General features: G+C 38.1%; 1 protein-coding gene across 1 annotated transcript; it reads right to left on the reverse strand.

Moving 5' to 3' along the window:
- Positions 1 to 477: 477 nt before the first annotated feature.
- Positions 478 to 118,060, reverse strand: MAN2A1 (mannosidase alpha class 2A member 1; the record flags this gene model as incomplete). Its single annotated transcript, XM_084278950.1, has 22 exons — positions 478 to 1,319; positions 2,221 to 2,331; positions 7,541 to 7,735; positions 22,944 to 23,077; positions 25,215 to 25,356; positions 26,313 to 26,446; positions 30,624 to 30,738; positions 39,589 to 39,711; positions 39,825 to 40,055; positions 41,136 to 41,301; positions 60,012 to 60,079; positions 62,832 to 62,946; positions 64,265 to 64,450; positions 69,512 to 69,714; positions 72,871 to 73,048; positions 77,265 to 77,451; positions 79,539 to 79,712; positions 81,049 to 81,176; positions 82,822 to 82,993; positions 98,829 to 98,973; positions 105,734 to 105,994; positions 117,926 to 118,060. 22 exons carry the CDS (start codon positions 118,058 to 118,060, stop codon positions 1,167 to 1,169), a joined length of 3,456 nt encoding a protein of 1,151 aa, XP_084135076.1. The 3' UTR covers positions 478 to 1,166.
- Between the last annotated feature and the right edge of the window lie 26,119 nt (positions 118,061 to 144,179).

A 144,179-nucleotide genomic window follows, 5' to 3' on the forward strand; every position in this document is an offset into this window, starting at 1 on the left:
TGCAAGCACATGTTCTGATGGGTTTTGCAAACAATGTCTTGCTTAATATCAACTCTCTGCATCAAGTTACAATTTCCTTGAAAGCAGCTGAATTTAGATTTTACAGTAATTCTTTTTGTTTCATGTTATGACATCATTTTAATACATTCAAATAGTCAAAATGTTCAGAATAAACACAAACTTGGTGCAGGAGGATATAGATCAGAGTGTGGCCAGCATTGTCAAATAGGAGATACACAGCGTAAGTATTATATAAACTACCTTTCCCCCCAAAACATTAACATAGACACCAAAATTGTAACAAGACGTATCAAAAAATAAGGCACATTTATCTTGATATGGTAACCTTGAAATAGAAAACTCATTTCAGAGAACATCAGTATCTAAATGAGTTTTATAAAAAATCTTGTATTCATGATAATTATGGACATTTCTCATCATACATGATAATGGAATAATTGCACGTATCCCAGTGTGTCAAGTAACAAAATGGGAGTTTTATTAAACATTTCCATTGCAAAATTATTTTGTAGGTTCATGTTTTCTTATTTACATAACTCGGGTGAATGGCAGAAGTATTAAAATCTACCATCACTTATCACAAGTACTGCAGGCTTTTGTTTTACCACAATTAATAATCCCCTTTGTGTTGAATAAATTGAAATTAATTGTGGAATAAATTGAGATTACTGTCATTTATATAAACAATTGTAAATATTTGGACATTAGCTACTTCACAAGAACGTTTTATTCCATTTTTTTCCAAAGCTGCATCAGGACTTTCTACACTGAATTATTTGTACATAAATTCATCAAGGATCAGCAAAGAAGGCTTTTGAAAATCAATCCCCTCTTTATGAAAATTAAAACATCATTAGTTAGCATTTAACCTGAGATTTAATCTGTTGAGAGGTTAACATCCTTAGAAATTTCTTCACTTCTTGCATTAACTTATACTGATGTTGCTATTTTATGGAAAAAAAAAAAAAGTTGCTTGCAACATGGCTTTTCACTGTGTTGGTCAAAAAAATTATAGAATGCATGTTTTTCTCACAGTATCCAGAAGCTGGGATAATAATAGTAATGTGCTTCTTATTGCACGTGAAACTTAGAGGAGATATGTAATTGCAGATTCCTCTTCTCTATCTGAGTGTCAAAGCCAGATTTCATCTTAGCCGAATCCGGAACGTATTTATCTCCATAGAACTCATACTTATTTCGCTTATATTTCTGGCATCCGGAGGTGAATGCATCAAAGATAGAGATGTGGGTGTAAGACTTTCCACTCTGAATTTATTAAAGAGTTTGTGCACCTTTATCTAGAAAAAAGATAAATATATTTAGAAAAGACAGTGTATACTTTAAAATTTACTTTAACCTAATCTCTAACCATGATCCAAATGATACATCTCCTTACAGGTATCAGCACATAAATTCTTACATCAAAGGTTATGAATATTTTTAGGTATCATGTCTCACATATGCTATGAACTAAATTAGATTTTTTTAGGCGGTGTGCACTTGCCACACTTCAAAGAAAGTAAGTGAAATCAATATAACAAAGCATCTGTTAGAAATATTTCAATCAAAACGCTTGTTTTGAAGCAAAACAACATTCTTCTGCATGAGTGAAAATCCTATGCCTATTTAAAAATTTGATTAAAAAATTTCTACCAATTCATAATGATCCAGCTAGTCTGCAACCCTCAGAACAAAGCTATAGAATTTATATTTGAATTTTACATACCACATCAATTCTATCACAACTGCAAAACAGATATTTGCAATGTTTGTGGCAGTGAGCATGGGTAGATAAAAGACATGCAAGCCACAGTTTTCAAAGTAACAGTCTCATAATTTGTGGATATGCTAATCAAAGACACATTTCATGTAATTTACTTCACTCTTTGTGAAGTTTTAAAACACTATTGAGAAGGTAGTTGAGAAATACTGATCTGTGTTCTATGAAACAACATATAAAGGAAGTTAATGAGATTATAACTGACCTACTTTCCTTGTTGATGTTCACAATTTCATTCCCATACTACACCAGATCCATGCCTTTATCAAGTAGATAGTGGCTTGCAAGAGAAACTCAACTGTTACCCTGAAAGTATACCTCTTGAGAAACAGCTATCTAGACTTCATCAATAATTTGATTTAAATACAAGTGTTTCTGCAATAGTTGTAAGGTAAGATACCCATAAAATGTCAGTATACCTTTCCCTGAGTAGTGGAACAGAACAGACCCGTGTCTCTGTTTGAAAATCTACAGTCAAATCCCTTTCTGTGAAGAATCAGAGCAGCTTCATCAGACGGCTGAATATCTACCTACAAACCAAAGAAAAAAAAGGACTCAAAAAGTAGCAGAGCTAGAAAGAAATTTTAGAAACTCATAAAATCATCATTACATTAAAGTAATAGAGACATTTATGCCTTAAATAATGTTCAGCATAGATTGAACAGTCATATTTCTTTTAATGTTTCTAAGACTAAATATAGAAAGAACCAAACAGCAAAGTTTAGATACACAAAGTACTGCAGAATATTAATGTAAGTTTTTAACCAAAGAGTTTAAAACCTAACAGATGCACATGTACAGATTCCAAATATAAACGTAGCTATCATAGTTTTATTAATTGGCTTCCCAGAAAAATTAAATTACAAGGCAAAACCAAACTAGAAAACATATGTTAATTACAACAGCCATTTTAGATGCTCATTGCAACTATTTTAAATCAAACATTTCTTTTGCAAAACTGCCCTCCAAAATCTAGCTCAGCTTCAGGTGTAATAAAACTGTATAATAAAGTAAAAAAATACATTCCCTATATATAGGTAAGACATAGAGTGCTCATGTCCCTCAACAGGCATCAAAAAGTAACCCAGGAGTAACTGACAATCTCCCCTTCCTAGTTTGAACCAAATCACTGCAATCACTTGGGAGACATGGTCAAATGGCAAGGAAATAAGTGCCTCAAATCAGAATGTTGTTTTGATTCTGTACTTTAGAAAACAGTCACAGCCTAGAACTGGATGGGAAACTATTTTACACAAAGACTTCCTTTTTGTTTTTTTAAACTTCTACAGCAAGATGCAGAGACCCACGCTTGTTCAGCGAGAGTAACAGAAAGAGTTTATTCACTTTATAGATTAGTAAGTACACAAACTATCTTCACACCACAAGTGGCATATGACAAGATGCTCTTAATGCTGCAAGATGTCTTGCTGTATCACTACAGTCACAGTAATTTATTTTCTCTGATGCATCATTTCTTTTTATTGTTTTACATTCTCCATCTCTTCATAGTACCTATATAATCACAGAATCACAGAATTGTAGGGGTTGGAAGGGACATCAAGAGATCACCGAGTCCAACCCCCCTGCCAAAGCAGCTCCCTAGGACAGATCACACAGATAGGCGTCCAGATGGGTCTCGATTATCTCCAGAGAAGGAGACTCCACCACCTCCCTGGGCAGCCTGTCCCAGGGCTCTGTCACCCTCACTGGGAAAAAGTTCTTCCACATACTGGCGTGAAACTTCCTGTGTTCCAACTTGTAGCCATTGCCCCTTGTCCTGTCTCCACAGACAACTGAGAAGAGGCTGACCATTTCCCCCTGTGTCCCACACCTGAGATATTTATAAACATTAATAAGATCCCGTCTTAGTCTTCTTTTCTCAAGGCTGAACAGCCCCAGTTCACACAGCCTTCTACAATAACAGCATTAAAAATATGGTTCTATCCACAGCTATGCCAGGTCTTTGGGCTATTTTTCTCTAATTTATTTCTGGTTTACTTATTTTTCTAACAGTGCTTTTCCCCAAAATTTTCTGCTATGAGTTAGATTCATTTCTGGTACTTCAGGCACTTCTTGATGCTTTAGCTCTTGAAGGTGTTACAACCAAGAGAGTTCTTAATCTAACAGGATTCAGGTCCAAAACAACTTTTTGCTGATAAAGGAATTCTTAGACGAGTTTGAACCAGCTTCTTTGAAACCCAGCATGACACAGTTTAACTGTATGACATAGCTGCAATATTAAGTACTCATTCAGATAATAAAAATGATACACTTAGTGTTTTATATGTTTCTCATTTAAAATAGTAAGAACTTATTAAACAATAGTTAGAATTGAAATTAGATACTTTGCAGTGAAACACTGGTAAAAACTTCACAAATTTTACAAATCATGAATAAACTCAGTTTGAGACTATTTTTGTGAGAAACAGAGGCTTATAGCCACCTAAAAATCATGGGTTTAATTAGTAAATGGTGTCTACCATCAACATATTCAAACACTTTTGCAGTACTTAGTATCACTGATGATTGAAAAAGTTCTTACCCTCTTTATTAGAACAGCAGCACCACTTTCTACATTAAGTAACATTATAATGGTGTGACAAAATTGGTTTCCATCTGTGAAATCCCTGACTTGGTTTTCACTGTCACATCAGTGACAATACTGCACTTGAAAGTAGAAATTTTATGCACACTAAATAATACCGTTTGCCTAAACATCAGACTAGTGAAATATTAAAATTCATACTGCAAAAGCCTGACTTCCTATGGGGTAAATTGATGTTAAAAATGACAAGCCCGTAATGGGTATCAACACTTTCTCTATTACAGTGGAATTATCTTGTAGTAATCTGCATAACAAATGCATTTATGCATTTCAAATGATGGCATGAATATTTAATATCTTATAGTTTTAAAATTAAATATTATCTTAATTAAATTCAAAAAAATTAAACCAGAAAGGTAGTAAACAATTAATGACAACTTCAGGAAAAGAGTTTTGGTAAGTAAAAGCATCTGTGATACAGTAGTCACTCTTTTAGAATTCCAAGGACTTTTTATCATGTACATAGTACCCATGTGTAATAAATTAAGCTGATTTAACAGTGTAAGACCGAGTAAGTTGCCACAGCCTCTGCATCTACTTTAACTTACCTCTTATTGTGTCATCTCTAGGAAAATTATATTAGGTGTATGCAAGTCTAATGAATGTCTGAGCAAGAAGGAACCTAATTTACATCCAACACGCCTTCAAAACGTGACCATGCTAACCATATGAAAACCTTTAACAAATTTCTTAATTTTCAACTAACAGTAACATACTTAATCTTGTAAAACTTCATAGCATTGTTATATGACAAAAATTCCCTAACTGCTGTACTATCGAATCTCTGACTGCCTTTCTTGGAAGTGCTGCCAAAGTTTGATTTGATTTTGATCTCAGAAATAAAATGAGGTTCTCACATCAGGCTTCTAGATTGAAAAAAAAATTTGCTTGATAGGCTTTCTCATAAGCGGTATCCCAGGGCAATGCTGCTAAAATTTTGATGAGAAAGAAAAACCATTTAAACACTTTTTCATCTGATTACTGTAAGCTAGCAGGCATGCATTGAAGAGTTCAAGGAACATGACAAAAATACTTATTTATATTTAGTATGAAAGGACAAGTCTACTGACTTGTTATATCTCAAGGCCCAGTCTACAGTTGGCAAAAATCTGTGTCAAACAAAACCTGGAACTGTAGGTATTGGACTCTTCCATGTCAAGATCACAGAACTTATAGCAATATTCTTCCCATGGAGAGGAGCAGAGTTTAAAGAGAAACTAGGAATTCTTTTATGTTTTTCCTGATTTATGCTTTAAAGCATTTTCATGTATTCCGAATTTTACCTTAAATAATACCTTGTTTTCATTTTATGTAGAATTGTATTAATAAAATTTCTTCAAAATCAACAGCAAAAGGAATGGAGTAGTCACCTACATTTCTGGAAAAAACTGCATTTTGTCAATTAACCAGACTTATGACACTTGTCACTCAAATTCCTGAACTATAGAAAAAGGGAGCAAACAGTGAGGAGAGATTTTAAAAGGCCATTTTGGCATGCAAGAAATTACTAGCACCATTTCTGCTGTAGGGAATAACTGTTCTGCACCTGTAACGATAGTGCTCCTATCCTATGACTACTGATAACTTTCACTTTGAAGTGTACAAAGTAATGCTGCAAGCTCAAGAGCTGTCAATCAAGTAATCACTGAAATACACAGCTGTGGCCAGGGAAGAGATCACAAGCACAGAAAGTCTTCATAGCAACTGGGATGGCAGGACTGGTAGAGCTCATATAAGACTGTAGAATTCACAAGCAGCATCATGGAACTCAATCGCTCAGCCTTCCCTTTCAGAGGTTTCATGGACACGATACAAACAAGTGGAGGAATTTTAGGCCTTGAAAGGGGAGAGGGGGCATGTTCTTGAAGGTCTGTCCCTGAACTTGACAAGCTGAAGAAAATAGGTATTGCTGAGCTGGCTGAGGTAAATGAAAAGATTTTACAGTGAAATGTGGAATATACACTGCACATGAAGTGCACATTTAATGCCATATGAAGCTGCCTTCTAACTCTCCAAAGGAATAAGATCAACAGAATCAAGGGTTACAGTGTTATTCCACTTTGAAATTCAAAATGAGAAAGAATCACAGGTGATGGACTGTACATGAGATTGAACTACTAACAAAGTAAGAGAAAGTAAACTAATTCTGTTTTAAAATAATGATTAAGACTGAAAATGAAGAACTATGATAAAACAGTAGGTAATAGCAAGTTCTGCAAATATTAAAAATCTAATCTGAGGTTATTACAGAAATAAACACTTCTACCTCAGCCACCATGAAGACTTCAAGGGAGAAGGGACAATTGTAGTTTGCAATTAAAAAGGTATATAATGTATTGATAACAGCATTGCTGAGTGATACTGCAATACAGCATAAAGTTAAAATACCCATGTTTTAGAAGGCACTGAAAACCTGATTAGAATTTAAACAGAAGCTGGTGGAAGATGGTTGCAAAAGTAGTTCTATTTCTATAATTTATCAAACAGAAAACTGAAATATGGTGGTTACAACTGTTTAAGGTCCTCTGCAAGGAAAAAGCATATTGAGTATAGAATACTTTTTTGTTTTGTTGGTGGATTTGTTTTGTTTGCTTTTTAAACATACCACAGAACAGTTTTACAGGAACCAAGGACTGTAAACTGATACTGGAATAATTAAAATAAGTCTTGTATTTAAGTTTTAAAATATTTTGACTGTTTATTCCTATGGGTGTTAAGATGGTATGGAATTTAAGTTTTCCAAATGGAATCAGGATTTAAACACAAATTATTATACTCTGAAGAGAGTCTAATAATATTAAACTTTTTTTTTTTATACAGAAGAGGCAAGAGTATAAACCTTTCTGCTCAAACTTTGGCAACGCATGGAGATGTGCCCCTTCCAGAGACAGAATAACGCACTTTGCATATGATTAAGTTGTGAAAAAAGTTCCTGTATTTCATGTTACTCAAACAGACACGAAGCTCTAGTTCTTGCCAAATTAACAAAAAGCTAGTCATTATACTGCAGTATATCATATAACCCCCCCCCATCAAGCTGCTTTCCCTGAATAAAGTATTTGATTAGATATTTGATTAGATATTAACAAACTGTTATCATATGTCTGCTCATAAAAATAGTGGTTTGACCTTACCTTTGATTGGATTGTCCTCAGATTGACTATATGCATGTCACAAGGCATGGATGACATGAGTGGAGAAAAAGTATTTAGCAGCTCTGGGACACCTGAATCTGCATGTGTTGTCATTGGAATTACAGGATGATTTAAGAAAAAAGAAGTCATATGACTAAGAAGTGAGGGGAAACTGACTGATGCCTTCTCTTCATTCTGAAAAATAAAAGAGAGAAAGTTTGTAAAGTCAATATATCATCATGTCTGAATAATAAAACCCACTTTATATATGATTCCACTAATTAAATAAAATATTTTAAATTAAATACTGTCCATTTAATTACTTTTGGAAACTTCAGTTCTAGTACAAGGTATACTTCCTGTTTCTAAAAATTAATACACCTTTCAAAGTTATCCTTAGATGACACTTCATGTTACATTGTTGCTCACATTTCTGTGTTAGCCTTTGATGTGTAAACAATGTAGCTTAGAGAAAAGAAACTAGTACTACTTTAGCCAGTTGCTCCTAACTATTCAGGAGCCAGCAAGTCTTCTCCACCAGTTCTTCTCTACATCAATTTTATGTCCTTTCTTCAAAGTCATCTAACTCCTACCCTAAATCCCTTTCTTTTAAATTGTAACTTCTTAAAACCATTTGTTGGAAGAAATTGCAACTATCACCTTTGTCTTGGCCTGCCATGCAAAGGATTTCTTTCAGTTTTATTTCAACATCATTCCATCAGGAACCAAAGGGACCCTCCTGCCCAAGATTTTAAGAGTTTTGTACTTGCCCAAGTTTTGTATCTGCAGTGCTTTTACATGACTGCAGAAACTCTGTTACAAGCCCCAGTTGACTAAGTCCTACACATTCACAACAGCTAGTTAAAACTCTACAGAAGGGAAAAAAAAAGAAAGCAAAGGAACTTCAAAAAGGCAGCTTTTGGTTTACAATGTCAGTGAAAACAAGCTAGAAAAGGGTGAAAACCTACTTTGCTCTTATTTTACCTTGCGTAGTCAGGTAAATCCCTGTTTAAAAAGGTGATATTTACAGAAAACTTAGCAGGAAGTTTACAGAAAACAGTACCTTAAGCAAGGATATCCGAAATTTGCATTTTATGCTGAAAACACAGAAATAAAAGGGAGACATTTCAAGCAAAGAGGAGGATTAGTTATCAGCTTATAATGGGTAACCATAACAGCAGTTGCTGTTTTGCGGTTGTATGCATGTTATGTGTCTTTCTTTATACCTCTGCAGTAGCATTAAGTACATCTGACGGTATAGCAATTGAAAAGATGCCAGAGCTGAATTGATACAAGATGATAATTTCTGTTTTATTGTTGATGCTTTTCTTAGTAATGACTAATACTGTATGTCTCTTCGGTAGCTACGAAGCACTGAGGCTAGCATTTTTATAGATGTATTATGACCCCCTAAATTACTTTCCAAAAAAGTTAACAGTTAATAGTTGTAGAGGATTGCTTCTTCATGTGCCTTGCTACATCTATTCACACCGAATTCCATCTGCTGCTTTACCGCAGGCTCCTTGTGGTGCAGCCCCAGGCAGCAGCTGAGCACCACCAGGCTGCTCACTGACCCCTCTCTCCAGTGGGATGAGGAGAGTCAGAGTAAAGGCTGGGATAAGGACAGGTTTTTGGGACAGCACACGGAGAGTAAAATAACAACAGTTCTCACAACCATTGATACATCATGCGATTTGCTTATTGTCCAGAGACAATGTCCAGTCCACCCCTGGGTAGCAAAGACTCCTCCTTCCCCTGACCCCTTATCTTCTAAGCATGATATTATATGGCCTGGAATTACCCTTTGGCTAGTTTAGGTCAGCTATCTTGGCTGTGTTCCCTCCCAGCTTCTGGTGAAAATTTATTCTGTCCCAGCAGGAAAACGCATACTCACTCTTGAATCCCCCAGTTCCTCAGTTAGCCTTGATTGTTATTTTTATTACCTGGAATGGTTCACCATCACTGCCAAGCTTCCCTGTTGTGATTTTTTTTGATTTCCAGTTAGAGTACGAGCAAGCTTTGCACTAAACACAGCTAAACCTAGAAGTCTTCAGTTCAAGTGACTGCATGCACACTTTACCCACAGGAAAAAAAGGCATATACCTGTTACTCCTTTTATATCAAAGAAGGATTCTCTGTTTCATGCTAAAAGGAAAATCATTTACTCTGTTGCCATAGATATGCTGAACCTAGTCAAAACATTTTTATTGCCAGTTTTCTTACTATTTTGCAATCTTTTCTCTGAAGTAAGTTGATTGCTTACATCTGAGAACTTTTAAAAAGTTTCCTAGAATATCTCACAAATGATACATGAACCACCCACTCTTCCCATCCTATCATAATATTTAAAACAAAACTATATCAAATGCTCTTGCAACTGGTTCCTCAGTCTTGGTATGTTACCTGAGAACAAGACTACTCTTGTTGCAGGACAGTGGTTTTATTTGAGATCAGTTTTTCATATGCAGTTTTAAACAATGGGCATTCATACTCAAAACACTTAACAGAATTCATGTTCAGTGATTTACTTCTCTTTCAATCACTGCCTAACACACACTACAAACGTATTGAAGTAAGTAAGAAGTGCTTGCCCCATGTCCAGCACAGTTCTTCAAGTCCAGCTTTCTCAGATTAAAGGGACCCCAAGGAGTTAGAAAGAGGAAGAAGGGTGAGCTTTCACAGAAAAAAAGTTCCCCCTTCCCCTCCTTCCCTTCAAATGTTTTATCTACATGCAAATTCTTGCTGTAAAACATCCCATATACTTATCTGGAGAAGGGCCATGGTTTGTATGAGAAGAATGACTGAATTATCATTCTACTAAGTGCAACTTTATTCCTGGAAGTACAGCAGTTGCTGAAAACAAACAGAACTCATTTAGGTGTCCTTGCAATTTCAAAAGATGTTCCTCAAAACATACCACCAAAGTAATTTGAGAAGAACAGACATGAGATCACTCTGAAAGCATCTGTTCTATGAACAGAAAATAAGTTGTACAGAAACACAAGCATGATATCCATGGGTCAAAAACCTTGCTCAAAACCCAGAGATCAGAAGTACAGGAAAAAATGTGAAGCAAGTTTGATTATCGGCTGATATGAAAGTAAAAACATTAGCCATGTTAACAAAATCACATGAATTCTTGGCCTTTCTAGGAAAAGATAGCACAGGACAGGTCTATTGTCTCTGACTGAATCCTTCAAAGTCTTCTCTAAGGCTAACAGGAACAATGTGAATAAAGAAGGTGTTTTTTGTATGAAGATGCAGTAGCATATATTGTAGTTGAGAAACCAGGAAAGGAACCAGAAAAGCCAGGAGGCAAGACAGTGGAAACTTTGAAGAAGAATGTGGGTGGGAAAGAATCATTTACAATTAGTGGGCAATTGGACACAATTCTGAGATAACCCATAGCACAACCATAAAGAGTGGCTCCTCAGTTCCTAAATTCTAGAAAGAACTGAGGATTGCAGAGAAACAATGTCTTGAAGGTTCTAGAGAACCAGGTCTGATTCAGCTTGGCTCATTTTTGCTCCTGCTGTATTTAGATGTTTTATCACATGTATAAGCACTGTACATAAGCATTATACACTCAGAAACTTTGGAGGCTGCACTACAACTTTGGTGGAGATTTCATCTTGAAGCTGGTACTCCCAAATCTGGAATAAAAGTCAGTTTTGGATGACTGCACCAACAGAAGTAGTGCAGTCATTCAGTGAATCTGTGTAACAGCAATAGGAATGGAGAGTATGCCAGGTGTCAAAAGTTATTGAGGGAAAAAGGGTTCTGCGAACACTGTTAACACAGTGCTGTATCACAGAAGATCCAAAAGATTCAAATCCCACTCTCCCCTAGGTGTATCACAGTAACAAAAGGATTGGAGTATGTATTTCCCCTCTCAATCTAGTGACCCAAAATTTAAAGAGACTCTGGGAAAGGAGAGGATGGAAAGGGTTACGCGTACAGGCAACTCATACAGAAGAACAGCTACTCTATACACACATTAACTATGTAGGCGGCTTTCAGCAGTACCCTGCTGATGCTAAGTCAGAAGACCTAGTCCCACAGCCTCCATCTAATTAAAGTACTGCTCTCTCAAAAGTGGCATTATTTCCTCAACTTCAATGACAGTGTTTAGCACTCGAAGCGTGAATGGAGCTCCAGTGGCAGCCTTACAAACATTATATACTGTCAAGATTCTGACAAATGCCACTGATACAGCTGAGTGTTGGCTAAATGAGCTCCAGTCAAAGCAAATACTGCCTTTTTAACTACCTTACAGAACGTTCACATACAGTTATCCAATTGGGAACTGTCTGTGTTGAAACGACAGTGCAATATATGTAAACAAATCCTCATATGGGATCTCTCCTTGTCATCAAAAGTAAGGTGAATAATTCTAAACTTTTAGTTTTGAGGAAGAAAAACCAAACAAAACACACTCCTGCATAACCTTAGGTTACAATTTGCAACAAGTTCTAAGAGTGGCCTCACCTATAAAAAGTGCCCTTATGTCAGAAACGAGCCGTTTTATTGATAAATTGAGGATGGAACAGATTAAGAAGACTCCAAGGGTTTTCTGGTAAGAGTTTAAATTGAGGAACTGAGGTTCCTAATTAGAGGGGAAAAACACTAATTAGACTCTTCAGAAATCATTTAGTAATTGAATGGAGAAAGAAATGGAAATACGGTAGAGAAGAAAGTAAAGCTGAAACAGTTGATAATTGGACTTCAATTGAGCTAACAGAGAAGCAATTAACTTTTCAACACAGACAAGTAGTTTAAAATTTCCCATATGAAAGGAAACCGAGGCAGACAGAATATCAAATCATGAATCTTGACCATTTACTCCTACTCTAGACTGTTCTCTGCTATAAACAATCCTAGTCAGGCAAGAAATGTAATTGTAGCTCCAAAACCTTACCAGCATCCAAACTATCTGACCAAACATACTGAAATGTGGACGCTGACTTCAGATGTCAGTGCATTCAAATGAAATCTGGAAACAGCCACGTCATGGTTTACCCCCAGGCAGCAGCTGAGTACCACAGAGCTGCTCACTTGCTCCTCACTGCCCTTCCACAGTTCCCTCCCCTCCGTAGCGGGATTGGGAGAACTGGAAAAAACAGGTAAAACTTGTGGGCTAGGATAAGGACAGTTTACTGTGACAGCAAAGGGAGAGGGAAATAACAGCATCAATACTAGTAAAAAATATGCAAAGCACATGATAGAAAATGCAATTTGCTCACTGCCTGGAACACAATTTGCCCAGCCTGTCCCTGAGCAGCCCCTCCCTCTCCTGGCAAATATACCAAGCATGATATCATATGGTATCACATACCCCTTTGGCTAGCTTGGATCAATTATCCTGCCTGTGTTCCCTCCCAGCTGGAAACCAGGACAAGACAGAATTCTGAGCCTGCTAAATCAAGAGATGCAGATCAAAACAGTTTGATACCAAACCACCCGGATTATTCCTGGAAGGAAAAAGTCCCTCTCTCTCTCACATTGTATAAGGAAAGAATTTTTATTGACTACTTCTGTCACAGGTTCAGAAAACCAACTGGCAGAACTCGTCAGTGAATAATGTTTCTGGACTGAAAATCTAATTTGTGGAGTAAAAAGACTCTTCAGAGCATCTCTAGTCCCAAAACACAGGGAGAGAATATTATTAAATATCCCTCAACTGTAATCTAGCAACTGACAGCTGAGATGGTCAAAGAATCTACAGCATCCCAAAGACAAGCATGGAAGGAAAAAATGTTTCTGAACAATCCAAAGATTGACAATGACCTGTATGTTTGATGAGATGCTGCTTTTCTTGCAGATGAGAAACATAATGGCAGACAAGATCATTGACTATGCACATATGCAATTTTGCAACACATGACAAAAATAAGTGACAGATAAGGGCCAGTGCCTTTGCTTTAAAATTGCAAGCATTTTTCCCCAAGCGCAAACCTCTTGAACCTGTAGCTATGTAGTGTCTGTAAACAGAAAGAGAGGGAGAAAATTGAAAAAAAATCTTGCACATATATTGCCCTGAAGTTCTGAACTTGGAGAAGAAATTCAGATTTTACCTGGGAGTGATATTAATTAAATTCAAAAAATTAACATCAAGCAGTAAAGGATTTCAACTTAGTTGCAGGCTTTACATGAAAGACTGCCTGGCTGTTACCTCACCAAGCACATATCATCTCAGATGCACTTGCTTTCAGTTTCAACTGAAGATGCACACTGTAATGTTATACAAAAAGAACAATCAAAGTCTGACAAGTTCTGAAAGCCCTCCACATATGGACATATCATTCCCTTTCAGCTGAGGGCAATCTCTGGGACTAGATTTTTATGTGCTTGTAAAAATTTGTAGCGCTTTTGAGAAGGAGAAGGATGTTAGAAAATGGGGCTTATACCCATAATACCAGAAATAGCAATTAGTCACTGATGAAAATTGGATTAATTCTTCTCAGGTGAATAATTTCTTTTCAGTGTCCAAGACTGCAATGCTGATGTAATCATGTAAGAAAAAACCCCCACTAACCATCACTTCAAGCAGCTTTCAACCTGGCTAACGGCTGCAGAGGGAACTTCTTCTGGAAATCCAGTACAGAAATACCTTCTCTGAGCAGTGGGATTCAGAATACCTAATGCCTCAAAGCTGCACAAGAACCTTCAGCAGAACAGTTTTAAGGTGATCTCTGTAAAAAGCAGGTCCTCTACAATGACCTCAACTTTTAGGGAGGCCTGCACTAATTGCAACCAGAAATAACAGTCATGAATGCGAGTACTCGACAGACATCTTTCCTGGAATCTTATAAAGAATATAAGCAAAGAATATTCATGCCAGATTATTATTTGCTACACCAGAGCATCAGTCTCTCCTGAAATCCAGATGAGGCAAAAATCCTGAAAAATACAAGGGTTATATCTGCCCAAACTGTTCATGTATACATTTTTGTCAACACTGAAATATTCAACATTTGCGTTACAGCTTCGTACGTGGAAGTGTAGTATTATTTTTTGAAACATGTTTCAAGAACCATGATCTGGAATGCTTAGGGCTTTTTGATAGCTATTGAAGTGACCAGCAAAGGAGAACTCAGGTGAGCAGACAAAACCTGATATTACCTCTTTACCTCAGGGAACGGAAATTTTTCCATCAATTCACTTGGAGGCTGTTACGCTGGAAATACATTTCTGCCACACAAGGTGGAAAGGGTCCCTGGAGGCTGATTACAGATGAAATGAAAATTCTGAGGCACTGTAAAATATCCATGAGACTGTGAATTGGTTTGGAGTTACTCTAAAATTGCCACAGATTTGCTGTACTGCCTGTGGATTCTTAGCTGGCACTGAGACTGCAGGCAAGGAAACCTGGGACTGCTACAGGTAACCAAATCCAGGGAAATTTGGACCCACAGGTGGAGTTCTTACCAGTCTGCTAAAGCCAAATTCAGTAGTGTATAGGCCCTGGGGAATTCTCTCATCCTGAGTTAATAGATGGGAGCCTGCTGTGGTTCTGCTCCCCAAGAGCAGGCAGAAGAAAGGCAGAGCAGGTATTCCTCACAGGTGTGCAGACACATGGCCAGCCATACGAGTGAGCAGAGAGCAGCACCTTTACCAGCAGCCATGTAAACACAGAGCACTTGGGCAACAGGAGCAAAACTATGTGAATCCGGTTGTACCCTCCAGCTGATCAGGTCTGAAGTTCATTCATCAAAGAGTCTCGCTCTCTTGATTCAGGAGGACACTCAATGACCACAGATCTCTCAAAAATCTGTCTGATATCTTGACTTGGACCTTACAACTCTTAATCCTCCATCAGTTCAGATTTCACACCCTTCCAGGTACCTGTCAGCCTGAAACTTACTAGCAGTTTACACACACAGAGAGAAAACACAGGTCCTGCCAGCAACTGGCAGTCAGTTGCACTGGTCCCTCAGTCCCATCGTGTGTGTGTGTGTGTGTGTGTGTCTCTCTCTCCCCCCCTCTCTCCTCCACACCCCAATAGTTAACACAGAGCCCTCTTACTGTAATTGCTTCCAGATCTTACCTGAAGTTGGCTAATAGCTCACACAGATTCAGAAAAGGTTGTGCACTGGCACATAAACCAGACTCACTAAGAATATAAGGACAGGTTGTGGTGATCTAAGCACAGGCCTCGATCAGACCATTTTATGTCCCCTTTACCCTTATTTGTCCTACTTGTTCCACCTCAATTCTTCTCTTTGCCCACCTATGCTCTTCCACTGAATATCTGACAACAAGCCTCTTGTTTAAAAAAAAAAAAAAAAAGGAGAAAATTTTCTCATGACTACATATCCTGTAAATCCTGGAGCCCTTTAGGGCTGTAGGCACTTTATGCCTGTAGACTGCATAAAGTGATTTCTGCTGAGTCATGATTGTTTCACAACAGTGCACAATCTAACCATCTTCCACTCATACTGTCAGGGGCAGATAGTTAGGCTAGGTTTGGTTCCTTTGCTTCCTCCACCTACCACCATTCCTTTGGTGACTGCCAGGTCCTCGCTTTTAATTTAATTAGTCTGTAATCAGATGCCATAATAGCAATCATGTTCTACAAACAAATCATTTGGAGAACAGCTGCTCACTGGTCTAAAGAAGAGTGCAGATGGCAAAGAAAGTAACTAGTCACTATGATCATAAGCACACCACTGTAATTACCGAGGCTGAAAAATATGCAGCCATCAGTATAGCTGGATGAAAGGGATCACAAAAGCAGACAGACATCATGACATGCTTTTCTCAACAATGGAAGTATCTTATGCTTTACGTACAGCCTCTTCCAACAGTTTTACTTCTTCTCATTAATTCTTCTTACAGTGTATATACATTTCAATAAGGGTCAAGGAGAAAGGCGGAGGGAATAACTAACCCATGCTAGAGCTGTGGGAGGGACATAGTGATAAATCGACTATTGACTGGGAAGAACTTGCCCTGTTCCTGATGATGGCACAACACAGCGATCAGAAATTTTCCGGAGTTCTGCTTTGACGAGGAAGCAGGTCACTGAACTGATGATAAAGACAGAAACTACACAATGATATCTCCCAGTATGTATCCTCCAGAGGTTATCTGCGTCAGAAGTCTGCTTCTTATGTGAAGTTCTTGCTGCTGATGGAAAGTTGTTGTTCCATGTGCAAGGATATTATTCCTTCAGAGTTACCTCACTTGAGAATACAAGAAGCAGCCTGACTTGCAGGCCTTCTCCCTCTTTTAAGAAGGATTCTGCCTGACCATCAGAGCTTGCCACAGGAACACGTAGGCCTTCCTTGAAGTGGAGATACAGAAAAGTTTACACTGAAGACCTCAAACTGGACTAGCTCAGAAAAGAACTTAAAGAGGTCTGCCCTCCTGCTTTGATGAATTATGTGGGCAGAAGTGTAGCTTGAATACTATGGAATACTGTGCGGAATACTGCAGAAAATACTTTCTCGCTGAACAGTGCTAGCAGACAGGTACACCCAAATGAAGACAAAAGAGAACAACCAAAGGAATGCATTTCACTGTAGAGATATATGTATGCAGACATACACAAAAACCCAAACACCATGAGAGAGACATAGCTCTAAGTCCAGAAATCACAAGACAACAGTCCTCTGTACTGCTTAATTGACCATAAGCCAGCTACAAGTGGCTGCTGCCTTATTGTAGTGTGAGAACGTTCACTACCTACAACTTTGGATAGTATCACTATGAATGGAGCTTGGAGACAAATCTATTTAGAACCTTTCTGCAACTTATCTTTGTCACAGGGTCAAGAAAAAAACAGTATTTTAAAGAAACTAAGCTGTAAGGTGCCCTGGCATAAAAAATGAGAACAGTGCTGCCCTCAAAGCAGATGGTATTTGAACACAAGTAAGGGATAGAAACACTGCACTTGAGCACCAGACACCAACTTATAGCACAAGAAATACAGTAACATCTGTATAGTAGTAGCAGTAAGAATAATTTAAATGCAGTGTTTTAAGTAAAGCTGTAAAGAACTAATGAAATACCTTCATTATGTTCTGAGAGAAAGAGAGCAAAATGCCTTTATTCTGTGGTCACCATACAACCTCAAAACTTTAAAGTTCAAGACTTTGTAAATACTTGACAAGCTCACTATGGCATTCATAAATGAAAATGATACTAGAATCTTGGAGATTGTCACACAGGGTCTTGAAAATGCTTCTAAATGGTAGTAGTTAGCCAATGTTGAGTTTCTGCTTTCTTGAAACATCAAGTTAATTATGCTTCTTAAGGTATGGTTACAGATTGCATAGCAATGCACAGTTTAGTCTATAGCAACTACATGAAACGTAGGCATGCATTATAAATAGGCACATCAAAAAACCAGCAAATACAACTCACTAATCAGAAACGGCTGTATCATCAAGCATATATTTTCAGAGAAAGTGGATACTGACAGATATTTAATGAGAAAAAAGGGTGCTTGTATGAGGTGGAAGAAAAGGAGTTTGATTATCTGACTGCCACATATTTGTGATTTTATTAACTGCCTGTATCACTGTTTCTCTAACAACCTCCCCCAGACCACAGCAGCTATTTGAACCCTTGAATCCTGTCTCTCTCTCCTTGAGACTAGGCTATAAATCCAGTTATATAAATTGAGCAAGTCAAGGCGAGGTATGAAACAAGAATCTGAAGAAGTATGTGCTTGGCATGGCATCTTTTCTCCAGTTCTGTCATTGATGAAATAAAGATATTACTACTTCCTATAAATCCTATTTCATTCACATTCTTATACTAATATAACATGCTAAGGCCCAGAATGTAAGAAGCTCTCAATGCTTATTTTTAACAAAACTTATAATAACTGTAAAATAGAGAGTATGTATTTTAAAAAATAAACATTTACTCTGTTGACATGCAAGTACTGACAACTGTACTCAGTTTCCTTCTCAGCTAAATAATAATCCCTTCAATTTAAAAATTAAACGCATTCAGTTCTTGTTTAATAATCTGAGGAAAAAGAAGAATATTAGAAGATAATTCAAAAAGATACACAGAGCCAAGAAATGCAAGCAAGGATAAACTGAACATGGAAGCAGAATTAGTTACATCTGGTAGAAGGAGAAAAAGATGTCTATAGAAACTGTATGAAAACACAGTCACAACATCAACAGAGGTCTGAGGGACACAACTGTCAATAAATCTGGTGAGTATAATGTAAAGTTAAATGAGATTTGCCCAGCTCATACTACATATATAGATAGCTTAATGAGCAACACCATCATTCTGAGTATATCTTTTGTAGGATCCAGATTGGGGGGGGGGGGGGAAGAAATAAACATTTCAACAAAACAAATTAACCTCAAGTCTTTTGTACAAAGGAAATAACAGCATGAGTATTTACTACTGGGTAGACGAGATAGAATTTAAGGGCCACAAACAAGGTAGAATTAGGATTAGAGATTTAGGAGAATACAGGCTACCTGTGTATGCTAGCAGTTAGTAAGAATTCTACTACCCACTGGACAGGTGTGCTTTTACATGGCAAGGTTCTGATGGAGAAGGGGGGCTGCAGGGGCGGCTTCTGTAAGAAACAGCCAGAAGCTCTCTGCAGGCCCCACAGAGCAAACACCAGCCGGCTCATGGCTGGAGTCATTGCTGACCAAGGCCAAGCCCATCAGTGATGGTCACAGCGCCTCTGGGCATCACATTTAGGAGAAAAAACCCCACAGGCAGCCACTTTTTGTCTCCAGAGAAGGGAGCGAGAAGATGTGAGAAGACCATGGTGGAACTGGTGTCCCCCTGCAGCTCATGGAATATCATAGGGAGCAGACCCCACGCTAGGGAGGGTGGAGACATATGGAAATCACTGTGATCCATACTGGAGCAAGCTCCTGGCAGGACCTGCAGGCCATGGGGAGAAAGAGAGACACACACCCGTGCTGCAGCAGGTTTACTGGGGGGGAGAAAAGTGACTCCATGGAGGTCCAGGATGGAGCAGTCTGGGCCTAAGAGTCTGAGAGACATTCTATGATGTATGACTGCACCCCACAGAATTGACCCATGCTGGGGCAGCTGGCGAAGAGCTGAAGCCCCGTGGGAAAGGACTTGTGTCGGAGATGTTCACGGAGGACTGTCTCCCATGGGTGGGACCCCACGCTGGAGCAGGGGAAGGGTATGAGGAATGCCTCCCTCCTCTACCCCGAGAAGGAAAACTAATCATGAAAACCCCCATTCCCTGTTCTCTTCCCCCAACTCCATGCCACCCTGGGTGTAAAGAAGGGAGAGAAATCAGGACTAAAGTGTAGTTTGCTAGAGAAGGAAAGGGGGTGGGAAGGTGTTTTAAGACCTGGTTTTACTTCCCATTAATCTGGTTTCACTGTGTGTGTGTACTGTATTAAATTAGATGCTTTACGTTTTTTTTTCCTTTTCAGTCCATGTTGAGTCTGTTTTGCCCGACGCTAACTGTCGAATGATCTCTCCCTGTCCTTATCTCGACTCCTCAGCCTCTCAATAGATATTTTCTCTTCTGTCCAGCTGAAAAGGGGATTGATAGAGTGACTTTGGTGGGCATCTGGCCTCTTGCCAGGGTCAAAGAACCACAATAGGTCAATCTTATACTTCAAGACATTCATGGGGTTTGACTCTGCCATTAAAATATACTGTTGAGGGAGGGAAGGAAACAGGACACTGCAGAGATTTAAATTAAAAAACAGCCTCTTGGTTGATTATGTCATAACCAAAACCCTCCACAGTAGTTACACCAAGGTGATGGTCATTTATTTTAATTAATTTTAAAGAATGGCACATCCTACACTTCACACACTCTCCTTTTATGGGAAAGATTACCAAAAAGCATAAAAAATCCTGTTCTTCAGAACTGCTTTTGAGAAAAAGCAGAATGAAATATTTTGCAACACACTTTAGGAAAAGCTTGTGCTGGCAAAGATACTAACTGATCTCCTGTAGCTTCCATGATTCCTCGAGTCCGTAACAAAATAGGGCTTGACAACAAAATTAGGGTCAGCGTATGAGTCACACTACAGCCAATTACATATATAAGCTGCATATAATTTCTTCTTAATTTTTCTGACAGGTTTATTTTTAAACTATTGTAGCAACTACCTTCTGAGTAACCATGTACTGAAAGAATATGCTTGCACATTTAACAAAACAGAACGAAAAGGGACAACTACACCTCCTTACTTTAACTTATCTGAAAGTTACATGAATCAGGAAAAGGTTACCGATACTGAAAATCACAATGCTAGAAAACTCCTAATATAGCAAAGGGGAATTCCACATATAACACCAGAAAGGCTTCCTTAAAGCATCTTGCTCATCTCCTGGGGGTTGTGCACACTGTCCCTTGGGCCAACAGCACCTCTTTGGCTGTGCCCAGTGTCTGGAAGCATTGATTCCCCTTCTTTTCAAGTCCCTGCAAGAGTGTTGAAGAGCCAACTGCCCTTAGAAACTTCCACTACTGCAGCTATTTAAAACCATTTTAAGCTCAGCAGGAAGGAAGGTAGATGCTGTAAAACACCAGTACTCAAAACACCTGAAAGATTTTTGACTATAACAGGTAACTGCCCCTTCTCCAGTAACAGCACCTTACACAGAACCCTTTAAAAATGGAGGAAAGGAAACAGATTTAAATAAAAGGGAAATACATTGTTATGTTACCGACTTCATGCCTGACTGGTATCCCAAACATGAGGACAGATGTATGCAAAGACACACGTTAATGTTTCACTAACCAGACAATGCCAGAGTTGTTTAGGCTGCCTTTATTCTAATTGAGGTAGTGTCAAACTGTATTTCCAAAGAAGTGTTTTCGTTTGAAGCAGTTAGTGCTGCTCTGAAATTAAACTTAGGGCCAGCCTTCCTTAAATGGGCACTGTGCAAGCTTGGAGAGGACTGTCAGTGTGGGTGGACTAGTTTTCTTTTAGAAGGAAGTTACGAAGAAGCTCCCCTGAAGGAATGCAGCAGATGTGCTCTAACCCTTTATATCTCCATTATTGTCTGAATGGACAATGCTTTGCAGAGTTTTTTAAGTCTGTTCTGAAATAAAAATTGACCTGCTTTGAGCAAGGACTGGACTAAAAGACTTCGATAGATACCCCATAGTGTTATTTTATGATTCTACAGAAAATACCACAACTGCACACAGTGCCAGCACAAACACGGTGGCACTAACTGATTCGATCTACTCCTGTTGTTTCACATGATTTGCTGATGTAAATATAGATTTCTATGTCCAATAATCACCAACCTCACATTCTAATTTAACACAAAACAAATTACCTTGGGTACTAAGAAGTTTTCTGTGGCAGTATGTACTCTCTGCAGGTTTCTTGTGAAAGGGGATTAACCTGTGCGTGCGATGCCCACTGTTGTCAAAGCTACAATGCTGTGGAACTCAAGTTAACGTCTTCCAAGATAGCTTAGGTATATGCCCATCACACTCATAAAGGCAGTTAATATACTGCCTGTGTTATACAGGGTGAGGAACTAGAAAACCACAGTGGCATGTACAACCTGAAAAAGCAGTTTAATCCTTAAATTGTGGAAATTAGCTTTAAGCTCGACGCTATCATCCTTTCACAGTGGTTAATGATATCCATTAAAAACCAGAATTAATTCAAATTTATCGAATATTCATTAGCAGCTCAGTATACAGCTCCTCATCTTTAGCTATGTGATGATTTTAAAATACGCTCTGTGCTGCTATAATAATTCTACTGCCTCAGTATGAAGATGTACTTTTTATTTTGTCCTGAAAAATGATAGGAGAAACAGCAAAGAGAAAAAAATGCAACTGAAAGAAAACAGAAGTTATTCAAACAACTAATACAGAAAAAGGTGAACTGAGATGATCTGCGCAAGTGGAAAAAAACCCCAACCCCTTTCAACAAAATAGTCTCAACTTTACCAGATTTATAATGAAGTTAGAATGTTTATGTATCTGGCATCTAAATACTTCCACTTAAATCTTGTTTCCTAAGAAAATTAAATGTGTAAGATTTTTTCACCCATTTATCTGAACTAATTTTTCAACCTTTCACAGATTCAGTTAACTCTGCTAAGAAACAGAAGTCTGGCTAATTAGCAATTTTTAAAAGCTTCCTCAATAAAAAAAACCCAAACCAGAACAAAACAGAAAGAAAAAAGAAGAGACTTCTACACGGTATGCCAGTCATGTGTTGAAGTGTGAGTGAGAAAGCAGATACTGCAAGTATTTGTGTGAGTACTAGAGAAAGATGACGTCTTTATGACGAGAATATGCAAGGAAGCTGACAAAACTCCCTCAGAAGTTATGTTTCCTTAGTTCTACTACTCATGGAATAATTTCTTTACTGAGTTCAGTGCTGCTGCAAGAGAAATAAATATTTATATCTTAATTAGCCAGAAAAATCCAGACAGTGAATCCTACCACATCTGTTCCATGTCGTCTTTCCAGCAGAAGTCGGAAGATATTAGCTGTAATCTTGTTATCTTGGACACCTTGTCCAAGGCCACGGTTGTCATCCTGCATAAGTCGACGATCCATGATCACTTCCACCTGACCTGAAAGAGAAATAAAAAGATTATACCGGTAAGAAGAAGATGTAAAGCTTCTATTAAACATAAGAAAAACACCCCGAAACATAAATTATAAAGAATCAACATTTTCCCTCTTTCGTATGGAACAGCAATTAGCACATCAGTGTTGTTAGGACTGATTATGTAAACATTTAATACCTTTGGGCTGTGACTGTCCAGAAACACCCAAACATTTTTTCATACGCCTTTCAGCAGAAGGTCCCACAAGTTTCTAACATAAGAGTCTAAATAGAAGTTTAGTGTGAAAAGTTATCACTGTTTACTGTTGTATATACTTTGCACATCAAGCCTCAAAGAGAAACAGCATCCCAAGAAGCTGCAGCTCTAAGGAGACATCTTTTGTAATGGAATGGTTGTCATCTTACACTCCCCAGGACAGCACACCTCTCAAATATATTTTTTTCTTTTTTTTTTGTTTTTGTTTCAGAATGAGAAATAGGCAGGCAACATGAGTGTATCAAGTAGAAAAGGGTAGGTTTAGGCTGGATATTATGAAAAAGTTCTTAAATATGAGGATGGTAGGTCACTGGAACAAGCTGTCCAGAGAGGTAGTGGAGGCTGCATCCCTGGAGATATTCAAGATCAGGTTTGATGGGGCTCTGACCAACCTGATGGAGTAAAGACATCCCTGCTTACTGCATGGGGGTTGGACTAGATGTCCTCTAAAGGTCCTTTCTAACCTAATACATTCTATAATTCATTCTATGATTCAACTACTCACAACCACTCCTTGTAAGGGTATTTTCACTTGTTGGAGTAGGAAAGAACTTTGTACAAGGTCAAGACTGAGTATGAAGTTCTGAGTTTATACTGAACTGTAGCACTGGCATTCAAAATAGCTCTTCAAGCATGATGTTAAATCATAAATAGCCATATGGAAAATGAAGTTCATATCTTTTCAAGTTTGTATCTCCAGAGGGAAACCAGTTCAGGGCATGTAATTAAGGCTGTTACGGTTTTTGCACACTGAATCTTCAAACAAGTGTACTAGTTTCCTAAATAAAAATGGAATCCTGAAGTACTTGTTCCCTAAATGAAATGCACTATTTATGCTACTAGAAAAGGCTGCCTAGTAAGGTGGTCTTCTTTTATGCTTCTCTATTGTTCTACAAATACTTATCCAATTTTCCTAAATGCTTGTTTCCATTCCTTCAAGTAAAAACAGATTCTGTGTAGCTGGGAGAGAAACCAGGTGGCAATGAGCGAGAAACTGAAGTAAACTAATGAAAACATTTTGAATACAGTATAAGGCTCAGATTGCGCCTCAGATTGATGATCTTTGTAGACTGCTGTACTAACATGGGCTGACATAAGTGTAAGTCAAAAAAATATATAAAAAAGCTTTATTTGAATGCCTCCTCATTATGGTAGCAGTATACACTGTCCTGTTTCCATCCCTCCAGGCCATTCATCATAGCCTTCTCTGCTGTGAGGGACAAGACTGCATCCCTTTTGTAATTCTTAATATGAATTGATTTTTCTTGTCAAGATATTCATCAGCTCTTTCACAGTACTCCACTACATTTGTGAGGTATGATTTTGCTTCAGAACAATGTTGATTCTTACCCAGGGCCATTTTTCTATTTTATTTAACTAATTCTAGACTTCATAAAAGCCACTACTGTTTTCCTTAACAGGGATGTTAGGCAATACTGTGTGTATCTTAAGACTAGTGCTTTCTACCTTGAAGCAAACAAACAAATCACAAAACATGATCAGCATCACATGATCCATCTTAAGCCCTCTGCTACCAGAGGAGTACAAAAGAGAGCAAGGTACATTTTTGCTGTTTCATCCTTGAGTAACATCAGAGTTATTGGGTGAAAAATACTGAGCTCTAACAACTGTTGCTGGTTTTGTCTTTTATCATAGTCGCTCTGCTCTGCTTCTAGTTTGACCGAGATCTTCTATTGAAGATGACAGGACCTCATGTGGGAACAACCTCTGCCTCCTCCCATATGGGCATATTCTTAGACTCATTAAGAACTGGATAAATGTATTTCCTTTCTTCAAACCCTAGTAGGTGTGGTAATCTCTGAATGAACTACTTCAGACAATGATGAAGGATAGGCCTTTATAAAATCTGTCATCTTATACTTACCATTTTTCAAGCTTGCAACACCTAGAGACTGAGCTGAATGAAGTGTCAAACGAACACCAACATCTTGGATATAAGCCATTGTAGTCATAGGATAGATATTTGCTTGAAGAGGCAATTTGCTCATCGTCAGTCTGGGCTGGATCTGCAGTATGAACATGAACTTCAATAAAATACATTCTTTTTATGCATTTAAATTTCAAATACCTTTTCAGACGTTTATCCCATGTGCTTTAGAAGCACAACCGGCACCAAAGCATTCACTCAACTGTATTATTTAGCTTTTTGGAGATTTGTGGCTAAAATTACCACTCTGGAAATGATAACTTCAATGTACTTTTAGATCAAAGAATATTTAAAAAAACTCTGAAAGATCCATCAAGGGAACATACAAAAAAGAAATAATCAGTTATAGAATGAGAGAATTTTTTTTTCTCCTCTAGAGAGCAAGCAGTGAATAGATTCAAGGTAGCAGAAAAGGAATATAATTAGAATTTATTAAAGTGCTAGTGGAATTCTTGAATGGTACATGACAAATAAGTAGTAGTATTTAAATTATTTTCATGTTTAAATACTGGCTTTATCATCTCCAGTGAAATGCAGTATTACACACGAACTGGAAAAACTGCAGTCTCTTACTCAGCAAGTATGGTTTTCAATGCATTTGCAAAACTATTTTTAGCAAGGGAGGAAGGTATGGAAAATAAATCTTTCTTATTTCTGCCACAGCATCAAACAGTTGGTCTCTATGTCTGAGTATCTGGACCTTATGCACACCTCGCATTGTGCTACCCAAAGGGCTCTAATTAAATAGAGGGGAAAGAAGGCATACACATATATAAGCAATTACATGGGGGCTTCTCTCAACATGCTGTATTACAATTCTTATGTTAAAAAGGATATAAAGGAATATTGAAAGAAAACAGTTACTAATTCATCTGACCTAAATGAAGTTTTGTAGTGTATATATTTTTTACAATTTTTCTCCTTTAAAATGACACGGGGAGTTTAACATTAGTGTGTTATCAGCATGACTCAAGAACTATTAAGACTGTCAAAAACTGAGGTTTTAGGCTTTTATAATTAATAGGCAACAGTTACCTGATATCCATTAAGGTCACTGTAGAATCTATTTTGGCTGTTTATGTCAGATGAAATTCTCATTGCAAGCTCACGATTATATTCTCCTCTAATATCCACAATATTGGAAACTTCAAGAGACTGTCCTTCCAAACCTACATGAAAAAGACACATTGAAAATCCTGCAACTTTTAAAAGCAATTGCCACGTACGTAAGAATGATTGTGCTCACAGAAAACAGTGATCTAGCTTTCTCTTCTCGTTTTACTTTCCTGCTGTTATCTAACCAGATATTTGAAGCCAGTTCAGGTACGTACCACATGATACAGCGGTACTTCTTAGGTCAGTACTCACTGAACAGTCTATAGCCTTCACTGAATTAGAACAGAAGCAATTCATAATAAAAACTGATGTGGATTCTGGTAAATCATTAGGAAACAGCACATGACTGTTAAGTGATGTCTTCAGGAGCAGCTAACACATGGGAGCAAGACCTAACCATTCACTTCTCACCTTGACTCTTATGCAGCTGTTGACATTCACAGACAAGCATGAGGTCACCAGCTTCTCTAAAGCAATTGTGCCATTAAGCCAGAAAGCAGTCAGCAGTTTTAACAAAAGCAGGGAGGCTCATCCTTAAGGACAGGGAATTAAGAAATCCCACACCGATATGACCACAGTCAGGACACAAATTGTAGTTGACAGAGAAAAGATGCCTACTTATTTAAAGGAAGATTTAATATCTGAACGTACAGACAGATGTTTAGTGAGATTTATTTTCTACCATGCCTCAAGCTGAAAATTAAACACCTTTAATAATAATTTGACTTTTTCAAATAGTTCAGCATGACCACTTCTACCTTTTCTGTAGTCTAATGGGACTACCAATTGTGAAAAGAATTCCACCAAGCAGAAAAGAGGTATGAAATACCTCTTCGTAGTGAGATGAGATTACATGATGTTTGTCTGATGGATTGTAAACAGAAGACGGTAGAAAGTGAGGAACTGATTAACCAACTTAGACCTTTGAAACCTGAAGACACTATTTTAAAATCCTAGATACTGAATACGTTTTTTTTTTTTTGAACAGTTCACTGTATGTCAGCTCACAAGACCCAGAGGCATGGCCATCAGTTTGGGCTCCTGCGCTGTAGAATCTTTTGCAAAAGGAGAGAACAACTTCAAATAAAATTCCTACACAGACAGAGGTTAGCACAACCTCTTTTTCCTTATACACACAGTTTTCAATATTTTTTAGCAATTCTGTTTGGGGGCATGTTGAAATACTTTCCTTGTCTTTCTCAAACACTCTGAGCCTTTACACAATGGAATACTCAAAGTGTCCACCTGCTTCAATTTTTATGCTGTTCTTTAGTATGTAAAATGCAGTTCAGGGTTGTGATTTTACCACCTGAATGAGGAGGATGAGGGTCTGCATTTGTTTCTAGATCTTTTTTAAAATCTGAATGCTACTTGCAGCAGTACCAGCAATTATTAAAGTGTCAATATTTCCCAACAACTACTATAATACAGTGCTAAATGAAAAATATTCAGTTCAATAATTACTTTTATTTTTCCAGACCTAGTCTGCAAAAAGTGGGTCTGCATGCTCCACTTTTGATACTCTTAGTCATGGATTTTTCAACTATTTTAAGTAGGAACATTAAAGTACAAGTACCTTGAACAAGTATACAATATTTAATTTACAATTTAAAATGACCAGGCCGTGAATTACCCTCAGCTCTTTCCTACTGCATAATTTGTGTTGATACAAAAATACAATTATGAAGATGATGAAACTTACACAGCATCTGGTAAAGAAGCTTATCAGAATCATACTAATATCAAAACCAGATGCCAAGGAAACTAGAGAAAGTTAAAAATCACTCATCAATTGCTGAACAGACTTGTCAAGCTGGAGTATTTTTTTGCTTAAAATCAATGGAATTCTGAGCCCAGAAGTGGAAAAAGCAGTGGTTCATCAAAATTGCTGAAGAAACTGCAGGACTCAGAAGTACTGCCCCACAACTGGATTAACCACACAATCAGGCTTTCCATGCCCTGGCAAGACAGTAGGTTACAAAAGGAGCATCAGCTCTTTATTTAAAAATAAAATGTGTGTGTGTGTGTATTTCTCTCCACATGCTTTGTTACTGTACATATTTAGCAAGACTTCAAGATACCTTCTTCTAATTGAAGTAAAGCGACATAAGAAACTTCTCTTACAAAGCCCAGGAAACAGACCTCAGCAAAAAAAGGTATGAAGTCATTAATTTTTAAACTTTAAAAAAGGCCAACATAAAAGAGAGAAAATATATTTTAAACTACGTATAATTTTTCCTTTGAAAAGCTGTGAATAGAGGACTCCACTATAATGACTGGACAGATAATGGTGTAAGTATCAAAACAGTGTGATGAATTGTCAAAAAACCCAACCCAACCCAAAAAACCCCCTGTGTAATGCACTCAAGATGAAAGACAAATTCATGTCATAGAATTGGTAATCAAGGGATTTTTCACTGACAATTCATTTTCTGTGAACTGTGAAATGGAAGTATAATACTTCTAGAGGACATTTATTAATTAATTACAGGAAGTATGAGAAAGAAATCCATTAAAAAAAAAAACCTCAACAGTAAAACCCCGCCCAAGACCCCAACAACTTCAGCCTAAACAAGAAGAGAGACCTTTCAGGCCTTTTTACCTCCCCTTCACAACACCACTCTCCTCATGTAAGTTCCCTCCTTGCTAAGAAGTTTAATATACTCAAACCCACATAGCAAAGTAACTTTCCACATTTTTGGCGACCTAGTAGTACATCTTGACTACAAGGTACCTTTTTGATCTAAATTCATTTCACATATTGGTCATATAAAACCAAACTGATATGAGCTTGAATAGAAACACGTTTCCTCAGGATCGAGAATAACAAATTACTATACATCTTCATTTGTATTCATAAGGAAGTGATCTAGAATTTTATCTAAAATTGCTGTATCAGACAGGCTGGCACATCAACTCTGATCAGTATATAGAATATGGGTAAACTCTAGCAACTTCAAATTTCAAAGTCTACACTTATGTCATACAAATTAAGGCACCCAAATGAATTTTCATTCTAAAGAGAAATATATTGCAAGTAAAAAAAAAAATCAAACAGATCTGCTGTGTGTAACTGTAAAGTAGGCCTTGCTGACAATATATTTTTGAAGCCTAAACAGTGTAAGGGAAGAGTACAGGAGTATTACAAAGGTCTTATAGCTACATTGTTTTTGAAGGTGTTGAGAAAAGCAAGTAAAGATGTTAAGATTTAAAAACCCATACAGACAACTTTGACACCTACAGTAAAAGTAAGGCTAATGCAGTGTTGAAAATACTAGTCAATGTATCTGAATTCCAGAAAAATTCCAGTAAATGCAAACAGATAAACAAGTGAAAATGCATGTTTCCAACTTCAATTACGAAAGATACACTTAATCATTTTAGGTCCTGTTTGTACAGGAAAGTAAGTTTATACAGTTGTACCACAATTTCCTTCCTCTTTTACATTTTTCACTGTTTGGAAGGGTACAGAGTTTCCAAAGTTGCTGTTTTCTAAGAAAATTCAGAATTGGCTAGTAACTGAACAGTAGATTAACAAAACCAGAGAGCCATACTGAAGGAAAGAAAGCAAAACTAAAAGGAAGTTATGCCTAGAGTCAATAAGCTAGTTCATTGCTGGTGCCTCTCAACACATGTTCTATGACTGATTCTAAGGCACAGCAAATTCTGTCATGAGCTCTTCCACACAGATAAAGGACAAAGAGGAAGCCACAGGTTAACTGAAGTGGTCCTACAGCTGTGGAGTAAACCGGACATCACTATTAATGACACTAACAAATAGCTTCCCTTTTTTTTTGACATTAGAGAAGATATTGTTATACCTCAGTGAACAAGATTGAAGCTATGAAAGAGACTATGTTTTTACATGATTTCCAAGATATATGTGTATATATATCCCCTCGCCTTTTAACAATTAACAGCTACCTAAGCTACCTACAGCATTCAGATGACCACAGGAAGTTTGAGACTCCCTTGTAAGTAATTCATACCATAAAATTTCCTAATGTGGTGAGGTACATCCAACAAATCTGTTGAGTTTAAGCACATCAGCTTAATAACTAGCATGATGCTCAGAAAGGGATCGTGGTGCACTGAACCCAGCAAAGACTTCAGTTTAATGAATTCTGCACTAGTTCAAAAGTGCATCGAAGTATTAAATAGACAGGAAGGATCCAAGACTGTAGTGATGAGAAATAATTGCTAAGGGAGACAGAATTTCACATCTCTTACCCTGGACTTTATACAGTCGCATGGTATGTGTCACATGGTGGAAAAAACATACAACTTCTGAGAAAATTCTTCCATGAGCAACTCTTATGGTCGGTGGATCTGTAAAAATATAAGGCTACAAAAAACAAAATAGGAAGTTAGAATAATTATCTTGGAAGTTTTGCATAAAATCAATGTGAATAAATCGAGATATTTTATGAATACCAAAGTATATTTAACTTTTTAAAAATTGTTCCATATCTAGATTATCTAGGTCTAATCTAAAGCCTGCAAATTAAAAAATTATTCCTTATCTGAAATTCAGGAACTTCTCTTCGGAGCCTCACTTTCCCTTTGACTAAATTTAGGACAACCCAATATATCTCATTATGTATCACACAACTATTTTATGAGGATTAATGGATACAAGGCCTACAGACAAAATAGTTATGTATTAGTATTGCAAACATCTGGAATAACCTTTTTTGCTAGCAAAATTATACTTGCTAACCAGTAATCAAATACTGCGGTTTCATCATCTGTGGCAGATGGTTTAACTGTCTGTTTGGTTTGCTCGGTTTCCTTTTTCAGTGGCACACACAGTGTGAGGAAAGCTGCCACAACACTGTTTGTGGATCAGTTTACATAACCTTCTGAAGGTGAGAGAGGAAGCTTTTCCTTCATCAAAAGCAGCTACAGTTGTCAAGGGAGCCTCCTGGAATGCAGAGTAGAGCTGGGAACCATTAAGAAACCTCAAGAGGGACACTGTCTTCTTACTAACGACTCTCAAAGACTAGCAGAAATTTCACCTATCCATAGTCAAACTAAGGAGATGAAGAAAATTACTATTCCATATAGTGACAGTATTTTGAGTCTCAACTAAGCAAACAATAACTTTTTAAACATGTTATCCCAAACAGAACTGTATATAACATATAAAATTACATGGATGTCTCCAAAGTAAAAAATGGGTTAGATATTAAGCATGTACAAAGCAAAACAATTAAAATACAGCACATGCAACTACTACTATAGGGCAAAAGCACTAAATAAACACCTTATTCAAAAAGAAAACAACAAAATACTTGAAAAACGTGTTATTCAGAGTGATCTAAGCAGAAAGAGAGGAAATAAAAGATTACATACATCCAGACAAAATGTGTCAGAGAAGAACAAGTACAGGTACATATCATCCAATATTCTTCAAGCATATAGCTATATGTATATTCACAAATAAGATTTTAATAAGTATAAGAGAAGAAAAGGAACGGGACTTTCAAAGACTAAAAGCCTGCTTTTCTACTCACATATTTATTCTTAAAGCTTTAGACAGAATGCTCTTTAATAAAGGATTTGACAGAGCTCTAAGAGGCAGCTCTGCAGCTATCAACTACAGGTATACTTTGTACAGAAGTTTGGTAGTGGAATCACAGTTCCTTACACTTCAGTAAGTTGAGCTATTTTAGGGAGAGAGGGATTTTTCTGCTGATCATCTCACAGCAATGTTTTATCCAGCTAATCAGGACAAAGACCCAAATGAGAAAAGAATCTTTTGGACTTCGTAACAGTTGACATGAAAAAATTATGAGATACTTCCAAGGGGTCTCATGTTCTCAGTAAGACAGACAAGTGTTGCTGCCTATTATGCAAAATCCATTTGCTAGCAGAGAAATACAGGAGGAATATAGTAGTAGGAGGGCAGGAAATCCAGGTGAATTAGTACACTGGGATAAAGAAAATTTGAAGACACGATCTTAGGTTAGAAATGCAACGGGTTTTTGGGTTCTCTTACTTCCATGAAAAAATTACAAGATCAGTACATGTAGACTGAATCTTCCCCTTTCTTCTGGCAGAAGAGATTGCTATCTATCTGCTTATCTATCACACACAGATATAGAAGACAAACTCATTTAACTTGTGACTACAGTCTCCTAGAAGTACATGTTTAGATTAAAATCCCACAGAGGAACTGCATTATTGACAGGAAGTTGGAATAATAAAATCCTTCAAAATCCTACCTGCAGGATAGGGAAACATGAAGATCTTCAGCTTAGCAATGAAGGACTGAAACAGCAGCTAAAGAACTCTCAGAAAATGAGCTCAGCCTGGGGTCTTGAGACCAAGCAAATACTCTTGTCAATTATTACCTAGGAGAATACTACTTGCACAAAGAGCAGCCCTCCAAATACACTGTTACCAAAGTAACACCAATTTTTTGGGCTTATGTCAGTTGTTTGTAAAAAAGGTTTCTCACTAGGGCTCTCATTGGATTTATTCAGGGCGAAACCAGAAAAAAGAAGAGATGACAGATGAGTGGCAAAGGAATGCAAAAGGCTGAGCACTTAAAAATACTTGGAGGAACTCTGTTCCATCACGCTTGATCAAACATGATAGTGACATTGACAATTGCTACCAAAATACATTGTGCCAGTCCAACCAGAAAGCTGAAATAAGATGTGTTTAACAGCTCTCAGATTCTGTGATACTGCCACAGACACTAAATTCACACACCAGTCTCCAGACTACTCATGTAGCCAGATCAGTCTCCCAACTGAAAATAGAGGCAACCATTCTGAACTTTAAGGAAAGATGAGTAATAGGAAAGAAAACAGTGTCATTTAGCAGGTATTGTCTGAAACTAGTTGTCCTGGGTTTGGTTAGGATAGGGTTAACTTTCACTAGAAGCTGGGATGAGACACAGCCAGGACAGGTGAGCTGAACTAACCAAAGGGGGTATTCCCTACCATATGATGTCATGCAGGTAAAAGGGGGCTAGTTAAGGAAGGGGGGCACAGCTCCAGGATGTGCAGCTTGTGCCAGGTCCAGCTTCAGGATGGCTCCAAGCTGTACAGTCGGACTTCTACGATTTGGTGAGAAACTGCATTGTTCATCACCAGTGCTGTATTTTCCAAGTGCTGTTCCAGCAAACTCTCTTTACCGAATCCATGAGTTTCACCTTTGTCTCCCCATTCTCCTTCCCAAGCCACTGGGGGAGCTGGGGGGGTGAGTGAGCAGTTACCTGGAGCTCAGCTGCAGCTCAACTATGAGACTAATGAATTTTTTTAAATAATAATTTGTGATTCCACTTGTACATGTGTTGAGAACAATGTATTAAAACCAGTTTATAAGCCTCTAAGACACAGGGCAAGGAAAAGATACAAATGAAGGAGTTACAAAGTCACATGCCATCCTGTGGTTTTGGGGGTTAAGCAAGTTTTCTGATACCTAGAGTACTCATATCATGTATACTTGAGTTGTCATGGATGCCTATTGTTTCCTGTCTGTTGGGCAAATAGAAAAAAATGAGAGAGTAGGGAAGGCTTCAAATTCATATTTAGTGCCTAGAAAAGCCTTACCCTGGGCAGTGATTTCTTGATAGTAATCTGGAGACACACTGATTTTAGAAACTATAAAGAGGTAAGTGACCATGTTTGTCACATTGACAATCTGTCAGTGAATCAGGCTTTTAAGCAGGAAAGCTGCTTTATGCTTTGAATATACAATTATTCTAGTATCATTCTAAAGATCCTTGGTGAGATACAGAGAGACCTGTGAAATGATCAGGGTCCTGGGTCTGAAATATAAAAATACTTTTGATGTGAAAGACTAAGATGTAGAAACAGACCTCTTACTGCTCAGACACAAACCACTTTCTAAGTGGAAGGAACGAACAATGAGAGAGCCATTTGCAAAACTGATTAGACAAAGTCCTAGTCTGAATCACTATTTACTCTGCTTTGAGTGGGAGCTTGCACCAAATGACCTTCCAGTGTGAAAGATTCTATGACTACTCAGATCTTAAATTAAGAATAAAAATACTTGAGTCTCCTATCCAGTAGCAGTCTCAGTACTCCACTTCCTAAGCATTTAAAATGAATAGCTGCTGTAAAACCTGTTCCCCTCAACTCCACTGGAACAAGTTCTACTGTACCAAAGTCAGCAGCCTGCTGTGGAAGGTTGTGTTGAGCCTGGAAAGCAGTGTTTTCAAAATGGGATAACAGAACTATGAGTCAAACTTGGAGTTCATTTACCCAGTGTGCAATATGTCAATATACATAGAGAGCAGAGGTATTTTATTGCATATTTGCGCAGATATGGGTGTCTGTCCCAAGGCAGCACAGCCCAAAGCTTCAAATCAGTGGTATTTATGCATAAAACATTAACATCTTTATCTTTATAATAAAAACATTACATTTCTACTAAATAGTTGGTTTAGATTTCTTTGCCTAGCATGCAAACCAGAACACATGCTTGGTTCTTGCCTCTGCCTTAATCTTTTGAGTAGGTGGTATAACTGGGGTAAGCAATCCATGAGTCGGTGGTTCCAACTGCCCCTTCCAGAATTACCCTTGCTCTAGTCTCCCATTTCTTTTGGAAAGTCTAAATATCTCTTCATGGTTTGCTGACTGAATGACTAACATATCAGCTACACTTCAGCTTTTAACAATCAAAACCTACTTATCAAAGGTACTTTATTTAAGTATTTTTTGTCTGGCCTTAGGCCAGCAGCGGTAGGGCTACACAATAGACTTCTGCAGCAGCATCAACAACTTGATTCAGATCACATTTTACACTTAATTTTACTGTAAGAAAAGGATCCAGAAACCATTTTTCAGTAATGACATTCATGACAAATACGACAAAACTTCCCCTTGAGGCAAGTGGGGGGAAAAAAGTGCGCAAACAATTTTAAAGAAGCAAAATACAAAGTAGCTCCCTAGAATATCTTAAAATACTTGGAATCAAATTAGGTGCCAAAGGATGAAGACAACTAGAGACAGCTTCTCTTAAAAGGTTTATTGGCCTGCATGGAAGCTAGAATGGCATATTTTAGCCTGAAGGCACGAAAAATGGGCAGTAAGCCTCTGCCCTTGTAGTCAAGTGAAGCACTACTAACCATCTTAGTGTAGCCTAGACATTTCTGGCAGTGCAGCACACTGTTGGTGTGGAAGGCAAGTAAACCATATCCAGAGAAACGTCTTCCAGCACACACTGAATTGTTCTTCATATGCCTGAGATTTTACAAAGAACTCAAGACAAAGCCTTCAAGAAAAGTTCCTTCTAAAAGCAGATTACCCTTCACTTCACAGCGTGTGAGATTAGACTAGGCATTGGCGGGTGGGAGGAAGGAGGAAAGGAAATACTATGAACTCTTGAGACTAGTTTAAAGAACTACCTGGCAGAAGAGAGACTGATGTAATTTCAATATGTTTTGTCCCCAAACACACTCCCATCAATATGGCAGGGGGGAGGGGGGTTAAATGACAGATAAGATGCTTGAAGAAAAAACAGCACTAAGGAAAGAACAGACACTTCAAAGGCACTGGCTCTTGGGTATTGTGAGAACCCTCCAGGTAATGGTGCCTGTTTACTTGTCTTTCCATTATCAGGCATGCAAAAGCAGGGGAAGCATTAAGAGTAATATGCTTAAATGGGGATCCTTTATTTTTGAGAGGAAAGATCTGAAGATGGATATAGTGGAATACTCTAAATGGATAGTCTCCTTCCAGGCATTAGAACATCCTAATCTGGCTTTAGAAGAATATGGAAAAATACCATTAAGTTTTACATAGTTATGAAGGTCAAGCATGTAGATAATTTAGATATGTGTTATTTTCTGAGAAGCAAAGGCAACAGACAATCCTGATGCACTAAAAAAGGACCTGTCATGGAAAAAGTTTCTTGAAGCTAGTAGCAGCAGCTGCAGATACACAAGTAGGAGATCATCGCCAGTAAAGGAAGTCCAACCATTGAGACAAAGTGTGAAGAGGAAAAAAAAAATAGAAAAAAAGGAGAAAAGCTCTAATACTTGACATGCAGCATGATAAAAAAAAAAAAATCTCATTTCTTAGATATATTCTTAGTACATAAGTACTAAGTAGTTAGTACATATATGTGTGTACAGACACAGCTGACTAAGGAAGAATCACAATTTCCCACACTGGGTCTTTCAAAAAAGTCCACTTAGATTCTGAAAACTGATTTGTAAAACAAAATGAACCACTCACACTGATCCTACCAACACTTAGCATCTGACTCTTTGGAAAAAACTGCTTTGTTCTATTCCCTATTGATACTGAACAGGGCTAGTATGTGGGTCATCACATATTGACTTGTCTTGAAGAAAATAAAGTCATTTATGTGTTTCAAAGTTTACTGGATACTGATTCCCCGCCCTCCCCCTCCCCCCCTCCCCGATCTAACAGATTTATAAAATTGGCCATCCTTCAGAAAATAACACGAGATACAAACATGTTTTTTCTTTACAGGCAGTAAGTTGTGAGATCAAAGAAAGTCTCTTCCAAACCTTGGTAACATCGTTGATGTTTTAAAAAAATTAAGACACTGCCTGTCTTTTCCCTTGCTTTTTATTCTATTCTGCAGAAGACAGAAAGACATGGTAGGAGCACTCCTTATCTGTAGAGCTGCAGCATGCAGCTTCTGCTGTGTGTCATTGTTCTGGACTTCACACTGGCGTCCTGACATGAGTCTGCCACTGAACTACTTTCAGACTTCAGAGATATTAGGGACAGAATCATCTGTGGTTAAGATCCTATCCCAGAAGCCTAGAGTATGTTCTTGCTGTGGGCTGGCCAGCTGCACCATGGTAATGTGTGCCATGGTGTTGCAGACCTTTAAGTCTAGCTATTCTTTCCAGAGCAGTGACAAAGACTTATCAGTGTTCAGTGTGCCTTCTATTTAATATTGTGTGTTTCACCATCATTAACTGAGGTCTCTGTTGTTGCAGAGAGTACCAGTTAGCGCTGGTACTACAGCCTTACCACTTCTTAGTATGGATGCACTCATTACAGTTCTCCGGGCTGGATTTAGGTCAGCCATAACGCTGATCAATACAAGGAACCTCTTGGAAGATTCAGATCCATGTGTATTCTAATACGCAGATCATCAACTGCAGAAAATACCACATCCACAGCCCACTGATGACCAGAGCTGCACTGTAAGTCTCACATGTCCTAATTGATACGGCTTTAAGTTATGGTTTGCAATCCTCACTTTCAGAAATTAAACTGGCAGAAGAAGCCAAGAACAAAAGTTCTATAGCAAAACCAACAAGATGAAGAAAAAGAATTTCTGAGTATAGCAAAACAGAAAAGAAAGGATCCAGATAACTTATTAGGTGACAACCAGTTAACAAAGGCAAAGAAAACATATAACTGTACTTATACCAGAGAAAAATGACTCAACATCAAATGCAATTATTGGCTGCAAATTTTGCAGAAATACATAGGGTGAGTGGGATAGGTAAAAACCCCAAAACCCAAACCTAGCCACCCAAACCTAGCCAAAAATAAGCAAGCTGCCTGTAATCTATCCCATAACCACTCCACAAAAGGACTTGAAAATGTCAGTCAATCCACCTCACGCTGAAAACCCCGAACATATGGCATTTCTTTTAAGACAGAAATCATTCTTCAAACTGGTTTAGAAAATACTATAGAATTACATTGTTATTCCCAGTGGGACAATCTAATTAATGTTATTAAAGAACAAGCCAAATGAGCCTTATGGTATATTAATGAACAAGCATTTTAAAAGCATCATGATTTCATTTTTGCTGTATAAAAAGTTACAAAAGCCAAACACACCGCTCTAACGTTAATTAAGAATGTATTTTAATTTCATTTTTCGTAGAAGTTCAGAGGGGCCTTATTTTCTGTCTGTGCCTGCAGGCATGAGACAGACGTTTTATGTTCAAACCATAGCATTCTGCTATATAGATTTGTCCATATTGTTTTTATAAAGCAAATAATTCAAAAGCTTAGTTAAAATTATGTAACTTAGGTAGAGTGGTTATTTGTTTTGCAAGCAAAAGACAAAGTAGTATGTAAAATAAAATTAGCTTAATTGCAATAACACTGCCGATGAAAGGTAAAAAACCGTAACTGATATTGTTCAGGTATTCACAGATCAAAACCACTGGCATTTAAATATACATGAACCCTTTTGGACATAGGTGACGCAAACAATTATGGGACTAAATTTACCAAATGGTCTAAAACTGCCAACTCAGAGACCTCAAGCTGTGTGCTTCTAGGACAGACTGCTAAAGGGAAGGGAAACTGTTCTGTCCACTTATAGGCTGAATCACATGGCTAACAAAAAAACAACCCCAAACCCCACCAGTATTAGCCTTGTTTGTGTGCTAGAGTGGCAAACAGAACTCCCAGTTTGCCTTACGCATGCAACTTCAGTTTCCCTAGGACAAACTGGGCTGAAGAAACATGCTGCAAAGTAGCCAGGTTCTTAAAACGGTTTGTTATTTTATTACTTGTGTTCTGAAGTATCATCTTTCGAGTTCCAAGAGTGGTGCAGTAGATTCTTATGGTATTTAAGACAGTGTAAGAACACTGCCATTTCTGAATTTCCAATTTGAAAACTAACAACAGTATGCTGTTGCCCTCTAATAATTACCCAGCTAAAAATACTGATAACCTTAGACAACTAAATCAGAACAGCTGCTTGTCTTTACATTCATCAATTGTGACTCAGTATCTTAATTACTGTATTAAACTGCACATGTTAATAACAGCTAAAAAAGTACCACACTCTGAGCCAGAAATAAATAAATAATATATAAATCTTTTACAATAAAGAACTCCTTAAAATCATAAAGTGAAGAAATGCCGAAATGAATGGGTATGTCCTATACATTTTCACCATAGGACATTAAAGTCCACTTATTTTATTCATAGTGAATGTCATGATTTCTTGCAAGGGTATCATTTAAGTTTTTTTGGGTGAATCACAAGCATTCTGTGTATTTTTACACTTTCAAACTAATGCTGTTTTTAACCAAATCTAGGTTTATGAAATCCTACCACTCATTTCAATAACCGGTATCGTTATTTCTTAACGCACAGCTGTATTTCAGTGTTGGGGAAAAAAAATACCTCCTCCAATATGTACTTGCAGAATGCTTCACGTTACTTTAAGATTAGAATCTCTCTGCAGACTGAAGATTTACCTTGGCATCTCCATCTGGCAAGAAGAGATAAGCTCCACTTTTATCCCGGTTACTTGTTGTTCCGTACCAAGCAAATTCTACCTTCATTTGATGATTTTTACCATCTTCTTTGGTATTTATTTTCTAAAGATAGAGAATCATATTTGAAATAGTTAAAGTTAGGATTACATAAATAAGAACTGACATTCTTAAAAAAAAACCCCAACCATAGCCTATCAAAATACAATGGCACACACCTCCAGTAACCCAGACATTCCAGAAAACCACAGTTTCATGTAAGAATTTTCTAAAATTATATTATCCACGGAATTCTGCATCTCTTTTATCTTGAAAAGTCTGTCTGTCTTCTCTTGCCCACTGTTCCTCGTGTATATACTATAGTCTGTTAAAACTGCTTCTGAACTCTGAACCTCCAAAAGTTGGTAAACTCCAAGCCCCAGAGGTGGTAGATGTGCCACGAAAGAGATCTGTTGGGAGAAAGGAAGAAGCCATTATTGAAAAACACTGAAGCATAACTTTTTGTACCAAATGTATGTTCATAGTATCTCTTTTTGCTTCATCCTAACTTTACAATGGCTGAATTTTTCCCATATTCCATAAATAAGTATGAAATTACAAATGACATACCACGCATGTTAGGAAGAATTAGCAACCAAAAATGCCTGCATTATGAATTTGCTAGGCATCAAGATCACTGCTATACTAATAATGGCTTTGAATCTTGTTTAAGAGTATACTAGCTGTCATGTGCAGTTTTAAGCATATTTGTTGTGCATTAAAAATGTGTGTGTAGCACATCAAGTGAGCACAGATCCTACTTATCACTTAAGTTTCATTTAAAAATCCACACATCTAAATAGCCAAATACCAGACAATTCATTTTTAGTATCTCGTTATTTAGAAGCTATAAAATAATCTGCATAGAAATGTAATATACAAGGTAGGTGTCCAAACCAATTTGCTTAAAATTTGGGTATGGGTATTTAATTTTATTTCTTCTTCTCCAAGCAATTAAGTGTTAATTAGGGTACTGGTTTTAGCTAAGAGAGAGTTAAATGTCTCCATAATTGCTCATATGGTGCTATGTTTTGATAACAACTGTGTTATCAACACAGTTGACACAGGGATGTCTTTGCTATTGATTAGCATTGCTTATGCAGCATCAAGGCCATTTCTGCTTCTTACTCCACCCCACCAGCGAGCAGGCTGGGGATGCAGAAGTAGTTGGGAAGGGACACAGCTGGGACTGCCGACCCCAACTGACCAAAGAGACATCCCATACCATACAATGCCATGCTCAGCATGGAAAGCTGGGGGAAGAAGGAGGGGGAAGGACATTCAGAGTGATGGTGTTTGTCTTCCCAAGTTACTGTTACTCATGATGGAGCCATGCCTGGAGATGGCTGAACTCCTGCCGGCGCATGGGACGTGGGGAATGAATTCCCTGGTTTGCTTTGCTTTTGTGTGTGGCTTTTGCTTCTTCAACTGTAAAGCTACAGTACCTGTTCAAAAAAATGCTTGAATAGTTTTTACTTAAAGTAGCATACCTGATATGCTTCATGTGATACTGTAGTTGCTCCATCCCAAACAGCACTAATCTGTACTGTAACAGGTTTTCCCAAAGGAGATAACACTTTAACTCTGGGGGAATTCACATTGACTGAAACCACTGAAAATCGTTCTTGTTCCATGGGATTATATATCAAAAGGTACCTGCAAAAACATATTTGCCTAATTATCTTTCGGCAAAAAGCCTCCTCCTTCAGGTTTAACATTATTACACATAAATTTTACATACAAAGCATTAAAACAATGTTAGAACAACAGGTACATAGCACAACAAATATGTATAACAAAACCAGGAAACAATGGATCTTTAACATCAATTCGTGGCAGATCTCTTCTTAATACTATAATTTTTCCAAGCAATTCTGAAAACACTTTACAATAAAAATACGTCCATTTCCCATCTTAACTACTGCAGAATTGCTACTAACAGTTGTAAGCACAATTGAGATTTTTCAGGACAAAAAATCCACTCTTGCTTTCCCTTAAACATACTTGAGAAACAATGAAGTAATGATCTCAACCTACTGCACATACATATATCTATCTGATACATCTTCTTTACAGCAGATAGTTTCTATTTGCTATAAGGGAAGTTCAACATCATTTAGATTATAATTTAGATTATAATTTAACAAAACTCCCTCACCAACTGCCTGCATGTACTGCCCCTTTATTAGGTAAATAGGGAATAATTATTTTTTCTGTAAGCATATGCTTATTCTTACATTTGAACTCAGATTATGTTAGTAACCAAAAGAATCAGCCCTGAAACTGAATAGAGCATTTTTATTAGCATATATGTATGAGGGAGTTTATATTACAGGTTCATATATTACAAGGTATAGAAAAATAATAAACATTAATTGTGCCTCATACATCTGTAGGATGATCATTCTACTTCTTGTCTTTCCATTGCAAAGCTCAAAGAACACACTATTTACAACTGCTCCTTGAAGTTTCCCTCTGTTCATTTCATCCTTTAAAAGTGGTCTTTAACAATGAAAAATATTCTTGCCAAAATTTCTAATAACTTCTTAGATGCACAGCAGAACCAATATTCTCTTCAACCTCCTTGACCCTTCCCAGTGTAAAACAGTTTACTTCTTTGTGAAATCACATATTTCATCAGTTTCTATGATATTCACTTCTTACTTGTCAAATCTCTCCTTTCTTATAAGTATATTCTCCTCATTTTCTGCTCCATATTCTATGCAGATTCCTCAGGGTTTTGTGAGTGGTTTTCTTTCTTTTCCTTTCACTTCTTAACCTTGAAATTCAGCTACCAACCTTAACAGTCAAATCCAGAGGTATCTCCTTCCACCCAAACTAGAAAACTCATTCTGTCGATCAGATCTTTAAGTTAATCATCTGTAGCGTGAACCTGCTTCTATAATCTCACATTCTGACTGTTAAGCCTTCCAAGTTCTTACCCCATACACTCAGATGCTCTATTCTCCGTTACTCATTAGCTTGGCACTACAGTACAACTAAGGTCCTGCCAGCAAGTTATCTAAATAACTACATCATTTAATCTTTTCTTTTCCCCAACATTACCTCTAAAACAGACTGAGGGCAACACTTCTCTACTCATGCCAGAAGGAAGTGAGACCTCCCTGACACTATAAAGCCTGGCAGACAATGGACAAAACTGCTTAGATGATGCTCTGGAAATAATGAAACAGCAAAATTACAGGACTGAGAGGCAGCAGCAAAGTGCTGTTAATTAAGAAATACGAATTTAACCCCTCCTTATTCAGAGAGAGAGGACTTCTACACAATTTTGGTGTAAGTCAGAGAGGCTAAGCAAATCTACTACTAAACTATGCATGCAATACAAGCACAAAAGGAAAAATCTTCCTTCTCCATACTGATGAAAAATCACACCTTATCCCTGTCCATCCTGCCCTCTGTGTTTTCTTTGTACTACTACTCTAATTTTAACAACCACCGGTTTTGCCCTACATATTCTCAGGATCCTTATGAACCCAAAGTAATAATGGGCATTTTCCTCTTAAAGCCTGCATTGGTTCCCTCTTTTTTCTGCATCAAACTTAGGCTGTTCATTTTCAATTTCATAGACTGTCACTGCTAGCATATGACCTCACAATCAGTAGGAAAGTAACTTCTTGTTAGTTGAATAAACTAAAATCAAAGGCTATATTAGCTTTTCAAAATTTAGAACCTTTGGATTACTTGTCATACATAAAATGAGCTTCTCATGATTGTTATTTTTCTTTTAACTCCTTAGATTCTGTGCTGAAGTATTGTTAACTCACGACTTCTGTGCATAACAACTATTTTCCTTGCATATTAGTGCACCTAATTGTGGGGAGTTGACTTCTGACCACAACCAAAAGTGCTTTCAGATGCTCCTTTTTACCCCATTTCGTGTTGAAGACTCCTACATCACTAAATAACACATCAGTTCACCATATTCTTGGTCAGCTTTGGAATCTTTAAGAATTTCTTCAAGACTTTGTGAGAGCCCCCCTAGATCAGGGTAGGTCATTTTATACTTCTCCTTAACTAAAGATGTCTTCTTTTTTTTTGCATAAGATTTTAATTTAAATATTAATATACTTTTTTTAATAACAGCAGTGGAATCAAAACCAAACTAAACCAACACTGCTCTCAGTCTAGACCCCTTAAGAAGTAGGAAGACAACAAAAATTAGTGAAATATTTTTTTAAGAACTCCTCATATACTGTGAAAGAAGAGTCTAAGAACTATGTCAGAAACAGTACATGTCTAAAAGAGAATCCAACACCAAAGTTCAGAATATATCATCATTCTCATACATCAACAGAACATTAGAAAAATCTTTCATTATTTTTCTGTACAGTGGAATTCTCATTTCTTATGCCTCCATAAGAGAAGGCAATTCTTATGCCTCAATTCTTATGCCTCCAAGTAAAATGCTATCTTATGTGTACAATTAATTTCTAGTAATACCATACATCCTCATTAAATTTAAATTATCTGCCAAAGAAAATATTAATGTAAAAACATTTCCATAAACTTTGCTCACCTTCCCATTGATATAAACACATTTCACAAGTTTAATTAGTTGCATGACAAATCTACCCATGACAAAAGACCTTAGGAACTGCCATATTATCACTATGTTTCAACAGACTCCTTTTTTTTAATATTCAGATAGAACAAAGCTTTTGTACCAAGGTGCATGTTTTATGCCTTCCTGAATCAATGTATTTAAGTGTATTATATATATGCAGAGTAATAAGGCTATCAGATGAAGGTAGTAATGACAGGGTAGATTTTCAGCAGTTGAAATGCAGGTATTTTGCCTAGATGCTAGTATTTTGGCTTTAAATTTTCTTTCTGCAGAACTGAAGAATTTACACTAAGATATAATTCTTGTGCATATACAAAAGCACTGACTAATGTAATTAAATCTCATTCCTTCTGAAGTACCATTCAACTCCCACCCTTAAATAAGACTCCAATATAGCTATTTTAAATTCTACATGAAAGAAAATGTACATTTCACTGAAGCTTTATCATAACTGAGAATATCATCCACAAATGTGGAGTACAACTGCTTAATATATTGTGGTTACATTACACAGAGAAGTGACTTGACAACATGTAAACATTTTCTATTCTAGATTTTAAGGCAACACCATGAATATTACAGTCTTTCAGAAGCAACAAGCATATTTTCATTACTCAGATCACTTGTCTTTGTCAACAACACCGAGAAAATTACAACTGCTCATGTTTTTTCCAGATACTGGGGAGGGTTTTTAATACCTACTGGTAAATTCAGACAAAAAAAAAATACCTAAAAAAAAATCTTACTTTAATTACCATTAATTTCTTTCATTTATTCAAGAAATCTAGGAATTCTGAAAATATTTTAAGATAAACAGCATTGAAGCAACAGGAAATCATAATTTTCTTTAGATATAACTACAGTCAATTTATTCACAGAGACCACGTATTCTATCTGTGTATTGGAAGCAGGAGCAAACTGCTCTCAACCCCTCAACAAATGAGAAACAGGTGCAGATTTGAGCTCTTAATCCTGAACTGGATGCATCTCTGATGAGCAAATATTTGCAATTTGAGAAAAGCACCTGTTTTCAGACACTTTTGTGTGCCTGAATATATACCTTGAGGTTTTTTACAACTTACTTTCTGAACCTCTGAAAACCACAATAAGTATCCTTTACTTGTACAAGCGTTATCATGTTCCCTATATAACCTATAATATGCCATTAAGAAACCCTTCTCTCAAACACAACATTCAAGCATCAAATAATATTCTCCTGTAGTAAAAATTCAACTTGCCTTGAAACATTTCAGCTAGAGCTGTAAAAGAAAAAAAACATCTCCCATACATATTTTAAATACTTTATTTCATTATCAATAAATAAGTAATCTGGTGTAGCTATATTCACAGGCAAAAAGTGAATAAAGCTGATTTGATTTCAGCTTTGATCTTGGTCTCCTCAAGAATGCTATGGTAAATTTTTGTTTCTTAAACTGAAAAGTCACAGTATTTCAGACGTGGTTTTTTTGTGCTTAAACATATGGGCATACATATATACTGATACATAGAAACATTTACTGCTAATGTGCAACAGAATTACTTCTTCTAAGTTTCATTTAATGCTGCTTTCACAAGCAATGCATTCCAACTAATGTGAGAAAACGGAACATATTACTAATAAATTTCAGAAGGTTATCAGTGACAAAGGATTATCAGACCACTTCTTCAAGACACTTGGACTTGCAACAGAAGAGGACAACAGCTTTGGTTACTTAGTGGAGGATCTGTAGTCAAGTTTGCTTAGACAATCAACTGAGGCACTCTACCTCACACTGATCAGGTTCACTGGAATGTCTCTAACAAGCCTTTGCAGACAGATTAGAGCATTCCCCATTTTATAACACATCAGAACCATCTCACTGGGCACACATGTACAATTTCAATGCAAAGCTATGTGAACAGCCCCTTTGAAGCTGGTCAGTTTCCCTTTTCTATTACAGAGGCTAAGCTAGAAAACATCTAAGTGGTAAAGAAAGCAATACTAATACAAGTAGATACAAAGTTGATTAAAGATAAAAGCCATGAATTTCATATGAACTGAAATATCAAAGGAGTGGGAAGGCAATGAAAGGGAAGGAAAAAGCATGAATAGACATTAAAATTATTTGAGCCCTGAAGAAAAAAAAGCCTCAAGTAACTCGACATATGTAAAAATTCATAGAAAGTTAGAAACCAGAATTCAGCCAGAAAGGTATTCTGAGGTCTTGGCAGTTGACAGTCTAAAAATTTTAGAATTCTAAACAAAACTGAAATTCTCTAAACAAAGTCATCTCACTGGGATGATAAAACAATGAAAACTTTCAGACATCAAATGGGTGGTCAGAAGAGAATCAAAACTGTTCCACAACTGAAAACATGCAAGAAAAAATTACTTTGAAAGATGTGTAAAGAGTCAGTAGATAGTAATATTGTTCAAATAGTAAACAGTAATTTTTGTGAGGTCGAAAATGAGGATTACTATTTAAACTGTGTAAAGGGCTGCTTGCCTGGGTAGTTGCTAAAAGTACCATAAATAAAGAAAAAACAACCCAAGAAAGCTGGAGCATAACATATTCCATGAACTGACATTGCACAGGCCAAGGGTGATCCATGACTTCGGGGATGGCATAGAGAGTAAATGAATAGAGAGAACCAAGATGATCTAGTTAAAACAGGTATTTATCTATACATGCAAAGATATGCAACCTCCCTTGAAGAAAAGATTTTCATGGTTCTTGCATTGCTAGTCAAAAGTATGATTAAAGCAACATTCTAAGTAGAGGTCCTCTCATAGACTATTTTCCATACCTGAACAAGCATGCAAGCATTTTTGCTAATAAAGGTGAAAAGTCAAAAAGCCTAATTTTTCTGAAAATAAATTTCATATAAATACCATATATATACAACTTGGAGTGTCCTTTAATGAACTTTTTTTAAAAAAAGTTTTTAGGATACCATCTGAAATCATATGGTGGTTCTGTTCCCTTGGTTCTACAAAAATTGGACATTTTCTAATATATCAAGCCGTGTTCTTAACATTCCTTTAGGAACCATCAAAAGCCAACCATGCAGGCTTATGATTGTGACACTCTCCTTGATGGCACACTAATGTTTTTTTCTACAACTCTTCTAGCAGTTAGTAAATTGAGCTTTAGAAACTATGTTTCACAGCATTTTAAGACTGCTTTAAGTTCTATTCAAAATTTATATAGAAAGAAAGCTGGGTAACAGAGAAAGTTCTGGACAAAATAACTGAAAATCTCATGCATGAAAATCATGTGATCAATCCAGTTTCTGGAGGCACTCAAGTCTGATTTATGCCTGTTTTAAAACATACCTGCAGAGCAAAATTTTATTTAAAAACATCCTCATTCTCCCCTCTGCCACGAGTAGTTATTTCTGAAACGTGAAAAATTCTCCTGTTTACACCCAAATTATACTTTTTGAAATACATATTGATCAAAACACAGAATTCTGAGCCTCTGTGTGCCTTGAGCTACTGTCAATGACATTTGGTTCACAACTTTATTCCACTATGGCAAACCGTACCACACAAAAAAAAGGGAACAAAGAATGTGGATATCCATTTGTCAGTTAATTTTTAATTTAAAAGCCTGTAAGCCCCAAAGGAATTATTTAATGTATTTCTGAAGAGATATGCATGGATACTTGACCAATAATCCAAAACCAATTTTCACCCTAGATCATATTCAGAAAGGAAGCTAAACCAGTAACACCTATAAGATGGAAGAAGTCTGTATGAGAGGTGTTTTATTTCCAGAAAGGACAATACACGTCCATGTAAACCCATTAGAACTAATTTTCAGAAACACGATGTTAGGGATTTGGTATATTTCACAGAATCACAAGGTTGGAAAAGACCTTTGAAGATCATCAACTCCAACCATTCCCATCCTATGATAAACCATATCCCTAAGTACCTCATATCAACCCTTTTTTGAACACATCCAGGAAAGGTGACTCAACCACCTCCCTGGGCAGCCTGTTCCAGGCCCTGACAACTCTTTCAGGAAATTTTTTTTTCTAATGTCTAATCTAAACCTGCCCTGGCACAGCTTAATGTCATTTCCCCTTGTTCTGTCTCCTGTCACCTGGCTGAAGAGACAGACCATCGCCCACCTCTCTACAACCTCCCTTCAGGTAGTTGCAGGTGGTGGTAAGATCTCTCCTCAGCCTCCTCTTCTCCAGACTAAACAGCCCCATCTCCCTCAGCCGCTCCTTATAGGATTTGTCCTCCAGCCCCTTCACCAGCCTGGTTGCCCTTCTCTGCACTCGCTCAAGGACCAATATGTCCTTCTTATGGTGGGCACCCCAGAACTGCACACAGTACTCAAGGTGTGCCCTCACTAATGCCGAGTACAGGGGCACAATTACCTCCCTAGATCTACTGGCCACATTATTTTTGATACAAGCCAGGATGCCATTGGCCTTCTTGGCCGCTCGGGCACACTGCTGGCTCATATTCAGCCTGCAGTCAACCAACACCCCCAGGTCCTTCTCTGCCTGACAGCTTTCCAGCCAGTCTCCCCCAAGCCTGTAGCGTTGCATGAGGTTGTTATGTCCCATGTGCAGCACTCTACACTTGGCCTTGTTAAACTTCATCCTGTTGGTCTCAGCCCATCGGTCCAGTCTGTTCAGATCCCTCTGAAGAGCCTCCCTACCCTTAGGCAGATCAACACTTCCCCCTAGTTTAGTGTCATCTGCAAACTTACTGAGGGAGCATTCAATCCCTTCATCGAGGTCATTGATAAAGATATTGAACAAGACTGGACCCAGGACTGAGCCCTGGGGGACACCACTTGTGACTGGCCTCCAGCTGGATTTGGTTCCATTCACCACCACCCTTTGGGCCTGTCCATCCAGCCAGTTTTTAACCCAGCTGAGGGTCCACCTGTCAAGGCCAGTGACAGCCAGTTTCTCAGTCAGAATGCTGTGAGAAACCCTGTCAAAGGCTTTACTGAAGTCTTTTATAAATAATGGATACATACACAAATGTATACTATATATGCTACATATGGAGGAGCGCAGGTAGAAGGCAAGAGAGACAGAGGGAAAACCCAGAATTTTCCAGTATAAGGAAGTATCTTGATCTTAGCCTTCCTAAAGACAAGTGATCTGTTGCTACTAATGTATGCAGTTATTACTGTACTCAACACTTCTCATCAGAAACCTACCTACCCACAGTGAAGAAAATAAATGTACTGCACATTAAACATTTGCAGAGTTAACAGTTAAAATACCTAGCAGATAGCTCTTTCGTCAAAAGCGATGCAGAAACAGTCTTCCTTTTATAGCAATCTACAAAGTGCCAAAAAACAATTGTCAAAAGCAAAACCAACTTTTTATCCTGAATAGGAAATTCCTTTTGCCTATAGGACAAACTAAACACAAATTGCTGTGCTTGTGTACTACGGAGACCAGTTGGAAGCAGAGCTGCTGTCCATTAAAGCAACCAGTTCTCATACAAATATCAGGTAACATTTCAGGTCACTGGAAGATCTTGTATCCCTTAAGCCAGTCTATTTTTCTCATTTATTCCAGTTAGTCAAATAAAAGACAGTATGTACAGAACAGACTACCCTATAACCTTAGGCCATGCTGGGTACTACAAAAATGATCTCAAGACTTAATTCAGGAGACAAAAGGCAAATCTAGATATTAATAAGAAACCAACGGTGGACTAGAAGGTTGCTGTACTCTGACCTCTTAACCAAAATGAGAATTCAGTAGGACAACCTTTGACAAATAACCACAATCACTATTGTTGAGAAAGGTCCAAAACTGTTTATACTGTTCTGTAGTTCAAGCACCCAATTTGCTCATATATAATTAAATTTTTAATGACTTGATATTGAACAACATTTCTTCCAGTTACGTCTCCTTTTTTCCACTGCAAGCATAATACCCTGATTTCTCTTTGTAACAAACCTGTACGTACTTATATATTTACATTCTTCATTATCAGCCTTTGCAAACAAAATGGATGATACTCTTTCAGCTCTCTTTGGTCATTTTCTTCACATTTGTACTTATTTTATTGTTAAACCTTCTCAAAGCCTTCTCCCCAAAGTATACTTTCTAAAACTCGAAGAAGCCTTCATTACTCTGAGCACAGTGCACTAGTCCAGCTTGTGCTTTACACAGAACATTTCCATTTAAATAATCCAAAAGCAAAACTGCCTCCTGATACCATATAAGTAACTTTTCAGTTTGATCTGTAATGATCTGTCTATTTGGTTAGTCCCCTCGTTAGTTTTCTGTGTGGTGTGTAATACTTCCACTTCCCTGCATCATTTCATTCTTTCACCATGAAATATTGGTTCCAGTTTACAGATACATTTTTAAATTCTAATCCTATATAGACTGTTCATTCCCAGTACGACTTCCAAGTATCCTAATCTCTTTACATTCTAATCCATTAGCATGATTGTTAAAAATGAAATCACAACTTGTTTATGATCTGAACTAAAACATTTCTCGCTTGCTTTTGGCCTCAAAAAAGCCCCTGTATCCTGTTCAAATGGATATGCAAGGATATAAGTTGAATAGTATGTGATATCTGATATTTATCAATTAATACTTACTTAAGTAATAGCCAGGCAACCAGCAGTTGGTCTACTAACTGAGTCAAGGCAGCACTGGCAAAAATGCATTTATAACAAACTGACTAGAAAGTAAATGGAAGTGCAGAATTAAAACATGATTGCCAAATCTGCTTTTTTGCATTTCCAGTTTTAAATAAAGGGGATCTCATCTATTTCAATGTTCCTGTTTGGCTTAGTTGGGGATTTTTAATTTGATCTTTATGAGAATGAACTTTCACAAAAAGGTTTACCAAATTAAGTCAAAGTGTCTTTTAAACTGAATCAACATAGCCTGTTATATCAAAACATTTAGTTTCAATAATTGCTAGAGTTTTAATGTATATCTCCTCTGATACAGAAGATGATGAAACTATTAGCATTCATAACTATAAAATACTAGACATTTAATTAAATAGAAAAGACCTTTATGAGAAAACCTTATGAGCTACAGTCTCAGAAGTACTGTCACTGAAATTGGGGGCAGTGGGAATACAGGTGGCAGAATAAAAACTCAGGTAAAGCAAACACTTCTCTATTTAGTCAGAGAAAGCAAGTTCTCTCCAAAAGAAGATTCTAATGCCTTCCAAAGGGCTTTTCATTGAGTCAGTGAAGTCTAAGGAGACTTTTCAGGTTATTTAACTGGGTAAGATAAATAATGCTAGTATACTCCTCTACGTTACATCCAGCTATGCTTCTTGCAAATTTAAGAATTCTGACACAGATGTTAAAAAAACTCCAAAACCAATTTACATCTAAGCAGCAGCTTTTATAATCCAACTAAACTGTTTAGTACAGAACAGAATAGTAAGCATCTACATGTAATGAAATATTACTATATGATTTTGCCTCTTCCTAAACAGGGTATCTATTCCAGCATATGGAAAAAACCCCAAACATACCTGCAAAAGAATTAGTAGGAATCTATTCTCACCTTGAAATTACAAGTATAGAATATAAATTTGTGTTGCTTTCATAAGGTGTAAAAACAATGGTGGGAACAGAATCTCTTATCCGCATGTAAGAGATTTTCTTATAAAATCTCATTATAAAATCAAACCGGTGACATCAATAAATAAAAAGAGACAGTATAAATAACTAAGTTCAAATGAGTTCAGTAGAGTTCTGAGTAGTACAAAATATTATTACAGTGTAACAGCTTTTGAAGATATAGTTAAATGTGTATCTTAGAAATAGAACTATGTTAAAATTACACATTCTTTCTAAAAGCAGTAATGGCTCACCTTCCTGATTAATATACAAGTAAGTAAGAACAGTGATACTGTGCTTGTTAAAAAAAAATAATAAAAAAAATCCATTATCTTAGCTTGACATTTTAGAATTGTGAATCACTCCAGGAACGCCCTTCCTGATGACAAATCCAAAGTCAAACTTTAGATTTGTTAATAACAGCGAGAGAACGGACACACACATATTCCTATCAATCCCCTTGTATAGCTCTACAGATACATCTTTATAAATCCATTGCTCAGGCAAAAGGCAGGGAATCATTCAGACAACAGGCACATACTCCATCCCTTTATTCTCACAGAAAACAGGACCTTTTTGTGGCTTTCTCAGGAAAAAACCATGGAACACCCTCAAGAAAACAGTATTCATGATAAACATAGACAACAGCACAGCAAGAACTATAAAGTTTGAGAACACAAAAACCAACATCAACCTAAGACAAGACTTTTAAAATGTTATGTACCTACTACATACGGCAGATACATATACTTCCTATGATTTGGATGGATTGTAGTGGCACACATATCCTAATCTGGAGCACATAGATGCTCTCCAATTAGGGATAAAAGGATTAAGTCCAAAGGCACTATTTTAAATTTTTCTTTTACCACAAAGTTGTGAGGTGTTCTGAAGTCCAAGATGGGCTTGAAGCCCCCTGACTTTTTCAGGATCAGGAAGTACCTTCACTAAAATCCTTTCCTTGTTCCTCTTGTAGTGCAGGCTTTATAAATCTGCATTTAGAAGGGAAAAAAAATCTGGTTCAGAAGCGCAGAAAGACTTTTAATATGCCATATCACTTCAGTCTGTGCCTTGAGAGCCTTGGACTAACTACAGTATTGCCTCAAAGCATCTCCAGTAAAAAGGCTGAAGGGGCCAGTGCCTGAAAAAAAAGAAATAATACACAAATATACTAATATACTGAAAATATGTATCTTCTACTTCCAAAACTGCTTCAGTAAGTACATGCATACAATGCAGATCTTTAGTGGTATTCAGTTATTTACTTGCAAATTCCTTCACAATGATCACTTTTTGGTTTTTGAAAAACAAACCCAGGTTTTTTTTCCAGCCCTCAAAGTTATTCTACTCTTTCAGCATTTCATATGACATTTCTATTACAGCGTTTGCAGAAGAAACCATAAATTTCTTGTAACACCTACTTGTGGGACTTTTCAATTTCATTTTATAATTCTTTACAGCAACTGAAGCATCAAATACATTCACAATTTGATTGCACTGGGACTGCCAATTCCAACAAAAACTCTTGATATTCTGTGCATTGAACTGAAAATTCTAAAATTTGTGTGTTTTAAGAAACTTCAAAGACAAACTCTACAAATTGTATTGACTTATTTATGGGTTTAATTTTGCAACTGCAAATTTCAAAGACAGTCAGTAAAAAAATATTTAGAACAGTCCATCATTGGTTTATCAACAATAAGAGACCAAAAGCTGAAAGAGGTTTGATTTATAAAAATTTTTATCCACTGAAAAAGTAATGATTAGAAGTTTGAAAATTAACAACTTTTAGAACAACTTGAATTCAGAAGCATGACAGTGAAAACTAAGTTTTGAAAAAATAAAGACTTCCACACATATCTTTGGAGTGTAATTAATTACAGATCAAAGCTTGTTCAGTCTTAAAAATGCAACTTTATAGGAACTCAAAAAAAATGAAACACAGCTGTGATTTGCATCAAAACAGACATGCAACCGTTATTTATTCTTTTATTTTCACAGTTCCCAGGTAAACTTTTTGTGAAATGCCATCTGCCAGTGCAGGGAGTCAGTTCTGAGATAAGCTTGCATGTAGCGTAATCATCCAGTAAAAATGAAAATCTTGGAAAAACCTTACAGAAAATGTGGGAATTAAGAGATCAAGCTGCTGCAAACCCTTCCACACCCCTCACTTCCTCTCCCATTAGATGCTGTCAATGCAGAATTTGCCAGTTTTGATCATAAAGGTAGTTGCACATCTAGCATCTGCCTGTAAAGCAGAATGAATGTATCCTGGTTTCGGTTTTGCTCATTTTGAAGTCATCACTTTTGCCAGAATGGTTTTTGCTTTAATATTTATTTCAAGTTTACATTAACTGATATTTCAGGATTCAGATGCCTGAGTTACCCTCTATCTGTCAAGCATTTCATTGCCTTACAATAGCTCTTACCTCATGAAAATCACAAAGAAGAATGCATTTTAAATATCTGTTCAATTTTGCCAAAAATGACCTTGAGTTTACTACAAGAATGTTCCATAGTAGTTGCCGGTGACCTAAAATCTAGTAAATTGGGAAAGCAGCTGAACACTGAGATTTACACTTTAAAGTAATTAAAAAAAAAAAAAAAAGGCTGTATTCTACCTATGCAGCCAACATACTGAAACTAAAATTGCAGCTCTTCACGTATAATTTCAAAGTGGTTTTTCATTTTTTAACCATTTGCACTACTGTGCTGAAAATACTGAAAATTAAAAGTGTAATTTCTTAACAGAAGAAGCCAGTAGAATCTTCTGGCCTGACTGAATGACTATTCATTCTGTCCAGCTTTCAAAGTTATTAACATGAAAATTTCACTTTAACAAAAACATAACAAGGCTGTACATATCGTTTATTTCATCCAAGAAAAAGCTAACACTGTTGGGTTTGGGTTTTTTTCTCCTGGGAAACAAGCATGCTTATTAACAATGCATGAACTGCCACAAGTGTTTTTTGGCTTCATTTTAAATGTTACCATATTCGTGTTGTTTTCTTTAAAGATTTCCTCCTCCTTTGACAATTGAAAATACCCTTGTTTCAACTGTCTTTTTAAAAAACTGCTTCAGCGCATAACTAGAAATACATATGGCTCAGAAGCCATGCAAGCAAAAAAAGTAATTAAAATACCTATCACTAAAATCTCAAATGCTATCGGAGCATCCTCTCCTTGTAACTACATCAGACAACTGTTTAGATTTATTGTACTAACATGGCCAACACAGGTTAAAATAAAACAAACCAAAACCCACCACTGAACATAAAAGTTGCCAAATGCAAATATTAAAAGCTTGTCCCAACCCACTCACCTTCTAAGCTCAGAATGATACCGGTGTGAAGCTGTAATTATTTGCTCCACATGTCAGCTTTTCCTTCTGACATATCATGCCAACAAAGTTTTCTTCTGAGGCAAGTCATCCTTGCTGTCATCGTCCAACCAAATACCGTAACACACACACTGCTCTGCCAAGGATTTCTGACGTCTGTACATTATGCCTTACCACACATTAAACTTAATAACATAGCTTTGATTTCTATATTATAACACTCTGTTAAGAATACAGTAGGTACACCTGCCAAGCGTATTTTTGAAAAGGTAACCAATTTGCAAAAATCTTAAAGGTAAATCAGAATTTTCTCTGTCAATAAAAGATCACAAATTTTGGGCCTAACGATGAATGCAACTTATGCCAAAACTTTAATTGTAACTTTATGCCAAAACCTGCTCGTAGGTAATGAAATAACGATAGAAGATAATTCAAAATAGTCTGATCTATTTGGAAAAAATGAAACTTTCTTTTAAGTCACTACACTCCTTGGTGCTTTGACAGACCTCTGGTTACAGTGTATCCTACTTAGAATTAATGGATTAGGCAACCGGAGTATTTCAACTAGTGGAAAATATGTCTGTTAAGCTATTAAACTGGCCTGATATGGAGGCTATCATATCATTCCTCTACGATTAGCTGACAAAAGTAATTTGTAGGCAAATTGTAAGTATTGTTGGTTTAGCACTAAAAATAATCCTAAATCAATGATTTTTAAAAACCTTTCAATATCACAATTATCTTCAGTTCAGACAGGATGCCTTACACCATGCTTGTACAGTACAGTGGAGCTCAGTACTGAAGCTCCGCAGCAAGGCACAGGTAACATGAAGGTTCAGAAGCAAAAAGGAATAAAAAAAAAAAAAAAGGAAGAAAAAAAAACCAAACCCCTGATTGATTCCTTAAGGTGTCATTCAGGATCAACATGCTGTGCCGCCAAACAATACTACTACAAAATCAAAGTAGGTACAGACAGCCAATTCAATTTTTTGTTTATGTATCACATTCCACTGCAATGCCATCTCCAGGGAACACCGAGGACAGAAACAGCCCGGAGATCTTACCACTCACACTGCTGACATACCCTCAGGCTGACAGTTTAAATCGGATAGCAAGAGGTTCGAACCCATCCCTTCTCCCCCAACCCACAAGTCCAGTGAGAACGAGTCTTTTGCCATTTGACCTCAGGCAGACTGTTCTCAACCAGCAATGATTACAACAAAGGACAGGGCTCTCACAGAAGCATGATGCAGTATCTAATTTATCAGCTTTGTCTCTAAGACACACTGTAATAACTGTTAATTTCAGAAGACGACAAAAGTAGTTCCTTATCAAGTTGGGTATTATCTTATGAAAGCTTTGTTTTTTCATCTGCAATTAACAAATTTTTAAAAAGCATGCAGCTTCATTTATCAGTTCAAAAGGGTTTAGTGTCATTAATTGCCTCATAACTTCAGTACACAAATGCCTGATCATAAGACCATGTACTTCTAAACTGGCAGACTCACAACAAGATTTTAAATACTCTACACACCCACTTCACAGAAAGTTTAAGCATAGTTTAATCTATGAAATCCTATAAATGCAGCAATAGATCACTACAGAAAAGAGATACATGGGGTGGGGGGGGGCAATGTTAAATACATAGAAAACAGTACAGACTTAGAAGCCATTTACAAGGCACTTCTCAACTACACACCAATCTGGAGCTATACTTCATACTAGAACAATGACAAGAAAGATTCTTTTTTTTCCTCTTTTTTTTTCCATGTAATCAAGTTGTACTAGCTCTGCTGTATGGTCTTGTTCAATCAGCTTCCACTACTGGCTAGAACTTTCACAAGCAGTGAAAAGAACACAACTAAAAAACATCAGAAAGGCTGGAGGAAAGAGGAAAAAGCCTACTATCAATGCCTTTCATGTTGACAAGTATATTTGAAATTGACAATACCAACTCAGTAAAACAGGAAAACTATTAAATCAGATTAAAACTCCATTATTTTATAAGCTTCCCATCAGTAGTGTTCTTCTAAATTTACAGGTGCTATGAACCAAATTTTTATAAGAATAATTAATTTACAATACAGTTGTTTCTAAAAATCTTGACATGGAAGTGTGAAACTTCAAAAGGCAAAATGTTCAGCCACTTTAAGAAAAGCAGCACCTTGCAAGTTGCATTGATTTCATTTTAATCCCATGTAAAGATTGAACATTATAGACTACTATGAATAGAAAATAATAAAATATTACACTTCTGATAAGAAACACTATTTTCAATCTGCTGGTTCAAAAACTGAAATAAAAAAATCAGTTTGTCTTAGAAGCACCATAATCCTTAATGATAAAATTATCAAACTGAGTTTAAGATTATACTGAAATTTGCTTTTTACGTATTTGCTGGTTACCTACAAAACTGAGATGCAGAGTCATAATATTTGCATCCTAGATTTAAGCAGAAGTTACTGTCTCAGTTTACATACTACTTTTCACCATGCTAATAATGTTAGTGGAGATTCTGACTACAACCACACATAGAGTCAGAAGCCTAGAAAGACTAAACTCTTTTTTATAAGAGAAAACATTTGAAGATACAGATATTCAAATGAAAATTTCAACAGCAAAGGAAACATTAAGTATTGTGCACCTAAGTATTGTTTTGGAAGCATTTTCAAACAGGAAGTCATTATAAAAAAACAAGTTTTCAGGTACCAATACCAATATTCCCTTGTAATCCTTGTCCTCCCCTTCTCCATTACCTTTTCTACATCTCTTTTTTCTGCCTCCCATAATTCTGATTACATAGTCTTTGGAACATTAACCTCATCTTATATGACTGTACGGTATCTTCACAGTTAAAATTAGCAATTATCTATTAATATTACCTTATTAATAGGGTAAGAGAAGTGTAGAGAACAGCAGCAAAAGGCTGCTAGGACAGTATTAAATTTACAATAGAAAAGCTTGACATGTATCTACTTACTGTACAACAAAGAAAGAAGAAAATAAAAAAGCCAATGCCTGAAAAGCGTAAATACCAAAAAGGAAAAACTTAGACATCGCATACTATGCTGAGAGATATAGTAGAACAGTAGATGCAAACAAAAAACTGTATCAGGGGATAGAAGGGGCATGGGGGAAATTTCAACAGCTGACCTAAGCAAGGAAAGCAAAAAGCATAAATGCTGTCCTCCAATGACAAAGGAAGTATACAATATAACTTGCATCCAGTGATGTGTTTATATACAATATATATAATGCTCTCCAAGTGAAGATATCTGAGGGGATATTTTGAATAGTTAAAATATTTTAGTTAAGTAAATAGCTAGGCACCTGAGGTTTTGACCATTTTGGACAAGTTTAAGATAATCTATTAGCATTTTTCTAGCACCCTAAGAGAATACCTATTAAAAAGATAGCATGGATGTCTACATGGTTGATACAGAGACAAGCTTATATTAAAACTACATGTACACACACATTATATACATTTAGAGGACTGAAGACAGCTTCCCCAAAAGCTCACAAGGACCAAACTTCCTTCCTTTTTTCAATGAACCTGATTAGAATTTAACAGTAGCAGTTAAGTCTGACATTTTCATGAATTAGGCAAGTACACTTTATTAACTTGCCGCTTGCTGGGACTAGAGAAATTAAATACGTCAGCAAAAATAGCATTCACTACTTTTTAAATGAATCTTGAATCTTCTGTGGGCAATAGCTTGTATTACTTGATTTACACACACAGAGCAGCTCTCATATCCATACATCTTACTTTATTTGGATTAGTTGACTTTTAATGAAAAGGTATTTCAGGTTAGATACTGAATGTTCTTTGGGTTATCTGCATGTCAGTTTCAACTCTACAACTACATATAAACAAAGTAGTAAACCCTCTTAATACAATGGAAAGTTGGAAAGAAAAATACCCTGTTTTATCTTCCACTTGAACTTTAAAGACAATCCAACATTAATATATTGACATTTTTAGGCCTTATATAAAGTTTTTCTTTATATAAGTTTTCTTTTAACAGTGTTAATTGTATTTATATTTAATTAGAATTTGGTACTGCTGATCTCAAGCATAATTTCTTAAGGATTACATTGCTCTAAAAGGACATAGTAAACACACTACTGAACTTGCTACAGCTGAACTACTCCTGTGTGAGAAACTCCTAGAAATTGCTGTGTCCTCTTTCAACTAGAAACAGAATCATGGAATCATGGAATGGTTTGGGTTGTCAGAGACCTCAAAGATTACATAGTTCCAAGACCCCTGCTATGGGCAGGGACACCACTAAACCAAGTTGCTCAAAGCCCCATCCAACCTGGCCTTGAACACTGCCAGGGAGGGGCAGCCACAGCTTCCGTAGGCAGCATGTGCCAGGGACTTATCAGTCTCTGAGGAGAATTTTCTCCTAATGTCTAACCTAATTCTGCTCTCTTTTAGCTTAAACCCATTACCCCTTGTCCTGTCACTACACTCCCCAAGAAACAGACCCTTTCAATCTTTCCTGCAGGTCCCCTTCAGGTACTGGAAAGCCACTGTAAGGTCTACCTTGACCCTTCTCTTCTCCAGTCTGAACAGACCAAACTCTCTCTGCCTGTCCACACAGGAGAGGTGCTCCAGCCTGCTGATCATCTTTGTAGCCCTCCTCTGGACCCGCTCCAATAGCTCAAATAGTAGTATACAATAGTATTAACATAATATGCCAGACGACATTTTACTACTTTTTCACTTTTTTAATTCTTTTTTTAAGTTACCTTTATTTTTAGTTAAAGTTAAAAAAATGCGAAGTGTCACATAAACATACTAGGTAGGTAACACACTGGTAAAAGAATTTCAGACACTAATACGTAAATTATTTACCTTGGCTGCGAAGTCAGCTTTATAACTGTCTTGCGCGGCAAAGAATCTTGGGAAGACTGAACATCATCCTACAAGAGAAAATCTTTCAATTTGCTTTTGAACACACATAAATGTATGCTAGGTGAGCTGTCTATTATATAAACTTTCTGAAGTACAGAACCATGCTAGCCATACTATAAACAGAAGCCTATTTTAGTATGTTACACAAGACAACAAGCCACAAAAATTTATGAATTAAATACTTAAAGACGGAAAAAAAGAAAAACATTCACTTCGATCAATTAATTGAGAAACCTTTGCTCTTATTAAACATCTCATTAGATGCTCTTATCCAACTGTCACCCTCATGTTCTTATTTTTGCATACAAGATATCCTAACTGCACACTTCCTTCAAATTTTGCACACACTTTTCATATAATTATTCTTAACTTTCGCTTGATATATTTACTCTCTTATACCCTACACTTCTGTATATTTACCACATGGACATAGAGTTTAGTCTTCTGTCAGATCTTGCTGTTAGATTGTACATAAAGAAAATTTTCAAACCCCAAAATCTGAAGTGTGTGTATAATTTTTACGTAACAAACTGCTTGAAGAATTTTTTCACAATCTTGGTGAACTCTTATTTTTCACTAGTTTCTCTCATTTCAGCACAAAAAGGTAGTAACAAGCCATTGCTGCCATTATTGAGTCAGTCTTTAAATAAGAGAACAGCCAAGCCACTGATGTATTGATACAGTGGTTCAGATAATGGTGACAACTAGAAATTGCAGCTGAAGTATAAAGCTTCCAGTACGCCAGAGTATTCCAAAACATCCTCAAACCCTTTTTTCAAATCCAACTATTGTCCCTTAGATATAAGTTTTCTTTCTGCACTCAAAATAAGACTAACATACAGGGATGGTGCAATGCTTGTGTAGCCTTTCTTTCATAGGTGGGATCTCATCCTACTGATTGGACTATTTAGGGATCTCTAAATTTCTTCTAATTTTCAATGTACTATCTTCCAAACAATCTATTTTTTGTCTGTTTACTTATGTTGAGTCTGTAAAATTTACACATGATCTAAAAAGTACTCAATTGCCAGCTGAGAAAACCACGACACTTTAGTGTGCAACTAATAATTAAGAACAGCAGAAACACAGTGCAAGCAGTGTCACTCTGGAATCTTTCCATTATGTCTCACTTCCAACTTCCTTTTTTCTGGCTTCAAGGGCAATCTTCCCCTGGTTGTACCCACTATCTACTGGAACACTGCTATAGTCTCTTGCCCTGTTCCTTTAATCGTGTGGGGTTTTTTCCTTCTTCACCCCTCAAAGACAACAGCCATTCATCATTTCTCTTTCTCAATTCTCCTGGTATTCATTCTGAATGCCAATCACTGAAATGGGCATTCCATAAGTCACCAAAACACCATGATGGTATAAACAAGTGCCTTTGAATCTCCTACTTGCTAAGGTTTGCAAAAATTTTTTGTAAATATTCTCAATTTCTCCCATTAACGTTTTACAAATTCTACATTAAAAGCCTTTTGCTGTTTATCATATGCTGCGTTACTGTATGTCATACAGATAAATCGCAATCACATTTTTTCCCCTGCTTTATATTGATATAACAGATCAACTTAAATTTTTGCTTTTCATTTCTGCTTTTACAGTGGTAACAGCGGGTTTGCCTTAGTATCCTCCTAGGTGATATATACTTCAAACAGCAATGAGTACTTCTACAATCCAGTGATACTAATCCAGACTCATAAAGAACAGGAACAACGAAAGGTCAGTAAAACGTAGCAACACAACATCGTACAATATAATTCGGAGCAGAACTGAAAACTTCACTCCATTAATGACTTAAAAATTTCTTACTTTATCAAGGTGCACATTAATTTTGTTAGCCCTACCAACCAGGAGAAAATTACACATTTGTGGCACACACACAGAAGCCCATACATGCAGCACAAACATATTTGTATTAGTTTTGTGACTTTTTTAATTTTTAAACTCTGGGACTGGAAGAGTAATTCAAAGTATGAGACGTCTCACACATCTAAGCCAGTAGAATATATGTCACACTACTTATGTTAGAAGTCTGAGGTAATAAAGACTGTATTAATCCTACCGCGTTTAATGCACAAAGAAATTAAAGCATCTCGTTTCCTCTGTACTGCAGGTGTATGAACTTAATTAGACTACCTAGATATCACAATACTGCTTTGTTTAGAAAGTGAAGAAACTACAATTTTGAAAGAACACAGTATTAGCAAGCGTGTTTCTTCAAGGAGCTCTTCACTGTTAAATGGGTCTCAAAATAACGTCGGAATCTGTTGCTGACTTTACCATCTGTAGATTCATGTTTCAAGTAACTTCAGCTATGGAAAAAAACCCACAAAGTCTTGTCTAGACCTGGCCCTGAAAATTCATTTTGGTCTTATGTTTAGGACAGAAATTTTCCTGATCCTACATTTATTAAGTAAGAAGCAAAGTCAAATTACAGAACTGCATGCCATTATATATTCATTGATATCAACAATTTTTAAATTTTAAGAAAATTTGCACTCCTCCTTTTTAGTACGTAATTCATGAAGTCAAACAAAATAAACCCATTTACTTTAGATGTGTGCAGGTTTTTTTAGGATTCAATGCTGAAGTTTCCACTTTTTACCTTCCAATATCTTCAATTAATATGTGCAGTTACAAATACCAGATTTTTGAATATGTATTTGCAGGAAATTTCACTGACTATCCAGACCACTCAAACTGTATTGAAAAGTCATAGTTCACATTTCATTTTTTAAGAGAGTAACAAGAATAGCTCACCATCTTCAGCAATGGAGTTGATGTGTCGTAATTATAAGCACCTTTATCCTTCAGGATAAGAAAATGAGCAGAGTCAGTTATCACTTTCTTCAAGTTCATTATCGAATGAAAAAGTCTGTTAAAAATTTAAAGCCTTGGTTAGTTTTCAGTTGGTTTTACTCAATGTGATAATATCAAAATTTTAAAATGTTAAAGAACACAAAAGTACGAGTAAATGAAAAATAAATATTATTCTTCATGTCAATACAACATGAAATTAAGAACAGCTAGTTGCAAGGGGTGATCAGACTACAAAATGCCGAAATATTCTCAATTCCATTGTGTTCCTACCTTGCATACAGAAAAAGAGGTACACATCTCCACCCCACTGCTATGCTACAAAACATTCACCCTCAAAACACTAATCATATGAAAGTTTGTGGTTTATATATTTGACTTCCAGTATCTCTAGTACAGACAAGCCTGAAACAGTGGTCACAAAGATTAGATGGCCTCTAAGGACAATTAGAAAAATAGTCAGAAACACAAAAACTTCCATTACCACCATTACTTCCACTGACACAAGGTTTACAAATTATTGAATACATCTGTGTAACTTTATTTGTAATGTAAAGAAAGCCTTTATGCTACTCTTTCATAGCCAAGCACACTGCACATGCTTATACCTTGATTATACCTATGCTTTAACAGATGAAAAATTAACAAAGTCATGGAATTTAAAAATACTTGTCACAAATGAAGTGGTTTAAATCCAGTAATAGTATTTTAGTGGTACTTAAAACAACTTACTTAGTGGACACGCTTTACCATCAACCCTCTGCCATCAAATCAAATTTACTAGTGATTAGCATTCCAACATGCAACACTTAAAGCATGTTATCTACACACATACATATATCACACTCTTCTTCAAAAAATTTTCACAATACAGCAAGCAGAATAATTTATAAATACTGAGAAAGCACATGCCTACCACATATAAAAGCAATAAAAACCCACAAGATTGGCAACATGAAAAAGATTTCCCATATTGAAGACAGGTAGGTTACAGAGGGTGTGGCATTTTCCAAGGAATATGTGCTAAAATTAGCATGTGTCTGCGTAGCACAGGCAAATGTAAAATGTTCTCCTATACAATAGTTACTGCAGAAAACAATAGCCCTGTTCTTAAAGAACTCTGTACCGTGTCTACCCAGCTTCCTATGAAACATCAGAAATTTTGTCTGGACATCAAATACTTCAGAGAATTAAAAAAAAAAGTCATAGACAAAGAGCACGGATAATCAACTCCAACTGGCTCGTAAAATAGCACTACACTTTTGGTATGAGTATGTTGCTAGCTATAGCAAATCCAGATCTTTGAAATAAATACACCTGTTTTAAGAAAACATAGGGAAATTAAGATTTAAGTGTATATATTTATAATAGATTACCTAGTGCCATAATCCACAACTACCCAATCTTTAGCTGTTCCTGTAATAGCATCATGATGCTGAAAGAGTCCAAGGTTCTTCCGAGCTTCTGTCAGCAATTTATAGTTATCAACTGAAGGAAATACACTCATCTTCTCAGATTTACTGGACTGTACCAAAGCCAAGGAGTAGAGCACTTCAGCTGCCCTGGAATTGCAGAGAAGAATCAAATATTTATATATATTTAAAAATCAAAAAGCAACATTTTACCTGAAGAATAAACTGATGTTTTTACATCTTTCCTCACACTTAGTTCTGTTGAGTTCTTCAAACCATAATCTTGTACCTTTTAGCCTATTTCTAGCTTCAAACAGTTAAAAATCACTACTGCAATATCATCAACTAGTTTGACACCTTGCAATCTTCCTTCAAGGCTTCAGAGATGGAAAGTAGAGCTTTCAAATAGAAATATGAGAGCATAAAGTAATACACCATTTTCACAAATGTATTGAGGTACACAGATCTGATCTAAAAATGACACACTGCCTTATGGGAGGCATACAATTCCCATTTCAAAAAGCAACTTATTAAACAAATAAAATTATTTTAATGCAATATATTGATCTGTATGGTCAGTATTATATAATATTTATTCTGTGTTTACACTTTAAGGAAACTAAATTCTCCTTAAGACAGGCAGTTCATGCACCTGCTCACTATACATTCAACTAAACAGTGGAACAGTGGAATCAAAACCCCTTAGATGGAGAAGAATGCAGAGCTTTTCTTCTCCTACCTCTTGTGCAGACGTCTAGCACTAAAATATTGCCATTAGGTTCTCACTTCCCTAATGAGAATCTAAATTTACTTTACAAAAAATACCGTATAATTGCAAGGCATACAAAGATTACTGTAGAAATTATGGGAAACCATCTGTTAACATTTTTCCAAGCTCCTCTTCCTAAAATGTTACAGTTTTGTTTTTGTAAGTCTGAAAAGTGTTGGATTCCTTTTTGAACTTTATTGAGCTTAATAAAGGTTTCTCAAGTGTTTTAAGAAACCAGGATACAGGTTAAAGTTATAAAAAGTAAAGAAAGCACAATAATGTTATGTCCTTGAATCAAATGTAAAACTAACTTCTAGGAATACAAATAGATAGATAAATAAATAAAGGAAAATACATTAACTTTACATTTACCAAGGCTATTAAGTGAGTGCATATGTTTGTAATCAAACTATGTACAACCACAAATTTTAAAGTAATTTTCAACTTGGGTTTTCAGACTGCATTGATATTAACTGGTAACATGAAAAAAACTTGCAGATGTAGTCTGGTCTCTGGCACTATGCACCACATATCTGACAACCATGTAAAAACTGAAAGCAGCATGTGCCCAACTAAATTGCAACGTAAACACTGTAGGGGTAACAGCTCAATACATTTTCTTATTGTCAATATTTGAGGAACAACATGTGAAATTTTGCTCTTACAGGTAAGATAACTGCACAGAAGCTACACATGAAATTGTTAAAGGTTGCAGTATTTTGTTTTTTTATTTTTGAGGGTTTTTTAATTAGTAGTGCACTTAAGCTTAATGGCTGTGATTTTAATGTTGCATAGTGCAAATTCCTACAACTAGCATTCCTCCTACTTTGTTCTATTACAGCTTAACTTGCAAGGAAAACAAGTCTACTGTAGCTAAAAAGGCATGAGATGCACACTGATCTAGTGGATAACTCTTCTGAAAGCATTTTACCTCTTTGCAAAAATTTGATGAGGCAACTAAACACTGAACCAACTATGAAGTACAGAACACAAAAAATTTAGTCCTCAAAATCCATGTTAGATTTCCTTCCCCAAAATTCATCTCATTTTTTTTAATAGTCCATTATTTATAAAAAAGGTAACAACCTTAAACCAAAAAGAAATAGCATTAAGATTAAGCTGCATGATAAATACATTTTTAGTCATATTGCTTCAGAATTTCACTTTAAATCCATGTTGTTTATAAGGAGCACTTGGAACTCTCTCGCTTTTCATGTAAATAACAGATTCTGGTTTACAGATATACTCAGTACATGAGTCTCTTAGATGCAGAATTTTCCTTTCAAGACTCAATATTCTAAACATTAGAATGGTTCAATGGTCAAAGATGAAACACACTAAGAAGTGAAACCATAATAAACATTGTATTAGATAACAGTTCAACTTGTAAGTAAGTGTTTAGCTCTAATGTCTTGCCAGACATAAAAGCAGTATAAAGCCTGGGTCTTCTCACCTCTCTTTCAAACTACTGCAGATTACCTAAAGCAGTTACCACAGATTACCTACTTCGCTATACATTGTTACTGTGTCTCTACCCCTTGGGACACTGCAAATAGACCAAAATTTGTTTCACGGATTGCTGAAAGCCTACACTCAGATACATTTAGGTCCACTTTATATGTAACCTATATAGATAATTTTTCCAAGAGTTTCTGAACTGTCACAATGTGCTCTTTTCTATTGTTCTGTACAATTAGAAGTATCCTGCAGTTCTTGTCCTTTTTCTGAAAACAATCTTTTTTGCAGATTTACCATAATTTTTCCCTGATTACATCTACAAAGAATGAAGTCAGAGAATGAATTCCTAACTTGCCCCTAACTATGCTGCTGTTCATTGCATCTTTCCATTATAACATGAAATAAACTTCTGGTCACTTATTTCCTCACTCTTTAAACTACTTGAATCCATCCATCTGTCACTTAAGATTAACAAATCAACTATGCATCAAAGCAGTAATGACATCGATCTCCATTTCAAAATTCTTAAACTTTGTTGCACTTTCTTTAATTCACAAATCCCAAACTTCATTTATAAACAGAGAAATCCCAAACAACCAACAGCCATTATAGAAAGTGCTGTGGTTAAACACTGTTCTCTGGCTATTAAGTAGCAGTGAAGTACACACACACATATATATACAAGAATATGTATGCAGACTAGATAGATAATATGCTATCTTAAGAACACTGTAAATTTAATCACAAGGGTGCTATCAATTAAAAGTGATCATAATGTATTTCCTATACCTTTAAAGAAAACCCTAACTAAGAGACAAAACCTCATATTCTAATATTCTCACAGTTAACATGCCATCCTTTAAGATTCTCCAGGTCTCCAAAAGTGAAACTGCCAAAAAAAAATTGTATTGGATTGACAAGAATACATCTGTACATTTTGTTCCTACATGTTATTCACAGCAGTTCAATGAAGTATGCAAAACCTCCCAGGTACATTTTTAGAGACATGCTGTGTTTTAATTCATGATTGAAGGTTTAGTTTTCTTCCACAGATTCCTTACCTGTAAGTCTAGCACCTTCTTCAGAAATTAAAGGTAACTGGAATTCTTACATGAAGGAATCTTAACAAAGTTGTAAATACTACAAATAAACTTGAGAGCAATTCACATGAAGTTTATGGCAATATAAAAAGCCCAGAAAAATTAAAATAAACAAAAATGTTGAGAAAATAAGCTTTGATAAAGATAAAAATATATTAAATCCCTGGTGAATTTTAACAAACAGAAGGGAATTCAGGTAAAAGTATGAAAAACAGTTTATCAGGGAATTAATTATAATCTGTCCTGGATTTTATACACCTTCTCTTATCCAACAGCAGTATTAAACAAGGCTGTTTTCACTAAAAATCAGAGATTCTTATGACAAGCTAATGAAAACAGAGCTAATTAATATTAACAATCTTGATGCAGTAAGTAAAAAAAAATGCTTCTAAGAAAACCATATTCTTATTGATGCCTCTACTCTATTTTACTCTTAGTAAATTATTTCTCTAGTCGCCAAACTTCCCACTTACTGTTAGCCTTACAAATGGCTTTGTAGGTGCCAAGCACAACACCTGTAACATTCCATTCAAACACTACAGCTGTCACTCATCTGCTAACTACTTCTTACTATTTTTACATTCTTCTGCAAAGGAAGCTTTGCCTTCCCTTCTATCATTCCTCTCAGCTTTGGTCTTATTTTTCTTCTCCTTCCTGACAGTTTTTGGCTTCTTTCCTCCCTGCTTTCCCATTTGTGAAACATTTCTCCTTCCTGGTCAATGCAATGCCTTCAAAGTCACACTGCAATGTCTCTTCCATAACAGCTTTCTATTCTCAGGTCCTTGATCTCATTTCTTCTTACACCTCTCTTAGTCTTTCTGCTGCTTTAACAACTTCTTCACTAATTTTCTTTATTTCCTCAGGTGTCTCACTCTATATTCTTCTAATACAGCAAGAAGGCAAGAAAAAGACACTTTAGTTACAAGAAAAATGTACTACACAGCACAAAGTAGCTGTATTCCAAGTTTGAGAAACCTTCGTTTAACCAGAGTAAAGACATGATTTCTGAAAGAAGGAAAATAAATTCTGCTAGATGCAGAGGCTTCTCATCTGAAAGGTACTTGTATTTGCCCCCCAAATGCTCCCAAAATGCTCGTTTCCAATCACTCTTGCTCCCTACACCACTGCAGCAACCATTAGAAGACAAAAATAAAACTCTAAGCAATCTTTAAGGATGGACTTCTCAGCGCTACAGAAATTCTCTGGCACAGAAAGGTCTGGATAGCATACAGAAGCACTAAAATAGCCGTATTCTTTCTGAAACCTTAAAATATAGTTAAATCATTTTATAATGTGCCTTACCTACAGTTGCTACAAAGGAGAACTATTTCAATACTCCATTACCAAAATTTAGCAACAATTTTTTCTTTCAAGAAGATGCAAACACTTTTCAGCAAAGCAGTACCTTGCAATCTGACATCACTCAGCACACAACATGCCTGGCTACTTCTCCACTGACTCTAACAACCCTGTAAAATTTGCACTTTTGTATTTCTCACTAAAAGAGTTCACATTACAGCTGTAATGATAGATTGATGACAGTTATCCAAATCAGGTACAGAAATAAAAAGCATACTACATGTTATTTTTTAAAGAATCAGGACTTGCTGATCACTGACTAGTATTTTATAACAACTTATATTTCAATGTAAAAAGTCTCATTGTAGTTCTGTGGATTTACTTAAAAATACAACCCCAGATACACCACCAATTCCTTGTAACAAGAACTTCCTTTTAGGGCCACTTTGGCTACCCTTATTCTAAGAACACTGTGTGTTTTGAAATTGTTTTTCCATCTGTCCAACAGCTTTAGCATACTTACAGATTCATCTCCCCTGCATGCAAAGACATATGCTATAAATTTACCGGGTTGAAAGTATTTACCTTAAGTAGGATTCCAGGACTCTATCCAGTCGTTTATAGAAGGGACGTGATGTAAAGTATCCACTCCAATAATGATGATCTCTGTCTGCATAGGTGAAGAAGTCTCCACTTAAAACAGGAAAAAATGAATTGCTGCTCTTTTCACCCAAATTGCTTGCTTTGCGCAGAGCTTCAAAGTAATCTGATAAAGTTCCAAACTGGGCCTGAATGAAAATAAAAATCACTTTAATATAGTTCCATTTCCTTTATTTAGACATATGAAGAGAATGAATATACTTAGACTCATACACATTTCAGAAATATGCTGGTCTTCCAGCAAAAATATAGCCAAAATCCTATCCAAAAGAGCTTTTAAGTTTCCCTGCACACTTTTCAGAAGCTGAATAGCTCTTCCAAAACCATTTCAACTTCATTTCAACTCAGTAGAGGAGTGACATGGACCTGGTGGAAACAGGTCCAGAGAAGAGCCACAGAAATGATCAGAGAGCTGGAACACCTCTCCTATGAGGTAAGGCAGAGAGAGCCTTTTCTAGGCTGAACAAGGGAGAGAGACTTGACGTCAGTGTTGCCAGAGCTGAGAGATGTTGTTAAAGGCAGCATAGATGGCAAACTGGATTTTGGGTAAGAGTGGAAAAACAAGTAATGGAAGTGGCAGCAGCACAGAAGATCAATTACCACAAGCATTCTCGTAATAAACTATAATGATAATTCTTTAAATTTATGTTGTCACATTTTTTTTGTTTGAGAGGTGTTTTTAATTAGTTTTAACACACATAAAAGTAGCATACTACAATTTATAACACCAGAAAACAAGCTTTTCATAAAAGTCTTTTGAAAGTGACTTGGAATATAAGATCTATTACTGTAACAACAAAGATACACTATTTTAACATTCAAAACACAACAAACACTAGTCGCTCTTCAAAACTATTCACAAGATCCAAGTATCTGTAATTACTTCTAATGGCAGTAAAGCCAAGAAAGAGACATATTGTGACAGAAATCCCCATATTAGCGATCCTTGATTTATCAGGCACTTTTAGGTCATCCTTCCTTTCCCCTCGCTATCAGAGAGAGACATCTACAAGACAGAATTCAGAAGGCAAAAACCAAAAATCAGTGAACCAAGAAAAATCAGGTACAGGTGACCTCCCTTCTGTATGCTCGGTTACATTAGAGGAAATAAAACTCACCAGAACAACCAGCATAGTCAAAAAACATCCATTCTAATATCAGGTAAGTGGAAACAGTCAAATAACCTGCTAAACTCTTCTACTGGCGTATGAAAATTCTCAGCTTAAATTAATGTCTAATTGGGGTAAAGGAGATCTCCAAATGGGAGACTAAAGTGCCTGAGCAAAATAGTATCTTTTACAATAATATACCACATACTTTCAGGACCACAGAATAGTTGCTGGTGTGAGAATCTCAATATTCACAAACAGACATGTCCACTAGATAAATATCTCAAATTTCTCTGAAAGGTTAAATCTCTTGTAAGATCAGAAAGACACAAGGGACTTTCTACTCTGCAAGTCTCAATAACCCAGGCATCTCAGCACTTAAAGAAATATGAACTCTGCCTTTATGCAGTGTAGGTTCTTAGGTAGCTAAGCATTACCTCTTGCCTGTCAAATTACAGTCCGCTGGGGGAAGTGCAGTGGAGTGTCAAAGTTCTCCACCTAAGCTCTTATTTTCAAGGATAAATTATAAAAGTTTAAAAAAAACCTAACAAGCCAAAACCAAACCAAACAAACAAGCAAGGAAACCCTAAACCCAAAGAGAGACAGAGACAAAGAAAAAACCACAACTAAAGAATTAAAATGAAAAGGAGACATGCTCCAGTGCTAACAGGGCTCCAGTAGAGCAAAGTGATGCGTGTATGAAGTGGTTGAATCACAGGATTACAAACCTTTTTGTCTGAGTATTAAGAATCAGAAAAAGGTTTAGATACTTCTACGAAGGCTTCAAGGTTGCAGTGATTCCCAAGACACTAACTCAGATAGGCAAACCAGGGCTAATGGAGTCCTGGACAACTGGGTGAATGGAACAAATCAAATAGGGATCTTTCAGGTGCCTCAGGTCAGGAGTGGCATTGCAGAATGGCTTTAAAGCTAGAGCCTTCAGTTTTTGCTCCAGAAAAGAAATCATCCAGCCCAGACTAGTAGGAATGGACTCCAGAAAGTATGCTGCTGTTAGTATCTGAAGAGTAACTACCAGCACTCTATGCCCGTTTTTGAGTGGAATAAAGCTGGTGACAGCAGAAAGCTTTAGATTTAAAAGACAGACTTCAGATTTAAAAAAGGTAAAGGTGTACTCTCCAGGTCTATGTCTCTCCACATAGCAGGCAGCCACACACGTCATCATGTCACCCACAGCCCACAGTAAACAGATGCAAAATCCAGCTCTCTGAAAGCTGTGATCTCAAGAGATCATCTTTCTTATTCAGAACACAAGTCTAAAAGTTAGCAGGAGGAACTAATACACTACAGGTACCACTTGCATCTGCAGCTAGGGGAATGGGAAGTCTCAAAAAAAGTTAGGAAAAAACATGTACACACAAACAATATAGGCTGGATTTTAAAAGCCTAAATGTCAAAGTAGCAATAATGTTTTCTCATGTGAACCTCAAGAAAAAACAAGGCTGTGGTTTCCTATTTCTTATTCCCATGCTGAAAGATGATGTAAAGGTGTCTGAGTACATAAAACATCTGTAGTGCAAGTTTCTAAAGTACTCAGTTTACACATTAGAATGTACGAATGTGTATATTAACACTCAAACGTAATTCATGATTTAAAGTGATACCTCATCTGGTAATTGTGTTAGTATGTTCACTCCTTTTGTCAATCTCTTAGGTTTTATTGTATTCAACACCAGCAGTGGCACTTACTAGGACTTTTTGTTTTTTTCCTTTGGGACATAAAACCAAGAAGACCCAAGGAAAGCAACAAAATTTACTTGAACCTTTAAATCAGAAAATACAATAGTTCTAAATAACAAAGCCCAAAAGCCTTAAACAACAATGCCCGAACCCTGGGAAAACAAGAGTACTAAGAAAACAATCAAACCTAATAACTGTTCTCCAAAACAGATAATTTTGGATACTATTTATAGTTTTCAAGCAGGTATTATGAAAAGCAAAGGTTTTGTTTTGGAGAGAGAAAATGTGGTAAAGGAAAAAATATAACCTGCTGTTAAATAATATACCAGGCTCCACAGTTGTGTTCTTTTTAAGAGGAAGGTGAAAAAAATCACACACAAAAAAACCAGAAAAAACCCACAACTTTTTTCCATGAAGAAATTCAAAATACTGAGAAATGCAGTTTCCTCCACAAACCAGGGAAAGCGTTGCATTTACCTTAACATGCCACTCAGGATGAGAATTCATATAATCAAACAGCTTCTGATAATTCTGGTACTGCTGATCCCACTCTGAGCTCTCAGTGTATCGGAAATCATCTCCTAACGGAGCCAGCAGAACTTTGGTACGGAAAAGCTTTGACTTCTTCCTGTATTGATCTAAAATCATCCATGCCCTTGTGGGGCAAGGAGGGGGAAAACAATTTAGAAAACAGAAGAATAAAGGTCAGCATCTGATGAAACAGTTCTTAGCTATCTATCAACCTGTGCATTAAGGTGATCCTAAACAAGACGTATAAAACTCTGCTATCTCATTTTGTAACACAAAGCTAGATGCAATTTCCCCCACTGGGACACCACATTCAATCTACTATTGTTGCAAACACTATGCTAATTAAATCCGCCAATAAGCTTATCAAGCTCCATCTCAAACACTAGGTCAGTCTGCATCAATTTGTTCCCGTGCCAAAACTAACCTTCAGTTTAAATTATGTTTACCTCCTTCATATTTAGATAACAATCCTAATCCTCTCCAGCCCTTATTTACAATAATAAGCAAGCTCTTCTCATCCCCTCTGGTAATTCCCTTGGATACTTTGCTTCATATCTTCATGTCCTTGACAGAAAACCTGCCCATCAATTAATCTTCGAGGAACTCCAGCCTTGGAAAAAAAAATAATTTAGAAAGTCTGGAGGAAGTTCACTGTTCCTCCTTCAGCCAGGCTCTTAGCTGTCTTAGAGCCACACCTCTTAAGCTTTAAGCACATGTCCTGAAAAATTAAGCCTGCCACTTTTGGCCTAAAAAAACCTAACCACCAAACCTCAAAAATACCCAAACCAAAACAGAATCCCCACACATGCACACACAGAAAAAAGGCAGTCAAATTATCCTTTGGCTTCTACTAACTTTTTGATGGGTAAAAGATCAGTTGTGTCATTAAGCAGCTATATTAAAAGTTACAAGTCTGATGCCTGGGTTACTGAAAATGTCCATTTACTCCCTCTCCCTCTTGTAATCACAATAACTATAAAATCTTTAGACACTGATCCTCTGTAATGAAAGTTATGGAAACCACAGTTTATTATATTTTTTAAAACAGGAATACAAATGACAATGTTTTGAAGAGCAAATAGCAGTAAAATTCAGACTCCAGTGAGTTTTTTGTTTCTACAAGTCTTTTTAATAGATCACTATCGGTTTGGGTTAGAAGGGACCTCAAGAATCAGGGGTTGGAAGGGTCCTCAAAGCTCATCCAATTCCAACCCTCCTGCCATGGGCAGGGACACTCTCTGCAAGACCAGGTTGTTCAAAGCTCCATACAATCTGGCTTTGAACACTTCCAATGACATAAGTGTTCCTACTCAGACTCTTGTAGTTTTGTTATGTAGACATTTATATGAGATATTGAGCTGGTCTAATATATTTGAAACACAAACCTAACAGAACAACTGGCACAATAGAAGACTTTCTAATTCTACCTTCTTAGAAGTCAGCCTAAGTCAGATTTTCCACACAGTCTACAGCTGGAAATAAACATTCTTTAAAGCCTCTTGAAAAATACAGCACTTGAGTTAACAGAATACTTGACTTTGACATCACTCCTCAAAGTCTTCCTCTAGTTCCTTTCCAAATCTAACCCAAAATTCACGAATGTTGCTATTCTCCCTTTCTTCAAAGTATTAATAACTGCAGGATTATTAAGAGTTTTTAAGGCGCCAGCAGGATCCTCCTTCCAGTTTCAATTGCAAAAAAGCCAAAGCAAAATTAGATGCTTCAAGTCAAGTATAGCCAGTTAAGTGTCTCACAGGTAACTTCCTAAATACACAAGTGAGAAAATCATGAGAAAGCCCCAGACAGAATTTGCTGAAGATGAAAAACACTTGTGGAGGGGAAAAAAAAAAACCAACCCAAAACAAAACCAAAGCCCACACCAAATAGTTTCCACTGAGTCTCAACAACACTTTTCCCCTTCTTTCCCTAGCAAGGCGGCATTGGATACTCTTACCCTGTCTGCGTTAATGAAAACTTGAAAACTAAATCAGTCATGATAATCTTTTTGCAGTACCATAAATATGGATATAGCGTATCAGCAGCGACTCCATTTTAAAACCTTTCTTATACAAAGACAAAACACCAAATTTTTGGCTTTATAAAATCAAAAGTTCTCTGAACTGTACACACACATTGTGTAGTTCTCAGTATCTAGAGCAACCCTAACTACACTCTCTAGTTGGTAACACTGAAGTATATCAATATTGTCAGTAACAGCATTAATAATATTTTCCACCATTCTCTGAGAAACTTCCATATTACCACTGAATGCTTAAGAACTTTCACAAATGAAGAAAATCCCTTTGTATCACAATAGTGTTCTTTTAACACAAAAATTCCAAGCATTAGGCTAAAACATATCAAAACAATTAACATGGCTGGTTTTGTGCCTTCCTAGGTCAGGAGGAGCAATAGCCATGAAGAGTCTCTTGGAATCACAAGATTGGCAGCAGCTATTATAGCAAGCCCTTTGAGACAGGTTCTTACTACTTCAGCCATACCGCAAATGAAGCATTAGGGACTCAGTCTTTACTCAATTATCTCAACTAGAAAAAAATAAAAATAGGTGGATTGGCAATTTTCTGTTCAGGTAATTTTGTGGAGGAGATGGCTATACAGACAGGAAGAGTACTTCTAAAAGGGTGATCTCAGATTCTTGAGGTTGGAAATTACAAACATTAACCACCACTGTTACATCAGTAATGAGATTCTGAATGTCAGTTTCATGTTGTGCAATGTGATCAACCATAAAGAGATAAAAGCTCTAGGATAAAATTACATTCCTGAACAGTAGGGGGTGAAAGGGAAAGCCCATTTTTTACTTTTCTGAACCAGATAACTTGTAGTACAGATTCTTCCATAATTCCATGTATGGGAGGAAGAGACATACACTAAAATGAGCTATCCTTCCTCTAACAAAACAACTCATTCCTATTCAATGGGGAAAAAAAAACCAAAACACAACAGCTGTTTTTCTTGCTAGTGTGAAAAGCTACAACTTCAGCACTGAAACATATGGATAAAGATGCAGCTGCAAAACAGGGTAAGCGCAACAGCAATTTTTATAACCTAAGCTGTTATGAAATGTAATTAAACAAGTACAGGCTTTCAATTCGGCTGCTGTTCATTCTTTCCTATCAAATCACAACTAAAGTGGCAAGGCCATGATAAATCCAAAGCTCCTAGTTTTACATTTTCAATTCAGTATCTCTTAAGAATAGATGTATGGTTATAATAGTATTGAAATAAAAGCAAAAGTGTCAGCTAACTATCCAAGATATGTGTCCTACTAATTTTGCTGCAGCTTAAGCATTGATGAAAGGTCAGTAATCTGTATCTTGCCTTAAATTAATCAATCCATATAGTGTAGATCTGTGTTCTTCCGGTTATTAAAAACAAAGCAACCAGAGAGGAGACACAGATTAATTAGTTTGCTACGCACCTTTAACCTTGGAAAGCTTATGGTGTAAAAAGATAGATTTTCCAATTACTTCTGGATCTCATACATCTCCTTGTCAACAACTGTAAAAGTTGTACTGTTGCAGAGGTCAGAGCAGAGAAGTTTTTGGTTGCCTGCTACATTTCAACTTTTTCATAATAGACAAGTAGTGTTTTTCGCATTCTCTAGCAAAACACTATTTTCTGTGGTTTAGTGGATGTCATGGCTCAGCCCTAGCTGGCAACTAAGCACCACACAGCCACCCACTCACCATCCCCCAACATGAAAGGGGAGGGAATCAGAAAACAGGAACAGGACCAAAAAAAAAAAAAGTTATGAGCAGTACAATTTCTCACCACCTGATGTTGATGCTGCGCCAAGACCCCCAGCTGCCAGAAAAAAAAATTAACTCTCCATGATGAAACCAGGACAGTACATTTATTTGAAACTATACTCTCAAAATATGGTCCTTCTACTGTTGCAAATTCAAATAATACAGGCTCCCAACTCAAAGCTTTACTTTTACCTCAGGTACTATCTACCATACTGCTGTTTTAACTCCCTTTTAACCAAAACTGTTTTATCTACCAAAAGCTGATACGAAAGATTTTAGAGACTATATTGAGATGACGATCTCTTCAACTTGATCATACATTCAGTACATACCTGCCTCATTTCTTTTTATCTTTGATTTCATATGACACAGTGAAAGAACCATTTCTCTTACAAGGTCTGATTTAAAATGTTAGGCAAACACTGGGTTAAATAACAGATATTATTTTCCTACAATGTTTATTCTAAGAGCTATAGAAATTTACCAAGCTATGGTAGATGTTATCTCTGACCAGCATAAATATTATTTTTTAAGTTATTCCCTTAAAGAATATGTTAAAAATTGCACCTGTGTTGCACATTTCCAGCATGAATGGCTTCTGGTGGAACTCTCCATGGACAGCTTACTCTTCCACCAGGAAGACGTTTGAAATCAAACTGGCAGCAGATTTTTGGATCTGGACCACAAGTATGAGGAACATCATAGCTATAGAATGGCATCATATGACAAAGGATATCTGTACTGGAACCCAAATCTGGAATTAAACATAAAGAGATTACCTTCAAGATAAACCCTCTCAGATTTACCAGAACTAAATTAGTTCAACGTTCTTAACCCAAGAATTGTATTAAAAACATCAGATCAAGACAGTTCCTTGCTTTAGACTGTCATCACCTGAACAACGCATCTGAATTAGTTGACTTCAGCAGTATCTTAATTTCTTGAACATATAATTTCAACAGACTCACAGTCCAATTCTACGCACTGGTAGATTGATTCTGTGTGCTTGTACACAGAATTACATAGAATTCTATGTACTTCTGAGATTGTCTTTGCAATCCTAACTTTTCAATCTAGGGAGCTCTCTCCCTACAGTTAAACCCACCAGTAGCAGAGATCTACACAAATTTTGTTAGGTCTCAAAAGACAGCGTTTCGAAACTTAAAGACAACTTGAAGTTATCATAGAACTTAAGAGAACCTCAAGTTTATTCATCTGATAAAGCCTGTAAGTGCTATTTCCAGCACTAATGACTTAATTTTATGCTGAAAAAAAGGGATGAAGACTACAGATGGGCCACAGAACCTGGCTATAAGCATGTCAACAATACATAGGAAAATACTCTTTAAAACCTTAACAGTATATCTTCACAATTCCACACAAAACTTCGTTTAAAAACACCTATTTTACTGCTACTCATTAGTACCTAGAAGGTAATATTCCATAAACATATGCATCTTACTTTTTAGCTACAGGTCTCTCTATTTCAGGTACCACACCTACAGATTACACCAGGTGAGTGTGTGGTGATCTTTGATATGCGACCTGTTTTGACAAGCCTTCTTTTGAAGACTAAACACTTGACCATATCATACATGCATTTACATATGTAACTATGTAGGAAAAATGTATGTCAGTTAAGAACTGTGTACACTGAGCAGCATACAGCAAAGTCCAAAGAAAAATCTCTGAAATTAATATACATGACAAATTCTCTCTCAGTGGTACGTTTTCCTCAAGTCAAGCTTACTTGCGCAGCAGATACTGCTGTCTCTGAATACCATCCTTCCTACAATTTCCAATCAAAACCACAGAGGAACTAAAAAGCTTCAAAATCACCACTGTCTTTTAATTGAAAGTACTAAATACATATATTTGACCCTGTACTGATAAAGGAGTGACATATTAGCTTACTTGGAAAACCAGAAAGATTAAAACCTCAACAATAAACAGTCATTGTACTGTTTATTGGAATGCTGCTCCAGTACAAAGCAAAACTAAATACTCATCTAGAAAAGCATATTCATTTAGACACATCTGCTAAGGTATAATTACTACATTACCTAAGAAAACACTCATGCTTTATATTTGCAGGAAGAATATCAAGAAAGCAATTATATTTATTTTAAGAATAAGATTCTATATGAGAATTTCATTGTAATTTAAAATGGTGAAATGTTTTTAATCTGTTTTTCTGAGTAGAGATAAGCTACAAATTTCAAGTCCACAGAAAGCTACTGTAACTAATGACACTAATTTGTCACACCAGATGAAGAAAACTGGTTGCTTGAAAAGTTAGTAAGAGCATAAGCAAGACTGATATCTCCATCTTCAAATAGTTAATTTTGGCTGTTTTTCTCTGAAAGAGAAATGTTCCTTCTCCCTCCCTTTATTTCCATGTAGTAGGAGTAAGAGGAAGAAAAGAAGCTGAGAAAAAGCAAAGAAATATCCCACATCATTTACCTTTATTTCATATATATACTTGTAAGGAATGTGGGAGAAGGGAAATATGAGAAAGTAAATGCACAAATGAAAGCAAAGAAAGAGGATGATCAGAAGAACAATGGCAATAATACAGTTTTCATATTTATCTCCCTTCCTTACACAGTTCCTAGACTTCCTTTCTGCTGTTAAAAAAAAAATTAAAAATCCCAAAAACTTTAACCTAGATGAAAGGGGTTTGTTTTTTCTTAACAGAACTGCAAGCCTAATTTTCAAGTCTAGACTAGCTTTCCTGAATAAGCTCTTCTATAAAAATTCCTATAGTATTTATTCAAGTTCTTGACATATTTTACCTGTGTAAATTAAGAAAGTAAATTGCCATAAAGGAAAAACACATACCCCAATTCTGTCTCCAAAAAAATTCTAGTGTCTTCTGTGTTGAAAAATATTTTTTCACTGAGTAATGAACTCGCTGTATAAGCATATTGGAAAATCCTGTGCGTTTCAGAAGGTAGGCCATCGTTGGTGAATGCCCAAAAGGATCAACTGCCCAACCAGACTTTGGTTTTACTCCTGTTCATAAGCAAAAAAGGTAAAAAGAAGGGAAAGTTAAGAATTCTAACCACATAAAAACCTTGAGATTAGTACTTGATGTTCTTACAATACTGCATATGTGTCTCAAACATCTTTACATGGAATCATAATGAAATACATCTTTTTCATTTAAAGTAGTTTACAGATGTTCCAATTAGAATGGAAAGCTGAAAGAAAACGAAGGGATGGAGAGGGACTGATGCAGTAGCTTGCTGAATTTGCACTATAATTTATATAACATTAAACTTTACTTGCTCTGGACCTAGCGTTTTGGTTTTTTTATTTGATTGGCAATGATTAGAATCATGTTGATTAATACTGTAATTTTGCCAAACTTCATACTCACAAATAAGATATATCTAACTCATCTTTAACTGATTCTTCAACATGGTTCATCTGGCAGATTTTTAACTATCTTACCAAAAAAATACCAAAACAGTAGGGAATGAATTACTCTTTTATTAGGCCTTCCTTCCTTCCCCACCACCTCTTAATTATGTCAACCTCTGTTTATGGAAATTGTAACATAAAAGAAACACAGTAAAACAGCTTTTCAAAGTAACTTCAGTTAATTGGATGAAATAATGTAAGTTATTATTCAAATCACAATATAAATATTTTCTACATAAAAATGGTTCCCTCTACATATGGAACATTATGTCTACTTATAGAACCAAACAAAAAACCTCCCAAAGCCACGAAAATAGTTCAACTGATGTTACTGTAGTCAATAAATTCTCAAAGTTTCAAAAGCAAACGTCAGGGTTTTCTGGTTTGGGGATTTTTTTAATGAATGATTTTTAAATTACAGTGGGTTTTGGTTTTATAATTACTATCACTATTATTGCTACTAAATTTCTGATTTACTTTTTGAAAGCCTTACGTAAGAGAACCTCACAAATACACAGCCTTCAGCATAGATCCAAACACAAGAAAGAAATACCAATTTTTAAGTCACTTTAATGCCTTTGTCATAATTTTCAAAGGACAAGCAGCAATCAGAAACCATGATACCAGAAACATGTCATCTACAATTCGGCATGATCCAGTGTTATATTTTAGTATGTTAATATACTATGCATATCTTTCATTGATCAAGACAAAGTGTTAGGACATAAAACTGTTCAAATACACTTTATCCATGAACTTCTATCTGCAAACAGTAACTGCAAATACTAGACTCAATCTTGTAATTTCCAGTAAGTAGTCTGATTTAATGTTTCAAGAAAGCAGATGGAAGAGACTGTTCTAAACACCCCAGAAACACAAAATTTACCTGTATTAACACAGTTAAGTTTTAGATCAAGATACATACCAAGGTTCTTTTCTAGCCATTGATGTCCTTCTATCAGTTGATCAATTATAGCAAAATAATGAGCAGAGGCTTCATCAGGCATGACCCACCCTCCAGTTACTATTTCAAACTGTCCATCTTTTATTAACCTGAAAAATGCATAAATTGTGTTCAGAATAGCATACAAAAATGTACTCTTAAAAATAAATTTCTGATTACCCAATTTGTATTTACCAGGGACGCAATGCCAAAATCTAAATTGCTTGTGCTAATTCTATCACTGGACCACATCTGGGTTTTTTTTTTTTTCATCAAACAGGGAAAAAAAAAGAATAGATGAACAGGGAAAATTTAAATGCCTCTGTGCAATGAAAACTACCAGCTGTACTGCATGTGCCATAATATTTGATTCTTTTTTAAATCAGGAAGGAGGCTATTTCCTGCACATATTATAAAAATAAAAGTGCATGTGCAACAGCACTGAAGGCCAACTGAGTGAGATGCCTAGACACTGCATATTTCAAGCACTACTAATATCTCCCCATCTTTGATCTACCATTTTCTATTGTTACGGAGAGCTGATAGAGCTTTGAAGTTTACTGTATCTATAAAGGCTTCAAACCATCTCACTCATTAAAATGCCTTCTTGAAACAGAACACATGATGATCTTATTTCTCTATTAAGATGTCAGTAAACATAATTATCATGCTTCCAGGTGGTCCCTAAAGTTAAATAATGTAATTTCAACACATAAATTGTACACTAGAATATAAATATTTAATGAATTCAAGAAAGAAATAGACTAAATTTATAAAAAATTAGTCACATTATAGATAATACCCATAAAAGTAGTAAAAAGCATACAGCAAAATTAATGTCCAGTGCAGTTTCTGTAAGTCTTAAAGCAGTTTAACCAATATTTGATTCCACTAAAGAACACAGTTCCCTAGTGACTATCATTTATTGTTTATTGTGTTCCAAGGGATCTTTATAATCGCAAAAAAAAAAAAAACCAGCTGTGCTTTAATACTTATGCATTGTACATAAATTTTTAAATAGTCTTCTATTGTCATTCTCAAGATTTCCAGTATTACCTAGCCTCTGCAGCTCCAAGGCTCTCACAGCCTTATTATGTACACTGCAACCTGTACATCTTGAAGGGGAGGTGGGGCTTGGGCATAAGAAGGAGGGCATCACACACACGGGAAGAAACAAAACAAGCCTGTTCTGAAAACTCCAAACTACATCCTTACTTCAAGTTTTTGCAAGCAGCAATTTTTTTTTCTGAATGTCTAGGCAAACCTTTTTCTTCTGTATTAGATTTTAACTTCCAATATTAAGAACTAAGATTAAGCATGTAGAATATAGATTACCATTTAAGCATCTACATGTTTATAAATGTGCTTAAATTTAAAAAATCTCATTTCATAATTGTCTTTAAACGTAAGAAAAAATTACCATATATAAACAACTAATATGAAAGATTATTTTTAATCCATTGCCAATACATCAGTGTGACTTCAATAATGTTTATAATTATAACTCATTGCAATTTGAATGACATCTTCATGGTTGTACACGGAAACTTTCAGTCAATTTTTTCAGCAACTCAGTAATTTGTAACTGGAAAAGAAACCAACCAAACTGAGCCAAAAAAAAAAGATCAGAACTTCAGTAGTAAATTATTCTAGCAATTTTGCACCACATCAAGTAAAATAGCAAGTTCACAGTGAACTCAAATACAGTCTCAGAACATGCCACATGGAAGAAAATAAATAGTTCAGTGTACAAACCTTTTAACGACATCCTTTTTTTGGCTATCAATTCCATCCCACCATTTTGCAAAGTAAGAAATCTCAGACCACATAAATTTCCTTCGGTTGTCTTCTTGTAGTTTTACAACCATATTATTTAAGATATGTTGTGTCTGATCTCTGAAGTAATCATCAAAAGTCTTCAGCCAACCTAAGAAAATAGGAGATGTCAGTTGCTTTCAACGGTCTCTTACAAAGGATGTGGACCTCTTGAAGCAGGTCCAGAGGAGGTACAAAAGGATGTTCAGAGGGCTGGAGCACCTCTTCTATGAAGAAAGGCTAATAGAGAGTGGGGATTGTTCAGCCTGGAGAAGAGGGACAGATGTAAGGGGACATCTTACTGTGGCCTTCCAGTACCTGAAGGGGCCTACAGGAAAGGTAGGGAAGGACTGTTTGTAAGGGCATGAAGTGATAGGACAAGGGAGAATGGTTTTAAACTAGAGGAGGGTAGGTTTTAATTACATGTTAGGAAGATGTTCTTCACTATGAGAGTGGTGAAGCACTGGAACAGGTTTCCCAGAGAGGGGGTGGAGTCCCCACTCCTGGAGGCATTCAGTGTCAGGCTTGATGAAGCTCTGAGCAATCCCATCTAGTTCAAGGTGTCCCTGCTCATTGCAGGGGGGTTGGACTAGATAACCTTTAAAGCTCCCTTCCAACTTCACACATCTATGATTATAAAACCTTACATGAGAAAGGACATGCATCTTCATAGAACGTGGAAGGTATATGTTCATTCTGTAATTGTAACTGGAAAAAAAGTAGATATGCCCGTCTGCTTAATATACGAGTGGCATGTTCCTACTCTTCACACCAGCTTGCCATGTATGAGCATTTTCATTCAATTGCTTCCAACAGGGACTCAGCAGTTGTGTTTAAGGAAGTACGATATACAACTACTGATGAAAAGTGATGGCATGAACTGGGCCTATAGCATACACCCACATTTTAAGATTTTGTGAAAGCTTCCACACAATGTGAGGATTATACTCCAGATATGAACCTAGTGATTCCTCTCTGATTTATCAGTTCTGTTCTGCAGAGGCATTGCCAGTCTGCTTATAAGAAGATAACAGTATTAGGCTGTTCTGGAATGAGACAATATTGTTTCAAGGCAGTTACAGAAATACAAAAAAAATCTTAGTACTAGAAAATCGTTTTGAAATCTAATAAAAAAACCTTCTTTTATTGACTGAACATTGATTTTAAGAGGATATATTCTACTTTAAGGAAAAAATGCCATTAATCTTACTTAGAAATAGAGAGTTAATGTAATTTGACAATATGTACATTATTCACTTCAAACTGTTAATTATATTTCAAATAAAGGATCTTGAAATTAGGAATAACCATTAGACAATGACACACTCTTGCTTTGGTAACACTACTTCCAGGTTGCACACGTACTCTGTAAATGACAAATCTTAATAAAGTGTTCAGAAACAAACAAAAATACCACAAATTTCAAAACCCTCACTTTAATTTTTCAAGAGACAAAATAACACTCCAGCGGAAAAGTCCTAGCTTTTTTTTTTCTAAACCAGATATTTAGCATCTAGAAAAATCACCACCATCATCATATCTAAGTTTCTTTACATATAGAAGAGTGGGGTCTAATCTGATTTATTCTAAAGGAGGAAAATACATTAGGAAGGCTTAAAATCTGAACTTAAAACATGTTATCTTCAGAGGCATGAAAACAGCTTAATACAAAAAAGTTGATAAATTAGTATTACATAATAGTTTCATAAAAACTGAAACAGGAAAGAGATTAATAATCTGTATTTATTTTCCTTTTGTGCTCCTTTTAATGAAAATTTGTTGTGATCTCTGCCTATTTTAGTAAGTGTTTTTTTAACGGACGCTTTCACTGAAAGAACTGAGATCACATAACCAATTAATCTTTTTCAATGCTCATTTCCTTTTCAAAAAATCAAATAAATATTTTACTGATATTTACAAAAAAGATCCACATGTAAATGGCTACAAATTTATGGCTTTTTACTAGGAATTTCTTTGTCAAGAGACAATTGCATGATAGCACACAACTAACAGAACAAACTAAAACCATCCTATGTTTTTCTTATAAAGAAATACATCATAAAAATAAAGTATTTTAGCATATTTTTATATTGCAGCAATAAAAGCAAACTTACACTGAATTAGTTGTCTTAAGCATTCCTGAATAACTTAATAAACCAACCTAAATAAAAAAGCACAGAGCTAAATGACAAGTCAGCTAGCATAAGAATATATGATGATGTAGAAGAGCATTTTTATGGTTAGAGATTGTTTTTATATATTTAGTTTATTAAGATATAAATGTATAACATGGTTAACACACTTCAAAAAGTCCTAGGAAACTACTCAGAGAATTAGTTACAAAACAACATAAAGTCCTCAGAAATTTAATTACCATGCATCTGACATCCTGCATGTAAATATATTAATTACTGAGTATTTTCAGTTGGAAAGGACCTCCAATGATCACATCTATACCAACTGTCTGGTTTGTTCAGGGGTGAACCAGAGTTAAAGCATGTTACAAAGGGCATTGACCAAAATGCCTCTTGAACACTGACAGGCTTGGGACATTGACCACCTCTCTAGGAAGCCTGTTTTGACCACCCTTCTCAGCAAAAAAATGCTTCACAATATCCTGTCTAATCCTCCCCTGACGCAGTCTGAGCATTCCCACATGCTCAGCACCTCCCTCTCCACCTGCCTCCTCAGGAATCTACAGAGAGCAATGAGTTGTCCCTTAGCCTCCTCTTCTCCAAATTAGATAAACCCATAGTCCTCAACCACTCCTCAGAGGACATGCCTTTCAGCCCTTCTCCCAGCTGTTTTGCCTTCCCTGGACACATTCAAGGACCTCCACACCTTTCTTCAATGGTTTGGCCCAGAACTGCATGCAGTTCTTGAGATGCGACCTCACTAGCACTGAGTACAGCAGGACAATCTCCTCTTCTGATGAGCTGGCTATGCTGAGTTTGATGCCCCCAGGATGGGTTTTCGCTCTTGGCTGCCAGGGCACGCTGCTGGCTCACGATGCTGAGCTGCTCTTGACCTGCACCCCTAGATCCCTTTCCGCTGGGCTGCTCTCCAGCCACAACTCTCCCCGTTTATTCTGGTGTCTGATGAAACAGATACCAGGCCCTACTGGAAGGCGCCTTGCCTGACAATGAGGTGGCTGATATGAAAACTAAACCTGAGCTCTTACCACAGGCAGATAGCCCTTCCACTATACAACCTCTCCCAAAAGGAAGAAGAGTTATAGTTGCTGGGGACTCAGTTCTAAAGGGAACAGAGGGCCCAATATTCCAGGGGGTTGACCCTCATCACAGGGAGGTCTGTAGTCTTCCTCGAGCTTTGACCAGGGATATTACTGAGGAACTCCCCAGCCTGGTGTGGTCATCAGACTATTACCGGCTGCTCATCTTTCAGGCGGGGGAGGTGGGGGTGGCAAGAAACTGTATCCCATAGTCTGAAGGGAATGAAAAGAGATTTCAAGGCCTCGAAATGGATGTTGAAAGACTTGGGCACAAGTTATTTTCTCTTCCATCCTTCCAGTTCTGAGATGACATGGTATTGGATAGAAGGATCCAGTCTGTAAATACATGACTCAGAGTCAGGTACTACAGGCAGGGCTTTGGCTTCTATAGTCATGGTTGGTTTTATAAGACAACAGGTGTGACAGCAGTATCTGGGAAGGGCTTATTGTCCAGAGGGAATACGGTTCTAAGAAGAGATCTAGTTGGTCTCATCCATAGGGCTTTAAACTAGATACAAAGGGGGATTGGGCTGTTGCTGGATTCCCACCACTGGAGCAGTGTTCTGGTAATAATGAGAACCAGAGGACCTCTCTCACCCCTAAGGCAAAATTGGTGTGCTCAGCTCACTCCCTAAAATGCCTGTACACCAAGGCATGCAGTATGGGTAATACACAGGAGTTTGAAATCTGGGTGCGGTCAAGGGGTTATGACCTAGTTGCAATTACAGAGACTTGGTGGGACAACTCTCATGACTGGACTGTGGCCATGGGTAGCTGTGTCCTTTTTAGGAAAGACAGGCCAACAAGGAAAGGAGGTGGAGTTGTTTTTTTGTGTGAAAGAGCAACTAGAATGTATTGACTTCTGTCCAGGGGCGGACAAAGAATGAGTTGAGAGTTTGTGGGTGAGAGTTAAAGGACAGACTAGCATGGGTGATACTGTTGTGGGTGTCTATTACAGGCTGCCTGATCAAGAGGAGGAAGTTGATGCGGCCTTCTACAGGCAGCTTCTACAAATGATGGATGTTAAGAGCTATCACTGGCATGACGATTAACAAGACCAGGTGCTGGATTCTGCAACTAGGACGAAGCAACACCACAGAACCACAGATCATTAGGAGTTGCAAGGGACCACGAAAGATCACCTAGTCCAACCCCCCCTATCAGAGCAGGATCACCTATATTTAAATCACACAGGAATGTGCATCCAGGCAGGTTTTGAATGTCTCCAGAGAAGGAGACCACAACCTCTCTGGGCAGCCTGTCCCAGTGCTCCATCACCCTCACAGTGAAAAGGTTTGTCCTTATATTCACATGGAACTACCTATGCTCCACCTTCCACCTGTTGCCCCTTGTCCTATCACTGGCCAACACCGAGAAGAGCCTCGCTCCATCCTCCTGACTTGCATCCTTTAAATATTTATAAACATTAATGAGGTCACCTCTCAGCCTCCTCTTCTCCAGGCTAAGGAGGCTCATCTCCTTCAGCCTTTCCTCATAAGGAAGATGTTCCACTCCCTTAATCATCTTGGTGGCCCTGCACTGGACTCTTTCAAGGAGTTCTGGGTCCTTGAACTGAGGGGCCTAGAACTGGACCCAGTATTCCAGGTGTGGTCTCACCAGGGGAGAGGGGAAGACCTCTTGACCTACTAACCACACCCCTTCTAATACACGCTGCACTTCAACAGACCGGTCCCCAACCTATACTGGTACCTGGGGTTGTTCCTCCCTAGATGAAAGACACTAGACTTGCCCTTGCTAAATCTCATTAAACTTATTCCTGCCCAGCTCTCCAGCCTAAGTCTTGCTGAATGGCAGCACAGCCCTTTGGCATGGCAGCCACCCCTCCCAGTTTTGTCTGGTCAGCAAACTTGCTGACTGTACACTATTTCCTCATCCAGGTCATCAGTAAATATATTGAATAGTACAGGGCCCAGTACTGGAGCCTGGGGGACTCCACTAGGTACAGACCTCCAGACAGACTCTGTCCCATTGAGCAAAACTTGCTGGCTTCTTCCCTTCAATCAGCTCTCAATCGACCACACTACTCAATCTTCCAGACCATGCTTCCTCAGTTTAGCCACAGGGATGCTGTGGGAGACTCTGTCAAATGCTTTACTGAGGTCAAGGTAGACCATATCTGCTGCCCTAGCATCATCTATCCATCTGGTTATATCCTCATGAAAAGTTATCACATCAGTCAAACATGAGTTCCCCTTGGTAAAACCATGTTGACTGCTCCTAACACCCCCCTTATCCTTGATGTGCCAAGAGACAGCACCGAGGATCTTTCCATCACCTTCCCAGGGATGGAAGTGGGGCTGGCTGATCTGTAGTCCTCCTTCTTGCCCTTTTTGAAGACTGAAGTAACATTTGCTTTCCTCCAGTCCTCAGGCACCTCTTCTGTTTCCCAGGATTTAGCAAAGATGAGGGATAGCGGCCTGGCAATGACTTCCACCAGCTCCCTCAGCACCCTCAGGTGCATCCCATCAGAACCCATGGATTTATGGATGTCCAGATGGCTTAATTCATCCCTGACCCAATACCCATCAACTGAGGCAGACTCATCGTTCATCCTGACTTCCTCTGGGGCTTCAGCCATGTGGGGCTCTTGCAAACAGTCTCCAGCAGCGTAGACAGAAGCAAAGGCGGCATTCAGTAACTCCTCCTTCTTACTGTCCTCTGTCACCAGGACACCCACCTCATTCAGCAGAGGGCCTACATTGCCTCTAGCATTAGTTTTATCTGCAGTGTACTTGAAGAAGCAATTTCTTTTGTCTGTGGTCTGCCTTGCAAGGTTAAATTCCAAAGACGCCCTAGCTTTCCTAGTTTCCACCCTACATGCCCTGACATGAGTTTTATATTCCTCCCAAGTGGCCATCCCCTCCTTCCATGACCTGTAGACTCTCTTCTTCCATTTAAGTTTGCCCCACAGTCCCTTTTACCCATGCAGGTCTTCCATCTCCCTTTCTTGACTTCTCATTGGGATGCTCTGATCTTGAGCTTGGAAGAAGTGGTCCTTGAACGTGGACCAACTATCTTGGGCCCCTTTTCCTTCCAGTACTCTGTCCCATGGGATTTTCCCCTGTGATTGCTTGAAGAGGCCAAAGTTGGCCCTGCTGAAGTCCAGGGTTGCAGTCCTACTTGATATTCTCTTCCTACTGCATAAGATCTTGAACTCCGCCATCTCATGGTCGCTGAAGCCAAGTCTACCCTCAACCTTTACCTCTTCAACAAGTCTCTCCTTGCTAGTAAGTACAAGATATACCAGTGCACTTCTCCTAGTAGGCTCATCCACCATTTGCATTAGAAGTTATTGTCGGTGCACTGGAGGAACATCCTGGAGTGTGGGCAGCTGGCTGTGCCAGTCTTCCTGCAAATATCTGGGTAACTAAAATCCCCCACAAGATCTAGGGCCTGTGATTGCAAGAGGAGCCATAGATTAAAAAACATCAAAAGATGAACCAATGAGTAAATTGCTTGTTAGCTACATTTACTATTAAAGACATTAAATTTTGTATTTCACAACTGAGTCCCTAATATCACATAAGAATTTAATACCACTCAAGTTCATTTTTGTGCTAATCTACAAATTAAGAATCTGTTCAAGAGCTGAAAGAAATATTTACCTGTATATTTGCAGCAGGAAATTTTCAGTACAAATACACATTATGCACGAAGTCTACTGTCTTTGATGTCACTATGCTAGTTGTGACTTAGTATTCAGGATGTCGCCAAATTTTCATTTCCTGCCAGCACATGTGATAGCAGTAGATGGTATACACTGTTAAGCTGCTTGCCTTTTCATTTCCTCACCCATGTCTGTCCCCAAAGGTGTAGAAATTTAATTTCCTTCCTGTCCACACCCACTGCCAGAGACCTACCATCAACTTGTAGCTGTCTGTTTGTTCACTTTTCACCCCAATTTTTTGATGTAAATTTTGCTAAGTCAACACTAGACTCAAAGAATCCTGCCCAAATGGAAACGTAATCCATCACTACGCAAAAAATCCTAAAGCACTTCATTAAACTGATTTGCCACTATTCCTGTCCACACTTTCCAGTCCCAACTCCCTTCTTGAAGCTGTATCAGCTGCTTGCACTAAAGAAAGATATTCTTTCTGTGCTCAGACACAGTTGTAGAGACACAGGTGAAGTTTCAGGACAAAATCAGAACAGAAAGTGACAAATTAGCATTATTCAAAAAGTAACCTAGTTAAGTAAAAGCACTTTACAATTTGATCAAGACAAGAATCGCAAATCACTTTTGGATACGTAATCACTACTACCAAGGGTGTCTGAGCACTGCTTACATGTTGTGGGGATTTTGGTGGTCAGGGGGGTGTTTGGTTTTTTTTTTGGTTTTTTTGCTTGTCTGGTTGTTGGGCTTTTTTGGTTTGGTTTTTTTTTTTACATATGTATTTTTTATCTCTTGGTTTAAAATTAACTCTTGAAGACTTTTCAATTGCTTCCTAGTGGCGATAACCCTCCAATGTTTAAGATTAAATTTGTCCTTAAAAAATTTCTACTTTCTGTAGAAATTTTGTTTTAACGAAGAGGCATATCTAGTGAATGGAACACTACTCCTTGTTAGACTAATTCCCTTCTTTTAGGGCAGTTTTCATCTCTGATTTACTTTACAGTAGATAATTAATTTCACTGAGTATAAAATTCACACATCAATGTTGCTTCTTGCAACTTAAGAAACTTCAGCAATTTATTAATTTTATGGCAGAATTAGATACAACCAATAAATTTCAGCTAGCAGTATAGTTTCCCACAAAATGAATGCAATCTCTGCAACAAAAAACAGTTGAACTTTCTTGACTTTTAAGACGCACACATGAGTGTATTATTTAAAGTAATTTTTTTTCTTTACAGTTATGCTTAATTCTCAACTAACTGGTTCTTAGAAGATGACACAATTAAGCAACTGTTTTGACTGCTAAAGAAGTTAAAAAAAGAATCATAAGCTGAAAGAGGATGCCAGATTTCTTAATTACATCCATGTTCCACATAACATGTCATGCCACCATGTTAAGTTTTTCTTAAAAACAACAAAAAAAAATTTACACATATCCATCAATTTCTATCAGTGCTTTGGAGAACTTAGGCATGTATTGGACACATGGAAGAATTTAGCACTAGCTCCTTTGTAAATTCAGCAATAAAAAAAAATGCCCTCATTTTAAGGTATAGAATATACACATAGATTTTTTTTGAAATCTTGTGTCATCATTCCATGATGTCAAAACTAAATAGAGCAAGTACACAAGTGGGTATTTTATGGATGTTTCTGACATAAAACTTCAGTGCTAATTTCACAAAAAAAGATGAATAGTTCATTGGCCACAACTGTGAAAGAAACCTTGAAAAGCATGATGTCTCACAGGCTCTCTCAAAATTAAAACTAAAAGCAGCCTGAGATTGTTTTTATTTTTCTGTATGGCACAGTATAAACCAGAATAAGACAGAAAACCACCTAGAAAATCCCCGTATTGAAGCATTCATTCTGATTCAGAAGAAGATATGTAGATGAGCCGTTGTTCCCTAAAAATATTCTTTCTAATCATAGAATTGTAGGGGTCGGAAGGGACCTCGAGAGATCATCAGGTCCAACCCCCCTGCCAGAGCAGACTCCCTAGCTCATATTGCACAGATAGGCATCCAGACAGGTCTTGAATATCTCCAGTGAAGGAGACTCCACCACCTCCCTGGGTAGTCTGTCCCAGGGCTCTGTCACCCTCACTGGGAAAAAGTTCTTCCGCATGTTGGTGCAGAACTTCCTGTGCTCCAACTTGCAGCCATTGCGCCTTGTCCTGTCTCCACAGACCACTGAAAAGGGGCTGGCCATTTCCCCCTGCATTCCATACTTAAGATATTTATAAACATTAATAAGGCCCCCCCTTAGTCTTCTATTCTCTAGGCTGAAGAGTCTGAGCTCACTTAGCCTCTCCTCACCGGGGCAATGCCCTAGGCCCTTAATCATCTTTGTAGCCCTTCTCTGGACTCTCTCAAGGAGATTCATGTCTTTTTTTATACCAAGGAGCCCAGAACTGGACACAATGCTCCAGGTGGGGCCTGACCAGGGCAGAGTAGAGGTCATTTAGGTAGAAGCAGAGACACCAATATTAAAAAGGTACAATAGTGTATTTACTCTACAAGGTAAAGTATACCACTGGAAAAAGACCTCTGCTTAGCAGACATAAAAATCATTTCACATTTAATCAAATGACTGCGTGTATCACCTAAACCAAAATCTGTCATGAACCATGACACACTTCAAAAACTATAATCAGAGTTCCCATGTCTTACGCTTCATGTTAAATGAGAAGATTTCTACTGATCAGGAATTAAAGTGTGCTCTCTGTAAAAGTCCTGGCAACTTTCAAAGGAACTGGCTTGCATTGTCTTTGTTGTATGGGGTTTGGATTTTTTCCCCATTTTCGGATTTGCATGGCAAGGTGGTGGAGGGGGGGCTGCAGAGGTGGCAGAAGCTCTCTGCAGGCCTGGCAGAGCAAACACCAGCTGGCACCAAGGCTGAGCCCATCAGCAACGGTCACAGCGCCTCCAGGAATCACATTTAGGAGGAAAAAGATGGAAGCAGCTTCTTTTTGCCACTAGAGAAGGGAGTAAGAACATGTAAGAAACTGTGCAGACAAACACCAAGGTCAGTGAAGAAGCAGGGGAGGAGATGCTGCAGGCACCACAGAGAGATGCCCCCACAGCCTATGGAGAAAAACATGGTGGGGTGGGGTATCCCCCTATAACCCCACGCTGGAGCAGAGGAAGACTGTGAGGACTCCTCCCCTTGAGAAGAAAGGAGCAGCACAGACAATTCATGATGAATTGTCCAAAACCCCCATTCTCCAAGCTCCTGTGAGGTTCAGGGGGGGCAGAACGGAGAGAAATCATGAATAAAGTTGACCCCAGGGAAAAAGTAGGGGTGGAGGGATGTGGTTTAAGATTTGTTTCTATTTCTCCTTATCCTGCTCTTGTTTCCATTGGGTAATAAATTAGACGCATTATATTCCATGTTGAGTCCATTTTGCCAGAGATATTAATTCCTGAATGATCTCTCCCTGTCCTTATCTTGACATTATTTCTCTTCTGTCCAGCTGTGGAGGGCAGTGATAGAGCAGCTTTGGTGGGCATCTGGCCTCCAGCCACAGTCAACCCACCACACCACCAGACAAAGGAAGAAGAAAAAAGCTCTCACTAGAAGTCCCCTACCACCTCATATGCAGCCACAGAAATTCTGAGAAGTCAACAAGAAATAAGTCTCTGATTTCTGTAATTAAACATGTAAAAGAACCCCAACAGTGGTGACTGATCTTTCTTATCTTCCCATTAAACCACAACATGAACATATTGATCAGTGAACTTTCAAGTTACAGTCTGAAACTTTCAAAGGTAAAGTTTTCAGATACTATTCAACTAGCGTTTTTTCTTTTCTGCTCCATATTTTGCTGGGTCTAAAACTGTGTTCCAAACATGTCAGGAAAACTAAGACACCTGAAAACCACATACAGATTTAGTCCGCAGAAAACAATATACCATATAATTTTAGGTTTAACAGCATCATATGATTAATTTTTCTTTAATCTTAACACTGTTCGTTTCAGTACAGGCTGGGGGATGACCTACTGGAGAAGAGCTCTATGGAGAAGGACCTGGGGGTCCTGGTTGATGACAGGTTGGCCATGAGCCAGCAGTGTACCCTGGTGACTGAGAGAGACAATGGGATCCTGGGGGGCATCAGGAGGAGTGTGGCCAGCAGGTCGAAGGAGGTGATCCTTCCCCTCTACTCTGCCCTGGTCAGGCCCCACCTGGAGCATTGTGTCCAGTTCTGGGCTCCCTGGTATAAAAAAGACAGGAATCTCCTGGACAGAGTGCAGAGAAGGGCTACGAAGATGATTAAGGGCCTGGAGCATCTCCCCTATGAGGAAAGGCTGAATAAGCTGGGGCTGTTCAGTCTTGAGAAGAGAAGACTAAGGGGGAGATCTAATTCATGTCTATAAGCATCTTAAGCAGGTCATGCAGGGGGAATCAGCCAGCCCCTTTTCAGTGGTCTGTGGAGACAGGACAAGGGGCAATGGCTGCAAGTTGGAGCACAGGAAGTTCCGCACCAACATGCAGAAGAACTTTTTCCCAGTGAGGGTGACAGAGCCCTGGGACAGGCTGCCCAGGGAGGTGGTGGAGTCTCCTTCTCTGGAGATATTCAAGACCCATCTGGATGCCTATCTGAGTGATGTGTCCTAGGGAGCTGCTTTGGCAGGGGGGTTGGACCCGATGATCTCTAGAGGTCCCTTCCAACCCCTACAACACTGTGATGTGGTGATTAACTTCATAGAGCTATAAAATTTCCTTTAGAGAAATGGACACTGTCTTAAGAAATAAAAAGGAGTCAATGTGAGTGCTAGTAAAGTTATGAATGTTACCGATAATTAATGAAGTGTTAAAAAGTAGCATTTAGATCCAGTATATGTGCACATACATTTTCACATACATTTTTACTTAGGCAGAAATTGGGGGAAGAAAAATCTATTTTATTGTCTTTCAATTGCATTTTAATGCTGCGAGCACTAGGTATATAGGAACACATGTGGCAATAAACTACTCCGATGTCGTACACGCATGTTAAAAAGCTCACAAGTTTAAATTCTTAAATAACTTAATGAGAAGGTAATATCACATTTACCACTACCCACAGAGCAATAAATGTTCAAGGTGTGTTTTGACTGCTGCTGTCATATCTGAACATCATCTTTCACGTCCAGTTATCCTGGTTGACAATATTGCAGTTCCTGAGCAGGGTTCTCCTCTCTGGAGTTCAGCTGCCTAATCCACTTCAGGCAGTCACATGAAACTGCTGTTGAAGCACGAGACCTAACATAAGGGCTCTGCCAGCACAACAGGTTATACAATCGCTCATTAATCTACTCCAGAAAGAAATGCCACCCATCTGCAATCACTATAAACTCACACAACACAGCTATTTGTAAACTGAACATCTCTCTGTGGCCTGAGATTAATCTGCACTAGGTGAGTCCCCTCCCAAATCAGACGTGCCTCTGAGGTGCTCAAACCTTCATCAACTGCCAGCAACAGAAAGACAGTTATGCCCACCACTGATCAAAAGTGTGAAGGGAACCCATTCTCATACTTGATTTCCAAATAAAAGCTATTTAGTATTATTCTGTATTAGCTACTGTAGGGAGGTGCACAGAGACCCCAAGGTTGTACATCTTGGTTGAATTCACACAGAAGCAGTTAACCCAGACTGAGCTGAATTTAGCAATGGAAGCGTTTCAGAGGATCAGCACCTAAGTCATTCCCCAAAACAGAACTCAGAGCCTAAGACCACCCCCTTCCCTACAGATTCTGTTTCAAAGCAGCTTCTCTGCCTTTGAGCTACAGCTTCTCTCTAGCGTAAACGGTCACATGAAAAGTTAAAGTAGCCTCAGATGAGAAAACATAAAATATAATGAGAATTTAAAGCTTCTGCTGTTAAGATAGTTATATCTTTCCTGACCCTATTTCTCAGTAGATATTTTTCATGTATATTGTTAGACTAGGTTTGGTTTCCTTTAAGATCTTTTTGCACCATACCTTTCAATCTGTTGTGGGAAAGGAATAATATGTAACCATTAAGAGTTCAGACAAGTCCTTGGGAATAACCTACACAGGAGAAAAGCTTCAACAGAGAGATGAGAGACAGCTCTCATAACTTCACAGAATTCTTCAGACCTCATTATGAAGGGGCAGCCACATAAAGGACCTATTTCAGAGACCTAGAAGAACAAGTACCTTACTATAGATTTAATGAGTGGCTCCTTCCAAGACAGCTATGTGAGCGCTAATAAAAATCCACCTGAGGAGCAGAGTTAATTACGGCCCACACCTCTGTGTTTTAAAGAGGGCAAAACAGAATCAGATTAAAGTTCATTAAATGGAATTCTCAAGTGTACCATGACACATTCATATGTAAAATTAAGAATTAACCAGACATATAAGATACATACTTCCTAGGTAAGTACGAGATGCCTCCTGGGAAAGAACAGGAAATTCCATGACTTGTAACACAAAAAGTTAAACAGGAAAAGGCACTGGTGAAGCTATCAGTAGTTATACAGTCATATCTACCCTTTGTCTTTCTCAGAAGTTTAATAATTCAGCTAAGTCAATCATTTTTAGAGGGAGCGGGAGGATAGGGGGTTTTGGTTGAGGCTTTGTTGTTTGTTTGTTTGGGGTATTTTTTGCTGATTTTTTTGTTTATTATCTTGGTAGTGTGGTGGTTTTTTTACTTGATGCTTTTTTTTTTTTTGTGGCTGGCAGGGATGTTTGTTTGGAGTTTTGGAGTGGGGTTTTTGTTGTTCAGTGGGGTTTTTTTTAAAAACACACACTAAGAACCTAAATCTCACAGAGAAGAATACAATACACAGAGAGTGTCTCTGACCTGGAGAAGACCATTGTTATCTTCTGACCTTCCAAAATATGGTAGAATATTTCAGATATCAAGGCAAATACATACTGAATCTCAAGGCACTTCTTACTGGGTAAGCTTAGCATCTTGCCATCCTAATTTGGAAGCTAGTAAGTGATGTGTTCTGCTCAACTATTCCACTATTTTTGAGTCCATTCTCATAAGAAATACAAACCTACACTGTCTGCTAGCCCCAAAAGACTCTATGTAGAGGCTCTGATAAAGTCTCCTCCAGCATAACTTGATATTGATAGCCTTTGCTATTGGCCAGCTGAGCCAACAGCAGCCTCCAGACTACATGCCTTGCTTGGCATACAGTGAGGGAGGGATAATGTAATTTGTAGTGACAGATGTTAATACATATCAAAATAATCTTGATGTGAAAAGTGACCCAGTAACTTCTATATTCAAATTTCTCAGAATATAAATGCTCAGGGATCCAGTATTGGTAAGAAGAACTGGTGCTGCCATATGAACCAAACACTAAATTAAACACCAAAGTTTGTCAGATACAAATGGTGTTGGCTATGAAATCTACCACAGCTCATAGTAGGAGGCAAAACAGGAATCTAGATGTGAAGAAGAAAGTAGAAAGTGTATGTCAAAAAGCTAAACAATAGCTCCAAAGAGTCCTTCTAAAATGGCCAAGGAAACTGCTCAGTTCTGCCTGGAGTACTGACAAGACAGGCCAGGCTCCATAGAGGAAATCAAGCCAATCTATTCTGTTTTGCAAGACAGTTGCAGAAGAAATGTAAATAAAATAAAAATTTTAAAAAAATTGTATATGGATAAAACCAAAATTACTAGAACTTGCAGGAAAAGAATGTGTAGAGGAAAATAAAATATCAGTGTCAGAAAACTAGGTCCCTATTGAACCTCAAGATTTGAATGAGCGCTGGTAAAGTCAGCATCACCCTGGACATTCCCCTGCAGCTCCCAAGCCTCAGGTTCCTGCAGAGCTACCTCAGCCTGCACTGTGCTGAATTGTTCAATTCAGCTGAAGTCTCAGGACAGATGGGATACTAGGCAACTCATCTCTAGCAGGATGCCAACCATCCTCCCCCATCAGCATGTGATCCTACTTGATTCAGCAGAAAGAAGGGAAAGAAGTAAACTCCATGCTCCTTTCTAATAAGGACCAAGAGAATCACAAGTCCTATATATGAAAACATCCCAAAGGATGTTCATTAAACAACAGCACAGGATGTGGCATCTTTCTAGCAAAGTTTTCAGAGAACAACCACCAAAGAATAAATGGATGGACACAGGTTTAAAGACAGCTCTACAAAAAGGCTGATCAAAGTTTATACATGATTACGTTCTCTGAATATTTTTACTATATCCATACTTTGTTATTTTAGCTGTCATAACTGGAAAATACAGTCCCTTCAAAATCCTGTGTTCATTTCCTTTGGAAACACTAGATAAATGCAAATAAAAGTCACTTAACGTTAAAACTGCTGAATCTTACTTCACTCGGATCCACAGCACTTCAAATAAGACAGCAGTAAGTTTAGAATCACTGAAATTGTGGCTTTTCATAATAACAAGCACCTTCATCAGCCTCTCATGGTCAGCATACATGTACCAGGAGTATACTACAGCAGTATAATTCACTGCTTTTTTCGTGTATTTTACAGTCATTTCAAAATCAAGTGTCACTTCTCCATTTTATTTATTACACAGTAAGCATCCACTTGGGAAAAAGAAGTGGAATTATGTAAGCACACCTAGGTTTTAGTTTAAATTCAGACTTTAGATTAGACCACTGCAGGCTGGGGAGCTGGGGTGTGTGCACACAAAACAGTAAAGGAAGTACTACAGTCAAAAGCTTAGAGTTTGCATTGTCCCATCTTCCAAAAAAGCACACCTCTTCAGCATAGGCTGGGGGTTAAACATCTGTGACAGTTCCAAAAGTGAAAAGAACAGGACACAACTTAATGCAGCAATGAATAAATTGACTGGGTTAGCAACAGGGTGAACATCTGTACTACGTTCCAATATCAACACTGAAGTTCTACTCCAGTTAATAGGGATGTACAACTTCTACAGTAACAATTGCCACTTGAAGTCAGTGACAGTTGAACTGTACATCCGCTTAACTGCCTTGATAGACTTAGATCTAACATATTAACCAGCATGGTTCAAACAAAACAAAATTAACCAAAATGGGAAGATGGTTCTTAATTCAAAAGACTCCATATATACAAACCAACACAGTTAAAATATTACCTGGGTCATTATGTGAGTGAGGCACAACAAAAACTTGAAGCGGTTCACTGTCCCATTCATTTTCATTGTATGTGATATCAAATCCTTGTTTCCAAACGCCACCATCTGGATTATCGAAAGGAAGAATGTCATAGACATCCAACATCTAAAAAAGAGTGAAAAGAACATAAAACGTGAGTTCACAATAATAGTTCTGCTATTAAAAACCAAGGCTGTTTTCACAAAGAAAAAAAAAAAAAACCAGGATTGGCTTGTTCGTTACAGGAGACATGAAGTGTCAAACAAGCAGAAAACTGACAATTGAAAGCAAGTTTCAAGTCACACTAGGACACCCAAGACACAGCTGGCAGGAAGAGGAGCATTTGGCAGGCCCTGTTCTGAGGAAACTGAAATAGATTAGAACAGTAGAAATAGAAGCCTTAAGTCACAAAAATTATGACAGCTCACAATGACACTGGGGAAGGAGGGTAGAGAGAGGATTATACAGAAAAGCACAATACACTAAACAGGGGGATGAAGATGATGAAGTATACACAGTACAAACTAAGCGCGCAGCAAGAAGGGATGATGATACAAGAGAGACTGAGGGTAAGTAAAACCCATAGAAGTGAACTGAAAGGAACTATTAAGGAAAGAAGTTCAGAACAATAGCCAGTGGCTATAATAAAGCTCCTTATTGTCACAGTTCAGCCCTAGTCAGGAGCTGAGCACCACACAGCTGCTGGATCACCCTCCATTCCTGGCAGGATGGGGAGGAGAATGGGGAGGCAAAGGCAAACCTGGTGGGTTGGAAGAGGACAGGTTGCTGGGACAGCAGAGGGAGAGGGCAACAACAAGATTTATAACAAATAAACAACGCTGGTGATACACAATGCAGTTTCTCACCAAACTGCAAAACTGAAGACCTTACAGCTCAGATCTGTCCTGAAGCCAGACCATGTCCAAGCCATGTGTCCTGAAGCAACAGTGCCCCTCCCTGGCTAGCCCCCTTTTATACTGAGCATGGCATCAATGGAATGCCTCTTTGGTTAGCTTGGGTCACCAGTCCCAACTGTGTACCATCTCAACTTCTGGAAAAAATTTACCCTGTCCTAGGGTCACTTGTCAATGCAAATAAGGTTACAGGTAAACAAGCAACTCCAGAGTTATTTTAACAAGTTCCTATGGTTTGACCTTGGTTGGCTGCCAAGCCCACGACCCTGCTGCTCCTTCACTCTTCCTCAACAGGAAAGGGGGAGAAGTAAGATTAAATGGGTCAAGATAAAGACGCTTACTAATCACTTACTAATTATCCTCACAAACAAAACAGACCCAACTTAGGGAACATTACACTAATTTATTGGCAATTAAAATACATTTGAATAGTGAGAAACAAAACTACAACATCTTCTCCCCCTTCCTTTTCAAGCCTAGTTCAACCTCACTCCTTTGTTCCCAGCTCCTCTACATCCCCCTACCCCAAGCAACGTAGGTGTACACAGACTGCAGTGAGTCCATAGTGGTTGCTCTTCGTCACTCCTTCCTTCTCACACTTTCTGCTAGCATAGGGTCCCTTCCACAAGCTACAGTCCTTCATTAATTGCTTCAGCATAGAATCTTCTCCCCAGGCTCCAGTCCTTCAGGAACTCCTTCAGCGTAGATCATCCATGGGTCAGCTCCTTCCGAAAATATCTACCTGCTCTGGCATGGAGTCCTCAATGATTTGCAGGTAAGTACTTGCTACACAGTGGTCTCCACCACCTGCTCCAGTGGCTGGAGTACCTTCTGCCCTCCTTTTCCTCTTCCATGACCCTGGTGTTCACAAGGTTGTTTTCCCCACTTTTTTTCCCTTATACCTCACTGCCATGGAACACTTTTCCCCTGTCTTAAAACACATTCTCCCAGAGATTTCAGATTCACAGAAACGCAGGTGTTGGAAGAGACCTCTGAAGATCATACAGTCCAACGCCCTGCTAAAGCAGGATCACCTACATCATTTACACAGGTTCACATCTAGGCCAGTTTTTACTCTCTTCAGAGAAGGAAACTCCACATCAGCTCCACATCAACCTGCTCCAGTGCTCTGTCACTCTGAGTGACACAACTGTTCCAGCCAGCTCCAAAATAGATCCGCCACAGGGTACGGCTGATACACCACCATCAGCAAGGGTGGTGACATGGAGGAACACGCAACATTGGAAGTTCCATCCCAATACATGGAAAAACAGTTACCAATGAGTGACCTTAAGACTAATACACTCTTCCAAAATTTCAGCTATGAAAGCATATTTGTTTAAAAAAGCAACAGTTCATGGAACTGATTATATTTTATGAGATTTTCTTGTGATGGAACCTGAATTTCACAAGCAACTTTATGCAGTCTGCAAGACACTAATTTTTACAATCTGAAGCACAGATATTTTTCCCCCTAGTATCTACTACCTTACAGTTACCTCAAACCATGCTCCCATACTTATGAGCTCAAGAGCTTGAAACTGCAACTCAGGAAACATATCTTCATATCTTAATCAACAATTGTCTGAAACAACTGACTCAAAGACCTGACCCATTATCTACAGAATTTGCTGCCTGGCAGGGGCCAGATCCTGGATGTTGTAGAGGAGCCATCAAAGGCTTGTTCAACGTACTGACTACTACCCCTTGTTGTTCTTCTACATTTGTACCAACAACATATTTCTAGGCAGACTGCATTAAAAGTGATTATAGAGCTCTGGTGATAGTAATCAAGGTCATGGAGGCCCAGGTGTCATACTCTTCAGTCCCAAAAGTGAAGGGTAGGGGTGCAAGAGGAGGACACAGATCATACAGATCAATAATTGGCCTTGGAGCTAGTGTTTGCAACAGGTTTTGAGATTTTATGATCATGGGACCCTGTTTTCAGATCAGTGACAGTTTAGAAGGTCTAAGATCCAACTCACTAAGTGTGACAACAGAATCTTGGACGGGGGATGGCTGTTAGGGATCTGTGTGCAGTTGTGAGCCTATGATCTTGTTGGCATCATGTAGACACAAATGATATGGCAGTAATGACCGCAAAGTAGCAACAGAAGGATACACAATCTTGACAAAACACAGCTCAGGAGGACAAGGAGAAAGAGTTTGCCTTTATGTGAGACAGCAGCTCGAACTCTGCTTGTGGGTGGATGAAAAGCCATCTAAGAGCTTATGGGCAAAGACTAAAAAACAGATTAGTATGGTGACAGGTGACAGTGTAGTGGATGCCTGCTATAGGCCACCTGACAAGTAATAACAAGTCAATGAGGCCCTCCACAGACAGATAGGAGCAATCTCACATCTGCTCAACTAAGTACTCATGGGAAATTTTGACCACCCTGTTATGTGCTGGAGACACAATGCAGAGGGCATAAGCAACCCAGAAAATTCGTGGAGTCTATGACAATTTATGACAAATTCCTAACACAAATCATGCAGAAGCTAGTGAGGAGAGGTGCTCGCTGGACCTCTTGCCAACACTTGAGGAATTTGTTTGGGCTGCAAAGGTGAAAAGAACTTATGTTGAGATATCCAGAAGACAGATACTGAATAATTTTTATTTTTCATATAACACTATCCGCAGTAAGAATTGTGCAAAGGCTGAATTACAAATTATACCACCACCTGCCAAGGTTACAGGACTGCAAGTGAAGAATAAGTTCCAAATACGTAGTCAGCAAGAAGCAAAAAAGTTAAAGACAAGTATTTTCCGGACATATTTTACTTGCATTTCTAACTATAAAATACTGATATAGTTAGAAAGGGCTTCATAAAAGCAGTAGGCAAATACAAATTGAAAAACAATGCTACCTGTCAGGTCATAACCATATTTAATGCAGACTTCTTAATTTTGTTAATTTTATTACCTGGCTCCATTTTTATCTTTTGAAAAACGTACGTATTACTCTTCTATTTAATTTGAATTATATCAATTCTTGACTCAGTGTTATTTTCAGAGGCCAGCTCTGTTACAATTTCTTATCTTCTTTACAAATACCACGAGCAACAAAGTATACCATTCCTTTATTTACAACAGCTCTGTGAAAAAATGTTAGCTATCCTGTCCAAGAATTTTTCTTGTCTGTTATTAGCGTCATTTTGTCAGATTTATGCAAAGAAAATACGTATTTCTGAATAGCAAGTCCTGATAATATTTCTCACTGAAATATCACAAAGGTTTGTAATTCATATTCGAACGCATTCCTATAATGGTTTCTCCATTATGGGAGACTATAATGAACTCCCATAATTTATTCAGTGAAGTCTCCTTTGCCTTTATTCTCTGAAGTGATTTTTATCCAAACACTATGTCTCAACTATATTAGCTCTTAATTATTTCCAGTCTCTCATTTCATTCCATACATCCACTTAAAAGACAAACATAGAAAAAGAAAGGTCCAAACCTGTGGCTTTAAGTTAACATTTATGAACAGCAGGGAGTTAACATTTATAAGCTGTTTTAGAATTCAAAATGTAATTTAAAAACAATGCTGCAAATAATCTAGTCATTTTTTCTTTAGTCTTCATAAAAAAATCGAGAAGAAAAATCCCTTAACTAAGCTTGCAGAACACATCAGGCTTGACAAAGTATTAAATAGTAAAACTGTATTCACAGAGTGATTTAGATCAGCTTGTTAATGTGGTGTTACAGTATCTGGCTCTGCTGAAGTCAAGGTCTTAGATTCCATAACTGAAATTCAGGTCAGATTTGCGGGACAAGAAGCTGTATACAGAAGCATTATCAAGGTGACTTAATGATAGTGGTGGATAACCTCTGAATACAAGGTATTAATGCAATGACACGAAGAACATTAGAGTCCTTCCTGTGCAAGGCAAGGAAATAAATACTGAGTAGGAAACAGTATTAACAATATTCCCTGATATATTTGTTATTAAAGTACGTGCTTACAACCTTAAAAATAAAGAAAATTTTAAAAAGCAGTTCAGTTACTACAGCCTGCCATTAGGTAGGTAAATACAATAGCTTATCATAGGCACATGTTCTGATATTCTGCAAGTGTGAATCAAAAAGCACGGGAACAATTTCAGCAAACATGTTCAGCCTTCCATTCATAACAGGGGTCCTGGTTTCCGCTAGGATAGAGTTAATTTCTTTCTAGCGGTTGGCATAATGGTGTTTGGAAGTTAGGACAGGACTGGAGCAGTGCTGGTAACACACTGATGTTTTCAGTTGTTACAAGCAGTCAGGGACTTTTCATATTGCCCTGCTAACAAGAAGGTGGGGGGCACCCAGGAAACTGGGAGGGGGCAACTGCTGGGACAGGTGATCCACACTGACCACAGCGAGTACTCCATGCCAGTTATGTCATACTCAGTGTAAAAGGCGGCTTGTGGAGGGAGAAGTGCACAGCTCCAGGATGCAGAGTTTTTGGGGACAATCCAGCTTCGAACAGCTCTGAGCTTCACAGCCTGAGTTGTGCGGTTCAGTGAGAAACTGCATTGCGCATCATCAGTTTTGTATATTTTTGCTATGAAAGTCTTATTATCATTATTTCTCTCTCTGCTGTCCTAGTAAACTAGGTTTCCCTTTGTTTGGGTTTCCCCGCCCCCCCCACCTTTTCCCCTTCCCCTCCCCACCTCCAAGCCAGCAGCTGCACGGTGCTCAGCTCTCGGCTGGGGCAGAAACACAACACAGGTACATCCAAGAATTTAAGACAACATATTTTACCTCAGAATTCACAATTCACATTTACTGTAACTTATGTCTAACACCTAAAAAAAGAACATCACTTAATATGGTAACAGTGTATGAAGAATAAGTTGTTAACAATCCAGGAACTCTGAAACACTTAATCATAGGTCTCCATGCTTTAAATTCTTATTAGAAGCATGAACAGTCAGATATTGCCTTTAAAAAAAAAAACCAAGAAAAAACCACACCTACTTTCTCTGTAAAAGACATATTAAGGTGGTGCCTATCCCTGAAGAGCTTAGAGGCATTATGAATGATACATCAGAGGTTACAATTGTTCTAATATGTGTACTTATTCATCTTAAATCCACGGACTCCTGCAATAGAAATACTTTCACTTCTAGAATGAGAAAGCTGGACTTCAAAATTTAATCTTTGCTTTAGAGTACTATGAATATTTATAGTACTCCCACAAGACTCCCAAAACCAGTACAGATCACAAACTTCACACAGTATTCTCAGTGCTCCTGAAACACTCCATTAAAACTGAATATATAAGAGTCCATGAACTCACAAGCATCACCAGAAAGGAAAATAAATTCAACTTGAAGTGTTTGACTTTAAAAACTTCAACCACCCCAGTTCATGCCAACCAGTCAACATGGTATATGTTCCCGCTTTCTGATCAAAGTGCCTACACAAACCCGAGACACACAAGAATGATGAAATACAAAACCCAGCATTCAAAAGGGAACACAGCACCTGAGATTTTTTTTAAAATATTAGTTCTTGAACATTCTTTACCTCCCCATCAAGACCCTTCTACACATAAATCTCTAAAATATAAACCCTGTTTAAATCAAGGCTATCCACTATTTCCAGTTTATTTGCCATCAATATTAGAACAATCTGAGGAAACTGAGAAAGACTGTCAAATTGTTTCAAAGAACTTCTGATGGTACTGGACAGTAATCTGAGTATAATCACTGTTTTCTGTTTGTAGTTCTTGGTTTTGGGTTTGTTTTTTTAAACACCTACATCTTAAGCTTTGACATGTTGGCTTGTCATAATCACTACTGAATTTCTAGACAGTTTAAAGGCAAAAAGGAACACTTTCATAACATCTATTAAACACAACAGTTACTTGAACAAATCTTAAAGTAAGCTTAGCACCAAGCTTTTACCAGTAATTAGATATTTTCAGAATTAAAGGTAATGATGGCTAAGGCTCCAGCAAAATGAGAGACATAATGCTTACCTGTACACGTGAACTGTGACTTCCACTTTTTGAAGCAAACAAACAGTCCTCAGAATCAACTGTCAGCAGAACTGAAGGAGAAGGAAAGAGCTCAGACACAGATCCTTGACTGAAGTTTATAGCCTCTGGATTTTTCTGACCGTCCTTCACCGATTCACTCAGATTGATCACGGAATCACGTATGTTTGAAATAATCTCATTATTTTCTGCCAACAGGCGTTCTAAATGATCTATTTTTTCTTGCAATATTGAAAGCTGGCCCTGGAAAAAAAAAATTCAATTATTTCACATTAACAGAATTTTTTAAAAAAATGATTTTGCACAAAAAGAATTTGCACAAAAGAATTATGTAAAGACAAAGTAATATGAAATTGAAACAACACATGAAACATGTTGAGTGACAATCTCCTTTCAGAATAAGAGGAAAGAGCAAAAGTTACATTTTCCACTATGAACCTGAGTTTGCAGCACAAGATTTATTCAGTGACTCAAAGATATTCTTAAAAGGTCATACTGGGCCAAATACCAATTATCTCAACTTCAAATTTTTCATGACTTCCATAGGTTTTGAAAAATTTAATCTTTTAATTTATCATCATATCAGAAGCTTTTTAGAAGGCAGTTTTTCCTGTACATGTAAAATAGTATTTTGATAAACACCGAGTTTCATATTTTCAGTGAAATTAGCAACAGCACTAAACGGCGGTAAAAGATGCCTTAACAGCCTGATTATAGTAATATTCTGTATAATTGGACCATTACAAACATCAAGATAATCCTGTAAAAAACAGTGCAAACCGACAGTACTTTCAGTCAAAAGGTCATATTCAGTTGCCAAACAACAGGATTTTGTAGATGATTCTAGCGTGCACCACAAGAGAAAGGACAACGAATAATGTCAATGTGAATTGAAAGAAGTCAACGTTATCTCCCAAAGCAACTTGGAAGGAGAGATAGATACCACAAAGCGATTTAATAGCATCTAATCACCGTATTGTTGGAATACAGGAGGGAGCATAGCAGAACAAGACACCTAGAAATGCTACTGTCCTCTCATGTAGTACCCCCTCCTTCCAAATGATATAAGGTATGCTTTTTTTCAGACATGGATGTGTTAGCTTTTACAGAATCATAAAAGGCTAGATTTAACATTTTTAAGGGATATTTTGTCTTTAACAAGAATTTCCTTCCTCCTACTGACTTCAACCTAACAATAGTAAGATAGAGAACAAAAAGCCTGTCACTTCCTATTATTAAAGTTGTGGTCAGACCCCCAAAATGTACAATGTACAAGTAAGTTTTTTATCAAGAAGCTGTCATTACAACAAACCCTACTGCAGATTCAAGCACATACATTTTACCCATCACATTCAACACAAGCAACATGGATTCAATAGACAGCTATTTTATGACCTATGATTTTAATGACAAGTAAAACTTCTTATCACCAGTGCCTTCATTTCCAAGAAAAATAGTGATAATAGAAATAATATCTGTACATGACACTTGGGTGATAATTTACTTGAGGTCTTTGCATTTTCCTTTCAAAGGAATAAGTGTTTTCCACAAATACAAAGTAAATTCCAACTTCTGCAGTTAAGTTACAGTCCGCAAAAGATGAAGCCTCCTTTCTAAATTGTGAACTTTCTTTTAATTTCTGTTCACTTTGAGAAGTCTGCAGGAACAAAGAAAACACCCCTTACCAGAGGATACCAACCAGCCTTCTGGGTTCTTCTAAATCATCATTCCTACAAATCCATCTTTATGGAAGTTCTTTGCAATTCTGCAGAAGACACATTTTAGTACTTTCTAACCTTACTGTAAATTTGTTCCCTCAATTTCTGGGCTGTGTAAAGTACTGACCCAACACTTGGATGTTGGTCAGTTTGAGGGTTTTTTTTCTCCTTAGATAGATACAGCCTGAAAACAGTAACAGGTTTTAAAATTCAACATAGGCAAACAGCTATTGCTTCCCAAAAGGGGAAAATATATTTTGACAACAGATCCTGATTAAGCTAATTGAGATGTATGGCCATCATCCTAGAATCTCCACAGTTTAAAGACAAACACTAGAAACTTATGAAATAGTTGAAATGAAAACAACAGGAAATCAATATGCAGATGACGGGATACTGGAAAGAAAAAAAGAAATCCCATGCCCCCTGGTGGCACAAAAGAAGGAACCAGACCAAAGTTTTAAAAATGCTACATTAAAGATAGTGTGTGCGCACTCCGGTGTAAAATTAGTATTTTCCCTTTTAATGTCTGTGACATTTTAAAAGAAAGGTTTCTCTCCGCAGAAAACTAATAGCCTATTATGCCACTCACTCTAAAAATAACATAAAGACTGTGGCTTTAAACGCTGCCCAACGCAGACTTTGATCTTTAGATTCCTAAGAAGCTAAAGTATAGCTGCCATCTAGACAAATTACCTGCTTCACTGCACATGACTATAGTTCAAAGTTACCAAGTGTGTAAACAGCTAAAACACTGTTCACACCTATTCCACCTCTATATACACTGCTTCTTCAATTGTAAATTCAAACAACTGTTTAAAATTTATATTCTCATTCATGTATGTGCAAGAAATATTGTAAATCTTCCTACAAGAAAAAAAAATTTTAGATTGGTTAGCAACAGACCGTTAACTACCTGGTCATAGATTACAGCCCCAGTCTGCTTTATGTCATCTAGCCAATTATAGTCTCTCTGGCACTGGCCAACAAGAGACACAAAAAAAAAAAAAAAAACCAAAACCCCAATACATTAAAAGCAAACACCAAATACATGTAAAACATGTTTAGACTGATCCCTCCCTCAGCATATACTGTCAGGCTCCAGCAGTCAGATATGAACTTACAAGTGTGAGATCATGTCATCATGTCATATTCCATATCTCTTTCACTTAAAATATTATACTTTAAACCTTCAAATATCTACAACAGCAAGTTTTACAATTTCACTGTTTATTTGGTGACAAAACACTTTTCTTTGTACACTGTCTCCTAGTACTAGTAATGTTACCTGATTATGCTCAAACCAGAATGATTTTACATGCTGATACACATTTCCACCAATAATTTGTTTTTAAACTGGAGTTTTCAAGCTTACTTAAGAGTTTGTAAAGCAGTGATTTTTAGAAGTCTGTTGAAGTATGTTGCTTTAAGTTTGAAGGTAAACACTCTTATCTGGATAAATAAATCCTTACGTAGACCTTAAATCTTAAATTAAAGAATTCTGCTTTCTTTTCTGAAAAATGAGGTACACATCATTCCTCTTCTAAAGCATTTGAAGCAGCCAGGTATTAACTCAACTTGAATTCAAAACATGAAATAAAAAGCTACAGTTAAGAACATGTAACTATGACCTCATGTTAGTATTCAAGTTAAAACTGACATACAACAAAATCTTTGCAGATTTTGAAAATATTTTCAATTTCTGTTATGAAATACATCATCCATGAGAGTTAACTTTAAGAAACAGCATCACAAACTAGAAATTGATTCCAGTTTTCATTCAGCATGAAAATCGTGTCATAAATCTGTTATCAAATTCAAAATTGCACATAGACACAAATTATGCAAAAGCTAGGTGTAATTTCCTTGCATATTCGCCTTCTCTCCCTACTTTAAAGACAGTAGACAACGTCTAGAATGTAATACTCAACAGTCAAATTATTTTCAAATATGAGCTAAACCAAGATGATAGTGCAAAATTATCATATGGAAATAAATTCATCTCAGTCTCAATGTTTTTAGAGGAAGACAAACAATTTACGTTGACCAACTTAAAATGTCAAGGCCAAACAGTAAAAAACACTGAAGTTACTCTGAAACCCTTTCATCTTACTGATTGATAATAACAGATGCTGATTTACTAGTAAAACTGATTAGAAGCATGTCACACAAGGCATTAAGGAGGTCTAATTAAAAAATAAAACAGACTTCTCCGTTATTAAAAATTTATCACCAATTTCACCTTAACAAATTCTGCCTAAAATTGTTTAATCTGTCTGGTTTTGTAGATGCCAGACAGCAAAATCTCACTAGCTACAACATTCATAAATGTCAGCAAATATTTATGACTCCCCCCTGACTTTACAGCATTAAGTGGTCTCAGAAAAGAAGCAATTCTGATCCAAGACTTTAAGAACTGCCCAACTGCACAGAAAACTGGAGTTATGCTGTCTGGATAAGTCTATCTTACAGCATCCTTTAATGACATCCACTTGGACTGTTAAACTACATACTTGTTTTAACATAAAGAAACAAAACACAAAGTTAGGTGAATCACCTGGTCTATACAACCAGCAACAAGATTTAAGAACTTTGGTGTAACCTTCTTTCATTTCTATCTGCCTTTATATATTGGTAAGATTGTGCAAATAAAGACTTTACTAAAAAAGCAAGAAAGGCAACCCTGCAAGCACCAACAAATCCAACAGTACCTAAAGTACGTACAGCTGCACCGGTAGAACGTGCGGCACCACGTGAGCAATGCATCTGTTCACCATCCCCATGGCTACACAGGGTTGGACTTAACACCATCTTCCCACGTGAGCAAGATCAGCACACCCTCCCCCTGTTTGGAACAAAAAAGGTCCATACCGGTGAGCTCTGCTGATACCACCACATGAACCAGCCACATAAACAGTTCCTTATGTTGCAGTCTGAACCCTTCAGCAGTTTTCATGCCCCAAATATTCCAAAGCAGCTTGCTTTCCCACTGCCCTCTGACTGTCCTTCTCTTTTGCTTCTGACACCAGTCTGATCTGTAGCAAGGGCTCTCTACAGAAAGGAGCATGCACAAGGAGGGAAGTCCAGTAACAGTGACAGATCGAGCTGCTTTATTTTGAGGAAGGCTCAGAGAATGGATAGTTTCTCCCATCTAAGTGCTGTACATTGCAGAAAGATTAGGGGCCACTTTCATTTCCTCAGTGAACATTCACTGCTCTAAATGCAGTTGCTTTCAACATGTCACAAACGATCATCTCATCAGGAAAAAGACAGCTAGCTCAAATAATTGAAATGAGTGTATGACAGCCCCACAGACAACAAAATCTCATGGAAAGAGGCAGGCAGAGCAGAAAGCCACAGTAGAGACTTTTGAGTTTAGGCCAGCTGGAACTTTATTTGTATCCAAAATCAACCAGCAGCCACCATTTGCTTGGTTCAAAACCCGCCAGAGCCCATTCTCCCCACCCACACGAACTAGTGGGAGACCACAAAGGAGCTGGCTGAGTCCTGCATAGGAAGCTCTGCTGGTGAGCTGTGATGAAAAAAGTGAAGTACTGCAATGAATACAGTTCTCCAGTGATGCAGAATTCAACTCAAGATCATTGCCTATACAGATTTACTGCTGTATGCAACCAGAAAACTGGACTCAAAAAGTCTATTTTCTGGCTGCATTGAATGGCAGTTATCTCAATTTTCTGGATCAACTTTGCAAATAACTACTTCCAGCTACATCTTCATGAAGCACATACTAACTTTGCTAAAATCTTGATATAAACCTCTGATCAGATGCCAGCCTATCAAGATGGTAAGACCAGAAAGCATTCTCTGTTCACTGTTACAGCACTGTGAAGAGAACATACCAAATGTAGAATTAAATGGTCACCTTCTGTACAGAAAAAGAAAGCAGGTGAAAGTTAAAAATGCAACCTGACATAGATCAAAGCTTAACACTTGAACACCCTGTTTCAGCCTGTATTCACATTGCAGGGTAGGTCATAGAACAAAAAACCAAGCACACAATGCATTGGACAAAAGGACAAGTCAAGGTTTAATGCCTGTATTAATCTGGGCAGAAGGCTTATGTGCATTTGTGATTATGAAAATTACATAAGTAACCTTGTTAATAACTCCCTACCTTTATAGTACAAGCTCACTACAAAGACACTGGAATTCTTCCGAATTAACTGAATTACAAAACACAAGTCTGTTCTCTTAAATTCTATTCCAAAGATGCAGCAGCCTGACAAATAGATTTTAAGAAGCTGAAGGACTTCCACATTCCCCTTTACCAAAGGCAGCAATAACAAGACTGCTTAATGTACTATTACACTGGACTTAAGTTTCATGCAATTTACAGAGATAAAAGTAAGCCTTACTGTTAGGGACTAATTTGACACCATCATCAGGGATCTGAAGGCAAGGAGAAAGGAAAGGGAGATGGAGACAAATCTAGAAGTACTCTCTGTTTAAAGTCAATTAATCTGAAAAATGTTCACTACTGCTCTGGCTGATATGTTTCTGGTTCATTTCCTTTTTGATTTCCCTCCTTGCCCTATACTGAATCTTTATTTAAATGGCTGGCAGTACGGAAGTGAAGCACAGCTTACATGGCATTAAGAACGTGTCAAAACTTAAAATAACAAAACCACGTCATACAAAGAAAAGGTGAAGTAAACTAGGAAGCATTCTCCATTTCATTTACATAGTTTAAGATAAGCATCCACTCTAAATAGCAGAAGAAAAAGCTCATTTATAGGTGGTGTTACTCCTTTTCTGAAAAATAAATTTTGCTCAGCATTTTGCACCAGACTTAAAGATTGTAATTGAAGGACACTACTAGCTTCTGCTTGACTGCAGCTTAGCCAAAACTTTACAAAGTGTGAAAGCAACAGAGACAATTACAGTCTGTAAACACTAGTAAGTATAAAGAATTTTTACCTACTTGCAAATATCTTCACAAAGGCAGGCGTTCCTCCTTTACAACATACTAGAAATTCAGCACAATAAATCCTAACCTTTCATTATCTTACACTCAAGATCATTCCTGTGACACTCAAAAGCTTTTGGGTTGTGAAGTTACTCAATGTTGTTAATAGGGCTTTATTTTGGTTTTTTCGGGTTTTTTTTAAATAAGTCAATATGTTTCAAATCCATAAAAAGTTATGTTTGCTTCTGTGGATTGCTTGACTCAAAATTCAATCTTCTCTGATGTTAAATCTGTAAGAATGCCCACAATTTTTCAGTGCTTAGAAGTCAGAAAATTACAACTTGAAAATTATGCACAACCTTAATTTCCACTATCTACATTTTAAAGTAAAACAAATGTTTCCTAAATACCTGATCATGCTACTTCCAAGACTTCTGCATACACAAGTCCTGTGCCCTGTTACACAACAGCCACCTGAAAGCTCCTAAACAAGCTCATAAAAATACGATTATTAAGAGCATGCAGCAACAAAATGTGTGCATTTATAGTCCAGGCAAGCCACTGGTTTCTGCTACCTCACTACTGCATGGTAACTAGCAAAACTGTAGCTGGAGAAGGTGTTTATAGAGTATCAGGAGCTACTTCAAAACAGGAAGTGTACAGACCTGCCAAGGTTGGCGAGAGCTGAGGCTTGCACCGCGTGGACCTGGGGCACGGTAGGAAGGAAGCACAAGTGGATACACTGCAGACTGAAGATCCCACATCAGGGTAAGTACTACCACAGAAGCACTTCAGAGTGAAGTTCACAAGGTGCCTTCGTTCAACATGCAGATTCAGAGAACTGCTGGTGTTTCTGCCAAGTATTTAGTCTTAAATTCCTATTATTATTGCTCTACCCTATCGTGACTTGTATTTTGTCCAGGTGGTACTACTATCAAATAAATGGCAAGCTCAGATAAAGCAACACTCCACACCACAAAAATCAGCCCTTGCACTATTGGCGCATAAGTATTTGATGGATTGTGTAAATGCCTTGAAAGCATGAATACAGTAAACAAGTTTTAGCAGTACCACCAACAGCCAGGAGATTTAATGGCTTTCCTGGAAGGACAATGGAAACAGAAGAACAAGCCAGCTGCTTTTACGGGAACTTTTTTTTTATGACCTCTGTTCAATGCAAAGCCACTGGTGAGCCCACAAAAGCAGGCACATGAGAAGATCAGAGTAAGCTTCAAACAAGGGTCATCAAGGGCAAGGAAGGGGGGAAAGAAAAATCTTATTAAAATAACTGTTTAGAAAAAAAGAAAATAGTAAGGATGGAAGTTGTTGTAAGTTTGTGCTTAATAAGCTTCATGGGAAAGACCAAAAACAAAAAGCAGCAGTCACTTGGTGCCATTCCAGTTACCAAACAGAATCATTGCAGACTTGGGTTTTTAAAACATATTTCCAGAAATAACCTTACATACAGTGGAGATGTATGTCCAAAGAAAGCTGTTTGAAAGTGACTAGAGAAAAAAAAGTCATTTACAAAGCACTGCCTCAGGTAGTGACAAAGGATGCTGCATTGTGTTGCCTTTTTCTGGCATAAAATTTGCTACAAATGAACTACTATCTCTGAAGCAAGATACTCTTACAAACAAATACTTTATTTTTTTTAATGTGCCATGCACGCTTACATGTAAATCTGGCAAAAATTAGAACAAAGAAATATTCCACGAGTTTCTGGAAATGAACAGTTTTTATGGGTCTGCTCTAAGTCAAGGTAAAGTTAGTTGAGAAAACAAACAATGTTGGGTTAATGATTTTTTTCCTATTTGGGTCCAAAATACAGAATAGATTAATAGGGGCTTATCAGTATTTGGTATTCATCTGTATAGAGTAAGACATGTTCTTCAAGATAAGCTGCTTATGAACTTACTCCACTTTAGACTTTATTTGAACAGTTTTCATGTAGCAGTGATGGGTTCAGCCCACAAACCACTTGCATCTGACACACACGGCACAAGAGATGGCATAGGCCTAACCACTGCTCTGAACGCCCTCCACCACACAGCCACGCAAGATTTCTCAGAGAGCTGAGTGTTATTACAGACAAAAACAATATACTCAACCGTTTCTTTTTCACTTTATTCCACTAGAAGACTCACACAGTGATCTGTACTGACAACTGGCACAATAATAATCTAAAAATGCACCTACAGCTATTCCCTCCACCTTGAGCTCACCCCTGTGCAATGTTGTAACGTTGTCCCTAGCCTGAGACAGGACACCAGGACACATTGTGTCCCAAGACAGGACCATCCTATAGCTAGAACAAGCTTGGGGAGAAAGACTGAGCTTCTTACATGCCAGTTGTAAGAATAATATACACCTGACAACCAGGCAGGATCCATAAAGATACATGCAGGCATTACAGAAGAGAGGCATTCACCTAAAGTCTTGATCTCCATGTGTATATTATAGGTACCTAATCTTCCCAAATTTAACAGGGGCTTCAGTTCTATGGCAACATACAGATCTCTTGATATTAATCACTGCCAGCAATGACAAGACTATAAATCACTGGAGCCTAAGTTCTATTATAGTTGCCACAATGCCACCTGACCACTGGTAGGTGTGAAAGACACTCACTGTAAAACTGGCTACTCATGTTAGTTTCACAAACCCAACACCTACAAAGACATAATGTTACCACTGCCTCCCAAGTCTGACCACAGGTGCTCTTCAGCACAACAGTGAAAAGCATTTACAAGTATTTGATTAGAGAGTTTATAAAGGCATCTACTTATGGATATTCATCCATCTTGGGAGACCTTGTCCAAAAATTATTTCTGTGAGACATTTCTGTGGGCATTCTCGAACAACTACCTGAACTCTCAAACTGGAAAGCAAGCTCTGGAAGGACAACCCTGAGCCCCCTGGCACATAAGCCTGAGAGAAAGACAGGTTCACAAGACAGTCTGACACTATCTACCCCAAGACCATGCATAACGAAGGCACTTTGTCTGGAAGAAAAAGGGGAAATGAAAGTGGGGCAGCAATCCTAATAATTTGTTTTAAAACTGGTTTGAAGTAACATGACACTTTAGATGAATGCAGACCAACAGGCTGGAAAATTCCAAATCTAATCCTGCCAGAAATTAAATAAAAAGCTTAAATAGATAAATGCTCCTAAGCTAAATAGCACTGCTTTGAAAAGTACCTGCTCCTCTTAGTGTAAGCCACGTAGATCAGGAAGAAGAAACTAATCAATATGCAACTTCCAGGACATGAAAGGTGACACATGTTGTTACCAGAACTGCAGACTAGAACAGCGAAGCTGAAAAATCAGCACGCTGTCAGAACAGAAATGGGTGTGAAGTGAACTAAGCCAGTAATTTATGAAAAAAAAAAAAAAGGTCTCAATTCCTTTTTCTAAACAAAAATGTTCTGACCTTTGTCATGAGGAAAGAGAATGCCTTCTTAAATCTACAGGCAGATGATCTACTGCTGCCATAGCTTTTCACAAACAAAAGCAGCTTGAAGTTTTTACATCAGTGGCTAGTTTCACTTACAGTACACCAAATTCTGGCAAACGCTGCACGGACACAAACAACTTTTGTCAGCTGAGGTAGGATTAAAGCTGTTCCTTTCAAATATTTTTGGTGGCTTCTACTCCACTCCTTTTGCATTTACTTTAAACTGCTGTTACAGAGCTCTGAACACATTTGCTAGGTGTCAGAGGCTTCCCAATTGTAACGAAGTGAAAAATTACTACCTATGGGCAGCAACTGCAACTCAAAGCATAAAGCAGGAAGAAAGAAAAAGGTAACCTTTCGCACAAATTAAGGGCCAAAACAGTGACAGGGAGAGGATTCTCCAGTTAGAGTCAGCAATCGCAGAAATTTAGAAAAGGCAAAAAGAGTAAACACTAACACAGACTGTTCTAGAAGACCAAGAGGAGGGAGAAGGATGGAAGAAGAAACGTTCATCTCTAGCTGACTAGATCATGTAGAAGGAAGATGTGTAACAACAGATTAAGGTACTAAACCCTTGGTCACAAGAGATAAGACCACGTTACACCACAGGCTAGTATTACACTGTAGAACACAGACACAAATTTCATCTGCAAGACACTGAAAATGGAAGAAAAAATATGTCTAATAAATCTTCCCTGTTCCCTGAAGTATTTCAATACAAAATCTAACATTAAAATAGATTTAAAAAAAAAAAAACAACCAGACCACCCATTATGACCTCCCCTGTCCTAGACCCTACCTGGATTAAACTCAACGCAGTATTTGAAATGCAGTATTTCATCATGTAACATCCTGACCCTATCACAAAAGCAGAGCCTGTTCTTGGCTGTTGAAAGTGTCACAGACAGCATTTCGCTCCTCCTGTAGTTACACACTGAACAGGCACAGCTGCTGTAGCCAGCTCTGCCTTGCCTTCTTCTCCTAAGCTGCTCTCCATTCTCTTACTTACCGCAAAAACTAGTGGCTGACCTTTGAACTGTAACTCAGAGGAATAAAGACCTGCGCTCTTTCTTTACACCGAAGCCAAGAGGTTCATCTTTAACCTTAACAAAATGGTACCAACGTCGCACTGAACGAGAAATGAGCGATTCCCTCAGAGACGTTACTTTTTCAAGTTAGCCTTTCGAGACGGGCTGCTGGCTTAAAGCATCACTTTCCTTTATTTCCCCAGAAGCGCGGCACAAGCACAAACAAGCCGTAACTTTTGTGTCTGCGTGTCCTGCCCCCTGCCCCAAGGAAACCCAGCAGCTCACAGACCGCGGCGCGCTGCCGCTGCGCGCAGCACACCGCCTGCCCTCGCAAAGGCTTTCCTCCCGCCGCCGCCGAGCGCGGGGAGCATCAGAACGCCGCCACGACAGACAGCTCTGGAATTTCTCTCCCAGACAGGCAAGAAGGGAAAGTGAGGAACGAAGAACTGCTCCGCTGAGCCACGCGGTGCGATCAGGCATCGGCCAGTCACGGCTCCGGAGCACGCCTCAGCGATCGGGAAAGCGGTAGCACAGAGTCAGCGTTTGGCTAAACCCTCCCTACCTGTTGATGCCATGGCCGAGGTCTGCCCTCGAGTTCTCTGCTCTCCCCGTCAGCTCCTTCCCACCCGCCCTCCGCACTCCTTTCCACGGCGCACGGCAAACCCTGCGCTGCCCCTTCTGCTGCCCGTCCCGGCCGCGAGGAGGCCGACCGGGCGGCCAAGCCACAGCGCAGCCCCCAGCCCGTCCCGCACGGGAAGAGCCCCCCGCCAGCCGGGCGGGGGGCTGCGCCCGCCGCGCCCCCGCAGTCCCGCCGCGCCGGCAGCAGCGCCGCCCAGAGGCGGCACGGCTCCTCCCCTGCCCCAACGGCCCGGCAGCCGCGGCACCTCGCCGCCGCCCCGGCGGGGCCAAGCCACGACGCCGCGCCTCGTCGCCAGGGCCACCACCCGGAGAGGGCCCGGTGGCGGCACCGCCGTCCTCCCCCTCCACCTTCGGCGGCTCGGGAGCTCGCCCACCCGCCGCGCCCCGGCCGCCGCCCCGCTCACCTTGGGGAAGGTGCCCTCCCGCCGAGGGCTCTTCGGGTGGTCGAAGTGGCCGCGATCCAGCATCAGGTAGAGGGAGAAGATCACCACGCAGAAGACCGCGCTGCCAAACACCGTGAACTGCCGGCTCAGCTTCATCTCCGCGGCCGCCCGGCCGGCCCCGCCGCCGTGCTCCTCCCGCCGCGGCTGGCGCTCCCGCGCCCCGCTCGCCGCCCGGCGCTAGGCAGGCAAAGTTCTCCCGCCGCGGCGGGCGGCAGGAACCCCCCAGGCGCCGCCGCCCCCGGCGCGGGGCAGCTCCAAGTCTTCTCCGGAGAAGTGCGAGAAGTTGCCCCCACAGACGCCGCCCGCTGCACCGGGGCGGAGAGCCTTGCCGAGAGCCCGCCGCCGCGGCGAGAGGCGAGCCGAGAGTTTCCGGGAGCGGATCGGGTCCCCGGGCAGCCTAGCGCCCAGCGGGGAAGTGGCGGCGGCAGCGCTGCGGGGCCGACCGAGCGCTGCTGCTCCCCCCTTCCTCCCTCTCTCCTTCTTCCTCCTTCTCCTCCTCCGGCCGCCTCACTAGCCGCTCCGCTCCCCCTCGTTGCCGGCAAGCGGCGCCGGAATCTGGCGCCCCCTTTACCCCCGCCCGACGGCCAGAGCGCTGCCGCCGCCGGAGCACCCGCGGGCCGACGCGCACACGCTCCGCGCCGAAAGAGCCCCCGCCCGCCAGCGCCGGCCGCCGCCGCCGGAGGGCCACGCTCCGCCCCGCGCGCCCGGGCGGGTGGGCGGAGCCGTGGCGTGTCACGGGCGCGGCTCCGCCCCCGCCGGTCCGCACCTCCCCCGAGCCGCGGGCGGGGAGGGGGGAGAGGGGGCGCGCGCGGCGGCCGTTGGGGACGCCGTTGCCTGTCGATGTCAGTCAGCGGGGGGGGGACTTGCGGCCGCCGCCCTTTCCTCTCGCCCGCGGTGGAGAAGGAGGAACCTCCGCTCTTCTCCGTTCCGCGCGGCAGAGCCGGCCCCGAACTGCCTCCCACCGGGCGGCGCGGGGTTGTTCGCCCCGCGGCGGCGGCCGCTCCGAGGCCCCGCGTAACGGTCTCACGCGGTCGCTGCCGCCCCGTCGGCAGTCGGTGTGTGGCAGCCTCCGCCGCGGGAAGCGAGGAGGCTGCGGGGGGCGGGGCGGGGGAAGCGAGAGGGCTGCCTTGGGCCTCCGCCGTCCTTCCCGGGCCTTGCCGTGCCCCGATGCGGGGTGGGCAACGGCAGACGGGGAGCGTGGAACCGCGGCGGGGTGGGGGGAGTGGGATGGCCCTCCCGCACCGAACGAGCCCATGTTTAGCCACGATCCGTCACACCTTACCGTGCAAGTCCTGTTCCTCTTCTGACAGCGTGTTTGTGGGCTCAGTTTCCAGCTTGGGTCGGGGAAAGCTGCGTGGAAAACACCGTCGGTGGCCATAGGAATGGGTCAGAGTTGCAGTGGGCTGGCCGAGGGTCTGCAGCTCACATTGCCCCACTCCTCCATTGCAGCACTTAGCTCCTTCCAGATTCACAGCTTAATCTGCCCGGTTTTGAAAATGCTTATGCCTGGTGTCTGCTACCAATTATTTTCAGGAAGTTCTTAAGGTGCATCAGCTGCCACTGAGAGCTAGACACACGTGAAAAATGTGCTTTATGGCTCTGTGTGTCAAGGGCTGTTGCTGAAACATAGCCCTAGGGCTTGAAGCCAGGATATATGTGTTACCATCACTACTTGGTGGGTTTTTTCCATTAGTATCCTCCTGAAGTTGTTAAAACTGTAATAACACAAAAATTTGGCTAGTAAAGTTGCTTAGACTTCTGCTGGAGCTGAAAAGCTTAAATTGTTGCTAACATTTTCCATGCTTGGAGCTTGTTCCAATATCTTACAAAAGCTACTTTAGGGCTCAATTATTCACAACTTCTCCCTCCCTGTCTCCCAATGGGCAAAAAGTTAAAAGTTTTTGATTCTGGCTTTGAAAGGTGGTACAGGACTCCTGCCGTTACTGGGTATGGATGTTACGAGCTGCTGCGGTGGGAATTGCTGATAGCAGAGAAACCATCCCTCTAATGTATGGTGCACTGTTGGGCGTACTGACTGCACTTAAGATTTGTTAATGCAAGGGAGTGAGAAAGAGTGGTTAAAGAAAAAAGCAGCTGAGCCGTGGGAGCGATCCAGGAAATAACCCCAGGGTGGACAAAAGGATGGCAGCTAGTGCAGGAACAGAAAGGGAGTGAAAACCAGGGAAAGCTGGTTGAAAGCAAGTTAGGGTAAAGAATGACAGTTGAAGGGCACAGCATTCGGTGTTAGGCAAAACAGAGGAAAAATGCAGATGGATCTCCTACAGAATCTGGAATAAAACCCAAGAGTTTTGGAACCTGACATCGCTGTTCAGCAAAAAGCTCTAAACGCAAGGATCTTACCATCTCACATTTGCTCTATTCCCCCTCTAGTGGCAGATACCCGCCGAAAATGCAGTGCTTCTTACTCCGTTTGTTGTGTTGGTGGAGTTCAGATACCTTTCCAAATCCAAAAATACAACCTTTTTAGAAAAATACAATTTTGTCTCCTTAACAGGAGACACTAAAGACAGCCACTTGTGTACACCCTAGCCCTTTTTATGATCTCTGTAAGGTGTCTTTTTCTTAAGAGGGACATTACATTCAAATCTACAGTAAACTAAAACTGAGATTACAAACAGTGGCCTTAGAATTTGGGATATGTATTATTAAGGTTGACTGTGAAACTTGTTTTACGTGATAAGATAAATATTATTTTAACTCTTTTACCACGGAGTGGTTTGTTGAGTCATTGAACAGGGAAGTGGGATGCCTAGAGGGAAAAAAGAGGACTGTGGACTTTCTGTTTAGCCTGTTAAAAAGTTAGAAACTGATGAGTGAGAAGAGTACTGCAGAAACAGTAACAGTCAGGTGACTAAGGGAACAAATGTCACTGACAGTCAGACCTTGTTCTCCTCTCTGTTAGAGTTTTTCTGGGTGGTGATAAAACATGAAATTAAATACTTATGGAAAACTGGTAAGGATTCTTTGCTTTCTGGGTTCCTTCTCAAGATGTACATGATGCAAATTGTAGAAATATGCAGTACTCTCATTTGCAGCTGAGACTCATCAAAGCAGTGAGCTTGGACCTCTCCACACAAAGATCTTTTACACATAAAACTGTAATGTTTGCAATAAGGGATGATTTCTTAGAATATAATTAAACTGTGAGGGAATTAACTGTTATGTTTCAATCACTGTTTTGATGCTGTACATGAAATAATATGAGAGGTCACAATTTAGGATTAAAGTAAAACCATATTTTGAATCGTAATGGTTTTAGTGAGGACAGACTGAATAAATCAGGGATCAAGTGGAGAGAAATATCTCTTCCTTCACTTTAAAGCTGTGTCATAATGTGTATTTGTTTGAGAGGACAAATGCAGGTTGATTTGAAACTCTGTCAGAATGTATGCATGGACCAATTCTGGATTTCTCGGCAGCATTGTGACAGGTTGTTTTCTCTCTTTGATTTTGCAGCTCTTCCTATTCTTCTGATCTGAGGCATTTTCTTTACGTGACAGTTAAGATTAGATATGATTACCTATTTAGATACATGATCTGTTGCGTTAGATATACTGCAGTATCCTTATGTTTAATAGGTGATAAGAATATCTGCTGTAGAATGAGGGACTCAGCTAATGTTGTCTATGACTGGAAATTTTAGTCTAGTGTCAATAAATCTAGTATGGGTGGTATCAAAGACAACCACAACAGTGGTTACAGATCTGGTTTGTGGGGGTTTGTTTTGGTTGGTTCGTTGGCTGGTTGTGGTTTTATCACATATGAAATGGATATCGGTACCATGCAGTATTAAAAGCTCTGCAGGGTCTTGATTCTCCTCAAGATGTAGTGCTAGGCCCAAAAATTCTTCTCAAATAGAATAAAGCTTCCTTTGTTATTTGCCTGGATTACGATACAGAGGGGAAAAGGAGAAGTGTTAGCCTCATAAATATGGCTCAAAAACCTGGAGCTGTTCAAGGGACTTTCCTGGATAGTCAACAGGAGACACTAAAGACAGCCACTTGTGTACACCCTAGCCCTATTCTCCGGACTTAGGCATATTAGTAAGAGACTGGAAATGTGTATTTTCATCTACTTGGGCTCTGTAACCTTGAATTTTCTCTTGAATACAGATGTTCATAGTTTATTTTTTCAAAGATACACAATTTCACTGTTGAAGTGTGGAACAAAATGGAGATGCTGGCCACTTTTGTAAGCTAGCCATGTTTACTTAAGGTTTATCTACATATCTCTGTTTGTATGAAGCCATAAATAAATATATATATAATGGTGTTTATAGTCCACATATCATGTCATTATTATCTATGTGTACATAGGCACACATTTTGTGTGTCAAAACATTTCTGTATTGGTAAGAATACACTATTTTAACCTTGGTCACCTTGGTCTTCTTTTTCTCATGCCAGTAACCTCCTGTGTGTTAGGCTGCAACATAGAAGTTGGGTGCAGCTATGTTAACTATGTTTCCTTTTTTCTTTTTTGGTGTTTTTTTTTAGTTCTGTGTCAAGAATCGAATTTTGTGAAGGATGCAGGGGTCCTTGATATATCTTTGGAGTTATGTCTGTGTTTTTTCTACCCATTTAGTGTTAGATGGCAACCTGGTTACTGAGGTACAGAGCTGCAGTCATGTAAGTTTCATCTTAAATGTCTTAAGCCATAGGCAGCTGCTGAGTGGATTTTATTTTTAGATCTCAGTTTGAGATTTGGGCACCTAAAGTTTGTCTAATCCTTTCCTTAGATGCCAAATTCTTTTTTTGGATCTAGCCTTTAATAGCAAACACAGGAAACTAGTTTTTCTGTAGTTATTTTCTTACTGACCAAACTGATAGTATCTAAATTACATTTTCCGCTACAGGCTATTGAACCTTATCTCTGGCTGTTGAAAAACTGTACAGTCAAGTAAACTTCATACATGAAGGAATCTACTATCCAAAGAAGGAAGAAATATAAAAACAGTGTACAGGTATAACTTTTACAACTTTCTTAACTGCATGCTAACTTGTAAGAGTGGATAAAATATAATTATTGTTAGTAGTATTGTAAAAAAAGTATGTCAAAGTGTTTATCAACAAAAGTTTGTTTCCACAATGACAAGTCAATGAATATCATGAAAATAAAAGGCAGTATGTCTGTTCTTAAATATATATAACTTCTGTAACTAATATATATCTATATGTAACTTTATTACTTAGAGACAAATTCTTTTGGTCAGGGTAATGGAAGTGTGTCATCATGATACGAAATCATTGTTGGATTGGACAGCAAGTGATCAGTAGTAGCATATTTGAAAACTGTAGGCTTAGAAATCTTGTAGGAACATAGGAATTTGGAAACCAGGCATTTCATTTTCAATAAACTGATTGGTCTCATTTACTTCTTGAATTAAATGCTTATACATTAACACCTATCCTTTGTAGCAACATTTGCAATATAAGAAAAGGAAATGGTTTCTTTAATCTGCAGTCTGCTGTGTTTGATGAGTAGCTATATTTCTGAGTGTGGTACAGAGGGAGAGAACATTTTTAGTTATTTCCTGTTGGAAATGGAACTCGCTGTTGCTATACATTCAAAAATACTTGTAGTTGTTCAGAATTTTTTATTTCTTCTGAGGTTCCCTTGTATACTAAGCTTATTGTGCGTGTTTTTTAATACTACAAAACCAACTGATGTAATATCAGAATGTGCATATACATTATACTGTAATGGGGAGAACCTGCAAGGTGTGATAATAATGAATAGCACATTCTGATGTACAGATACTAGTGTATAAATGAGCAGAATTCACCTTTAACATAATCTACCCTCTAGACTTGAGGTTCTTTCTGTCATTCTTTGCTTTTTCCCATCAATATTAAGCATTTTTTAGAATTTAGATTTGGTACAAATGAACATAGGCAGAGGCAATTCTTAGTTTCATTTTCTGAAGTAATTCAGCTTATCTGAACATTCTGTACTTTCTTCCCGCTTCACTAACATTTCAACCTGTGGATGAAGTAACTGCATCTGACAAAGATGGAATCTTAAAAACACATGAGAAGTGTTGGCTGGGATACAGTAGGTAACAAAACTACACAGATGCTGACTGACCAAGAACACACGTTGCCTTTGCCCATGCAATCACTGGAACACATAGGGAGAAAATGAAGGCACGTAGGAGGAAAAGGTAACTAAAGCATTGTATGAAGGAAGAAGGGAAGAGAGTGAACTGGCAGTGTTCTAGGAAATAAATTCAGGAAAAACAGAAGGAATATGGAGGGAGAGAAAGACTGTTGTGATCAGTATTGTTTAGTATTTTAGATACAGCTATAGAAAACATTAATCCATTAATGTTCATGTAGTAATTTGATAGAATTATTGCAAGTTTCCTTCATCCTTTTTTTTTTTTTTTCTTTTCTCCCTCCTGTTCACTTTTCTTCCCCTTCCTCTTTGTAAACCAACAAGGTCTCACATTCCTGGCAAACTTTTTATTTAATATATTTTCTCAATGTCAGATCAATCACTTTAAAGACAAATGAAAAATCAACTAGGAAATGGTTTAGCAGTGCCTCATTGCCTACTATTAGTATCATGTAGCAGTAGTTGCCAGTCTTTGCATTTATTGCAGGTGTAAGGCTCCAGAATGCAAAAATCAATCAACTTTCCAAGCAGTCGGGTCATTCTTCTCTAAAATATTAGTAACTAGTGAATGAAAATAGGGCATTAGTTTCACCTCCATTGAATTTCTTTGCTTAGTTTTGGTATATAATATTTAGATATTGTGTCTGATCACTTGATTGGATCGAGGACCAGAATCATGTAAATTCTAAATAGAGCATTAGTGTGTAAATATAGAGAGAGATACATATTTAAACACTCATGGCTTTAGAATTAGACTGCATTGGTCTAGTATAGATATTGAACCACTGTATAACAGAGTGGAATGCCAGGCAATTAAGAAAGACTTTTGTCTTTTCAGAAGTGAATTGGTGCAGAAATTTGATTTTTATAATCTATTTGTATATTAAGGGGGTTTGTGCCCTTAAATACTGAAGTTGCATCCAACTGCTTTTAGAATGCATGGTTTTAAACATATGTTTACAGTTTCTGTCTTTATTTAGCAATATATTATTTAGAGAGGAAAAAAATGGTGCCGTAGTTCTTTGTTAAAAGGAGTATGTTGAAAAGTGCAGAAAATTAATGTAGAGGCAGGCAATCGATTACTTTGTTCTGTTATCCTGATAGGCTAAGTAGCTCGGTCTTTATATTAGCCTGCTATAGATTGCACTAAACTGTAAAAGCATAGACTAAAACCATGCTAAATGCATGTCCATTAAGATTCACAACTCTCTTAAACCCATGGGAAGACTTGTTTGTCTACAAGGAACAGTGGTGATCATTCTTACTGGTCAAGTCATAACTATTTGATCCCTCTCACCAAGTGCTATATGACACCTGCTTCCTTGTTTTTTCAAAGAACCATATGGCTTAAAATGTATAAAGGATGTTTGCACTGAGCACCAAATTATTGTTTCCTCATGGATGGTCAGTTTGCCCATTAAAAAAACAGCAGAAAAGCTCTTTTCATTGAATTGAACAGTCCTGCCTTAATCCTAGATAGTCTGCATCAAACCAGCCAGATTTAAGGGGGCAGATAGCTTTACAACAAATGTTAATTTAATGAGCACGGCATGACAAAAAGCAGAGTTACCTTCAAAGATCTGAAAGTAAACCATGACAAGCCACATGTCGTTAAATCTGGCTGAATGCATGCAACACATGAAAGCTTACTGAAGTTATTACAGAATAATAATATGCCATCCTATATCAAGGATTACTCAAAATAAAATATAAATAACAAAAAAAATGCCAGTTCATTCTTGATTAATCTAGTCATTACATAATGTATCAATGTATTTTTACAAAGCAAAAGAATACTTTCTTTCTCTGCTGAAAGGTATTGGATATCTCATTTTTATTTGTGTCATCAGAGGTGCCTTTAATTGTATGGACATTCTCTAAATGTAGAATAAAATAATAAAACCATAGGGAAAAAAGAACAGTGTTTCTGCTGTACATACATTTTATTCTCAAAAACTGAATCTTTCAGTATTCAACACAAAGCCAAGATGGAGTACAAGGAAAGAAGCCTTTATTATAAACAATGCAGCACTGGCTTTAAGCCTAATGTGTAGGCTGAGCGAAGGAAAGAAAACCCAAATGTCATAGAAGAGAATTTTTGGGAGGCCTCTTCCAATGTCATTCAGTTCTCAAGAAAAATAGTGTTCAGGGCTATTATGTAACTAGGGTTACATCTCCAAAACAGGTATAGTCAATTTTCTGCATCTCCAAGTATCCTAAATGTATAAAATACCATCTCTAGAAAGCAGAACAGGAAGGCCATATTTAATGAAAAATATTTATTTCATTAAATATTTCATATTTAATGAAATATAGTATTAGCCTGATTATTCTCACAATCATCCATAACTGGGAAACCATTTTGGGAACTGCAAATCTTTAAGTGCAAACACAGTTTAAAGAGAATAAAGCAACAACTAGGGGGTGGAAATAAAGTTCTGCATTAGCAACATCAAAGTACAGAGCAACGTTTCATATATGTTGTAAGAAGTCACATAAAAATACCAGTTTAGATTTTTAATTAACTAATATTTAATTAATATTGAAAAGTAACAAAAATGTTAATCAGAGCAGCAAATGTTGTACTTATTAAAAAGGCTAGTTACAAGTGTAAAATTAGTACTATCTACTTCAGAAAGTCTGTTTCATCATTTTAAGTCTAGTTACAGAAATAAATGTAAATCAAACTTAGCTTACATTTTTATGTGATATGTTTGTTTAAAATATAAACTTGACTATCTGACTTAGCCTTTAAAGAACAAAAAATGGGTCAAATATCCCAGTCATCTATATGCATGTGAAGATTATATGTATTAGAGGCATGATTCATTCTTTTTGAATTTTTACCTGGGGCAAAAATGCTAATTATTATGAAACCTCACTAGGGTTCTTACTTATGTTTTGCATCCACAGGTTTTAAACCATGTGCAATAAGAAGTAAGCTGAGCACATCCACAATTATGCAGTAAAGGTCTAAGTAGCCACAATGGTCCGGAAGTACATTTGGTAGTGAATATTTTCCTGTGCTGTGGAGCAATGCCTTGGAGTGCATGCAAGAGTATGGGAATGCATTATTTCATGACCCACCTTGAGTGAAAATAACTGTTCATTTCTACAGTTCTAGATGTTTGAAAAGATAATTCACTGTAACTTCAAATGTAAACATCCCTAAGAAGATGTCAGATGTTTCTAATGTTTGGTATACAAACTAATTAAATCACAGCATATATTTACAAATTTACTTTTCTTGGAATAATGTTGACAATATGGAACAAAATTTGCATATGCCTATTGTTGCTCACTGCCTATTGAAAAATAAAGCTTCATATTTGCAGGAACAAAGTATGGTGTATTTTCAGGTGATATTCTTATTTTTTCCTTTGATCTCTGTTCAATTTGTCTGAAAAGTACATTGTGAAAAGAATATTACAAATCAACTTCACCTTTTGAGAAATGCCTTTTCTCTTGGTTGATGCAGGCAAAAAGGTTGTGAAAAATTACCCTTAATGCGTGAGGCTTTGTACAAAGCAACCAAAAAATTGTGTAGGCAGCCCATCTCTGAAAACCCCATACATTATTAAAAAGACAAGGCAAACAAAAATGGACAAAAAGTAGCAAACATCACAGCAGTACAGATTTCACTAATTGCATTACTTCAGAACAAACTTATCGTTTTTGCCCTCCTAAATTTCCCTGAAACCACCTAAAATAGCTATCTTTTATGCAGCCCACAAGCGTATCTCACAGATGTGCTACAGATGAATTCTAACTGAACAAAGTTAATAATTTTACACTAACAAAGGGATGGACAGCATGTGCTCACCTGCCCCTTGCAGAAGGGGATTGTTTTACACAGTCCCCAGCTGCTGCTCTGGCCTGTTTGGGGTTGGAGGAGGTAAGTGGCAGCCACAGTGTCCTTTAGCTGATTGAGATTTCAGCAGAAACCTTGGAAACCTTTGCAGTAAATCTGTCTGTGCATTTGTGTGTGCACTATAAAGGAGTGGACACTTAAAGGACAATAATGTAGAAAAAAATGTGCATTAAAAAGATGAAAATGCTCATGTATTAGAAAACAGAAATAATGTTACTGTGTGAAGTACCTTGCAATTTACTGCTACTAGCCCACTTTTGTATTTGGACTGATTTATGACATATCCAACCAACTCTGTCAGCAAGGAGCTGGACAGCCTACTGGTGGCTACTGGGCAGGAATATTCCTGTGCAAGAAATCTGTAAGATGTTGAAGTGTTAATTTAAAAAAAAAAAAAGAAAAAAGCGACCTTTTTACATGCTGTAACATGTTGTAACAAGCTTATATGCCCTTTGCAGTACAAGACCTACATTCTAGGAAGGCACAGTACTTCCACTACATCCTGTCACAATTTAGAAAGAAAAACAAAGAAAGATTTTTATCACTGTTTATACAGTTCTTGTGAATATGGCCCCACAATTCCTGTGGGAGAAGCACACAGGAAGAATTCTGTAACATGGTGTCCTACAGGTAGAGCATTTTAGAGTTTTTGTGTTGAAAGCAGAAAAAGAAAGGTAGGAGGAAAAACAGAGGCTGTTCTGTTGGCAGCAGAACAAATAAGACTTAGTTTCCTGTCATTTTGCTCCTTGTTCTTTGATTCACTGTAATTTTTGTAAAGGACAAGGTCCATTTTCCACAGTGATGGCATTTATTAGCCTTATTTTTAAATGGGAGTTAAGCTAACTGTGAAACTTCTCCGTCAGAAGGGCATGTCTGTCTACTACCTGATTGCCCATTTTTATTAATTCTGCAAGACCTTTGTTATCATTGTTTTTCTGCAATGTTTGATTGATATTTGTTAGTGCTTTTAAAAGTTGTAGAAGGGAGAGGACACGGGAATCGTTAAATTAGAAACAGTGCTGAGATTTTTGAGGAAATACTTTTCTCTGTCATGTAAACATTTAATAATTAGTGTAATGCCCTCCATCACCACAGCATAGAAGATTGAAAAACAAGTCCTAATAGAAATGTATGCTATCATGAGCTGCAACTGTCCTCAACTCCAGTGGTCCTCAGACAGCTCATTATCAAATGGCATTAAACAGGAATCGCTAAGTAGTTATGATAACATCCTGACATTGTATCTTGGCTTTTCTGTTGGTGATGTTGCATTTCCTCAGTCAATGATTAATTAGCTTCTTAGCTCTTTCATCTCTTTCTTTCTGCTGTGAGGAAAAATGTGTGAATGATGGGGAGGAAATTGTCTCCCAATCTCCTCTGCTGGAGGCAATAGGAAGAGGATTGACTTCTAGAGCTTTTTCTTCACAGAATGCTAACTGCATCACAAGCAATCACATGCTTGTCAACATGTCCATGACCATATTGCCAATGTCAGCAATATACAAGGCCCAATTGGCACTCTCTGTAGCGATAATAAGTAATGCAGGTGTCTGATCTGTATACAGAAACTCTCACTTTATTATTTTATTTTTCCTTTTGCAAGATTTGGATTTAATTTGCCCACTCATGTAGAAGGAAACTGTTCGAGTCAACAAATGTCACTTCACTCAAGTCACATGCTGCAGGTGAGAATCTTTGCCTTTGTAATTACTAGGACCAAGATCTGCTTTTCAGAAGGGAAATAAATTTTGAGGGCTTTCTCATGATTTTGTGTTTCATAACTTTGTTCATTTTTTTGCCAGAAGGCAATGGCAGAAATTGCAAGGCTTGCTTTAAGGGTCAGAGAAAACAGAGATGCAGAAGTTGTCCTCTACAGTAGTGAAACAACTGAAAAGGAGCATATGAGCATGCATATTATACATAGTTACAAGATCTCTACAAAATCTGGGACCTTAACAACAGGTGGGAGCATGTAATAATGGAAGCCTAATGTCATCAAGAATGGGCTCAGACCTTTTCCACAAAGAAAAATTAATCAAGCCATTTTTGTGAGGAGCTTGCTCAGTGCTTAATGGCAGAAGGCTCTTACAAGAGTATATCTTGTAATGGCCTTGAAGATACCGCTCAATGTGTACTGGAAAATGAGATTTCAGAACAGATAGGTGCTCAAAAATTCTAGTTGGTGCTGTGGTTGTAGTGGTTCCTGCCTGCTATGCTTTCAGGGAACCTAAAACACCTCACTGCCCGTTGGATGCAGCTTTATTTTGAAGTGTGTTAAATGGATAAGAAATAATTTAACTATATACAAGAAGTGAGAGAAGACACCTTCAACAAGTATTACAACATTTACAAGCTTGAATAAGAATACTTTGGAAGGAATTGATGTTTTGTGATTGAACTGCAGGTAATGCACACTCACACCTTTAAATTGTACAGCAGAATCACTGAGGCTGAATTATGGAGTTCCATGGAATATTTTTGGGCTTCCAGTGTCAACAAAATTGTTTGTATTATGAATTGTGGCTATTGCTTTGTATTTGCTGTGCAAATATAGATGCCTTAGAAATTAAAAATTCCTATCTCTTTGCTATTGATATTTTTTTTGATGCCAAGAAAGTGGAAATGTAACTTGAAGAAAGTATATGATAATGTAATTTTCTAAGTCATAATGACAATATAAATCATTAACTTTTTTTTCTCTTAGCATGTTTTATCATACATATATATATTACACAGCAGACTATTTCGTAGTACTTAGCATGAGAGGTAATCTTGGAATTTAACTTTGGTTTTAAATCAGGATCTTTATTAGGATTTAAAGTAGATTTAAACCGGTACTTCAGTTACATAAACAACTAAACTAGAAGGTAAATAAAAAATGTTCTGTAGTTAGGAAATCAAATTACATTAGTTTCTGGTTTTAGAAACCATAAATGATCTGCCACTATCATTTACTTAATAATACAGCAGTAGTCTTCCAGGGAGGGAGTTGTGGCATTTGATTAATTTTTTTTAAATTTAGGATGAAGGAGAGAGGTGAATCTGGAATGATAATGAATTAGTGGTTTTGAAGTTCTTATCACTTAGCAGGAAGAACCTCTCTTTTTATTGTCATGATGAAAGAGTTGTTAGGAATGCTGCTGCAAAAAAAAAGTTTCTTAGATGAGAAAGTATAGCTTTATTCCAAAATTGCTTTCACGGTTAAGCTGAGGCAGCAAATCATTGGTTAGATAATATGTTTCTTGACAGAACAATTCTCCTTCCCTGTTTTTTAAGACATTCTGCTTTCTCTTTGTATAATTTTTTCCAACCAGTCCTAATGTTAAACAGTACATTAACTGATATTTAATGCTAACCTTTCCATGTTTACATAATATCACAGCGATAATTAAAGTTTACTCAATCACAGCTCATGGAGGGTGGCAAATCAGGCCTGTAATGGTATGGCTCAAGTTTTCCTAACTTGTCACTAACAGTATCAGTCTTACTGTTTTCCCCGTTCCTGAATTCACATCCTCTGTCTTATGTTACAGCATTAGAGATCACCGTGGTGCATGGTCAGCGCAACCAGGCAATCAATGAAGCTGATACCTAAGAAACCAAAAATGGTTTTGAGCCAGCTGGGATCCTGAGTCCAACTGTCCCTTTGATTGCAGAAATATTTGTGCTGCATAAGTAAGAGAACAAAAGTTTATGTTGGTTTAAGCTGAATGTTAAACACCACCTTTAATTGTAAAGCTGTTTAACTGGCAGAGAAAAATTTATTTACAGTTTTAAGCCAGGGATTCAATGAGCTGAATTTTGGGTGTGTCTGGGTTGTGTGCAACAGTAAAACACGCAGGACTGAAATTCATTAGTCAGTACTGGACTTGTTTGGTTACTAGTGACTGATTAAAAGCTATCAATAATTCTGTCATTATGATGTATCCTGCCTCTGCAGAGCTAAGATACCCTCTAGGCAGCTTAAGCCTTTGGGGACAACCTTCCCAAAAGAAGGCCAAACAAGAAAACGTTGTCAGTTTTTAATGAAATCTGTCTTAATGGATGAATATAATATTTCTGGAGTTGTATTACTTCTTTGAAAGAAATACAATATATTGGAAAGCATCCAGAGTAATTTGAAGGATGCTGAGTATCGTAATGGACAACACAATTGTTCTGATCACACAGGATTTTTAGACTTCACACAGTTCAAAAATAATCTGCCTGAGTATTCAAAAAAGTACAGAACTTAGTAAAACTGAGGCAAACTAGATAATTTATCTTAAAACAGCTTGAATTCTGGAATGGAATTAATTAATCAAAACACATTCAACAGTAACAAATTCTTCATAGAAAAATTAGATTACTTTTCACTTAGCAGCTGAAAGGGTGTTTCCTAGTCTTGACCCTAGGCCAGGTGTCTGAAAAGGTATGCTCAATATTGTTTTGAAACTATACAACTTGCAACAAATCCTGAAAATCTTAGGAAAACCTTTCTTTTGCCTCTTTTTTCAGAGTAAGAAGTAAAATTCTGAAATTGCATTACCGCTACCTGTCGTCAGGGACTAGATAAAACTGTAATAGATTTGGGTGCATGGAGCAGTCACCTTTAATTTGTTGAATGGAATAAGCTATTAAACTCTTACTATTAAAAAAAACCAACAGCTGAACAGTAATAACTGGTCAAAACACAGCCTTAAGTAGAATCTACAAGTTTATGCTGCCTAGGCTCCTTTTAGGATGTAGATAAATAAACAGGCACCAAAATGATAGTCTTTTGTCAAAGGAAGGCAGGGCGGGGTAGGGTAAGAGAAATTTTTTGAGCCGGATTTGACTTCTGATGGCATAGAGCTGTGACCAAAGCAATTTTGAACTGTTTGGTCACCCCCAAGTTCTGAAAAATGACTGTGCATTCCTTGCAAAAAGATAGAACTTAGTAGATTCCATCATCATGTCTTTTTGATTTCTTTTTTTAGAATGGAAGGCTTTAATGTGACTCAAAATCTCAACAAATAAAGCAGAGGCCATGTTATTCTTGTATTACTTCCTAACTGAAACATTATTTTTCATGTAACAACAGCTCAGGAATAGATGTATTTTTAGTCTTGTAAAATAAAATTATTATTCAGAAAGTATTTCACATGCATCTGGAAATATTTATATGTATATTTGTAAATGTTAGGTAATCTAAGATGCAGTCAGGAAATTAATGTACGCTGCAACAACTCTGTGGCAATTAGAAAGCTATGTGTTCAAGTACAGTTTAGAATAGCTTTACAATTAGACTTTTTGGGCTGATTGTGGCAAATGTAGCAGAAGGGGGAGATTTTAGGAAATACCAACAAGTTGAAAAACAAAGTCTGAACAGATAATAAAATTATCAGTAGCTTTTAGGAATCATTTTATTATGAAGATGTGGGTTTTGTCTGCATCACAGTTAGTCTGGTCTCATCTTTGCTCAGTAAGACTAAATGTCACAGTTATGCTATGGTTCTGCAGTGAATTATTTTAAATGTGTAAACATATCTTGTCTACGATTAGAACCAAGCAAACAAAGAAAAAATCCCCTGAACGATTTACCCATCACAGTTGGCATACTTGCTTGAATTTGCAGCTGAATTAAAGATTATGGAGTCCAAATATGGTTTCCTAGTGTTACCACAGGTCTGGTCATTACAACAGAGATTTATCAATGACAGTTGGGGTTTTTTTAGCACAATCTGTCTCTATGTATGCAGTTCTCTAAATAGTTCTCATGCATTTACAGTATAAACATGTTCCCCAAGCAAAGTAAGAGGTCTCTTAGTACATTTGCATTTGTGCAATGCCTAAGCTGACAAAGAATGATATCGCAGTTTGAACAGTTCTCCCCCAGCAAGCTGACAGTACAGCTGTTCCTGCAGAAGAAACTTCATTGGTCCTATGTTTTAATTCTGCTTCACAGGACAAAGCATGGTTGAGAACCTGGCTGTCAAATCCCAGCACAGCTTTCTGGGAATGATGCCTGATCCACCTCACTTTTATACTGTTATATGCTGTAGGAAAAATGCTCTATTTCCTTAAAGCATTGATATACACATATTGGGTCAGCAATAGTATGGATTTTTTTGTTGAAGTGAGAGGCAGGGAAGCCCAAAGGTAGAGTAGGACAGGGTCTATGTCAGTGAAAGAGAAATTAAATGTGACAGATTTACCAAGATAAAGAAGCAAAAATACAAACTTGAATATTCCAATTGAGATATGCTTTTCTAGGCATCCATCTCTGCCATGTTAAATTGGAAGCTGCTACCTTTCTATTAGTAATAATGGACAGCGATCTGATCTGAAATGAGACACGTCCTTAGAATGGGGCCCATGGGAGAGAATGTTAAAGCTGTAAATGCAAATGATGTTGAGAGCAAGAGTTAAATGCTTGGAAACATCTCTCAATACAGTAAAAGAGGAATTTGAGTAGATGTGATGCAGAAGTCACTGCTTCATGAATATAGACAGCTTATTTTCTCCAAAATCCTTTCTCCACCTTCTTCTTAAAATGATTGCTTTGTGTACTTTCTTGTTTCAACTTGGACATTTATTTTCATTATAACACGGTGCTTGGTAGCAGTCAAAAATGAGACACATTTTGCAGAGATGTTTGCTAAGTAGTTTTGTTATGTTACATTGTAAAACTGGGTAGGAAAGACTGGGCTTTTGTACTCAAAGAGATCTTGCATCTTTCAGTGCAAAAGACTTAAGTGTCAAGAGTGCACTATTGATCAAAATATCAGGAGGCTTACAGCACAGCAGTCACTTGGCAATACAGAAGAAAACTACTTCTGTCCAAGTAATGTAAAACCCTTCATTGGGTTTTCAGTCTTCCTAGCAGTATACCTATAATCTCACTCTGTCAGAAAATAATAAGAACTGCTATGAATAAACTCACTGTCGGTTGCAATTATGCTCTGCTTGGACTATTAAATGGCAGACAGCATTCTAGCAGAAGCCAGTCTCCTACATCTTGATAGCCTGACCGGTCTGTGTAAGAAACCCAGGCTGGCGCTTCAGCCTAAACGACTGACAGGAACAGAAGCTAGTTCCACAGCTGCCATGTTACCCTGTGCTCTACATTGCACCAGGACCTTCAGTGCACCGTTCCCTTTGCTGGGGCTCTGTTTGAGCTCCCAGCTGGTCAGTCAGACTGCTGCACATGTCTGCCTTAACCTTTTTTTCATGTCTGTCCCACAAGCTGTCTCATAACCTGCTTTACAGTATTAAACTGTCTTGCTTTTGGTTTTGCTTTTACTTCTTGACCTCAGTCTTTTGTTATTGCAGGCCTTAATGCCAGACCTTACATTAGTTTAGTCAGAGCAATTTCTGTGACAGCAGTTATGGTTATGATCTTTTAACATCTACTGCATACACTGAGAATTCTTCCACTTTTCTAGACAATTCCATTACCAGAAAGAAACAAATGTATTTTCTTTGTCCTGAGACACACAGATGTCAAAATTTTCCAAAGCGATTTTTTCTTTTCACATTGTACAATTTGACATCCTGTCAAACCATGTTACCTTGGCCACATAGCAAAATATTGGCATATCTCAGATTGCTTGAAGTCAGCAGGCAAATTGAGCATCTTCTCATTGGCTTTGGATCTAGAATGTCACCCGGGCCTCACAAATGTTATGAAATGCAATCTGTCGCAATAGGATGAGGTATGTTTTCTTTAATAATGACTGTCCTAGGTGTAAGGCATTTTTAACCTCCCTCTGTCTTCCAAAGATACATGCCACAACCTGCACTGAGTCAGGTGATAGTTGAATCTTGCTCTGAAAAGGCTGATTGCCTTTCCTGATGCTTTCATTGTGCAAATAGAAAAGTACCTCTCACCCTCTCATTATATATGAGATAGTTCCACTGATCAATACAGCATTCATGTTACTAGCAGCAAGACACGTTAAGAAAGATAAATGGCACTAAAAAGAATGGAAACAGAAGGATTTCTTGGAAGTTTGCCCAAGTACTCTGGCAGATTTTGTGGAGCTGTGCTATACATTATACCAAGTCTAAAATACAGAGAAAAGAGAACTCACAGAGTACTGCATCGCATGCTGTCCTACGAGACACAAGGAGGTCCTTGCCCAAAGCCATATATCTTTTGCTATAGTCTCTTTCTACCAGGGCTTGATGAATCTGGGAGAGGCAGACAGCTCTGATTATATTCTATCAGAAGAGCTGTACTGGCATCACTGTGTCTGCTGGTAAAACCTCCCAGACAGTAGAAAAGCATTTCTTAGACTGATGCATATGATCCAAATAGCAATGGGAAATGAAACTCTCTGGAAAAAAGGGTAGGATTCTTCGCTGTTCTTTCCACTTTTCACCAGCGCTGGCAAGATATGGTAAATTTCTTTCATTTCGTCATTTGTTTTGCAACATTCATTCTGGGACCATGACAGTGAAATTACACTATTGCACAAAACTAAACAGGTGGTGAGTTTACCTTGATAAAACTCCTTCAGTTGAAAAGTAAACTTATTTACCTATTTGCTCAGTGTCTCAGGATGTTTCTAAGGAGATGTACAGCAGCATGACTTTCTACCAGGTCAGTGTTTTGGATCAGCAAGAGTGTTGTTTGAGGAAACTGGTATCACAAGAAAGAATATACTAGTATTTAAGGTATGGAGAGGCTGTACAAACAGAAGGCTGTATCACATTTGCATTCAGAGACGAATCACAGTCCAGTATGCCTGTATAATTTAGTATCGATAATAAACTTTCGTACCTCTGGATTCTGAAAAATAAGCTGTGCTTCAGAAGGTTGGCAGAAATGGCACTGTCTTGCAATTCAGACTTTTGGATGTTATCCAGATGCAGTAACTTTGTAACATGATAAATAATATCATCGCGTACTGCATTGACCTGTGTTACTTTTGTATGTTTTCTAGGTGCTGCTTAATGAATTGCCTTTATCTTTCCCATCTGTTTTCCTTTTTGCTCGGTATCAAGTACCATTTACCAAGAGAGTAGATAATAAAAAATGGCCCGTTGAGTACTTTCCAAGTAATCTGGACTTCCAAATGTGAAAGAGAGGTGTAACCTTCCGTCAGATTTCATAGGTCTGAACTAAATAATATGTGTGTTTGAGTAGATGATTGACTGAACATAGAAAACTGCTACTTACTTCCTATTTTCATCTTGTCCACGGAATAATGAAATAAAAACATGAAAGGATTTAGCTATGTTTTTTTTCTAGAATACTTTCTTACCAGCAGTACTTGTGGTATCGTTTATATTGCTTATATGCTGAATATATTCCCTTCACACTGAATTTATTCTGGGTAGCATAAAAACTGAATAAATGTTATATGGTTTTAAACAGAGGAATATACATTTTTTTCTTATTACTATTTTATGAATGGTATTGTAATTTTGTCTAATACATTTGTTTATAGAATAAATTATTTCATTTTTTTTAAATGTGTAACATGACATATTAAATCTAAACACTCATGACTTAGAAATCATCAAGAATATGAAACTGGATAATAAAGTTATAAATTCCTTTAGTTTTACCAGAGTAGGCCACTTGTATATGCCATTACTGGCAGTGCTGGCTGTAGCAGTTTGGCCAGTTTGAGTCACTCAGACCACTCCTAGGGTCCTCCTGCACAACAGTTCTAGGAGGATGTGATCAGCAACTTGCTCATACAGATCTCCTACAGAATTTAGCATAACAAAGGAAAAAAGAAAATGTTCTGAAAATTTTTTCCCCTCTTAGAAGTCTGTTCTGCCAAACATATCTACACCACCTGTTTGTTTGGGGTTTTTTTTCCAGGGTCTGATTCACAATCTGAGCAAGGCCATGGGAATTTTTCAGAGGAAATTTTTTCAGGCCTTTTTTCCATTTGTTGCCTAATTCTCTTCTCTTTTTATCTGTGCCCTACTTCATCACTAAACAAGCTGTGAGTTACATAGGACTAGTCGGACATGTATGTAATAAGAGTTTCAGTTCTGGTTAGGCATATTCTTTTCTGTTCTGTTTTTAAAGCTAGTAGAAGAATGTTGGAACAGCACTTACTGAACAACAAGACATACACACAATTAGGACAGATCCAATTAGTAGCGCATGAAAAATGATGCTTAACACATTCCTAACAGTACCTTAACTGAGTTTCTGCAGGGTATAGAAAAAGCAATAAGAAAATATACTTAAAACTTTCTTAAACCCTAACCTTATCAAAACATCAGTATATTCTCAAAGTTATTAAAATTTATCAGGCTTATGATTCAGCTCTCTCAAGTGCAAGGCTTCCTATTCAGATGAGGAAAAGGGGTCTGCAGGAGGGACAGTTCTGTGGAGAAGCTGAGTGCCTGTCTCTTCATCTTCTCTGGAGGTTGGATGCCTCTCCATCCAGCACCCCGTGCTCAAATTTAGCCTTTGTTATATTTATGTTTCATGCTTATTTTTTTCCCCATTTATGTGCAGATCTCATTCTGAAACTAAATTAATCCACTCTGTATTTTCACAAATATAATGGCAATCTAAAGTATACAGAAACAACATATTTGTCTGAAGCTTTTGTATTACTAGCTTTCAGTTTGCACACAGAACTGTTTCATTGCCCTTGATACCGTCCAGTATCAAATTGGGTATATCTTGCTTTTTTTCCTCCGGACATGCCAGTATTTTTAGGAACATTTCCGAGAAGCTGAATGCTCAGGACTCTGGTAATAAATGTTTATTATTTTTTCTGGCATAGGTTTGGCATATTTCTTTGCAAATAATTCACTTTCTAATAATAGACTTTCTAAATAATTGGTATAATTCACCAACTTCCAATGAACATTTCCTTTCACTATTCCATGTGAGATTGGGAAGTGTTCACAGCACCGAGCTTGACTGATTTAAGGAAGTGTCTGGATGATGCACTCAATCACGTGCTCTGACTTGGCTAGTCCTGTGTGGAGCCAGGAGTTGGACTTGATGATCCTTATGGGTCCCTTCCAACTCAAGAGATTCTGTGATTCTATGATTCTATAACTGTTCCATTTTGTGATTTTGATCCACACTGTCTTCTGTCACCAACATACCTTCTATTATTTCACACCAGAGAGTCTTTGCTTTAGCAGCTTGGTATTTATGATTCACTGCCCTTTCACAAAGACATGTATGTCATAAGCTGTAGACCATGACAAGACATAGGAACATAGGTCTATTGTATTCCTGAGAAGCTAGGCCAGGACCATAACTATTCAGCTCTGTCTAATTCCACCTGTTTACTGAGCTGGTTCCAGATGCATGGAAGTGATGGGAGTTCCAGGGCATGCATAGGCATACTAAAGAAACTCAAGATGGCCTAAGTCGATGTCCAAGGTGTGGACTGTGCACTTATCACAGTTCAGCACCAAGCTGAGACAAACCAAATCTTCAGAGGGAAGTACTACACATTGGGAGCCAGCTCTCCTCTCAAAGGTACCACTTTCTAGTGAGATCACATCAACAACAGATGGAGAAACTGTTGCTGCCATCATTGATGGTACCATCAGGCCCGGTGGTGAATTCCAATACAAGGGCTCCCCTAATAATGAAAATGGGGTCTTCAGAAGTGAGAGTCTGAGGTCTCTTCTGCTTATTGCCTCCTACAGCAACTGCAGTAGACACAAGCATCAGTTGCTGAAAGATGCCTTCTTCCAGTAGTTGTAATTAAAGCTTTCATTGGATCTAGTAGAGCATGCTCATGGTAGCCACCCTGGTGCTGCACAACTTGGGTGAGGTGTGTAGGCATGTTTTTGCAGTTTTACAGGGAAAGCAACAACAGAAACAGCCTACGGACACTGGAGCAACCCAGTCACAGCTGGATTAGCACATCCCACCATATCACTCCCTTCTGCATCCAGATGGGTGGCAGCATGGCAGGTGCTGCCTACTCTCTGCAAATCTGTGCGATGCTGAGCAACAACCATGTGCTGCGTGATAGCTTCAGATGGACAGAGTGATGTAAAATGCAGATAATATGCTACCATACCTAGGTTTTTCTGAAAACCATGCTCCACTTTGCAGCCATCCTCTAGCAGCACCACTTCACAGAATCACAGAATCACCAGGTTGGAAAAGACCTTTAACATCATCAAGTCCAACCATTTCTGTCCTCTGCTAAACCATATCCCTAAGCACCTCATCTACTCATCTTTTAAATACATCCAGGGTTGGTGACTCAACCACCCCCCAAGGCAGCCTGTTCCAATGCACAATAACCCTTTCACTAAAGACTTCTTTCTTAATGTCTAATCTGAACCTGCCCTGGTGCAGCTTGAGACCATTCCTCCTCGTCCTATCACCTGTCACTTGGGTGAAGAGACCATCACCCATCTCTCTAAAACCTCCTTTCAGGTAATTGTAGGCAGCAATAAGGTCTCCCCTCAGCCTCCTCCAGGCTAAACATCCCCAGTTCCCTCAGCCACTTGTAAGGTTTGCTCTCCAGCCCCTTCACCAGCCAGGTTGCTCTTATCTGGAAACACTCCAGGACCTGGAGTCACTGACCAGACAAAACAGGCCCAGCAAAAGAGCACAGGGAGCCTCTCATGGCTCCAGTCATCACTTTTCTACTCCCTTTGCCCACACCTTTCTGCTTGTGTTCCTACATTCTTGGCAGCAGCTCATACACAAGAAGCCCTTGTCAATCAAAAAGCACATTCCAGAATAGTTCCTGTGCTGGGAAATACTCAAATCTTCTTGGACTGCCCCATCCTTACACCGACCTTATTAGGGTCAGTGCTGCTGCATGTTTCTGAGGAATATGATACAACTGGGCCTTTGCCATGAAATACTGTGAGTGTAAGAACACCAGGCTTAGAATCCAGCAGCTGATGAGCCTAATCATGCTGTGAAAAATTACTCATTCGTCACTATCAAAGTTTTATCATGTGTAATTTGACTTTTATGATATTTAACAAAAATTTCCCTTGTTTTCTGTTTTAAATTAACATACATTTTATTTGAAAAATTGTTCATGAAATAAACTCAAACGTGTCAAATACTTATTTAAATTTTCTAGTAAAACAGTTTTTAAGGAAGTATAAAAAAAAATAAGTAAAATGAGTCACCCCAAGATGAATATCCACTGGAGTTAAACTTCGTATTTCAGCAGCCACATAAGTTATTGTTTTTCAATTTTGAGATGAATATCTGCCAGTTGGTTTTATTTACTGTTATTTTATCATTATTTTGTGGGAAAGTGGCACCAAACATTAAATTTGAGTTCCTTCAATTACACTAAACCTTATACCATCCCTTGGAAAAGTAGGTAAGTTTTTTTTATTTGAAAGCTGCTTTGAATCCCAAATTTGATCTCTGATCTGCTCCCCCCTTTTTTATGTTTCTAATGAATCTGTAAAGATACTTTCTCAACATTGTTTTCCACATTTCCTCAAAAACCCAAGGCCGACAATCCATTTAAGTCCAGTAGTTATGTCTCAATGCATCCTGCAATGAACCTATTTGCAGATCCATTCTATGCACATTTGCCTATTTGTCTTATTTTTGTAGGCAGTTCACTAAGCCCACTCCCAGATATCCAAAACCTCAGGTAAGTCACCATGTAACAAATCTGGACAGTTCAGTTTAGTTAAGTTATGTATTCAGGCAAAATCTCAGTTTACAAAAGGAGACTGCTCCTGGATTTATGTGACTCTAGAAACCTGCCACCTCAAATCTGTGTTCTGGTCGCTCTTATGTCCATCTAATGAATATCAATGTGCATTGTAAAGCTAATCAAACTGAAATGTATCCCGAACATGACAGATGAAAAACCTGCAAAAAATCCACTCTTTTGCCTCTCTCTCATGCTTCTTCCTCTTTATGTCTGTCACTACTGCTAATTCTTCCATCTCCACCAGCCACGTGGATAGGACTGAGCTGCTCCCTGGGGGATGCTGCACCAGGCTGGGAGGGAGCAGGGCAGGACACAGGGGCTGACGGGAGCAGCTCCAGCCCAAGGCATCAGGCCCCTCGGTGGGTCCAGAAGCTCCTGCAGTTTCGGGCAGACCGACCGGTCTATAAATGTCACTCTGCTCCGAGGATGAGAAACAATTTTCATGAATTTTCTGCATGAAGCAGCAGAGTTAAAAGCTTTGTGTGCTCCTGTCCTGCAGAGTCACAGCCAATTCCCTTAGTTAGAGCAGGTGTGCCAGGTGGGTTGTTTTCAGGGTCGGGTCAAAGAACATACCAGCACTACATACATTCACCAAAAGCTACTCACGGCCCATTTGCTGTCCAGTGTAAGAAACCCAACAGCTAAAACGTGGCAGTTACATTCTTATTTATCTTTATGACTAACTTTTGAAGCTGCCAAATGCAAGAATTATATTTATATGAGGATTTGAATGTACTTCAGGTGTAGTATCACTTAGGAAACAGCACTTTACTTAAACTTCATTATGAAGCATATGTTTTAACCTTTTTTAGGCTTTTGTTGTCAATGCTACTCATTACGTTTTACGGCAGCAATAGCTGGCAGTAGACTCTTGATCTTGGCTATACAAACGGAAATTCCCATGGAATGGCATGATGGATGGAACAGGCTGACAGAGATAACAAAGAAAAACTCCTTTGGAATGTATTTTCCTTTAGAAAAGATTTGTTTGGGTTTGCTTCTATATGTCTCCAAAGAGCCATTTATTTTCCTCACTGACTATTTTAAACTTTTTCACTGCCTTTACACAGACCAAATTATTATAGAATATCTTCCATTTAACACCAGAAACAAACAAAAAGACTGAATTTCTTGAAACATGGCAGGAGTAAATTCAGATTGTTTAAAAGAATTAATAGCATCTGATATTTTTTGGGGGCCAGTTATAAACTAAAATCAGAAATATTTTGAAGGCATTGTTTTAATAAAGCTATTTCTATTTGTTTAAATCCCTGCCACTCTTCCAATTAAATTAAGAAGTACTGACTAATATAGAACTTTTCTCATATTTAAAAATATTCAAGTTAGACAATATTAAAATACTTTCTTGGATGAGTAGCTAGGAGATATGAAGAACAGATTGAGCATTTCTTTCACAGACGGAAAGAAATGGCTCAAATGCTTTGTTTTACTTGACAATTTAAATGCGACATGTAAGCAGGGGGGAACACTAATACTGGGCCCCATTGTGCTAGAAAAGGTCTATCTTTTAATCAGGAAGTGCAATATTGCTATGCATTCTCTGACATTGTGCAACACCTGTTTTACTTAGTGCCCACAGACTCTTGCAGAAGGAATCTGGAAAGGGGCTGGGAGAGCAGTCACCCTCCATCACCTGGGACAACAGGACAAGTTTCCACAGGCAGCACCCTCTCCCAGAGGCTGTTTCTGGCTGCAGTCTTCCTCCTCCGCACCTGCCCTCTGCCAGCTCTGCACTCAGCAGCAGCCAATGCCAGTTGGGTTACCTAAATAAACAAAAAACCAAACACATAAAACCAGACCCTAACAGTGAACCAAATACTTCCTTGCCAGGCTGGTGAGCTGCAGCAGTCTGTGGAGGTGGCCAGAACTCAAGCAAAGCAGGGAGGGAAAAACTGTGGCTGGAAGAGTGGACATGGGATGCAACTGCAAGAGGAGGCAAAGGTAGCATAATTTCTTTGTGTAACTTCACAGAATCATAGAATGCTTGTAACTTCATAGCATCTTGTGTAACTTCATGGAATTATAGAATACTTTGGGTTGGAAAGGACCTCAAAGATCATCTAGTTCCGACCTTCCTGCCATGGGCAGGGACACCCTCACTAGACCAGGCTGCACAAAGCCCCATCCAACCTGTCCTTAAGCACTGCCAGAGGGGCTTCCACAACCTCTCTGAGCTCCCTGTGCCAGTGCCTCAACACCCTCATAGTAAAGAATTTCTTCCTAACATCTAGTCTAAACCTTCTCTCTTTCAACTTGGAGCCATTACCCCTTGTCCTATCACTACACTCCCTGGTGAACAGTTCTTCTCCCACTTCCCTTCACACTGGGACACAGAACATTGCTTGCATGGCAGCAGCATTTCTTCATATTTGTTAAGCAAATGAGATATTCTCAGTTCTCTTTGTCATTGGAAGGTACACATATAAATCAAATATTCTTTAATAGGTCATTTTTAGTTGACACAGGTACTTATCTTGTGAAAGGTAAAGTAAAACCTGTTTCATGACGAGGTCTCCTAAGTATTACAACAAATAAATATATATTAAAATATATTTCATAGTATAATTAT

Source organism: Gallinula chloropus, assembly GCF_964237585.1.
Source record: "Gallinula chloropus genome assembly, chromosome: Z".
NCBI lineage: Eukaryota > Metazoa > Chordata > Aves > Gruiformes > Rallidae > Gallinula > Gallinula chloropus.